The following is a 104,373-nucleotide window of genomic DNA, read 5'->3' on the forward strand; positions in this document are numbered from 1 at the left end:
AATTTCAGACGAGCTATGAGACTGCAGACTGAGTCTTTGGAGCTTTTCCTACCTTGCATTTCCTTACCCCATTACAGAGAAGCATGGAGCTGCTGTTCCTCACCCCCAAGCTGGAGCATCCATGCAGGTTGCCTGGTTTTATCTCTCCAGTAAGTTGCTCCCTCCTGAAGTCCGTGTCTTTCCTCCTCGGTGAGCCGAGTGTGATGTCCATTACCAACATCAGGACCAGATTTGGACCGCAATAAAAAAAAAGGAGGGTGCTCTGGTTTGCTCTCGTGTAAATCCCCAGCTTCTGTGCTAGCAGTACGATGTATGCTGGTACTGCTGTGCAGTTCAGGCATTGCTGTAGGAAGCTTGTAGGCTAAATAATATCAAAGACTGGTCTCGTTTCCCCTCTAGATCCGAGTTCTGGTGAATACCAAGGCTAAATTGGCTCTGTATTTTTAATTATTTCCCCTATCTGGACACATCACCATGGATGCTTGCATATTTTTTTTTTTTTTCCCTCCGATTGCCATGAAAACTTATCTGGGTTGTGACCAGCTTAATGAAACCACATTTCCAGTACTTGTCACATGGCTGGCAAGCAGTACCTGACCCTCTGCCGTACCTTGCAGTGGCCAGGAATGAAGTGTCTTCTATCAAAAAGAGCAATGATGCTCTGAGTCTTTCTGGCTGAAGGAAAATGATTAATTAATGTTCATAATGGAAAAACCTTGTGTTTGTGTCTATTTCTTCCTCTGACCTCTTGGTCAGCTCAGCCACCGTATGTTTTGTTTCCGGTGGGCATCAGTATTTGAATTCATGATGGCGAGAGGGTAACACGGCTTGGAATTTTGGTATTCAGAAGTGATAGAATGAAACACGTGAGCAGCAGCACCCCTTTTGTTCCCTCTGGAGAAGGGTGCCCTCACGCAATGCCAAGCTACCCGCTCCATGGAGCACGTGGCTTTGCTAATATCTCGGTGCCTAGTGCCTGGGCACCAAGCCCGGCTCCACTGCTGTTCCTCTTGTTGGCTGAGGAAGGGGTTTAGTTTTCTTCAGACATCAGCTGGATCTAATTTGAGGCTTAGCTTTTTCATCTCTGGCACTCATCAATAGAAAAATAAGATTGCCTTAAGTTATCAAAACTCACAAATGACTCTTTACCTATATTTTTGAGGAAAAAAAATGTCAAAGCTTGAAAGAAAGAGACTCGGTGCCATGGTATGTTGCAACTGGCCACCAGAACAGGAATGACTTGTAGGCAGGAGATGGGCCTCAGAGTGAAGCTTGCTTCAGGCAGAATCCAATCTGTCTGGGAAGACGTCTAAAGGCTCTAGGTCTTGCTCATGTTATGCCTCAAATCCCCATCCCACACCGAACCAGTTCAGTAGATGAGTGGTAGGGAGCACGTTTCCAGTATGTGAGCTGCTTTTTAATCTCTCTGCAGAGGAAACTCAGCACTCTGAGTGTGTCTGCTGATGCCACCTTGCAGGGACCTCAGCAGGGCACCCACGGGGAAGGCGAGAGAAGATGGGCAGCGCAGGTCCCTTTGCTTGCTCCTGCCCGGCCTTGGGCTGCCGGCGACCCCAGAAACAAAACGAGAGACACAAGCCATCTCTGGTGAGCCCCAGCTGGGAGCAGATGGGCTCTGTGGCGGTCGCAGTGAAGCCCTGCAGAGCTTGTGGGGTCCCTGAGACCCAGCGGCATTTCAGGGGTGGGCTCTGGACTCCCAGGTGGTGCTTCTCCGAGCACAGCATCCCTGTGCGCTGCGCGGGAGCGCAGCCGGGGCTCTCCTCGTGCTGAGGTGAGGGCTGCCTGGGATGTTTTGAAGAGGCAAGGCACTGCAAGGGTTTTCTAAAAATCAGGTGTATTTCTGATTTTTGGAGTCTGGAGAAACTGAACCCATGTTTTATTTCTTGACCTTTTTCAAAATGCCAAAGTTTTTCACTTCGTCATCTCTTAGAAAACTTATTTCCGAGAAACTTAAAAACTTTCTCTCATTCTGTTCACCAATTACAGTTTATTGGATTTTCTCCCAGAATGGAAACTTTTTATTCTGAGTAGTTACCAGCCCAGTAGTCTTTTGAATTTAAAAGTGTCCTTTCACTTTTTTTTTTTTTTTAGAGTATGTAAATAAGCATGAACAGATGCTCTGAGAACACTGCTTGGACCTTGCCTGTTTAAAACCAGAATATGGGTTTTCTGTGCAAGAATCAGTTAAGTGGGTGCTACTCTGTCTCACCTTTGAGAAAAGCTTTTCCTTTTCCCTGCCAGAACATCCTTCTTCCAGGCACACAGGGTGCAGAGGAGTCTAAAATATCAGCCCTCTCAGTGCCTTTGATTTCATTCTTTGTGTGGACAGTCTGTTCCGGATTTATCATCTTCACCTCAGAGGAATAAGGTGTGCAGAGCATAAGGAAAGACCATCATCCCGATAACCCCAATATATACAGCTCCTTCTCTACCCCCTCAACCTATCCTGTACCTAATCAATCTGCTGATCTCATACTTCTCAATTCTGAGTTACTTAAGAAATACTGCTATTGTTACTAGCCTGAAATTACAATTTCCTTTGGCATATGGTTCTTGATGTGAAAATGCCCTCTAATTAGCCCCTTGGCTGCAAGAACAAACTGGTGACTTTTATTTTCTAGATGCAAACTATCAATTTTCACAGCAGGAGGTCGATGACTAGTTTTCAGAAGAGTGGCGATTCCTGCCCTTTCCCTAAAACGTGTTCAGGCTCTGTTCCTGCAGTTATTCTGCAAGGGCTTGTTCAGGCTGCTGGTGAAGTAGAACCGGGGAAGAACCCTGAGGAACTGGTGGTACATGATGGAGCTGGAAGGAAAGCAGAAGGTGGTGCTAAAAAGATTGAAGACTCCAGACTCGGGGGTCTTTGCTTGCTACTCATTTATGTTATATTATAAGCATATGTAGGTATCTGTACCTATGTGCTTATAACTGCATAATCTTGCAGTGCTTTTGGTTTTGCCCATAAATGAAATGGGAGACGCTTTTGAATTCTGAGCAGAAAAAACCCAGTTCCTTGCTCATCTGTGCAAAGGGCCAGAGTGTTTAACAGAGACAAGCTACTAAGCAGAAGTCAAAGCAGCAGTAAGATGCACAGCACTGCAGATCTACCCGCCCGGGCCCTCCTGCTGCCCCTGTGGTTGTGTGTGCAACGCACACGTGCCTGCACGCTCCTGCCTCAGTCTTGGGTTTGCTGTTCCAGAAGGGCAAGCGCACACCCGCGAAGCACTGCGGGGGGGAAACCGCCGGCACTGGATGTAGCTGAGAGAGTGGCGGTGGCAATTCACAGTGTGGCCAAAGCTTTTGGTCTCGGCTTCTTTCCCCCTACTCTCTACAGCTTTTAACCTTTGATCCGAGGTCCGCTCCCCAGCGTGCTGGCAGCCTGCGTGCTGAGCAAGCATCACCCGTAGCTCCTGCACGCGGAGGAGCTGGGGCTATAGCAGCGATATCTGCAGGCGAGGGTTTTCCAGCTCTGTCCTCGCTGTGGGCGTGCTGTCCTGCCTTCAGGCTGGTCCCCGAGCTCTGACTAGCGCAGGAGCGTCATCGGTTTATCTCCCGTACGCAGAGCACAGTGTCCACAGTCAGTCGTATCTTGCCCCACAAACAGCCTGGGTGCAACAGCGAGGCCTCCGTCGCTCTGCAGACGTCCAGTGGGGACGGGGTTTTTCTTGCCTCAGGATTCTGGTCCTTTGGGTCGTTATTTGGAAGCGGGTTTTTGCAAAGGGAGGCTGTGCCTGAATGAGGCTGTCCACGTGGCTGCAGCAGGATCTTCTGTCACGGCAGGAACTTCAGGCTCTTACAATGGCTTTTGGCTCCTGCCAGCATAGTTTCAAAATATATGTGCCTTTCTGGGAGGCAGCTTAGTGGCTCAAGCAGGAGTCAATCCTTTGTGCTCACTTTGGCTTCTTTCTCTGCTGAGCGGTCTCCAGGTTCCTGTAATGTGCCAGCCAGTATCAGCCTCTGTTTATCCCCTTTCTATGCATATTTGTGACAATTTTGCTTGCTATAGCCACGGTCACTTAAGCTAAATAACATTTTCAGGCTGAAAGGGCCAGTAGCAGGCTGGTTATTAGATAGACGAAATGTATCATATTTGCTCTGGCCTTTGGTTCCCAGATAACATAACGGCAAATTGTGTTCCTGGAAGCTGGGAGGTGGCTTGCAAGATTACACGGCCCCAAAATGCATGGAGGCAGTTTGTCACGTGTGACAGAGGAGCGGAGGGGGAGGTGGAAGTGGGGAGTGTAGCTGCTCTCGGTGCTCAGCAAAGGCCAGACGTGGCTGATGGTTTCTTCACCCCGGGAACACTGAAGCAGCAGCAGCAGCAATTGTGCCCCGGCTGCTCTACTAAAAGTGCTTTGATGCTTTAGGAGCTTAAGTTCATTTAAAAGTCTCTGCTACTTGCGGAGTAGTAAGAGATAGTGTTTGTCTCCCAGTAACCATTTCCCTCTCCGTTTTCCCCCTCATCATTCCTCTAAGTGGGTGCTTTTGAGTCCATCCTTTTAGGTTTGAACCACCTCTCCAGGTGGTGCCTAGGTGCTTTGGAGGAGAGAAATCTAAGCAATGTGCATTCCCTGCTTAGCTGGATGTGAAGTGAGACCAGAGCTGGGAGTGTAGGTACTGTGGTTCCTACTAGAGCACGCAGAGCCAGTGCTCCTGTGTGCAGGCTGTGCAGGATGTGGCAGGCTGGGGCCAGTTCCTGTACACATCTGACCCAGAAAATGTCAAAGTACCTCATTATTGCCAGAGAAATCTCTTTCCAGCTTGCTTTGTCCAGGCTGCGAGCACTTCCTGGGGAACGCAGCCTCAGCTGCTGGTAGAAGACCGGGAGCAAGCCGGAGACAAAAATCTTGGCAAATGTTGCAAGGTAAAGAGAAAGATGAGCAAAATGCATCATGAATTTAAAGAGAGGACTCAATAGCCATTAGGATCAGGATTTTCCAGCCCTTGGCTGAGGTGTGAGGTACTCTGACAGAGAGCCCCCAGGCCCAGCGCTCCTCTCCAAAAACGGGTGTTGGGGGGGAAGTGGCTAAGCCAGCCGTGCACCACTCGTGCCCCGTGTGCCAGCGCTGCGCTGCCCCATGGCAGCCAGTGCAGCTTGGCAGCCTTCCCAGACCTGGAAGCTGCTCTGGGACCCGCTCGGGAAGGCATCGCTCCGGAGCCTGCTGTCCCAGTGAACACGGCCCAGCCACCTGGGACGGGACTGGGAGGAGCGCGGCAGTTCCGCCTGGCGCCGTCTTCAGCCCTGTGCTCCAAATAAGCAGCCTCCCACTTCGTACCTCTGGTCCCGTGTGAAAAAAACCCTCCTCGTGCCATCCGGGGGGGGGGGTATGGGGTGTGGGGGGGGGGGGCTGGCATGAGGGCGATGCACGCGGGATGGGCGCCAGCATCAGCGCTGCCTCTTGCCGGCACTTGTAGCGTTGGGAGGAAGATGCTCTGCAGCCGCCCAGCCGAGGTTCTGCTTGCACAGCTCTGGGTGGCACACGCTGCTGCGACAAGCCCTTCCCTGGTATCCTCCTTACTCATATAAATAAAATATATGTATGCTTATTCAAATATTTTTAAATGGCATTATCTCAGTAGATCTAAGGATGAAATTATTTTCCTGTTACTACAGCATGCGTGTTTTCTAGGCTGTTTTTTTGGCTTTGTTTTTTTTAAAAAAAAGTTTCACATTCTTTTATCTCTCTCATTTGTTTCTTGCAAATCTGTTTCCTAAGATTTTGTTTCCAGCTGTCCCCATTCTTCCACTTGGCTTAGATATGGTTACAGACTCAAAATCTTAGACATCGAGATTGCATCCTTTGCATTTTTCCCTTTAGATTTGCATTGCCTCTGATGGACAGATTGAAGTACTCTCAGTTTCTTTGTCTTCTGCAATTCCAAACGTATTAAAAACAACTTTTTCTGTAGTCTTACTTGATCCTTTGTGATATTTGCTGGTTCTCTTCCTATCTTCAGTAAAAAGATCATTGTCATTTGAGGTAGTTCTGATTTTTTTTGGTTTGTTTTGTTATTTAAATCTCTCAAGTAACATCTCCCCAAACCATATGGACTTTTTCTTGTTTCACCCCAGAAGATGTGTAAAGTGATGTTTTACTTTAAATATGCTTTGCTCAGGATTTTCTAGTTTGATTTTGCACTTGTAGACTTACTATTTCCCCTTGCTGCTTATGTTTACACTGAACATTTGTTTTCATTTTCAACTTATTGTTGTGCTCAGCGCAGTCTTATCTCACTGAGTGGAAGTCAAATAGTTTGTTATTGATTACATGGTTTCCTATCAAAGTCTATTAGTTCCTGCCAACTAGCTTGTCATCTAGTTGGTAAGATTATTGCTGTTGGTGTGCTGTAGTGATCGTGGTTATGTAGGGATATTTGAGCAGCGGTGCTGATGCACACAATAGTTTTGAGAATCTCTATAAATGTTTCCTTATTCAATCTCCTCTCTCTTTACACCAATCTGTTGCACAAGGCAAGGTATTTGATTTTGTTGTTGTTTTTTAATCCCTATATCCTTGCCTTATACTATTTAACGACTACACTATTCACTGTGAGATGGTTTCTGCACAGGGATGTTCTCCTCTTCTTACAGTCTCATGTAATTCCTCCTCTGGAACATCTTCCCTAGTTTCCAACAGTTGCTGATTTGAGGACTGGAGCAGACTGTTTTATTTATACCATCCTGTTTAGTCACTGCTGTGGAGGAGCAGCACTTTGTGAATTTGCCTAGTTCTTTTATGAACAATATTCTGTGGCAATGGCTGCAGGTACCACATTTAATTTATTATGCACAGTGGGAGGAAAAAGTATTTCTTTTTTGTTTAAATCTGAATATTTCATCAGATGCCACTAGCTGTTGCACTGTGAGATGTAGTGAAAGACATATTCACCTTCTCTGTCTTTTCCTTGTTTCCCAGACCGCCGTTGTCACCCTCTTTTTATCCTAGGCATCTCTTCCTGAGATGAGGAATCATCAGGTATTTGATGACTCCTTGGCTGAATCCATTCCTTACCTCTGCTCATTCCTCTTCCCATCCCCTTTTTCTCCCGGAGGAAATCCAGTGCTGTGTGGGTACACACTAGATTAACATGGTGACACATCAGTGTTTGGGGCTTCGTTGCTCTTTTTCTCCTACTACCTTCCCAAACTCCCTGTACACAGCTCAGATTTTGCTGCTGCTTTGTAGGCCTGATACAAGGACACTGAACACAAAAGTGTGATGATGTTGTTGCTGTTGTTGTTTTCTCTTGCCCCAGGTATTCATCAACAGCTGTAATAAAAATGTTTTAAAACCATGCCTCACTTACATCCTTGGACCATCACAGCTGTAACACATCTACCTTGAACAATATTCCGTTCTCTTTGCCTTTTTCATGGCCTCAAAGCATGAAGCTAACATCATCAAGTAACTACTTGCAATAATCCCAAGACCGCCTTCTCAAACATCCACAGCTGATTTTGCAGCCCAGCGTTGGGTATGTACAACTGGGGGGCTTTTTTTCTCCCCATTGCATGATTTTTCATCTACTGCTTGCTTGCCCACTCCCGTTACAGCTTCTGGAGTGAGGTCCTGGGATAGGGCAGTGCTGCTCCTGGGAAAGACCAGTGGCAGAGATCCCTGTATGTGAGGGAAGAGAGCTTGCAACCTGCCAAACTTCTGAACGGGACTGTTTTGGGCCCTTAGTAGGAAGCAGCAGAGAATTTAGCAGAGTTTATTTCCAGCTCAGAGCTCTGCTGTCCCCCCCTGCTCCCGGCCACAGCACAGCTCAGCTGCCCCCCTGGATGCTGCAGGTGGGGCTGAGATGCAGGACCTTGCCCTGTGCCCACGTCCTCCCCGCCGAGGAGAGACCCCGCGGTGGGAATTCACCGTGAATTCATGTTTCATCTCTTACCTCCTCCCAGCAGCTCTCGGGCTTTCGGCTCCCTCGGGTAGGGCTGCGGAGGCACCTGTGTGGGGTGGTCTTCTCTTTCTGCTGTGCCTCCAGGGACGACGTTGGGCGGCGAGATGATGGGGAGCGGGTGCCCAGAGGTCCCCGGCCCAGGAGGGAGAGCACCGGCGGAGGCGGCGTGAGCCCTTCTCGCAGGCGGGGGGGAACGAGCCCCTTCGCACTGGCCATGAAATCAGTCATGTGTAGGTTTTTGTCCAGCCCTGGGGGGTGGGGGAAGGAATGTGGGTTGGGCGAAGTCTAGGATTACACCACCGCTGAATTTTTTCTTTCCACACTTTAAATAGCCAGCACCTTTCAGTCCTGCCTTCGCCTCTCCCGTCGGCTCGTGCCCTGACAGCGCCATCCGCAAGGTAACACCTCTGCCCCTGTTTTCTTCTGCCCAGCTCCTCCCGTGCCCCGCACCCTCCCGGGTCTGCTGTGGATGAGAGGTCACGGAGCGCTTTCTGCCTGTTTAATCATTTTCTAGCGTGGAGGGGTCCTCCCAGCCCTTCCTTGCAGCCGCTGTCAAATGCCTGCCAGTGTTTCTTGCTCCTCTTCGCGTCCTGAAGGGTTTTATAGGGGACTATATAGGGGGAGGGGAGAGACTGTAAGTGCTGCTTCACCCTTTTTTTTTTTTTTTTGTCCTCTCCCTGGACGGGGGAGAGTGTCATTTGCTGCCAGTGCCTTTTCCTGCTCTCGTGGCGAGGGAGTTGCAGGCGGGAATGAATGGCAGCGTTAGGCTGGGGCTGGGGGAGCTGTCTCTGCAGGGCACGAGCAGGCTCGAGGGCTGGCACCGTGCGAAGGAAGGTGCCCTCCTTGGCATGAGGTCCTCAGCAATCCCGGCTTCGGTGGGAACCACGGTCCTCAGCCCTTGCCCTGAGGGGTTTGGCATCCAGGAGGTCATTCTGCCCGTAAGGAACAGGCTCAAATGCCCCGTGAGCCACCTAAACGGCTGCAGCGGAGCCGGTGCCACCCGTGCTGCCCGTACCTGTCTCCTCGCTGTGCACCAGCAGTCACTTAGGATGCTCCCTGGCTTTCCTGGGAGGAGAGGTGTCCTCTCAGAGGTTTTGGGGGGAAGGTGGGACAGCGGGAGAGGTGCCTACCTACTCCGTGCTGATCTTCTCTTAGCAGAGATCTGTTTAGAGATGGGAGAAGCTCTTGCAGTGCCAAAGCTTCCCGAGAGCGGTACCGTGGGGAGCCTCTGCAGGCAACAGGCAGATGTTTGGAGGGGCAGACCCTGGGAGAGGAGACATCCCAGGTGGCCATGGCATCTACGCCATTTCTTTTCCTGCTATGGGAAGGCTAGTACCATTCTGAAAAATCACCTTTTCTCGCAGCCTAGTAGATTGTCAGCAACAGTTGCCACCACCAAAAGCAGAAACTTGTTTCCCTCTTATTTCAGTTTGTCCTCTTCCTGCATTTAAGACTTCTGTGTGTTTTGTGGCTTTCATTGCATGGTCTGTAAAACCAGACCTTGGTAAGCAGCAACAGGCGAGAAGAGAAACCCTTATAAAATATCCTGTCAAGTATTTGATCCCTCTCTCTCCCTGCTCTAGCCCTAAGTCTGTTCCCAGTATCTGCCACGGTGGAAGCTCCAGTCTGGCTGAACTGCTGGGTCTTCTATGTAATGCTGTGCTTAGAGGATGGGCTTCCAGAAGCAGGAGTGTTTTGAGATAAGTCAAAAATAATTAAACTGATAGTGGCTTTTAAGGACTAGTTTTGCACTAAGCAATGAAAGTGCATCCATGGTCTTAGCACCTGGCTGCCAGCAGGAATCGGTATAAGAATTGGAGCAAGAGAGGAATGGTTCAGGGTGTGTGGGAGTGTGTGTGCTCTCCCCTCCCTTGCCTCCTGTAGCCCAAATTTCTGCCTCGTTGCATGGCTTGTGCTGAACGTAACGGAGGAAACTCCTTCTCAAGGTGGGATGGATTACAGAGTCCCTGGTGCCGTCAGCAATGGTGAAACGGTGCCCGCACACCCCAGCATGGAGAAGGAGAAGGAGGAGGAGGAGGAGGAGGACCATACCCTGGAGCGAGGGCAGTGGAACAACAAGCTGGAGTACGTCCTGTCTGTGGCTGGGGAGATCATTGGCCTGGGAAATGTCTGGCGCTTCCCCTACCTCTGCTACAAGAATGGTGGAGGTAAGTGCAGCCCTGGACCCAGCCGTCACCCCTCCGCGGTCCCTCCCGCCTCTGCGACCTGTGTCCAGCCCTGCTCGCCCCTGGCAGCAGCTTCTCAGCAACGCCCAAGCCACGAGTCTGAAGAGAGGATGTCAGCCTGCCAGTGTAGTGCCTCTGTCTGGGCCACAAGCCGGGGTTGTTTTGAACTGGTGGGATGCGGGTGACCAAGCAGCGACGTCCCAGGATTTCTGGCGGTTGTATCCCTGTTTCCCTGAGGTGTGCAGAGCCCTGGTCCTGCTGATGAGGTGGGTGGCTGTCTGCAGGGGGGAGGCAGGAGGAGCAGGGTGAGGGCTCAGGTCTCTGAGCAGTGTGACCTCTTCCTCGAGGAGCAGCAGGCACCCTGTGCAAATAGGACGGGGGGGGGGGGTCCCGGTGGCACGGCAGGGAGTGGTGCTGGAGGCCACGGGGCCCCGACGTCTTTGCAGGCGCTTTGAGGAGCTGCAGCATTCCCTGGAGACTCGGGGGGCCTCCAAGGGGCTCTCGGCCACAGGTCCTGGTCTGGTGTCTGACCACGGAGGGACGTCCCCTGGGTGCTGGAGCCAGGTGGCAGGGACGAGGTAGAGGGAGGTGATTTTCCTCGCCCTGGTGCAGAAGCACAGCACACCGCTGTTGCTGGTGCTGCTCAGCCTGTGCTTGGCCGTGACCGGTGGCCGGTCCCCCGCGAGGCCGGGCTGCCCTGCGGCTGAGCAGCAGGGCTGGGCTCGCTTTTGCAGGTGGAGGGTTGTCGTGAGCTTTTACTGGTGTTTTTTGCTCCTTTTTTTAAGGGAGAAAATTGTTTACAAAAAACCCCAAAAGCCCAAAACTCTTCTCAAGTTTGGCTTGGTGGTACATGGAGAGAGGGAGTTGTTCTCCCTGTCTGGTTATTAATTGCTAATTGGGCTCTCCGGAAGGGCAGGGGAGAGGGGAAACTGTGTTTGGCTGGGAGCTGGCAGGGAGCGAGTGCTGAGGACCTGGGGCTGAAATCCCCTGGCTTGGGGTAGTCTCATGGGCCTCACTAAACTGCTTTCATCCCAGTGGCATAAAAGAGGATTAACTGTTGTTTAGCTACTTTCACGCCATGCTTTGCTCAGTGCTTGTTTCTTTTCACCAGGTGGTCGGGCATTTTCTTGCCCTGTTGAAAAAGGAGGATTTGTCCTGTTCTCCTTTTCCACAGGGAATGTTTTTTTTTGGCTGCTTGCTGAGCCGTGTCTTCTCCTACTGCTGCACCTTTTCGGGGCACCATCCTGTCCAGGGGGAGTGGAACCCAGGACCTGGCACCCCTTTCCCTGCTGCTCCTCCTCCTGTGCTCCCCCACTGGGGTCAGGGGAGAGCTGAGGGAGGGTTTTGGGGAATGGAGAGCCACACCGTGTGTTTGGACAACAGAGACAAGATGTAAAGGGATTTCTCAGCCTTTTTTTTTTTTTTTTTACTCGAAAAATGAAGCAAAGCCCTGTGAAGTGGTAAAGACTATGAGGAGTTTGAAGTCTCAGGCAAATTTTCCATCTCTGGCCACCTTTCCATGAGGTTAGAGCAAGGAGGGAGGATGAGACTCTTGTGTAGGGAGGAACATGTTTCCTGCATGACTTCTCCTGGGGCAAGGCAGTGCGATGAGGCTGTGCAGGGCTTAAGGCTCCCTCCTGCACCATGGAGTCCTGCCTGCCCCGCCTGGTGCTGTATCAAATCCCTTGTTACGCCTCAAGATTAATTTTAAAAGCTGCCAGAGGTGTTGTCCTGTACTCCTTTGGAAAGGCTGGTCCAGCCGCTTGCTTCCCTGGTACTTCAATAAAGGTGAGGGACCTTTATTTAATTTCCAGCTCCAGGTCAATCATGGCCAACCTACAAGCGTTTGCTCTTGTTCCAGCATTACAGCTTTGTCCCGCTGGCTGACTTTTTCTCCCCCTGCTGAATTGTGTGTAGGCAGTGGTGGTAACTGCTCTCAGCTTGCGCTTTGCTGCCCTAAATAAGTCAGGCTCTTTGCAAAAATATATCTGCAAAATCTGAGCTATGCGAAGTGGTGCAGCCGGTCACTTTTCTTTTCTTTAGGGATATTTCCACATAACAAAGAAAGAGCAGTCCCTTACATATTTAGTGCTCAGTGTCTGATACCAAGGTCCTATATAGTGGCAGGAAAAAAATTAAAAATAATAATCATAATAAATAAAAAAAACCCCAAACAAACAAAAAAAGAAGAGCAAAAAATGTTCTTTTTGCTCTTGTTCGCTCTTGCTTTCACCTCCCATGACGGGGTCAGGCCCTCCCTGAGCAGGCTGGCCCCACCGGTTGGGAAATACTGGGGAAGCCTGTCTGGTGGTGTGTCTGCCAGTGCCGCACCCCCTCCCCAGCACTCCCCAAACTGGCCGGTCCCAAGGTACCCACCATGGCCACCATCCCCGCACACCGGGAGGGGAAGGGGCCGTAGTGGAGGGGACACGCCAGGCGTTGGGGTTCACCTGCGGGGAGGGGATGTCAGGCAGTGCCGGGGGGCTGCTCAGGTGCCCTGGTGGACCCCTGTCCACGCCGCAGCCCCCCGCCACGGGCTGTCCTCCCTGCCACCCCACCAGCCAGAGTGGTTGTGCAGGGTGGGTCTGCTGGGCATCTCTCCTTGGCTTTTCCCCCTTGCTTGCCACCCTTTCCTGCCCGTGTGGGCAAGCAGCAGCCCTCTGCCAGCTGAAATGAGATGGGGGATGGTGGTGGGTCTGGGGTCAGGGTTGTCCCACCCTGCCTGATGTCCCATCTGGGGGGGCGAGAGAAGCTGGGCAGACCACAGTCCCTGGCCCAAATGTGTCTCTGCAGATCCCTCCTTTGACCTGACATAATTTTGCATCATTTCACAGCCTGCATGTTGGGACCCTCCAACTAGACTCCCAAAGTGTGAAACCTGCTGGCAAACCTGAGGAAGAGGAAAGGCCGGATACCTGGCTGGAAATAAGGGGAGCTCAACCTGCCACCTCAGAGATCTCCCTTGGGGTGCCCTGGCTGCTGTTTAGTTAAATACAAACTTTTACATGAGAATAATCTCTCTTGGAAAAAGGGGCCACTTTTATGATAGTATGATTGCATGCAAGTTGAGATTTGAGGGGATGGTGCTGATACAACCATTTCCTCTGCCCTTAGCCCTCACCGTCTTCTATTTACTGGTAGAGGGAGAGCATGTGGGCAGATGCTTGTCGTTCCCCTTGGAGCTGCCAGGTATCAGGATCCCTTCAGCTGCTCTTTGCCCACAGGGAGTTGCCGAGATGCTCTCCCTGTCTATTTTGTTGATTGCTTTTTTTGCAGGGAGGGGAGGGCTGTGGCTCTGTACCCAGCTGGGATGAGCATGGGGTGGGACTTCTGACCAGTCCCCAAAGCCCCCCTTTCCTTCTCCCCGCCCCTGAATGCTAGCTAAGCTTCTTAATGAAATCTCTTGGGTTTTGAGTTCATTTGTGCACCAGGATTTTTATTCCCCATACACCCCCACCGACCTGACCCTAGAGCCACTTGGCATCTCACCGGCACAGAAAAGGACTATGCAGGGAAAATGTGGCTAGTGGCTGGCTGAGTTGCCACCTCTGACCCTGCGTGCCGCTCTGAGCCCGCCGCAGACCAACTGCTGCTCTTCACTTGGGACTACCCTTTTCCACGCCAGCTCCCCCTCCTGCCCCGTGTCCCTGCTTTTGCAGCAGGGCTTGAGCAGCCTCGATGGCACATGGTCCACGCTCCCTGCCACACTCATCTCGCAGGGCTGTCTCCTGTGCTCTGTGGGGTAAAAGCCATTACTGCATTTAACATTAGCCCCGGGGGTAATCGAAAACCTGATGTGTCTTAGCTCTCTCTGCCTGGTTTCATGACAGGGCTTGAACGGGAGGGCAGTCCTGGCCGCTGGCGTGGGGTACGCACTTTCCTGCACTACTTGCTTTTCATTTGTGTGCCTGCTGCTTTTCGGTGAGCAAGTGATTGAGCAAACCCACAGACTGGGTGAAGGTGTCAGTCTCTATGTGCCCCTCAGTGCCCTGATGTTGTCATATCTATAGGTTTGTCAGCTAATTCAGTCAGAATAATCAATGTGAAAGGAGTCACCGACTTGATTAAAAGTCACAATGATTTTACAACAAGGTGTCCTCCTGTACTTCTATACAGCTATTGAGAACTTGTTTCACTCTTTTGTGCACAAAAATCAGGCTTAGAAACTTTCCTTTCCTCTCCATCTTTTCTAAATGTTGAGTTTCTCATGCAATTACATCACTCTGAGAGAAGAGATGTGAGGTAAATCCCTTTCTCCTGGCATCCTGTCTGTGGTCTTCCCACCCCCTCAGCCCCCCATCCCTCCCAGGCTCTCTCAGCCCTCCGTGCCCAGGAGGGACCTGCCTGGTGCCAGGTTGGAGATGCCCTGACCCCAGTCACCTCACAGGGCTTATTTTTCCTATCTGCTACTTGAATCTGCCAGGTGCATTCTTCATCCCCTACCTCATCTTCCTCTTCACCTGCGGGATCCCCGTCTTCTTCTTGGAGACGGCGCTGGGGCAGTACACCAGCCAGGGAGGGGTGACGGCCTGGCGCAGGATCTGTCCGCTCTTCGAAGGTGAGTGGGGTGAGCCCGGGAGGGCATGGCGAGGTGGGGGGACCCCCGGGCCCCTGGGGGGACAAGTGGTGATGCCTCTCTCCACAGACTGGATTGTTACGTACCTCCACGCATCTGCTGCCCACACCTGGGGAATCCCAGCCTGGGAGGGCCACCAGGCCACCCTTTCCAAAGTCACGCTGGAAAGATTGCCTTTTTCACCAAACAGTTCCCATCATTATGTTGCATCCTGGTTTCCTTCTTCATGGCCGTGGTTCTGGCCAGGAGCTTTGAGTCCAATCAAGGTTGTCCTCCAAGAGCTAAGTGATGAGAATGCTTCTGGCAGTTATGAGGAACCGAAAACACGCTAATATTTTTTTAAGTCAATGCTATGTCATTTTCCTGAGCTTGCAGATGTCTTAGTGGTGAAAGGTGTCAGCTGTCTTAATAAATTGTTAGCAGTTAGATCCACTGGTAGCACTGTTTCAGCACAGTCGTCCAGCCTCAAACCACTTTCCATGATTTCTTTGAAAGTTTCAGTTGCCTCCTCCCCATGTACCAAAACCTTTAGATGCTCCTCTAACATCTCCCAGAGAAAGTCTGTGGTGTTAATACAAAAGCTTCCCAAACAAAATCAAGAAGAGACAACCGAACAAAATTAAAAGTGGATTTTGGTGGAAGAGGCATTATTCAGCAGGTGGAGCACCGTCATGTTTCTGTCCTTTCCAGTGGTTTTCCAACCATAATCTGCCTGTTCTTTGTCCAGACTCCCTCCTGTTGCCACCCTTTCACCAGGGAAGGCTGCAATGGGGTGGCAGGAAGAGGGGGGTCCCTGGAGACCCTTCTTGGACCCCCACTGATGCAGCATGGTGGCCTTTGGGGAGGGAATGATGGTTCTGGTGGCCACCCCACTGGCATCCATCTGGCAGCGCGGTCAGAATGCAGATCAGCAGATGAAAATGTTGGGTGAACATATCCCAAGGGGAGTCCTGTTCCTGTCCCCCGGTGTGTGGGTCATGTGCCTTCGGGGCTCGCTTTCTGCAGGAATTGGCTACGCCTCACAGGTCATCGTCATACTGCTGAACTTCTACTACATCATTGTCCTGGCCTGGGCCTTGTTTTATCTCTTCAGTTCATTTACCATCGACCTCCCCTGGGGCAGCTGCGACCACGAGTGGAACACAGGTGGGTGTGGAGCCCCCCTCCCAACCCTCCACCAGCTCCTGACTGAGAGAAACCTGCTGCTGCCCAGGGCCAAACCTCAGGAGAGTGCCTTGCCCCTGCGCGGGTGGGACTGCTGGTCATAGGGGTGGGCAGTGCTGGATCACTGCAGTGCTGCCGGCACTTTTGGGGAAGAGTCTTGGTTGCTCTGGATCTTTGTTAGAGATCACCAGTGCTGGCACTGCCCAACCACTTGAAGCACCCTGCCAGTGCCGTGCAGTGGTGGTATCCCTGGTGGCTCCTGCTCTGGGCTCCAGCCAACATGGGCACCTTCCTCTTGGCATCTTCCAGTCATCCTGTGCTGTGTGGTAGCTATAGACCCAGTGCTGGTTGGGACTGCTCACTGTGCCCACTGGAAGGGAAAAATGAGTGCCATTGTCTTAATTGTCCTAGGTTTCCTTCCAGCCTTACTCTGGAGGGGTGTCCTTTTGTTCATCTTTGGGACTATACAGAATTTGTCTCAGGGTCAGTGTCAATGAGTGTTGACAGTGGATACAAACGGAGGGATTTTTTAGATCCTCTGGTCCTCCAACCACTGCTACTTATGGTCCCTCTCTCCCTGTGCCTTTCCCACAGGGAATTGCATGGAGCTCCAGAAGGCGAACTCGACACTCAACGTGACCAACGAAAACGCCACCTCCCCTGTCATCGAGTTCTGGGAGTAAGTAAAGGACAACAGACCTGTACCCCCCTTTTCTCTGGGACATACCTTCCCTGGGCAAGGAGCAAGCCCTGCAGCTGCATGTCCTATTAACCCATCCTTGCCAAAAGAGGATACAAGAAAGGAAGCTGGGCAGATCAGAATGAAGGCTCTCGGGGGCAGCACCGTCAGTCGAGGGTGACATCGCTGGGCTTGTGGTGTTTGACTGGAGCTGTGCTGGAATGCCTCAGAGCCATCTGACTTTGTCCTTCTCTGACAAATAGAAGGTCCCTCTGGACCTTTTGGGCTTCTTGGTCTCACTGACCTCTGTGATGGCTAGCTGACTGTACGAGACCTTACCTCACTGATGCTTTGCCTCATCCGGTCCTTGACATTTTGTTTATCGTCCTTTCCTCCTTTATTCCTCCTCTTCTGTTGCACACTCCCTTTCTCCATTTGTGCTGCTCCTTTCCCTTCCTCATCCCCTGTTCTTCATTGCCAGCTATGGACTTCCTTATCCAGTTATTTCCTCCTGCAATGTAGGGGAATTGGCTGCATGTTTCCCATCCTGAAGCTTTGGTTCAGACGTACCCAGGGTGCAAACCTCAAAAAAAATTAGTGGCACTTCCTCAGGGTATAGTGGCCGTTACCCTACAGTTTGGATTACAGTTTATGTATCTGCTGGATTATCCATTGCTTTTGTTCTGTTGGGAGCAGTCTGCCCCACGCAGTGCTTGACCTGCCTGCTGGCTGCATCCAGTGTAACCGTGCTCAGGACACGGGTGCCAAGACTATAGGTGAGACTGGGGTGAGATCTGCAGTGATCCACAAAGCAACAGTCCTGTGATGGGTTTTTGTCTGCATGTCTTGCAAGCTGTAGCATGTTCAGCTGTTGAAGAGGAGACCTTAAAGCCCTGTGATGTACTGCAGGAGTCCATGCTGGTGATGCAGTAGGTGATCTCTTTCCTTTAAATCCGTGCTACTGGGTGATACCAGCACGTTCCCAGGAGACTCTGGCATGGTGGGTGGTGACTTTTGTATGTGGGCTAGTCTTCATCTTAAAGACAGAAAGAGAATTGATATTTTCTCTTTAGAGTGACTAATATGCAAGCTATCCTGAAGAGAGAAGCTCACCAAAATAAAAATTAAGTGCTAGGGTCAACTTACTTCATGCTGAAATTTCCTCTCTCATTTTCCTTGTTTTCTCCCCTTGTGTTAGTTACCCTGAGGTATAGAGCAGCTTTATTTCTGGCATGAATGCCTAGGCCTGTTGGCTTGGGATCTCTGATGATCCTCAGCATCTCCTGAGAGAAAGGCCAGTTAAGCACTGAGTCCTGGCTAATAGACTGTGCAAGTAACTCCTCTGCTGCCATTGCAAATTTACGTCTTTAGATGGATGGAGGGCTCTGCCCTCGCTGCCCTCAGCAGCGCTGCTGGGTGCTGTCAGCACACGGAGCACACAGTACCTCCAGGGCATCCCCAGCTCAGCACAGGGATGCTGTTAAAAACAGCATTAGATTTTTAAAATCTCCTTTGTCTCCTGTGTGCTCCCAGAGCCCGCACTCTGCCTTCTGCTCACACGTGATTAGATGGTGGCCTGCCTTAGACTGCTTTTCCCGAGGCTGGCTGCTGGAAAAGTTGCTGTTCCCGTCACTGCTGTGACTGTCCCTGTGTTACTGGGGAATAAGCATGTGGGACTGGAAATTTCCACTGTCCATTACTTCTGATGCAGCATCTGTTCCTGTCCTGCCTGGGTGGGGAGGTAGATGACCACTGTTTCCTCAAGAAGCACTGACCTGCCAGTGGGCTGATGGCACGTGGGCTGATGGCACCCTTCTGAAGCCAGTTCTGGCTGCAGTAGAGTTCCCAGTTAGTTACAGTTCACTGGCACCCTTTCTGCACTGGTTACAGAGTCCACGTCCTTAGAAGCAGGCAAAAAACAACATATCAAAACATATCGGTCAGAGCAATGTGATTTTTCTGACCCTTCTCTCATCCTCTCAATCCATCACGAGGTTGTGGGGCAGGAAAGGAGGCAGCGTGTCTTAGACTGTGGATCTCCAGGAGCACAACCTTTATTTTGGGATAATCACTGTCTTTTGCAGCAGGGTGGACATTGCTGCTGGGCTCCAGGGTAGTGCACGTCCCTCTTTGCTTGTCTTAGGCTTGGTGTTTTGGGACTGCACCATGGTGTTTCACACTCAGATCCATCTGTGTGATGTAGGAGATGGAGGAGGGCGAGTCCTTACTTCTGTAAGTGATGAGGTAGATTAGACATACACATGACATGGAAAGCTGTTATATGGCCAGGTGAGACCATAAGACCTTAGCTGAACCAAGGTCCATCTAGCCCAGGATCTTATCTTCACGCTGGTTGAAAGAGGATGTCCAAGGTGACCTCTTCTGACTGTGCACTGGAGATTATTGTGGTCTTGGTTGGGTTTTAGTAATGTTATGGGATGCTATGCTGCTCTGGGTCCTGAGGTGAAAAATGTAGCTGATCCTAAAGACAGAAGTGGGCTGTGGAGAAGGGGTTGGACAGCATTGCTTCTTGAGTGGTCCTGATGGAATCTGCATGGAAGTGCAATGTATCATTCACTTTGAGGTTTGAAGCATGTCAGAAATGTAGGTGAACTTCGTAATGTGCATGAAAAAGGCCCAGGCAGAGCTTGTGTGTGCAAAGTGCTGCACGTTCTTGCAGAGAGAGCTCTCACCCTAGAGGGTGGGAGGAGGACAGGAGAAGAAACATCTTGGCCCCACAGGCCAGCACTGGAGTGAGCATAGAAGCAAGTGTCCATGTGTGATCTGCCAGGCTGGTAGTACTTTTAAGTGGGAAGCACTGCTTGATTCTGCTGAGGCTTGCAGCTCAGACACCTGGGCTTTGTAAGAACTCTTTTCCCTGAAGCCATCAGGTGCTGTGGAGGTGTGGTAAGAACCAGTGTGGTGTTGAGAACATTCGTGACCAACAGCAGTGACATCTGGTTGTTCCTTTGCTTCCCCTAAATGCAGGAGGAGAGTGCTAAAGATTTCTGATGGCATCCAGCACCTGGGCAGCCTGCGCTGGGAGTTGGCTCTGTGTCTCTTGCTGGCGTGGATCATCTGTTACTTCTGCATTTGGAAAGGGGTCAAGTCCACAGGCAAGGTGAGTCTTTGGTTCAGATCAAACCTCTTGCCTTGATCACAGCTGAAGCGATTGATCTACTCACCTTTTGTATGTTCAGAGAGGTCCTAGGGACCCCCTGGGAACCACTCTCTGAGTAAGCTGGCAGGAGCCTGTGGGAATCGACTTGCAGCGGGAGTGTGAACCAGGCTCTGTGTTTTGGGTAGGAAAGGGTGGAACCACCGAGACGTCTCAGCATTACCAAGATGTATATCCCCATCTGGTCCATCCGCAGGCCCAGGAGACCTTGGAATCTTCCTATTTATGGGGGTGGCTGCGTGTTCCCCTCCCTCCCACCACAGAGTGAGCACGCAGCATATTTTTGCCTTTGCTGGCAACAAAGGTAACGCAGATGGCCTCAAGGCCCTCTCTGCCTCACCACCATGGGGATGTTCTTTCTTCTTTTTGTTTGTCCCAACTCTTCCTACAGTTGCTTGCATTCGCCAGCAATAAAGGTCTCCTTTTTTTTTTTTTTTTTTTTGCCCCCACACTAGTTACCACAAAGGTATTTCTTTGAATGTTTCTGGAAAGGTTGGTGCGACTGTCCAGCTTCATCCCCTGCTACCTCTGTTGCAGAGTGTGCTGCTGTCATTTGCACTGACCCCATTACTTAGTTTCTGCTACCACCTCCTGACCCATTCTCAGTCAGCTTTGTCTGGAGCCAGCAAGAACAGATGGAAATGAAAAGGTTTAGTATGCTATCTAAATGGTGTCTTCTCTGCATGCTTTGAACAAGACATCACGTGTGATGGGTTGTAAATTTTAGCTGCATCAATTTCCATCAAGTTGACGGCATGGATGTTAGCAATTTCTCCTCCTTCCAAAATGGTCTGGGGTTATGAAACATGACAGGGAAACCGAGCAACTTGCAGAGATGATGTTTTCTGGTTTCCATGGAGTAAAATTAGAAAAAAAGAGCAACTGCTTGCCGTGGTGGCCTGGTAAAAGAAAGCAGAGGCAGTCTAATAACAGCAAATATGATACCAAGATACAGCAAACATAGTGTGGGAAGTGCTGGGAACAAATTAAATCTATTTTAGATACAAGTTCTAGGTTAAATGCAAGTGCTTTTTAATAAAAAGGACTAGAGATGGTGAGATCTTATCTTCTTGAAAACAGAAATCTTCTTTCAATAAAGCAGCAGTGTCTATAGGTTTATCAACCCTCCGCATATTTGATAATCCAGCTAAAATGATTGCTGTGGGAATGCAATCCCACTGGGGAAGAGAGATACCTTAGTTCTGGGGATTTGCCTGTGGAGGGGCCAACACCATGAGCTGAGGTGACCCCACTCAGAGCAGCAGCAGTGGTTTGCATCCTCCGACGCCGGGACTGCCCGTCCCTGGGGAGCGCCCGCAGATGCAGGAGGTTGTCACAGATGGAACCACTTTGCCGAGGCATGTGGATCAGATTCAAATAAAACCCTGGATGTTGTTGACCAGCATGTGACAGAATGATCACACTGATCCCGGCAAGGTTCCTAGTGATGTAGCTAGTGCTAACAATGCCCGAGAAATTAAAAGATTGGGTCTGAGCCAAGCACTGAGTAATATCTCATTGGATCCAGATGTTCCTGTTGTTAGATAGAAGTTTGGCACTATTAATCCAGCAAAACCTTGTCCAAATTCAGGCCTCTGGTCTCAGTGCGGATGTCAGTAACTGTTGAGTTAAAAGCTTAATGCGCTAGTTTGCGCAGGCCAAAAAGCACATAGGATGTTACCAAAATGTGAATCCAAATCATATGCCAGACAGCTACCAGCTTGTATTCTGAGCTCCTTAAACTGATGTTATTTAGAGATCCAGCCAAGAATGTGCAACCTGGCATCCTGGAAGAGCATGAATTAGGGTTCAAAGGCAATGTGTTGGTTTTATCATTTTTGTTTTTAATCTTGCTTTCATGAGCTGAGAAATATTAATCTTGCATCCTGTTATTTCCTGAAGTAAGCATTTGGTTGTGTGCTAAGCATAGGGATGATCGTTAAACTCACAGGTCCTGCAGATTTGATTAACTGTCACCAAAAATCTCTACATCAGAGACTCCTTGAAAATTTGAGAATGAAATGAGTGATGGTGTTTGCCTGTGTTGAAGGATGTTGTCCCTGGGTTCCTTCAATGTTCATGGTGCAGATTCAGAGGGACAGGACTGGATCTGCTCACACAAACATCTCAGGCAACCACGAGCCCCAGCAAGGAGGTGCTTTACACCGACCTCTGTGACATTATTCAAGACTGCTGTGATATACAGAGCAGGGCACGTGAAATGCATAGAAAACCCGGAGCTTGCAGACAGAGATGATAATCTAGTAGTGTGTTTTTTTTAAGGAGAGGATATCTCTAAAATGCTTCTGTCTTTCTGCATTACAAAGCTGAATCACTGAAGAGTGTATATCTCAACTTAGAGGAGGACTCGCATTGCAGTGGCAGGTGCTTTGGATGTTGCTTTATTCAGATGGAGTACATTGGAGTGGATCCAGAAGAAATCTCTATCTGAATCACTGTTCAGAGGATAAGGATTACCTAGTGGCAGAGCGAAAGTGGTCGTACTGTCCAGGGAAATCATGTGCTCATTCTTAACAGGACCTCTTCTAATGCAGAAACTGCTGTAGCTGTGGCAGAGCCTGTGACCCCTGCACAGGGATGGTGGGCTTTAGGTGGATTTTGAAACAATTAATTCTGAATGGATGGGCAGGTCTGAGAAACAGATCATTTCACACCATTACATTTTGCAGTTCCTCCAGAGATGAGCTTTAGCTCTCTGGTGTGTGACTGCCAAAGGTGAGAAAAGAGCTGTAGGGTAAGGATTCAGGTGAAGCTGCAGGTGCGAATCCTCACTTAGCACGTCCACACGGGGAAAAACCTGAAGGAGCAACATTTATTTTTGGCCTAGTATGATACAACAGACTAAATGATTTTTTTTCAAGGTGGTCAATAGGTCTTGAAGGTGTGGGAGCAATGCAAAGGGGTTAATCACGCTACTTGAATTGGTGGAGAGGCTGCATGAGCCCTTGATATCAGTTTGTTTGTGTGGGAAACAGACTGCATCGTGGTGGTGTTGTAGCACGCTGCAGCAATTAGCCTGAACACTCCTGAAAGTACCCTGGTAATCCCCAAATTGTGTGTTATATTTACCAGACGTGGAGTCCCTGAAAGGATTAGCCGATAGTGGCCTGCAGCATTCTCCCAAGGGACATGGCTCCTTTGCTAGAGGAAGGGATTTCAACTCTTCCTGAGTAGTCTGCATTCCTCATGGGGCTAGGGGCATAAAAAGCAGGAGAACACAGCTCCTTCTCGGATGCACGTAGATATTACACTGTTGACTTGAGTAGAGCTACTCTGGCTCCAACCTGGTGACAGCTTGTCTCAGGCTCTGGATTGCTTTTAGGACTAGAAAAGTTTTCTCTGGCTCCAGACACACCATGGCATGCCACAAGTTTTCTGAGCGTGTTTAAAAATGCCTTTCTTTCTACCGCAGGTGACATCGAGGTGCTTGGAGAGGCAGTCTGACCCTTCTCCCCCAGCCCGGGGTCGGTGCCGTGCTGCTGGCCGGCGCTGTGTGCTCTGGGCTATGCTGCTCGCTCATGTCTGTCCCTTCATCCTCTTCCCAGGTGGTGTATTTCACAGCCACGTTCCCATACCTCATGCTGGTCGTTCTGCTGATCAGGGGAGTGTCCCTTCCTGGGGCGTCCCAGGGAATCCTGTTTTACCTTTATCCAGACCTCAGTCGCCTTGGGGACCCCCAGGTAAGGTGGAGGGGGGATCGAATGGCTGAGCTGTGCTTGCATGGATGCCTGTGGCTGTCCTCCCTTTTCCCTTTTTTTTTCTTTTTCCTTTTTCCTTTTTCCTTTTTCCTTTTTCCTTTTTCCTTTTTCCTTTTTCCTTTTTCCTTTTTCCTTTCTCCTTTCTCCTTTCTCCTTTCTCCTTTCTCCTTTTTCCTTTTTCCTTTTTTTCCCTTTTTTCCTTTTTTTTCCTTTTTCCTTTTTCCTTTTTTCCTTTTTTCCTTTTTTTTCCTTTTTCCTTTTCCTTTTTTTTTTTCCTTTTTCCTTTTTCCTTTTTTCTTTCCCTTTTCCTTTCCCTTTTCCTTTCCCTTTTCCTTTCCCTTTCCCTTTCCCTTTCCCTTTCCCTTTCCCTTTCCCTTTCCCTTTCCCTTTCCCTTTCCCTTTCCCTTTCCCTTTCCCTTTCCCTTTCCCTTTCCCTTTCCCTTTCTCTTTTTCTTCCAGTTTGTTTTTTTTTTTTTTTTCCTGTCTCTTCTTTTCCACTCTGTGGTCATAAGGCAATGCTGTGATATTGGTGTGTACTCTGATGGCCTGTGCTCTCTCGCCCTTGGCTTTCACATGTGCTGTTACCCTATGTTCCAGTCTGAGTTGCCCAGGGGTATGGGAGAGGGATTTAACCCTTCATCACAAGTGGCACCAGCTGTGCCCCCGCTTTCTTGGGGAGACTCCTCTGCTGCAGAGGCAGCCAGTGCATGGGGTGCCACTCTGCACCTTGCTGGCAGCTCGCGGGGGTGAGCCCTGCTCCTGGCATGCTTGCTCTGGCTGCCCTGGGAAGGATGACGGGTGTATGGATACCGGGAGCCGCGGCACGCTGCAGCAGCAGTCCCCGGGACCCAGCTGCCCTCTTCACCTCCCTGTCCCCAGTGAGAAAATTCCTGCCTGTCTGACGGGAGGGTCACGGCCCGACTGCTGCTTTTAATCTCTCTGGGACAAGTTTTTCCATGTTAAATCCTGGCTCCAGCTGAGCTGCTGTACCAGCCTTTGTGTGAAGGTGTTTCCAAAGGAGATTAAAGGGTGCCTGCCTGGAAAATAGGCCAGCAAAACCCTTCATAACCCCATTAACTCTTTCTGGTCTAGCCCCACTGCTGCCTTGGTTATTAATTTTGCGAAGGGGGGTGTAAGTGCTGGGGGAGGAAGGGCTCTGTCTGATCCTGCCCTCAGTGATAGAGAGGATCCCTGTTGCCTGTGGGTGGGGGTGGCAGCGTGTCAGGGGCTGCGGGACACCCCCAGGTCCCACCGGTCCCACTGGTGCGGTGTGGCTCTGTGCAAGCCAGTTTGACTTACAGCTTCCGATTCCCGGGAGCTAAACAGGAGTGTCCGGTTTCCAGCTCCAGGCGATCTGGTTTTTATCATAGGAAGGGCTTGGAGTTCCAGCTCAGCTTTCTGGAAGTTGCTCTCTGGTCAAGGTTGTGCCTGAGCAGGGGGTGAAAAAGCCCCGTTTTGCAGTGTCGGCTGCTCTCTTGCTCTCTCGGTTTGGCTGTGGGCAGGAGGTGGGGAGGAACCTCGGTGTGAAGGTGCAGCAAGGCTTGGGAGGGGGCAAGGGCAGGTCTGTGTTTGTGACTCCATTCACACTGATGAAGCGCAATGGACTTCTGAAATGAAACAACATTTTCAAATGCTGCTCATTCACTTAGGAAAAGCCCTGTTGTTACTGTGGCTGTTTTGCCCAGGGGACTGAATTAAACCACCTCAGTCGTGGCATGGTTTTGCCGGTGCTAGCCGTTTCCTCATTAGGTCCATCCTGGCAAACTTTTCCAATTACAGCCTGAGCTTTAGAAGCACAGCTTCCTTCCAGCCTGGAAAATGCTAATGCGCTGGTGGAAAGGCAGAGTAACCCTTCAGAGCAAGAGGATGGCTAATCCTCGACTGAGGGAGGAAAACTTGCTCCTCCCTCCCTGACTCCATCATTCCCTGATGAATGCTTCACTTCTGCAGAAGAAAAGCAGGAGTCGGTAGCAGTGGTTGCCTTTTTCCAGCGTGCTTTAAACATCCTACTGAACAGGGTAGCAGCGCTTGAGATTTCTTTTGCGTTTTCCCATCGGAGAGGGAAGGGAAGGGTTAGTGCCCCAAGCCCCACACTGTGGAGCTGTGCCCCCCTCTCTGTGCAGGGGCAGCGTGAGCCCTGCCAGCCCATCGGGGCCAAGTCAATTATAATTGATTTGCGCTCTGAGGATGGCAAGCTGTAATTATTTACCCGCAGTCCTGCACTGCCTGGAAAAACGGAAGATTCTTTAGTGCCTGGGAAGGGTTCTGGAAATTAAAAAAAAAAAAAATTAAAAATACCCTCTCAGATCTGAACCTTATGATAAGGCATCTCAAGGGGAGGTTTAAACAAAGGGCAAACAATATACAAGGATACAAAATCAAATCTCCTTTAAAGTATATGAAAATCTGAGTGAAAAGAGGGGATGAATTATTTAGCAGATTCTACCAAGGGAGCAGCAGCAGCCGAGATGTGATTAAGTGTCAGAATATCAGACTGGTGTGTGGAAATCATTGCTTTTCACCTGCCAGACGACCTTGGACAGGACTGGGAAATCCTGCCTACGAGAGCTCAGGCTTGCTCATTGATGGTGGTCTCTTCTGGCCACAAAGTCTACAGTGCCCTAAATCTTCCAGCCCCTTCATTTTCTAAACCCGTGAAATGCTTATAATTAAAATAGTAAATAAAATAAATTTGATTGATAGATAAATCAGACTGTAGAGAGAAACTGCCAAACAAAGGTTTTGAATAACAAAGTTCTGTTCTGCTCAAATATGAGCAGATAACAGCAAAATGGCCAAAGAGATCATTTATGTTGAACTGTATGCCACCAAAGTAAAAAGGCAAAAAAGGAAAAAAAGAGCAATAGTTTGGTTTTTATTTGTATAATATTTAGTATTATGATGTTAGCATGCAAACTAGGCCCCATTTTTTTTTCCCCTACTCGACTGTATTTTCTGTGCTCCAGAAGGTTCCTACTTATGTCACAGTGCAGGTTGTGTTTTAACCAAAAGGGAGGTCTTAGGGGTTGTTCACCATTTCTACTTTTGATCACTCTACCCTTTACAATTATCCAATTATCTTTGCAGCAATTTTATCAGTTGTTTATTTCAGTAGATAACACTGGGGATTTACAGATGTGATTAAGGAGAGGGATGCACAGTGTGATCCACTAGCAGGAAGCTGAAATGAGAGGAATTCAGCGTAGAAATAAGGCTTAAGTGTGGGAAACTTGCCATTAGAAGAACTTCTCTCAGGCACTGGGAGGCTCTCTGTTGCTTGATGCTTTCATACCACAACTAGGCACCGTTTTAACAGACAGATTTAAAGAGGGGACTGATGGGCTTGACGCAGAAAGTGCCGGCTGTGTGTTTGGGTTTGCTTTAAAGAGAAGAAATGTAATGGTTTCCTTTCACTCTGGCATCAAGTCTTAAGTGATTTTAGCTACATTTCATTAGATATAATGAATGAGAATGGAGAAGGAGTTAAATTCATCAGCCTCTGAGCATATCCCTCTCTGGAAAAACAGCAAATGTTTCTCAAAACCTCCCACTCTCGTTTTCCTCTTGAAATTTCCGGAAAACTCACCACATTGCTCGGTGTCCTTATACTTTATCCAGCCTTTATATAAAGGAAGACCTTTCTGTGATGAGCTGCTTTCCATCTGGCCCAGACATGCTGAAGGGCCCAGCGGGGGCTGTGCCCCTGGTCCTGGGGGCAGGGAAGCACCGGCGGTGCCGAGGACCATCAGAGGACCTGCAGCTTTGCAGACACCCCGTAAGCAGTCCCCACCGCTGCACCGGACCCCCAACCCTGCCCAGCACTTTACCGGGACACCCTGACTTGCTCTGAGCACCTAAGTCCAGAGCATTACCTTCATCCAAACTCTGCTTCCCGTTGTGTCTCCCTCTCTCATCTGGGCTACTTTTCAAATAATGTTCCCTACATTTCAAATCACCTTCCCTACATTCTACGTTTTCTTTCACCCATTTCCCTGGCAGTTGCTTTTTTGGAGCAGCATTCGTTCCTGGGGAGTCCCCACAGGCTCCTGCTTTCCTGATGGATGCAGCAGGAAGGGAAGGCAAGAGATAAAGATGCCCCCAGCATTTTGGGGTGCTGTCTGCCGTGCCTGTGGCCAGAGAGGGCCGGAGAGATGCTGGGCTCCTGCTCATTGTTTGCACCGGAGCAGCTCTTGCTGCAGAGGCTGCGCTGAGGATAAGCCCCTCCGGCCACCACAGGGAGGACGGGAGGTGCGTGAATCTTGCAGGGCTGTGACCTGCTGGGTTAACCCTGGGCCCCCATAGCCATGCTGGGGAGGTGGTCAGAGACCCCAGATCCTCTCCAAATTCAGGCCCCTCCTGCTGCTGCTCCGTGGCCAGCGAGAGCTGCTGCTTCCCAGCAAGAGGGGGAGGGCAACCGTGGGCCTGCTAAATATTATTTGTTCCCCTCATTTATTTTTTTCCCAGCAAGCCTTTAACTTGACCCTGTGTGCTCAGTTTGTGTTGTTGCCAGCCCCCTGCTTTCCCTTTCTGAAGGCGAGCGTGTTTGTTTTCATGCCGGGGGGGTGACCTGCTGTGCCTGTGCGTGGATGTGTGTGCTGGCGGGGATGCCGCTGGCACCGTACACTCGCTCCCACCACGTGCCCTCGTGCCCCGGCACGGGACCCCGGGACCCCCAGCCCCCGTGGAGGGTCTGCAAGCCCAGGCACCACTGCCCGCCCTGCCTGGGGTGTGTGGGGGGGGTGGTGGTGGTGCTGAGGGCAGGTACAGGGCAGCAGGGCAGGAGAGCTTGCAGATCCTGCAGCATGCCGGAGAGGCTCGGGGCTGGCGTCCTCTTCTCCGCCTTGCCGGAGCGATGCATCCACGTGGGGTGAACCACAGCTGTATTTACCTTACAGGGCTTCCTCCTCCTCCTCCTCCTCCTCCTCCTCCTCCCACGTCTCTCGCCAGCCCTGCTGGCGTGGGACCCGGGTGGTCGGCCGGCCGCGGCCACGCAGCCCTGCTGAGTCTGATCTCAGCGCTGACATAGCAGGAAGGAATAAAGCTGTCTTTCTGTCCGCCTGCAAGCAGCAAGGCAGGGAGGACCGTAAAGCCCGGCTTCCCAGGCAGCAAGGAGCATCCCTCAGAGCATCCCTTGCCCCTCCGCAGCACCCTGGGGCAGGCAGCTGTGCTCTTTGGGATGAACCAGAAACCTGTTTGTTTTCTTGGGGTGTTTAAAGAAACCCCAGCAGCAGGAGGGCCCTCCTGGGTATAAAAATGTCCCGGTGGGTCGGCAGATGCCCTGAGTTTGTGGGGGTTGCATGAGGTCAGTGCTCTCTGGCAGGGCATTGCAGGGGCCTTGAGTGCTGGCACAGGGAGGTTAACCGGCAAACAAAGCCCCTGTCCCCCACTCCCAAGGAGCCCAAGGATGTATTTTCCGAGCAGCTGGGGCTTGGGGCTGGGAACGTGATGCTTGGCCACGTGTAGGGAGGGCAGAAGGATCAGGAACGCTTTACAAAAATGGCAGAGACTCGTTCCCTGCTTCCTCTCTTCTGAGGACGAGGGAAAACATTGGCCTGGGCTGTGCAGCACGGCGGTGGGCTCTTTGCAGCAGGGTAGCAGGGCTGCGGGACGTGGGCTGGGTCTTTGGGCTGTGGGCCAGTCCTGAATGAAGGGGGAAAGGCAATAATCTGGAAATGGTGCCCTTGGGTGTCTTGAGGTGGAATCTCAGGAATCGAGATCTCCCCACTCGAGGCTGGTCTGAAGCGCTGTGTTTGCACGGTGCAGCGAGTGGCCGGTGGGTAACATCAGCGTCGCAGGCTGACTCCTGAGCCATGAGGCCGGGAGCAAAAGGAATGCTGGTTGAACTGCAGCTCAAGACTTGGGTGGTTTTTGCTCTCTGCTCTGCCTTACACCGACCGTGACTCCCCACTCAGCGTGCACCCACTCCATGCTGTACCGTTTCTGCTTGCTGATGGGGACAGTTTGACATTTCTCTGCGTGGCACCTGTATTTGATGTATGACATTCACTGGGGTTCAATAACATTTTGCTTGAAAATGCTCTTTACTGTTATTTGTAAGTGCTTTGAGATCTTCCTAAGGAAGGATCTGTTTTAGTACAGAGGGCTATTAAATTCCAGTACATGTAATAAAGTAAATATTGCTGAGAAAATTAAGGGGCGAAGGAATATGTCCTCTTATAGGCCATAACCATCTTGGATAACTGCAGCTCAGGTGTGAAGGCTTTGGCTAAAAACAGAGTAGGAGGTTATTACAAACTGAAGTGAACAACATGTTCAAGGAAATTGAATTATGAATTAAATAAACTGGATGGTTTAGAAAACTGCAGACAGCAATCAAATCAAAATACCCATGCTGCCAATGTGCCAGCGAAATATGAACAGGATAAACTTTACCAGTCTCTTTGGGAGCAGCGGCCAGAGAACAGCAGCATGCTTTTATCTGCAGGGGGAAGAGAGTCCTGCCTGACCACAGCGAGCCCCTTTAGTCAGCGTGGGAATATTAAAATAATGAGAGGCTGTTGCATCAGCAGCACAGGAGGGTCTTGGAAGGACAGAAAAAAACACTCCTCTGAGTCACTGCAGGGAGAGGAATAAGCACAGGCAGCAGGTTGGGGAGGGAAGATTTGGATGGTTGTTCTCTGAAGCGAGTGGTCTGTGTAGCCCCTGTGAACCCACGGGGCTGGGTGGGCAGTGGTGAGGAGGGGGCTGGACCACAGACAGGATGAGGCCCCTCCCGACCCCAGTGATCCTGCAGTCCTGGGACTTGCTGCCACCGCTCGGCTCCATCACTGGTGGGTCAGGAGCACCCACGGCATCAGTCTTGTTGCAGTCCATTGATCCCCAAGTAATTTGGGAACTGCCAGGGGGCTGTGAAGGACACAAAGGTGGCTTGTCTATGGCCCAAAAGCTGCAGTAACCTTTTCAAATGGGAAATAAAGTGCGTGCTGCCCGAGCTGGTGTTCATAGTCATGCTGACCTAAGTAGGATCATAAGCTCTGCAAGCCAAGCTTAGATTTACTCAATTTCTGCCACAGGCTGCCTTGCTTTAGTTGGGATCATGTGCTAAGGCAGGTTCTGTATTCCCTAAAGACATCCCTTTGGGGCTGGGTTCCCGCACAGCCCAGTGTGTACCCTGTGGGTGTTGGGTTGGGCAGGGCAGGGCAGGCAGTGGAGCAGGAGCCTGCAGACCCTGCACTGGTCTCTGCTACAGTCAAGGTTATCACTGGGCTTTAGAAATGAGCTGCTTCATAAGCCACAGAGCTAATGAAGCTTGCTGTCTTGATATTTGGCTTCTACCGTGGCTGGTAAAGCACCAGTTCTTTTCTCACCCTTGGGATATTTCTCATGTCTTTTGCTTGTGTGATTTATCTGGTATTTAACACTGGTTGACTCTTTCTCCCTGTAGCTTTCTGCACAGTGGAGATGCTGAGTTCCTGTCTTTTTCCTGTTCCCTAGCTGTTGTGAAGCTCATAGGTAGTTGATATCCTTGAGGTTTCTACCGACTGTTAAATCTGGTTGAAACTCTTCAACTGGGTCCGACGTTATGGCAAGTGTGGGGTTAGCAGCTTGATGGCAAAAGTCTTGTTACGTTGAGAAACTGAATCGTAAGGGCTCCAAAACCCATGAGAGGGTGTGATTCAAGCTCGAATTTGATGAAAAATCAAAGCTGTAGCAATGAACAGCAAAACAAAAAACAAACTTAACAAAACATTTCACTCTGATCTGCGCAAAGATGCAAATCATTGGTGCAAAGGGGTCAGCAGGCCCAGCTCACCTCAGTGCCTTGCTCTGCCTAAAAAGTAGCTGAAAAGTGAACACTGTGCCCTTATTGCCCACAAGCACCGTGATGCTTTAGGAATCAATTATAAAATGGGCTTTGATTTTTTTCTAATATTTTTGAAATGCAAAAATGAACTAATACCCTGCTCTCTAAACCCACCTCCACACATAGCTCCTCCAAAAAGAATAAAATGCACCAAAGTCAATTACTTTTCCAATGTCGCAGTGCTTTTCCATTTTACCAATCAGAGAGCTGCTCTGACTGCCTGTGAAATTGTGACCGGTGTCTCCATGGACCAAAGAGAAGGTGGTGGGGCCAAACATTAGCCTAGTTGCTCGCAGGAGTCAGGGAGAGCAGTTTCACCAAATCTAGCCAAGCAGCGCTTTGCTTTCTCTCCCCACGGACTGAGCTGCTGGGTCTTGCAGCAGTGGGCAGGGAGGGGATTCATTCTGTGCAGCTGTCCCTTGAGCTAAAACCAGCATTTCCTCCAGAAAATCACAGCTCATGGGATTGTAACATCCCGTTGTAGGGCCTGTCAGCCTAGGAAGGAGAAGAGGTAAATACGAAGCAAAAACTCTTGCCGCACGATTGCTTTTTGGCCCGTAATGGAAGAGGAAAGGCAGAACCATGCATCAGTGAGGGTGGCCTGAGCAACAGGGGTGGTTGGGCAGGTGCTGCCCAGCTGCCCATTGCCTCAGGACATGAGTTTTTTTCTGACACGTACAGGCATGATTTGGAGTCATCAAAACTGCCGTGGTGCTTTCCATTGACTTCTTTTCTTCTCGGAGGGGATCCTGGGGCAAGGCTGGTGTCTGCCTGAGGGCTCGCCAGCACCGCAATTCTGGGGAAGGAGGCTGTAGCCAAATGGAGACATTTCTCATCAAAGCTTTCCCAGTAATACTGTTATTCTGCTTTTCTTTCCTGACAGCTTCTTTTTTTTTGTCTCTAGAATGTGGCTACCCTTCAGCATTGGTTGAATGATTGTCTTATCTCTATTTTATAAACCCCTTAGGAAGAAAGATCTTGGAAAACAGAGGGTTTAATTAATAATCTTTGTCATTGCTTCATTCCTCACTGTTGGTTCCTGCTTTTGCTGTTCTCCACGGAAGGCAGTGGCAGTGCTTGCATTGGTGACTGCACACAGCTAGGCTTTCAGATCAAATTTGGCATTGACAGATGTCAGCCTCTGAGCACCGGGACATGTTATTGACAGTGAGAGCGAAGCGGAGTTCAAAGACGCCTCTTGGGGCTAACAGTGTTCTTGTATTTTCTTTTAGGAGCTGTCTTTTGCAAACAACTCTGTTTTTCTAGTACTCATCTCCTCCCCAGTTAATTTTCTTTTAGGTTTTGGAAACATTAAATTAGGTCTTGGAGACAAGGGCCACCACCAGAACCTGTATGTACTTGCGTGTCCTGGTTTCGGTTGGGATAGAGTTAATTTTCTCCCTAGTAGATGGTGCAGAGCTGTATTTTAGATTTAGTGTGAGAATAATGTTGATAACACACTGATGTTTTAGTCGTTGTTGCGTAGTGCTTACCCTAAGTCAAGGATTTCTCAGTTTCCCATGCTCTGCCAGCGAGCAGGTACACAAGGAGCTGGGAGGGAGCCTGGCCAGGACAGCTGACCCCAACTAGCCAAAGGGATATTCCAAAGGGGAACTGGCCAGGAGGGGTGGATCACTGCTCAGGGAGTGTCTGAGCATCAATCAGCGAGTGGTGAGCAGTTGCACTGTGCGTTACTTGTCTTTTATTGGAATTTATTTCTCTCTCTTTGTTATATTCCTTTTCATTACTATTATTATTATTATATTTTTTATTATTATTGTTATTATTTTATTTTAGTTAGTTATTAAACTGTTCTTATCTCAACCCATAAGTTTTACTTTTTTTTTTTTTTCTGATTCTTTTCCCCATTCCACTGGGGGTGGAGGAGCGACTGAGTGCCTGTGTGGTGCTTAGTTGCTGATTGGGGTTAAACCACCACACCATGCCGCCCAGTGGGACATCAGGCTTGCCCAAATCAAGTTGCCCTCCTCTGCTAGCAGAGGGGTCCTTCAGCTCCTGTGGAGCGTTCATCTGGTCTCTCGCTGCCGTGAAGCTCTGGAGAGTCACAGGTTTCTGCAGATTTGTCCAAGGAAGAAAGAGATGATGATGAAGAGCTATACGTGCTGTGGGTTTGCAAGGCTCATGATACATCCTTTCCCTTTAGCACTCCCCTGGGTGCCTCACTGAGCACTGTAATTCCTGGCACTGTATAACCTGCCCCTGGAAAAGGCTTGGCTAAATAAATGCTGGGTATTTCCAACCTCCCAATCACTGGCCTTTTCTACTGGTTACAGCAGCCCCTGGGGCTCTGCCTCTCCGCATCTGTGCAGTGTTTGTGCTCTGGGCTGGCCTCATCTTCTCACCCGTGTTTGCATCTCCTTTGCAGGTCTGGATGGATGCAGGCACTCAAATCTTCTTTTCGTATGCAATTTGTCTGGGATGCCTGACAGCTCTGGGCAGCTATAACAAATACCATAACAACTGCTACAGGTAACTGGAGCACGGCTCTGCTGCCTAGAGCCTTCCCCTCCCTGAACATCCATGTACACAGGCTGGTGAACTGCTGGAGGCTACTGGCCTTTCAAAGTGTCATGTTTTCTGTTTCTACTCAGGGCATAAGAAAACTCTTTCCAGGTGTTTTCTCCCCAAATCCAGCTCTTTGTGCTTTCTACCCGAGGGAACTTTCTGTCCATGTCACGGATGACAAATCTGCTCTTCCACACCAGCTGACACCCTGCAAAGTCAGATTCTCATCACTGGCTTTATGACCCCAGCCCACACCACAACCTCCCCTATTACATGGGTGGGTGAGCAAAGGGGAAGCAGAGCTGTGAGATCTAATGGCTCTAGACTGGAGTCCTTTCACCTTGTGATTTATTTTTCCTAGGTTAATTTGGACCTAGCGCCTTGCACGGTTGTCAGTGCTCTGGGTTGCTATGTGCTACCTATGGCCTACGTATATGCCTGCAGATGAGGTTTCTGTTTCTTGCATACTCTTCCCATGCTGGACTGCCCTTGAATGGAGATGGGCCAGGTTGCCAGATAGAATCAGGCTGTCAAGTTGAAGTGGTCGGGTGAAAATAAACTCATTTTGCTGTAGATGTATACAGCATCTGGAGCTGCATCCCCAGGGATAAAAGGCTAATGTGAGTGGGAGAGGCCACCTCTAGGTAGAACTACCCACCTCCCTTCCCACCCTTTTTCTGCTGACCATGTTGTTCCTGGCACTGCGTTCTCCCCCCACCTTTTCAAAATTGTGGCTGTTGCCATGGAAGGTCCAGGCACACCACTGGCTACACAGTCCTTGCTTGGTTTCTTTCTCTGTCTTCACCTTAGAAGTTCACTCCTGCTGTAGGGATGACTCTCCAACAGCAGCTGGGCTGGGACTCCTCTTCCTTTTCATGTCCCTCCTCCCAGATGTTATTTCGAGAGAAAAATCTCTGGGGAAAGAAGAGATAATGGACTTGACTTTGGCCTGCTGCATGTCCTTGGGCACTAGCCCTCTGCACCTCCAGCCTGGATGTGTAACATGGAGATGATGACAGGGGCTGCTTAGCAGCAAGGTTGTAAAAAGCTTCTTCAGCTGCAGCTAGGAGATGCTATAGAAAGGGGACAGATGTCTGTTTGCACACAAACCCTTTATGTTATTTGGCTTTGCTATGAAAATTGTCCTTAGTTTTGGTGTCAGATATCTGAGCAGCCTGTTCTCAGGCATGGACCCAGTTTTCATGAGTTGATCCTGTGCTCTGCAGCCTTGGTTTGCATAGGAGGACAGGACTAGGCTTTAACAGGGCAGAGGGATGCCAGTGTGGTGCCTCACTCAGTTATCCCAGGACAGGTATAACCTTTGGTGACCTGGAAGAGAAAAGGATGTGGGCAGGAGGGACCACTGTTTGTATGGCAGCAGTCCAAGATGGCACCAAACAAAACAGACCATTTCTCATTTTCTGGGACAGCAAAGGAAAATATCATCAGGGCTCCCTGGCTCCCTTTTGGGTGAAAATCTGGAGAGACTTTTTTGGACTGGACATTCCCCCCATGTTACCCTCCACCACAACCCCTTTCCACCTGGCAGGTGACTGGAGAGCACGTCTCAGCCTCCCTTTCCAAGGAGGGTTTGACCTGTCGTGCGTACATCCAGGGGAAAGAGGGAGAAACACCGAGAAGGGAGCGGAGCTATTTGAAATACATGGGAATTTGTATAAAATGACTGAGAATATAATTTGAGTGGAGAGCAGACAGTTTATAGCAAATGAAGAAATGAGGTTCTGTTGTGGGCTTCCCAATGGGTTAGCTGAGCTTGGTGAAGCGTGACCCTCCTTGACAGCCGGGAGATTTGTGGGGACTTGCCCTGCAGGCCTCCTTCAGTCTCTCCTGCCCTAGAAACCAAGTGCAAAGGCAGAGGGGGATAGTGTTGGGTGCTCTGCAGTCCGTGACAATGCAAAAAGCTGTGATTTGGAAGGAATAATCTGAATTTGTATGGCATAGGGGCTCTGAGTGAACAGTACTTTTTCTCTAGAAATGGTTGCAGATTGTGAATAGATCTAGTTAACATTCAGGGAGGAGCTTGAAGCCCCCAGAATGCTAGATACCTAAAGACTGATACAGAAAATCACACTGGATATGCAGAGTAGCATTTAATAAAGTCAGAGTGGGCCAGGAAATGCCAGAAGGGGTGCGTTCAGTTTGGTTCAGAATATCTCAGAAAGATGCTGCAAATGTTATTGTTATCCCCAGGGTTGCAGTCACAAGAGGACTAGGGAGACTGGAGCATGAAAAGGAATTGGATAGATAAGACATGTTTAGTTTAAAGAGTAGATGGATGAGAATGAGATGAAACAGAGACAAAAGGGAATAGATCAGAGAAAATAAATTGGATGGCTCTGTTCATCTTTTTCTCATAATGCCGGGACCAGGAGATATCTACTAGTGCTGAGAACCAAGAAGACTGTAACTGGTCTGAGAAATACATTAAGGAAAAAAAAAACATGTGCCCCTTCTCAGACAAAAGTAATCTCTGGTACTCTCTGCTACAGGAGGAACCAGGGGAGGGAGAGGAAAAAAAGAAAGAAATCAGGCATTTGGATGTTTAGCAAGACTATCTCATGAGCGAAGAGCTTAGGTGAGGAATGGATCTTCATGCTGTCCTTGGAGAAGGCTTTCTCTGGGGCAGGTCCTGCTGTGTTGCCCACCCTGGTGCATCCTTCTGCAGCTCCCAGTGCTGAGCTGTGGGAACGCTGGGAGAGAGGCCCCGCTGCGGGCACAGTGGTTGGGGTGGGAGAGTGGGTGCTGCCCCGGGGTGTGGGTCATGCTTGGACCCCCACCTGGCTGATACTGTGTCCCCTCCTCCCAGGGACTGCGTGGCCCTCTGCTTCCTCAACAGCGGCACCAGCTTCGTGGCCGGTTTTGCCATCTTCTCCATCCTGGGCTTCATGGCGGGGGAGCAGGGCGTGCCCATCGCCGAGGTGGCCGAGTCGGGTGAGTGGGGCCGCGGGGTGCTGCTGTTTGGCCCCCCCTCAGCAAGGGGGGTGCACGCCCACAGGACACCCACGCTGGGGCAAACGATATTGCAGCTGCAGGTTCCCATCCTGGTGGGCAGCTCTGCTTTCTGCCTCCAAAAACCAGGGAGAAACAAATGCACGCTCATGAAATATGAAGACGCAGTGGCCATGTCTTGAGGTCAACATAAGCTGCCGGTTAGGGCTAGGGTTAGCCAGCTGCTGTCTCTTGGTGAGGGGGTGAGGTTCCTGCGTGGCATATGCCCAGGCTTGTGCTGTGCTCCCCTGGGCTCAGGGGCTTTCCCTGGCTCCCAGCCCTCGTGACGCCGATGCAGATGGAGTTTGCTCTGTCCCCTTTCCCTCCCATCCTGCTGGTCTCCTCCAGCCCTCGAGGAGCCTGCGGAACGCTGGCGTAAGGGGAGAGGCTGCAGGGCTGCAGGCTGTGCCTTGGGCAGGGGGCTGCCCCAAGTGGGGTCTGCACCAGCTGTGCCGCGCCGCTGCCCGCTCTGAAAGCCCCTTCTCCCCACAGGGCCGGGCCTGGCATTCATCGCCTACCCTCGGGCTGTGGTCATGCTGCCTTTCTCCCCACTCTGGGCATGCTTCTTCTTCCTGATGGTTGTTTTGCTGGGACTGGACAGCCAGGTAAAGGTGCAGGTGGAGGGCGGTTGCCTGCCAGACAAAAGCCACCGTCCCCGTTCGGGACAGGCTTGAACTTGGTTGAGGCGGGGGGCTGGGGAGCCGGTCAGGACAGGCTGACGGTGTGGGGGGGATCTCTGCTTTTTTGTAGTTTGTCTGTGTGGAGAGCCTCGTCACAGCTCTTGTGGACATGTACCCCACCATCTTCCGCAAGAAGAACCGCCGGGAGACCCTCATCCTGCTGGTCTCCATCCTCTCCTATCTGGTCGGGTTGGTGATGCTCACGGAGGTATTTTGGGCTCAGACCGCCGGCGCGGTGCTTGCTGGGGCTGAGTGCCCCCCTGGCAGAGGTGGGCCTGGTGGGGTCCGTGCTGGGGCTGAGAGCTTGCTGTGGAAGCCCATCCTGCTCCACAGGGCTGGGGGGAGGCTGCTCTTCCCTCCCTGTGCAGTTCGCATTTCCCCTTCCAGCCCTCACCCCTTGTGCCAGTCACAGTCCTGATGTTTCTGCCCATATGGAGAATTGGAGCTCTGGAGAGCCCGTGTTTTGGTTATAGATTTATCTTTACATAAGCTAAACCTTTACAGCTGTAGCCTGTTGCATGGTGAGGGGGAGTGCCTTTGCCCTTCACTTTCCTCCTGGATGCAGCCACATGAACACTTGGTGTAAGGAAACTTTGTGGGCCTGAGTGCCCCCCATATCTATTACACTGATTTCCTATATATTCTCTGTGTTGTGATTAATTGTCTGGGAGTTAAACTGATGGGGTTTAAAACCTTTAACTCCGCCTATCTGTATGTGTGTGGGGATTGATGCTGCCACGATGCTCTTTGCATCTTCTGTTTTCATTTGGGCAATTTTGAAAAAGCTGACTTTGATGTTGCACCTGCAGCCTTGTCCCTGGGCTTACCTGCAGGCCTATTTTATAGACAGCCTTGCAGACCCAGGCAGTGAAACAGCCGGGCTGCCAGCCGCCAGGGCCACAGCAACAAGTGCTTGGAAAACTGCACGCACATCTACTTCCCGCGCCAAATTAGGAGGCTGAAGTAAATCAGATTCATTGTGTCTCTCTTCAGGGGTTTTCCACCCTCACTTCCAGCTACAAGACCTGCTTTGGTTTTGTCTTCTCCTAAAATATCCCCACGATCTCTGGCAGTCACTTGCCCTCCCCTGCCCTGCCTTGCAATGGAGGGTTGCAGAGACTCCTGAGAGCAGGGCGGCTGCATGTCTCCATCAGGCCTTGAGCACCAGGGACATGGCCTTTGCTGTTGGCTAAAACCCTGCCCTGGAGAGAGGGGAAGGTGCCTCAAGCCCTGGGGAAGGCGTCAAGTTTGTTTCCTGCTCTGGCTGGAGCTCTTTGCCAGTGACTGATTCCTCTGCCCTCTCTCCCTCCCCACCTCGCCTCGCTGCCCACTTGGCCCTTCCCAGGGTGGGATGTATGTCTTCCAGCTCTTTGATTACTATGCCGCCAGTGGCATGTGCCTGCTCTTTGTGGCCATCTTCGAGACTCTCTGCATCGCCTGGGTCTATGGTGAGTATGAACCAGGGAGGGTCCCCAGCTAGAGTCTCTCGGGCTTTTGCTTGGTCAATCCTCAAAATGCTGGTCTGTGGTGCCCCTGGACTCAGCTGGTGGGGGCTTCCTCCCAGCAGTGCCCTGGGGGATCTGCTTCCAGATATCCCCAGCATGTTCATGTGTGCCCATGCTTTTGAGGCCCTCCTTCCCTGGGGTCTTGAAACTGGCTGGGAAAGCTTTTCCCAACCTGTGTATAGAGGAGTCTGAGACCCTCAAACATTTTTGAGAGCCCTCTCTCAGCCTTGACATCCATAAGGGATGAATAAAACCTGGGTTCAGGTGCTAGCCTGGAGATGCTGAGGAGCTGGCCCTGCTGACCCACTGGGCTATTCTGGGGCTAGAGGATGTTAGTCCAGGACAAAGACTGAAGCTGGCCGTAGTCCTGGCAAGCTCCCTGACAGTGCTGTCAGCTATGCCGAGGCTACTGCCTCATCTGAGGATCGCTGGAACAGTGGTGAAGCAGAACCCCGAACATGCAGACCCTGCTGCCCTCCTTCCCTGGTAGCAGTGAGGCATCCTTCCCCTCTTCTGCAGGTGCTGAGCGTTTCTACGATAACATTGAAGATATGATCGGCTACCGGCCATGGCCCATCATCAAATACTGTTGGCTTTTCATCACCCCGGCAGTTTGCATGGTGAGGGCCCCCAGGAAGAGGAGCTGTAGGGAGGAAGATGGGCAGAGCTGGGTGCCTCTGAGATCTAGATACCTACATATATATACGGAGTGATATGCATGTGTATAGGGGGGGGTTATGTGGCCTGTACTATGGGAGCCTGTTGTTCTGTGTGTTTGTGGCTTTGGGGGCCAGGCGTGGGGCTAAACAACGGGGAGAGGGGCCTGGCTCACTGATAGAGATGCCTGCTGTTAGGGTGAGCTCCTTGCTGCTGTGCCCAGTGCTGTACACGGGGGCTGTCCCAGCAAAGCTTGCTTGACTGGTATCTCCTCTGTTGCTGTCCTGGGGAGCTGTTTGTTACCATGAGACTCTGCAGGTGTGGACTCACCAGGAAAACCTCTCTTGGCTAATGGTGTTGATTTTATTGCTCTTTTTCTCTTGGTCTCTTCCCCCTTGCCAGGCAACCTTCTTGTTTTCTCTGATCAAATACACCCCGCTGACCTACAACAAGAAATATGTGTACCCATGGTGGGGAGACACCCTGGGCTGGCTGCTGGCCCTCTCCTCCATGGTGTGCATCCCTCTCTGGATCGTCTACAAACTCTCCACCATCAAAGGCTCCCTCAGAGAGGTGAGGCTGGTGCTCTGGGATCAGGGCATGGACTGTGCTTCTGTGCTGAAGTCCAGCCTTGCAGGGGGGTCATTTGTGTGTTACGGGTTAATTAGCAGGGAGTCTAGAATAAATGGATTGAATGAGTCTGTTGCTATAACTGACTGTTGGTTTTATTAAGTTCCGCCTGGCTGGAGGGCTGCTCCAAGCTGGCTGTTGCCTCTTGGTGCCCTTTTCAAATTGCTCCTGTATCTTTGCAAGCACCCTTAGGAAAAAGTTCATTAGATAGAGAAGATAAAGATGATCTCCAGGCCCTCGAGTCGGTTTGGAGGCTGCCCTTGACCAAAGCTTAGGGACTTGGTCTGAGAAAGCTCCAGATCCCATGAGTGTTGCAGGCAGCCGAGTGTCAGTGGCCTGGGCCTGCCCAGCTCCCGGAGCTGCTGTGACCCATTGCTGGCTGCCCTGAACGTGCCTTGGGAGAGCCAGGGACCTGGCAAAGCAGACCTCACTCCAGACAGGCATCCCATCCCTGCCATGGCTCATTGGAGGTTTCCCAGACATCCTGATACCCCTGGATACCGTACGTTTTTTCTGCCTCCTGCAAGTGCTTGGGAATGGGTTGTGGCAGCAGTGGGCCCCTCATCCTCATGTCCAGCACGGACAAGGAGGAATGGGCACCGCTGCAGGAGCACGGCAAGGGCCACACTGCGTGACGTAGACACACTTGCTGTCCCAGTTAAAGCCAAACCTGTGTGCACAGGCTCTCCCTTTGCAGTCTGTGCTGATGGAGGGAATGACCTGGAGGTGTTTGGGTACCAACCTTTCTTTGGACTGCTTTCTAGCCCTGGCCTGGAACAAATGGAGGATGGAACTTTCCTACCATATCTCAGGTCTCTCACATGCTCAGTGCTTGTCTTGGGACAAGTGGTTCAAAGATGAGTTTATCCCCTGTTTCTGAAGTGCTGCCTGTCCTTATCTGGGACATCTCTGGCATTTAGGGACCAGACTTACAGCCCTGCCTGGCTGGCTGGCTGATACCCATGAGTGGAAGGGGAGGGCCCAGGTCACCTTTTGTCCCTGTGGCTGTGTTCAATGCCTGCCTTTGCCTTCCAGCGGCTCCGCCAACTCACCTGCCCACTTGAGGACTTGCCTTCCAGGCTGGGCACAGGACAGCCCCTTCCCTCCACCAGAGCCGGCCTCCTGACGCTGACAGAGCTCGAATCTCATTGCTAGGACCAGTGTGGCTCTCCCTCCCTCCCCCCCAGGATGGTTTCTATACAGCCTTTACCACCTGTTGGATAATGCAAGGATTCTTCACTCGCCAAGGAGAGGGGGATTTCTGGGCTGAGCTCCCTTCCCTGGAAGATTTGAGGAAGAGGCTGACGTGGAGATGGTCTGCGTGGAGTTAGCAGTGCACCTTAATCGTCCCTCTGGAGAGGGCTCTGAAGGGGCAGACCAAGCACCAGTGTTCCTGAGCATCCCCAGCCTTCTGGTGGGCAGAAAGGAAGGACTGATCCTGGAGTGGAGAGTGTCAGAGAGTCCGAGAGGTGTGGCTCCAGTGTGGACTTTGGGAACTTCTCCATTCATTCCATTAAATCCTTGTTTTTCCCCTCTAGATCCACTCTGTCTCTGTTTTGTCTCACTAGCATCCCTTGCTCACGGCGCGTTAGGCGGGACGTGCGTTGGCGGAGCTGTGCTGGATGTTCAGGTCTGGATCTCTGCTGCACGTCGGTACGGGAGGGCGACCAGAGGAGAGGAAGCTTGGTTAGGGGAGGAAGGAAAACAGGGCACAGCGGTTCGGAGGCCCCCCTGAGCTGTAGGCCTGGTGTACCTGGGTGAAGCAGAGAGTGCAATGCCACCTTCTCCTGGAGCCACTGCCAGCTCCCAGCCACGAGAGTCATCTGGCTGATGAATCACTGGGCTATTCCCAGGGTCTGAGAGAAGCGCGTGGGTTTGCCTTTTCTTCGTGCAAACGAAGGATCATGGGAAACTCTCCCTCGTCTCTGCAGGTCTATGTATTTTTTTTTTTTTTTTTTTTTTTTGGTGCTGACTGCCTTCCAGGTGCTCTAGAGCCAGACATTTTGGTTTTCCTGTGTGTGCAAAAAGGGCTGCATGGTTGAAGCAGGATCTGCATGTTATGTCAACAAACAGGGCCCCTTGTTTCCAGGCTGTTTGGGTATTAAAAAAAAAAAAAAAAAAAAATCAAAGAGCTTGTGTTTTACATGCTGTAGCCCCAGCATCCGAGGAGGGCAGCCAGAGGACACGTAACGCCGGGAAGCTGGATGGCTCCCAGGAAACTCCGAGGAAGCCCCGGCAGAGCTGAGCGAGCGGCCGGAGGCGCTCGGCTTCCCGAAGCGCCCACGGACACGGGTGGGCACCGCGCTATGGCCAAGGCTTCCGGCGCCGCGGGGGGAAGGCGAATGAAAGCAGTCCACGCCGTTAGCCACAAGGTGGCCCCAGGACTTCACCGACCGCCGCGGCGTGGGCTCGGGTCCCCGCGGGGCGTGGGAGGGCGGCGGGCACCCCCGCTTCGGGACAGACACCTCCTGAGCTGGGCGGCTGTTTGCTCTTCGGGTCGGTGGCAGCTTGTGGGGCTGGGGAGGGATTTCCCCGTGGGCCACGGTAACCTGGGCGTTTTTCTTTCCCTGCCCGTTGCCTGTGGAGGTTTTCTCTGCAGGGAGCTGCATCCCACGGGGAAGGGTGATCTTGAGTTGTGGCAAACACCGGTTTAGGTCCCCGAGGACCGATAGGCAATGGCAAGTTATCTGGCTTGGTTTTCTTGGGCTTGGCTTTCCCCAGTTTGGTGTTGCTGGAGCCTGGTGACCTGAGATGGGAGACAAGTCGATGATGGAGAGGGCTCAGGAGCCGTCACACACAGAGGCTGTGAAACTCTGGTGAGCACCCAGTACTGAGGGGATTGTTGCTGGGAGGGTTTCTGAGAGGGCAGATTTAAACTCCGGGAGGGAGAACTCACTGATCTATGGTCCCTGAGGCTTCATCAACTCGGTTCCAGAGTGCCTGTGGAAGCCTCATCTCATTTCCAGGCTGTTTTCCCGTTTTCCATGTTTTCCATGAGGGTTCTTTTGTTAAGCTCCATGTGCAACCACAGTTGAACCCCACCTATGGCCAGCCCTGCACCTCCCCTCTCAGCAGCTCAGCCGCTGGGTTTCTGCACCCCCTGCCTCCGGAGGATGCCGGTGATGCTGAAGGCACACAGGGCTGGGGGGCGAGAGGGATCCGGTCGGGGCTGAACTGGTTGTCACAGTTTTCCTGGGCGGCCTCAAAGTCTCCGAGCTCCAGATTTCCCAGATGCGGCAGCAGTTCGTGGTGCTCGCGTGTCAGCCGAGGGTGGGAAAGAGCTTGGAAACCCAGGGAAAGCCTCTTTTGGAAGAGACCCACAGTGGGATGGAGGATGGAGCCACCCAGCCGCCGTGCCACTTGAATGTGGTACTAGCTGGTAGAAATTACTTCCAGAAATGAGTGAATGGAGTTCAGTACAGAAATTTATTCTGTTGGCTTTTTGTATGAATCATATTAGATGATCCAGCAACAGATATTTTTATTCATGCAATTCTAATCTTAAACAGAATTATACTTTCAATTTCCAGTAATATCTATAAGAGGTTTGGCTCACTAGGAAGATATTTTAACGCTAATAAAAAATAGGAATTGTCACAGCCGTCTTCAAAATATGGCTGATGTAGAACGTCTCCTCAGCTGCATGCAGGCAAAGTGGGAGTCTGCTAAAAGGCTTGTGACTTGCTTTGTTCCAAAATAGTCTGGTGTCCAGTGAATTGGGCATGAGGTTTATTGATCTGGTTATATATGAGCTAGGAAACCTCCCAGGCCTGTGTTCCTACATGACCCAATTGCTGTAAAGCTTTGGATGAGCTAGGCAGCTCAGATAAGCAAGAAAAACAAAGGTTTCACTTGATGTTTTTAAATACGTCTTATTTTTGCTAGGACTTTAGGACAAAGTATTGGAACCTATGATGCCTGGCTTAAAATAGGAATCAGGTATATTCTGTATTGCTCACTGAGAAGCTTGATGAACTAAATCTGAAATGAATATATTTTAAATTTGCAGACATATTTTTCATAGCACTTTTTAAGACTCTATGCTTAGAGGGAATTTTGGTGAAATTTGGAATATGGAGATTTTGGAATATGGTGATTGCTCGTGATTTGGAATATGGTGAAAGGGTTTTCCATTGCATTCAAAATCAGTTCAGTTGCAGTCTGTGGAATTTACCCCTACTCATACCTTCTCCATCTGGGGAGATGCTGATGTCCCTGGAGACAGGAGATGTGCGGTTCTTGGAAATTTTCTACCTTCAGAATCCAAAATCTGCAATGTAGCCTGAGGATTCAACCCATTAGTTTCAGAAAAATGGGGAGGAGATTAAAGAACTCTCTTTCTTTTCTTTCTTTCTCTTCCTTCTTCCCTTCCTTCCCTTCCTTCCCTTCCTTCCCTTCCTTCCCTTCCTTCCCTTCCTTCCCTTCCTTCCCTTCCTTCCCTTCCTTCCCTTCCTTCCCTTCCTTCCCTTCCTTCCCTTCCTTCCCTTCCATCTTTCATCCCACTTTCAAATGAGAAATTCACATAAAAATAAAGAAGTCCCTGAGATTCTGTCCTGGTGCTTGGAAAGGATGACTGACCTTTCTGTACACCTGTCTGCACAGCCCAGGCTCTGCTTTTCCCCATGCTGTGGTGCTTGCATCAGTGCTGCCTGGGAAAGAGTCTCAGCCCCCTAATCAGGCAAAGAGATGCTGCTGGTGCTGCTGTCCTCCTCCATGGGTGGAGATGCCCACACGGGGAAGAGGAGAGACCTCAGACCTCGGGGACAGACCCGTGGACCGGGATGCATCTGTTCCTGTGGGGAGCAGCCCAAACCTGGGCTCCCAGCATGTCTGAACAGATACCCTGAGGGGTTCTTTACCATTTGCCACTAGTGATGTAAGATGGTTTTCTGCGGATATTGAAGAATCATGCAGTGTAAGTCTTGTTGCACATTTAGGTGGCAAGAAAGGTGGATGTGTGGGGAGAAGACAAGTCACGGTGCATAAATGGAGAGAACAGAATAAGATTAACATCTTAACACATGGGATACATAATCCTGTGAAGCGGAGATCCCCAAATAATCTGTTAAATGTGTCCTACAGGCCAGTGCAAATGAGCATATCCCTCAGAGCAGGGTATTTGGCTGAGTCCTTGTCTACTAACGTGGTTAGCCTGCAGGATGGGGATCTGCACAGCACAGATAAGGGAAGTGCATGTGGGGGAGCCCAAAGACGGATTCAGGAACTCATTACTTCTGAGAAGGTACCAGTGACTCGGCTTGCCCTCTTCTCCATCTGACCTGTCCAGAGTCACATCACTTTGGGGAGCAACGTGCTCTTCTCTGTCTTTGCAGACCGACCTTCTCCTCTGCATCCTCATGCCTTGAGCATCGGAGGTGTTTGCTGTCACAACACACGTCCCACGACAGCAGGGTCAGCTGCCCTGAGGAAGCAGGGAGGGAAAGCAGGAGCAAACGGGCACGTATCCATCTGTCCTCTGCCTGCCTTTCTTCTGTGCTCCTCCTTGGTCTCGGGTCACCAGTGAGCATTGCTGTTAGACCACAGGTGTCCCCCCAGCATCGCTAATCTTCCCTCCTGATCACTTTTATTGCTGACACTGGTTTCCCTCTCCCACACTAGGGATGCTGTGAAATGGGGGATGTCTCACCCTGCCTGTACTTCCAAAGGTGGAGGTTCCTGACAGTCTCCTCTTCACTGGGAGCCCAGTGTAGGAGTGGGGCTGTGGCTGCTGGAGCCCATCATGGTTCTGAGGGGCCTCGTCAGCACTCATTACTTTGGTTATGTTCACTTGTGATTAGTTATGGTGAAACTGTTGTAGGAAGTCACAGACTTAATTAAGCAGAAATTAGCCATAAACAGAAAAAATAAATTATATGAATGCCTAGGGGAAACTCCTCTGCAAACATAGCATTCAGGCAGCTAGGCAGGTTCCTGACCAAAGAAGCAGCTGTGCTGTGCCCGTGGGGGAAATCGGTGTTTTTCCCGTTTCATTAGTAAAGGTGTCAAGAGGTAGGATTAGTCTGGACAAGCGAGGACAGTGGTGGATTCTCCTGCAGATGGGCAGCCAGGGCTGTAAGTTCCTCTGTCTCCAACACAAACCCCAGTGTCCACCTGCCCCAGCCCCTAACATTTGGAAAGCAGGAGCACATTTTGGATGCACTTGTAGGGTGGGGAGAAGACTTTTGCGGAGGTGCCTGATGTCTCTGGGTTTGGGGTTAGCCATCTGTCACGGAAAAGGCTGGTGTTGCTGGCTGAGTCCTGGTCTCCGGCCACGCTGGGCCTGGCAGGATGAGGGAATTGGGTTGTTTTGAGGAGTTTTCCCCCTCTGCTGACAGGAGGGGATGGAAACCCATGCGGCAGGCTCTGGGCTGGCAGCTGCAGTGGGAGTGGGTCCCTCTGTGCAGTGGGATGGCAGTGTTTTCCCATTCCTCCCATGCACCCCAGGGCACATCAATGGGGCTCTGTTTTGTCTTGGTTTCCCTGCCTACAAAATCAGATGCTGCCATCCCTTCCTTTGCAAAGCCCCTCAGGATGCACTGTGGGGAGCTCTATGGAGAGCTGGGTGCTGTCAGTGTCAGAGCCACACGTGGTGTTTTGGGGGGTGTGTGTCCCAGCTCTGAGAGCAGTTCATGCTGGATGGGGAGGGGGTTGCTTTGAACATTTCCAGGATTTATTACGAGCAGAGCTTCCCTTTTGGGGATGGAGTGCTTAAGAGCATCTTCACCCACAGTCTCCCCATCCTTGCTGCCAGCAGAGCTGCTTCTTCCCCTGCCAGCTCTCTCCATATCCCTGTGTCAAGACACTTTTCCTGGGGTTGCCATTCATCCCCCCGCCAAGAAGTTCCTGGGGCTCATTCCTGCCCATGTCTGTCCCCTGTGCTGGTTGAGCCTTGGCTGTGGCTCCTTTGGTTGGGCTTGCTTGCAAATTTGCATCCTGCCACATTGTCCCTCTGCTAGCCCCTGTGGAAAGCAGCTGCCTCTGCCCATGGCAGTGGTGGAGGAGGAATCTGTGACATGGGCAGACCTGCTGTCAGACTGCCCTGTCCTTTAGCAGCCCTGCCCTACCTACACAGCTTCACTGCCCAGGGTGTCTGCTCAGGGGCTGTCTCTGCAAGCAAAGGTGGCAATTTGAGGTCAGGGAGTGTGTCAACCCTTCCCTTGCCCTCTCCTGGGATGGGGCTGAGCGCAGTCCGTACCCCCCACAGCTGAGCTGGTCAGAAGGTGATTTCTGGTTTTCAGTCTGGGCAGTCACACTTGTTCAATCCCTCACATGGAGGCTGCCGCAGTGGGTTAAAAGTGCCTCATGTCCGTAGCAGGATTTAAAAACATAGTGAATTATTGCCTGTTGGGGAAATTCTGAAGCCTGAGTATAGCTTCTGGTACCTTCTGGGCTGGAAAGCAGAAATAGCAGCTTTTTTTCTTGCTGGAGAATTATTTTCACACATTGCTGGATAAAGTTTTCGTTTAGGTTGACTTTCTTCTTGTTTTACGTTAATGTCTCAGGTCATTTCCCATCTACAGTTTTGCGAAAAACCTGTGGTGTTCCTGTGAAGCACTTCAGTGTGGATAAATCAAGTTTTTAGGTCATCTCTGCTTACCTATGCTTATCTCAATCCCCTTTTCATATCTGGATAACCTCTACTGAACCTTTTCCCCAGCTGTGCTGGGTCACACCAGTCTGTGGCAGGACAGGCAGCGGCACTGTCCTTTGTTGGTAGGGATGAAGGCAGTGCAGTGCCTGTGTTGTGTAGCCAGCACATGATGTTTATCTTGCAGTCTTTCAGGACTTGAGAGGCAGCCCCCAAAAGGCAGAAGATGGACCCTAGCTCTGCTGATGTTGATTCCAGCCCATGCAAGGGAAGAATCAGCCTATATTTCTTTGGGGGTGGGACCAATCCACTCAAATGGTAGGTGAAAGTCAGGGCTTTGAAAAATGGCACGCTTGGAAAGTTTAATCCTGGAAACATGATACTGCATGTTGTCTTTGGCTGCTTGTGAAGAGACATTGCCTGCTCCAGCTGCCACCTCTGCCCTCATGGCCCCATTGCCCAACTGGGGCTCCTGGGTTTAGGGCTGGGCTGGCTCGGAGCTCCCCAGCCCCAGGGATATTCCCCAGTGCTCACCTCCAAACAGCTCTGCCCTTTCTTTGTATTGCCTGGCAGAATGGGCTCAGACCGGCTGCCCTCAGTGTCAGCTGAGGTAGTAAATAAACATCCCCAAAGTAGGAGACATTTTCCCCTACTGCCTCCAGTGCTGACCCCAGTGGTTTATCCTGAGGGTCCTGCCACGCACCAGGGTGACTCCCTTCGTGTGCATCTCCAGCATCGTGTGTCCCCAGGGCAATACCGCATGCCCTTATGCGATCTGATTCACTGGCTTCTGGCACCTGTGGAGGATTTTTGTGAGATGATGTTACAAACGACCTCTACAAAGCATGCCAGTTTGTAAACCTACTGCTTCCCCACTCTGCAGGTGAGCTCCTGGGTTTTTTATTGAGGGGCTGGGGGATAATCATCCGGTGAGCTCTGGCACAGGCGAGCAGATCAGTGTCTTAGTTTCCATCATGCTTGCTGCTGTGGTTTGACCACATGGGTACATGAAAAGGTCAATAGGAATTCAGTAGGTACATTAACAGACACAGCAAAAACCAAAACAGATGTAGTATTAAACGTAACATTCAAAAAAAAAAAAAAATCTGAGCTGAAATATCTTGAGAAAAATGGCATAACTGGAATGCCTGCTGTTCGTGCTGGCCAAGAGAAGCCCTGGAGAAGTGCATCAGGGCAGAGGTGGGTAAAAAAGGCTGCTCAGGCAAAGGCACAAAGGGATTGCTGACTTCTAGTGAGCTACAGACACTATAAATACAAAGACTCTGGCAGTATCTCACCCTGCTGACAGAGCTCTCCCCTATGAGCTGTGTTTGCCCTCGCAGCGTATGGCACAGGCACAGAGGGGGCTGTGTGAGCCCGGGACAAATGTCCCCCCTCCACCCGCTCTCTGCCTTTTGCTTTGATCCATCTGCTTGATGGTGCTGGTGAGCCTTGAGTCTGGCCGCCGAAGCAGATTTAGTGTAGCAGTCCCTGGAGATGGAGATGAGTAGTTCTGCACATTTGCAGAAAGATTTTAAAGGGATGACACTCTCCTGCTAAAGCACTGGAGACCCAGAGCAGTGGGGGGCACGTGGCAGACAGCCGGGGCCATGCCATGGGGTCTGCAAGGGGAGGGCTCCCTCCCACTGAGGTCAAAAGGACCTAGAGTCACTCCACTGATTGCTGCGGCTGCTCTCTGCAAACTTTGAGCCTCTCTATCCTGCCTGACCATGGCTGCTTTTTTTTTCTTGCTTTCCAGTCAAGGCCACAGTTCAGGGTCTGGAGAGGTGTATGTTGTAAGGGAGCTGGGGAGAAAGTTCTCCTGGCTGGATGCACCTCCCTTCCTGCCATCCCACCACCCACACATCAGCTGGGTGATAATTTGTGGAGGGGGAGGGACAAGAGGAGGAGAGAGGGGAGTCTTTGCCTTAATTCTTGGCACTCAGTGGATTTCCTGCTTGGCCTCCAGTGGGACGGGACGGAACGGGCTTGCCTGGGGGAGACCTGTGCTGGGTTCAGGTGAGTTGGGTGTTTGCTGGTTGAGCAGATCTGACTGGATGTGTGTGTTCATGCCGGGAGTGCTGGTGTCTCCGGTACTCCCACAACCAGCTGCCTGCTGCACGCTGGGGAGCGGGCCCGCAAACCTGTGAGGGGAAAAGGTTCCCAATGTTAAGCAAAGGAAGAGAGAGCTGGAGGATGGGGAGAAAATAGTCTGTTTGGATCAACCTAGGGAAGAGGAGTTTTTTCTTTCAGTGGTTCCTATAGGAGAGGCCAGGCAGCAACGCCGATGGGGGGGCGGTTGGGAAGCTGCAGAGCAAAGGGATGCTTGAAAGATGGGTCATTGGTACTGAAGGTTGCAGCAGCAAAGAGAGAGAAAGGACTCAACAGGAAGATTGAGAAAAGAGATGAGAGTAGGCCGGATGGGGATGGGGAGGAAGGGCAGCAATGGCTACATGATCATAGGTACAGGAGCAAAGGTGCTAGGAGTGTGGTAGGCTTCAGGAAGTTCTGCTCCTGCAAACATGAGGCAGTGACTCCCTCTCCTCCTGTGCTGCCCTGCAGAGGTGCTGGCCCTGGCGCATTGACTTGGGGGCTGCAGCAATAAGAGAGGTGCCTGGGAGCGTGCTCCTTCTTCTTCTTGCTTCAGAGGCTTCATCAAATTTGTTCCTGTGTAGGTGTGAGACAGCACAGTTTCTGCATGTGCTAAACTCTGGGGATCTGTGGGCATATTTGTGGACGAGCCTAGGCAGAACACACGGGGGTTTCATAACACCTGATCTGTGTCTCCTTAAATCAACAGTGCTTTTGAAGTAATCAGTGCAGATCAGGGCTTTCATCCAATGCCATTGGAAAAGCCGTTGCCCCAGTTTTTCCTCTTTGACAGCTGCTGATACGCGAGGGTGAACCTTGGACCTGACTTTTGCAGCTCTGCAACAGCTTGCTGGATTCATGGGTGCAGATGTGGTCCTTGAACAGGGCAGGCTAACGAGCCCTGCGCTGTGTCTCTCTACCTGCCCATGCTCCTGGGCAGGGCTATAGGAAAGTTCGGGTGCCCCAGGCTGGAAAGGAGATACCTTGCCTCTCGGAGGGTGCAGGGGGGATGCAGTCCCGTTGCATTGCAACGCAGCGTTACAGCAGTCACTGCTAGGAAAGGGTTGTCCCCATTTCATCTGACGTGCCTTGTCCTGTGCACCAACTGGAGATGGCTGAGCCTGCCCAGGGTCAGCCGAGTAGATCCCCAGCCCGCACGTGAGCAGGACGCGGGGTGCTGGGCTCCATGTGCAGGGCTGAACAGGGAGCTCAGTTCTGGGGATGATCACGGCAGGGACGCTGTGCAGCACTGCTCTGTGATGACTGCGCACGTGTCTGTGCCGAGGCACTGGGCTCTGCACAATAAGCTGTTGGCTCCTCTCATCCTCCATGCTGGGAGGCGAAAGATAACATGTCATAACCTCATCTGTCTTTAGGAAGAGTTTTGCTTGAGTACTCCTCCCCGCGCTGCCCATTTCTCATCACTCTGATAGCAAGTGCCCCCAGGCTGTGCTTTTGGGAGGTTAGGCAGGGTGTGCCTGCCTGGGGGAGTTTGTCTAGAAGCGCCTAGAGCAGTGCGATGCCAAATCCCCTGCGCTGCTCTCCCGCCTCTGAGCCACGGACTTTTGGAGACGTTGGCTACCAGTGGTGCTGGCTCCTCTGCTCTCCTGCCCCGAAGCGGCAACCCTGGGGAAGCGGCTGCAAGGCTCAGATGTTAGGGGCTGCAGAGGGTTAGGATTTTTGTGCGGCCCCACGTGCACGTGCGGAGGGTAGCTGCTGTGCTGCCCACCCTTCCCTAACCCCTCAGCCTCCAGGCTCGGGCTGTCCCGGGTCACCAGCAGCCGGCCATGCCGTGGCACTGGGGGCTGGCAGCCTCCCACCCTTCACCTGCCCTGCCCAGGACTGCTGGGTGGCGTACGCCTTTTCCCGTGAATTTGCTGCCCCGGTAGAGGTGACAGCCCCGTAGCCACCGCGTCCCCTCCTGTGGCCTCTGCCCTGTCCCCGTGGGGGCCACCGCAGGTCGCTGCCCCGCCGTGCCCTGTTTGCAGAGCGGGTGCCGGGGCCGCGCGGCTTTCGCCCTCGGTGCCGTTCCCCTGCTCCGCTCCCCCAGCCGGTGGCAGGAGCCACGCTGTCCCCACTCCGCAGCTGTGTGCAAGGACTTCTGAGCAAGCCTGACGCAGCGGCGGGACGTCGGCCACACTCCTCTGGGTGCCGGGTCCGGGGGCCCGCGGGGTCCGGGCTGCCTCTGGGTCTGCGGGAGACCTGTCGCTGTGGTGCTCGGTAAGAAAGATGGATCCTGCCGGGGCTGCATGCTGCTGGGCCTCCTGCTATGTGGCAGTGGATACGATCGGACTGTGGGCTGAGTGGAGGTCTTGAGAGTATCTGGTTTAATGCAAAGGCTGGTTTCTGATCATATTTGCACCCCATTTATGGACTTTGGCAGTTAGTCTTGGGTTTTTTCTAGGCTGAAGTAAGGAACCATCTCTGTGTTTCCGTAGCCCAGAGCAGGGATGGTGAGCCACAGACACCGACAGAGCGTTGAGAACAACAGCCTGTGCTGCTTTTAGCGAGGGATTTGCCACTGATGCTCAGGAAAGTCCAGTCACCATTAGGTACTAGGGAGGCTCTCCTGTCCTGGCAGCAGAGGGCAGGGCAGGAGCCATTTGGTCCCCTCCTCAGCTGGGGGTGTGTGCTCTCAAGGATGATGCTCTATAATCCTTGCAGCTTGTATCACAGATGTACATGTCATTAGTAAACTCACAGTTGCTTCTTATCTCGCTTTTGCTGGTGTCGGTAAGCAGCAAGCTCACTGACTGCAGAAGAGTTGCTCTTATTTCACATTGGAGAAAATGTAAGCAGGATCTGATCCTTGTGACAGCCTCCCGTGCCCCATGAACCTTGCTGAACAGATGCTTTGAGAAGGCCCTGCAGCCCACACAACCTGGAAGTTAATTAGAAGGTGTAAAGAAGCCAACTACCTTTCAACAGCTTGAAATGAAAGGCATTTTGACTGCTGTCCTGGAGTTGATCAGTATTTCTCTTGCTACATCTTTCCTTGCCTATCTCCTTTTTGCAGCTGGAGCGAGCAGTTCTCCAGCAGCGTTTGGGTTTGGAAGCAGCCGTGGTTGAAGCAGCCATGCCTGTGCACATAGCTGCTTTTAGATTGGCTGGAAAACACTTACTTCTACTGCTAATATTTTCCTGTCCATCTTGCAGATATGACCTATTCCAGTAGCAGCCCCCACGCACTAATCTAACTGTGTTTGTTCCTTAAGCTCTACCTTGGCACTGCTGTTCCTCACTGAGCCCTGATTTTCTGTCTGCTCCCACAACCGCCCCCGCCTCCTGCCATTGAAATGCAACGCAGGATTTCAGCTGCCAACTAACTGCTGGCTCATATTGTGCAACCAGAGAATTTTTCTGTGTCCTCTTGCTCCTCCTTTTGTAACGCAGCCCAGCCTGCTTGCTTTCTGATTCCTTCTTCCCCACCTTGAACTGCAGTTTATGTGCTTGGCTGCTGCTTGCTTCACAATGAAACCAAGAAATATAAATGCAGTGCAGCTGTCTGCAGCATCACCTGCAATTCTGCCTGCTGCAGCTCAGGCAGCACCTATGAGTGTCCAAGTGCTTTAAAACTGTCCTTCCTCTAATAAGTGTTATCAGCTGCTTTTTAACAACATCTCTGTTAGCTGGTCGCTCTGTTTCACTGTTTGCTCTTGAGATTGTCCTTCTCTCATTTGCCTTAAGGTAAAACAGCAGAAGAGCTCAAACAGAGGATGTTAACTTCCCAGCAGTAGGAGCTCCTGTGTGATGGCAGTTGGGAACAGGCAATAAGTCTGCTGGAAGAAAAGCTGTAGGAGAATCTCTAATGGCCTCTTTCTTTGGTGCCAAAACCCCAGGTGGCTTCTTTCTTGTCTCTCACTTCTCTTTTGCTCCTTTTCTCACCTGAGCAGACCTGAATAAGCCCTTTTTGCCCTGGGAGAGGCTGAGGATACCACCAAGTTTTGCTTTCAAAGACCACTTTCATTCTCTTCTTCTGATTCCTGCCTCCCCGCTCTAGTTGCAGCTTGTTCCCAAATAAAGACAACAAATGTCACTCTCCTGCATTTCTGCTGCGTGTGTTCGGCACATTGGACCCAACTGGTAAGAGTCCACAGTACTTCAGGGTTGTCCTTGGCTTTCCTTGCCTTTTGTGGCCATACTTGAGGGATCCCATGATGGTAGGTAGCTAGGTAGGGTAAACTTAGCTCAAAATTTGTGACCAAGGGGAGGTTGGGATGCCTCATTCAAATATTAAGGTATGGAATTTGTTGGTGTGGTCTGTGTTTATTGCTGCCTGCATTCTGCCTGCTGTCTTTCCAGTGCCTGGGGGAATCCAGGTATATTCTTATTTTCTCGTGCTATATCTCATGGGGAAAAATGTGACTGCCTCCACGCAACAAGCCCACTACCAAGTCCAGTACTATTTCATACAGAGCTGTCTGTTGCACTGGGCACAAAGGAAGCCCCCTTCTTTCTGTGGGAAGACGACAGGCTGGGGGTATGTCTGCAAAGGGATCTTCAGGCCTGGAAAAAGGCACCTCCTCAAAGTGATGAGGGTTGAAAATAAAGTAGGGCACCTCTAGAAGAAACTGGCAAGGTCAGAGGGAGCTGAGAAGGGAAGGGGATGGTGGTGGGTGAGTGGGTCCAGGGGGTGGACCATGGACCGCATCAGGTGGCATCTTAACAGTTGGAAAAACTTTATGGCAGAGGCGAAAAAAAAGGCTGGGAATGAAGGAGTCAGAGGATTTTTCTCCAAACTTTGGTGAAGCAACAGGAGAAAAAGTTCAGGCAGGCAGCGAGGTGCAAAGTCTTTTCTCTGAACTCCTATATTAAGGAGAGGGGCATCCAAAGGGAGAAGAAAATGTCAGCCTGTCGGGGAGGATGTAACACAGTGGGTGGCTGTGGCTGCTGTGGGAGAGCCAAATTGTTCCTAGCTGGAAACAAAAAGTTATCTGAGTCTCCATCTGGACTGAGAACATATAGGGCAGGGGCACAGTAGAATTAGATGTTCAGGAAAAGAGCCAGGAGGTGTGTGAATAGGCTTTCTTATAGAAACAGCAGGCAAAGCAGAGAGGGAAGTAGTGGGGATGTGCAATCCTGTGTGTCACTTTGTCTGGGAAGGGAGAAGCTGAAACCTGTGGCACGAAGGACCAGAACTTCAGGCACCAGTTTAATCTACCACCTGTTCCCAGTTGAAAAGGTTTGATTCAGTAACCAGGGCGCTTTCCCCCTTTTTGAAACAGGAAAATGAAGCCACAAGTGCAGCATCCCACCTTTTGGTCTGTTTTTGTCGCAGCCCTGTTCCCCATTGCAGCATCCCAGCTTCGGGTTGTCCTGTTCGGGAGCCAGGGGACATGTGCAGAGCCAGGGCCCTGGTCCGGGTGTCCCTGAGGTGGAGGCTGGTGACAGGGCTGAGGCTGTGGGCTGGCACTCCTGGGATTCCCTTCCTGGGGTTAGGTGAGAGGAGGTGACTCCCTGATTGTGATCTCCCCTTCCCCCGTGTGTGAAATAGGTCTAGCACAAAAACAGGCGAAACACAAATATTAGTAGAAATAGGCTGACTTTTAGAGTCACCTCGCATTAAAAGAACAAAAGCAAACAATTAGATAAGTCCCCTCCTGTCAGCTTCTCATGACATCCTCAATAAGCCCAGACTTAAGCATGATTGTGCTTGATAATGTGCCTCGGATTGCAGCGAATTGGAACGTGCCAAGGACTGTGACAGATCAAACGCGTTTCATTAAGTATGTGTTATTTTTTCCCTCACATTTGACAGTGCGTGGAGCTCTGCTCCTCTCAAAGATGAAGAGGCTGTGCTGCAGCATCTGAATGAACCGATTAGCCAGCTGACAGGCCTTGCTGCAAGCAGGCGGTGGGGAAGGGGGTCTTGCCTGGGCTTCAGAAGCTGAGGAAAGATTGGCGGGAGGATCTGATGTTTCTACCTCCCGATCCAAACCAGCAGGCGAGCTAAGTGAAGGCGACAAAGTTGGGACTGGGAGGACCTCTGTGCTGGTGAGTTGGTGAGCCGCAGAGCTGCTAGCTCTGTACCAGCCAGCTTTTAGGGTGTATGCCTTGATTTCTGGGCTGCAGCACTTCCTTTAAATGTGGGGTTAGAGGTTTGTATAAGCCCGTCAGGGGACTGATTCAGCTTCACGCTCAAGTGTAAATCCACACGGGTTGTAATGCTTGGTGTGTTTGGGGCAGTGCAAACCGTACCAGTAAATAGGTACTTTCCAGCGTATGGGCCATAAAGGACAAGGACTGGGGAAAAAAGAGAGGTTACTTCCTTAGTGCCCTGGCTCATCTGCATTTGACACTGAAACTGATTGTGCCCACTGCAGTACTGCCCATATATAAGGCCTTACTGGAAACAACTAAAAACCCCTCTTAAATTTAATAGGGGACCAGAATCTTTCTGCAGTGTTTTTGAAAACACAACTATACAGCCTGGAGGATGGTCTTCACTGATGCTTGACTGCCTTCCTCCGTGGTTTATGCTCCCCTGTCCTTGCTGCAGCCCCTCTTACTAAAGGTAGCATTAATGCTTTGCATGGGATCCAGCCTACTGGTTCAGAGTCCATGGAAATCTGCTGCTGATTACAGAGGGAATGAGATGGGCCCTTCATCACTGTCGGGGTTTACCCCAGCCAGCAACTAAGCACCCCACAGCCGCTCACTCACTCCCCACTCCGATGGGATGGGGGAGAGAATCAGAAGAGTAAAACTGAGAAAACTCGTGGGTTGAGCTAAGAACAGTTTAATAATTGAAACATAATAATAATAATAATAATAATAATAATAATAATAATAATAATAATAATAATAATAATAATAAAAAAAACAGAAAAAGGAGAGAGAAATAAAACCCAAGAAAGATAGGTGATACAAATGAAAAACAATTGCTCAGCACCAACCGAGTGATGCCCAGGAGTCCCTGAGCAGCAGCCCCTGGCCAACCTTCCCCCCTAGTTTATATGCTGACCATGACATCATATGGTATGGAATATCCCTTCGGTCAGCTGGCGTCAGCTGTCCTGGCTGTGTCCCCTCCCAACGTCTTGTGCACCCCCAGCCTCATCCCCTCAGCCTCCTCGCTGGTGAGTCAGCATGAGGAACAGAAAAGGCCTTTACTCTGCATAAGTACTGCTCAGCAATAACTAAAACATCCCTGTGTTTACACTGTTTACAGCACAAACCCAAAACACAGCCAAAACTAGCTACTATGAAGAAAATTAACTCTATCCCATCTGAAACCAGCACGAGCATGAAGGGAAGTGGGGGAAAAAAGGCTGTTGTTGCCCTGGGCATTTAGAGAGCAATTGGTGTATTACACTGTGAGATCTGGTTTCCTTTCTTTACTTAAATGAGAGCGGGAGGAAACATGCCTTGCACCAAAAAACTGCTTACTTGCTTATAAACAGTAGAACTTGTCTTCATATGCATGCATCTTTCTTTGCCCCAGGACTTGATATATCCAGAGGGTTAGCATTTAGGAAATAATTTCATTTACACTGAGAAACTTACAGAAGCAATGAGACATGGTGATAGCAGATGTCTTGTGTGGAGGAAGTGCAAGCATGACCAACCAGTTCCTGCTCCTGTTTCCCTCTTGCCTCACTGAAAACTACACCAAAACAAGTGTTTCTGTGCCAGTTTGATGTTAGGGCTACTTATTATTCCCTGTTAGGTCAGACTCCCTGGTAGTGCCCACTCCCCATGACATGGCTCATACCCTGATGCTAGCCCAGAGAGAGATGACTGGAGAGACACTAGGCACAAGGAGGAAGGGAATAGTTTGCCATCATGGTCCTGGCACACCACCCTGGTGCAAAGGGTTGATGGATGGGTTTGGTGGTCCTGTCAGGTAGAGGATATCAAGGGTGATGAAGTCTTGCTCACCACTGACTTGCTGACTGGGAGAGGTCCCTGGCCTGAGCTGCCTCCAGAGCTGTGCTTGGACTTTGTGGGGAAGAGACCAAGCTGAAGTTGTCCAGAGCAGATCCAGCAGCAGCAGAAGAGTTAAGTAGTGTGAGTGATGCACATTGCTGCCCCTGCTGCTCCCTGGAGATGGTTATGTCCCCTTAGGAGGCATGAAAGGAATGATAGATATGCCAATAAAAAAACTATCAAACTACCAGAAAACTGAATCTGTAAGTTATTGTGAAGCCCTGGTTTCTTAGCACTCTCAGCTGGTGAGAATGGAAGCAGAGATGTTGCTGCTTTGGAGAGACTTGTTTCCAGTACAGTTTCCTAATCCCAGAATGGGAATGTGTATCCCTTGCTGATGCCAATCACCCCTTCAAAGGCAAACTTCTGCATAGTTATCCCACCAGTGAGATGTAGCTAGAGTTAGGGCTTCCCTGGCATAGTTCATCAGCTACCCTGCTCGTGTCAGGTCTGTGCTTTCTGGCTTGACTCGCATGTGCCTTTCTACCTCAGGTAACTCATTAGAGCAAGCTTTTGAGGAGAATTTTTTAGCTGAGTCAAAGGGAGCTTTCTCTCTTCACACTGTGTGTTTCTTATAATCAAATGCCTGTAAACGATATGAAGATGTTGTCAAAAGTAAGATTCAGTCTGGTCTGTGTGAATTTTGTCTGGCTTTATATTAACTAGCCAATTAAAGGACTTTTTGTATGACAGAAAATTCTACCTTGTAACGAGCAGCCACTAACTTTGTTTAATTAAGATGATGCTAAACATAATCCAGGATTTCATGTAGGCTGGAAAGTGTCTCCCTTGTACTCTACAGGCCCAGTCACCTTCACCGTGCCTCCCCCAGCAGTGACTTTGCTCCATGTTTCCACAGCTGGGCTTTTTCCTACTAATATTTTCGCTGCAATAATTGAGTTTGTCTAATCTCAGCACTCCCTTGCCCAGATCTGAAACACTTCACAAGTATGAGGTCCTTTTGCTTATCTCAGGGGCTTTGTTTCCTTGCTCTGTATTCTTTGCAGGGTTGGGCAAAGGTGTGGGATTCATGCTCATGCCTGTTTGTTACTGAAGGGAACCTAGGTCAAATAAACTTGTGTGCATTTTGCTGAAGTGGCAGGCTGTACAGTAGTGTAACATGGTGTCCAGGGGGTCAAAGACAGCGCTCCTGGCAGTGCCTTGAAGTAAGATGGTAAATTGTCCATTCTTGTTCAGACTATTAGTCCGTAACACTTCTATCCTGCCCTCTGAAACACTCCAGAAGGAGACAGTTGATGTATAAAGCACACGAGGAAGGCAAACTCCTTCTGCCCCCGTGCCCTGCTCCAACTCCTTTTCTCTTCCTCTGAACCGGTGTTTCCAAAGTCCCAGCCAAGTTTCCAGCAATGATGGAGATGCAGAGCATTTAGTCAGGGTGCAGGGGGGCAGATGGAGGTACACTAAGGCTGCTGGTCTGGGAAGGATGAGGAAGGGGGCTGTGGCAGGGGGAAGGGTGAATTCAGGGGTGAGTCCAGTGAAGGGGTGGTGTGGGTGAGCCCGTCTCACCTGACCAGTGACCTTTCCTCTGTCCCTTCAGCACAGACTTTCTGTCCCAAGGAAATAACTTGGGGAAAATGCTTTGTGCTGACACTACAGAAGCCATTTTCCAGAAGAAACCTCACTGTGATACTAGGAACACGTCTCTTGTGGTGACTGGTTCCCTCCCTCCTCTTCCCACCAGTGTGTCCTGCACCAGCTCCCTACGTCCCATGTTCTCTTTTTCCTCTGTCCCACAGAGCTATGACAAGAGCTGTGGATAAGGAAGGAGAGCCCAACAGGGCCATCACAGCTTCTGAAGAGATAAAGAAGGAGGAAATGGAAGAGAGAGGCCAGTGGAGTAGCAAAATGGAGTTTGTGCTGTCTGTGGCTGGGGAGATCATTGGTCTGGGTAATGTGTGGAGGTTCCCTTACCTCTGCTACAAGAACGGTGGTGGTAAGTTCACATCATGCATGAGTTGTCCTAGGTCTGTAGGCATGATGAGACATATGGGTGTCCCATTTCACCTATGCCTCATGTGTCCCTGCATGCACTCCCTTATTCTCTCCTCCAGAAAGTTAGGTCCTGTCAAAATCAGGAGGAATAAAAACTGAGGTGTGAATCGAGCTCCCCAGTGGGTTCTGTTTCTCAAAACAGCTCTCCCAAGTTTGGATGCCATATTGAACTTTAGTAACTCTTTAAGATTCTTGGGCATCTTGAGAAACAGGTGGTCTTCCAAGACCATCAAGTACTGTGAGTGGTCAGGAAGCCATCAGAAAACTCATACATAATTCCCTTTTCCCACTCTCTGTGTCAAGCTCACCTCTCTCAGGCCCTTGTTACAGAGGAAAGGCTTTGAGGGTGCTGGTATCCTTGCAAAGGCCTGATACCCCCTAGAAGGACATTGCTACCTTTTCCCCAGGAACAGTTCTCCCAGTGGTCAACCCACTGCTAGGGAAACCCATCCCCAGGAAGAGTTCATTCCTCTTCCTTTTTGCTTCTTGTGTTACCCTCCTTTTCCAATAATGCTGCAATAAGGTAATTACATGGTTAAAAATTAAACTTTCTCATAACAATAAAATGAAACTGGGAAAGAGGAAGAGAATAATTGACTGTCACTAACTTTTCTTGGTGAATCAAAATCTAACTTTATATAAAAAAAAGGAGGAATAATAAATTACATGTCAAATACAGCAATAACTTCTCTTTCATTCTTGTTCTCCAGAAACACCTTGAAATAACACTTTAGGACTTGCATGTTCCCCTCACTTTAAACGTTGTTTCTCTGCAGACCATGCCATAAAGGACTTTCTTTCCAAGGTGCTGTGAGCTTTCACCAATGGATGAGTGATTCAGCTGTAGTTCATCCCAGGACTACCAAATTCCTGTCCACTGTGCTGTTACTGGAGTTTATCCAGATCAAGCAGGAGTCAATACAATGTCTACTCTGAACCAAACGGGGGTTGGATAAGAAGATGGCTAAAGAGAATGGAATTGAGTTTTTTCTTGAACCTGGGATGGTTTTTAACAGGTCCTCCAGTCTCCTTCTCTGACGTTTTGATAATAGGTACTGGAGGCACCAAAAGCAAGTCAAATTGGCATGGGTTAGTAAACACCAGTGGTGCATCTGATTGAACAAGCCATTCTGCAGTGATGCTTTGAGAGAAAAGTCATGGTTTTTGCATGGAAAATTCCTTCCTGAGCTCAGATGATATCTTTGCATAGTTTATGCCTATGGTATCCGGTTCAGTAGTCCTTCCAATTGGTATGGTAATTAGTGTAAGTGGAAGGCTACTTTTGTTCATTTTAGATATCTATTGAATAACTTTTTTTGTGTGTGTTTTTTTTTTAATTAAACTACTCTAGAATATCTAAGGCTGTGATTCAGAGGCCAATGGGGCTAGGCTTGGAAAAGCTTAGGGTGAGAGAGTCTTTCCCTCACAGTGCCTTTGCAGAAAGCATGCTACAACTGTAGAAGGTATGTTTCTCTCTCTAAGGCTCTAGGGAGCCAGATGGCAAACAGACTAGTGTGCGACAATGCACTGCCTTTCCCATGACACTCAAAGATATTCTCGCCATTAGAAAAGTCCTTGAAATTGCAATCCAGACATTTTCCACCGATAAATGTTGTGTGTGACACCCCCTTCCCATCCCCACCCCTATCCCCAAACTGGAGACTACTGTCCTACCACCTTTCTCCACCTTTGGATGTACTGAGATGGTTATAAAGCTATAAAGATAGATATCATAAAAACAATTGTATTAACTTGCTGTAAAACTACCAAGTGTAAACGTATCTATGGTTGCACTTTCAAATTTGATCTAAATGCTCAGCATCCTGAACTTGCTATTGGCTCACAGGGAAAGAGGGTCTGTTTCTAGGGGCCCCTCTTAGGGCTAACTCTCATCCAGTGGAGCAGCAAACTGGAGAGGAGATCACAACTGGAGTTTGAGCTGGTAACTGCTCTGGGAAGGTTAAGAGAGACAAGACAATAGATGTGTAAGAAAGCCATCATTACTCAGAGACCAAAATGGATCAACCTGTGGGAGAAATTGTATCAGAGAAGAGGGTCTGGGACCTGCTGAAAGAAATAGTATCAGAGGAGAGGGTCTGGGACCTGCTGAAAGGCTCATCTGTGTGCAGGATAGTAAAACTGTCTTGCAGATTGGGCATGCAGATAGGTGTCTTGCAGCACCGAAAACAGCAACTGCTTCTAGTTCAGCATACCTGATCTAGTGGATGGTTGAGCAACCTGATGTAGTGGAAGCTGTCCCTGCCCATGGCAGGGAGGGTGGAACTAGATGATCTTCAAGGTCCCTTCTGGTTCTATGGTTCTATGATATGTAGTTCCCATTCCCTGCTCTGCAAACCTGGACTGAGGCTGTGAACCAGCCTTCCTCCCTCTGGCCTCAGGACCCCTGCAGCTACGGCACAGCTGTGTTTCAGGGAAATTTGGATGATCCTTGTTATTGTAGCATTGTTGGCTTAGAAACAAGGGGAAATGTTCCTGGTTGCTAATTGTCATGGGAAAGAATTTCAGTGCGAATGCCTATGCTGGCAGGGGAGGAGAGGGCCTGGGGGAGAATGTCTGGCTCAGCTGAGAAGGGGGCCCTTGTCTTGGTTGCAAACAGCCGAGATGCTTCTCCAGGCAGCAGTGGTGGGAGGTACTCAAGACCAGAACATCACTTCATGGGTTGGCCGGACCTTGACAGTTGTTCCAGTGAGGAAGGCAGTGGCCTTGGCCTGTTTGGAGGGGAGTGAAAGTGTGAAAACCTACATTAACGATGGGGAGAAAGGCTGAGAGGTGATAGAAGGAAGGTCAGCAGCGAAACTGAGATCTCAAGGGCTGTTTTGAGCAGAGCAGCAAAAATATTGGGTGTTTCAGTTTGGAAGCAGAACTGAAAAGAAAGAGAAAAAAGGTTCAGGCAGCTGAACAGGGCATAAAACCTTTTTGTTGTTTTTGTTTTGTTTGTCTTTTCTAATGCTTTGGTTTTGTTGGTCATTGTTTCTGGGGAAAAAAACCCTGCTCTCTCTCCCCTTCCTCTTCCATTTCATCAAGGGTTAATCTGAAGGCTATTTCAGACTGATTTCTCTTAAGACATTTCTCTATACTTTAATAAAAAGCTGAATTTAAAGAGAGAAGTTAAACTTTTTCATTTTGAAAATGCTGGAGAGGTACTCTGTTGCCCTTCCCCTATTTCTATTCTTTCAGTGCAAACTGCTTTCCAAATTTGACGTGAAATATGTCTCAAGCAAATTTATATCCTGGCAAATTTATTACTTACCAAGAAATGTCACCAGCCTCCAGGTTTGTATCCTCTGGGCAAGTGGGAGTTTTGCTGTGACTCCTGGGAATGGCAGAACAAATGTGCTTATGTGAAACAAGGACTCCTTTTGCTTTGCCTGACTCCTGCTGAAAGCTAGAAATGAGGTCAGGAGAATGAAGCAGGGACAACTTCTCCAGCACTGTCTTTTTTTATCCCCTTGCCTGGCTACTCCTTGCCTCTAGGTTTTGGCCAAGACCAAATGCAGAAGTACTGCAGTAGCACAAGACAGATCATGCTTGTATTTTTTTCAGAGAAATTATGGTATTGGAGTTTTTTTTTTTTTTTTTTAAAGCAAAGGTTGCACAGTTACGTCAGAGACATATTTGCGTTTAGCTAGCCAATTCCAGCTGTGGCCCCAGGTACCTGACAAGGGGTGGTGGGGATAGAGTTTTAAAGGGGTTTCTGAGGGAGCATCTTACCTGTCTCTGCAGGAGCCTTCCTTATCCCTTACCTCATCTTCCTCTTCACCTGTGGGATCCCCCTGTTCCTCCTGGAGACAGCACTGGGGCAGTACACCAGCCAGGGAGGGGTCACTGCCTGGAGGAAGATCTGTCCCATCTTTGAAGGTCAGCCAAGTTACGGAAATTACTGGCAACACTTTCTAACAATTAGCGACTCGGAGACTTTTTTGGAAATGTTATTCTGTTTTTTTTTTGTTTGTTTGTTTGTTTGTTTGTTTGTTGTTTTTTTGTTTGTTTGTTTGTTTTGTTTTGTTTTGTTTTGTTTTGTTTTCTTTTTTTTTTCTTTCTACTTCATTCTCCTTCACTTCTCCTCTCTCCCAGCCTTGTTATCCCTCCTGGTGACTGCTGTGTGGGCAGGGAAGTGCCCCGACCCCCCAGTTGTGAGGGTGTGTGGTGCTGGCTGGGGACTGTGCTGGTCCAACTGAGCCACGGTCTCTTAGATGCTCAGAGCTCAGGAGAGAGGAGAAGCAGGATGTCCAGCAAGCAGCAGGATGGAAGTGTCAGTACACAAACACCTGCATGTAGTCAGGACAAATACCAAAGAGAGAAGAGGATGAGGAAGGCTTATGGTGCTTTCCCTTTCCACCACTGTGCCCACGGCTGCTGTGGCAATATTTGCAGACTGGTGTCATGCAAACTGGGGGAATCACACTGCATGCACTGACCTGACAGCCTGGAGATGGGCTGGGGTTGTGGTTAAGTCACAAGTATAAGAACAGGGACTCCTGGGGTCCCTGGGGGAAGGTTATTTAATGGTGTTAATATGTCAATGAATCTAACATCCACAATTCTCCTGTCCAGAGGAGAGCTTATTACCCAGGTTTTGCAGATGGAGAAACCTGTGCTTAGGAAGATTAAAGGCCTGGTGAGTTTGCTCAAGCACAGGTGTACAGAGCTATTTGGAACTCCCTGGGGAGTCCAGGACCTCCTGAGCTGGGACACCCCTGTGCTCTGGCACAGCGCCTGGTGAAGGACAGCAGTAGCATCTCAAAGGGAATGGACAACCAGTTTTAAACAAATTAATTGGGACTTTCTGATCTGATTACCATTCTGATGTCTCAGCAATGGGCACAAGCAGGACCCAAGACCAGAGCTCAGCTCCTAAGTCTGTACTTTTGCCCCAGCACCATACTTTATGCATGATGTATGTCAGCTGTGAGAACCTTTTTTTTCTTAGTCTTTCCAGAAGGAAGAAACTCACCTGCATTTCTTTATTTGTTTTCTTTAAAGGCTAGAGCTGGCTTTCCTGCAGGAGAGGCAGTGTAATGCAGTGGCATGGTAGTGGTCAGAAAAAAGTTTTCCCATCACCAAAAAGTATTCTCCCTGTTCCACCATAGACCTGTCTAGAGATATCAACAATGTTTCCTGTCTGCATGCACAGTCACAAAATCCTTTCTTTTTCCCTGATGTAGGCCTTGCCCTATTCTCTAGTGAGCCATGTGGTTGGTGTTGCACCCTTCTTACCATGGCATGGTCTATGTCTTTGCTTAGGGTTAAGCCCAACGTGCTGGGAGTTGGTTGGCAGCCCCAGCCTCACCTCCTCTGCTTTCCTTCACAGGAGTTGGCTATGCCTCGCAGGTCATTGAGTGCTATCTGAATATCTACTACATCATCATCCTGTCCTGGGCACTCTTCTACCTGTTCAGCTCCTTCGCTGCAGTGCTACCATGGGCCAGTTGCAATAACGCCTGGAACTCAGGTACACCTTCCCTTGGTCAGCTTCTAGCTCCTTCCCAATTCCCAGAAATTATCTGGGTTTTGTAGAGAATATTTTTTATTCAGATAAAAAGCTCTCATGAGCTGCAGTGTGGCTAGGGACTCCTGCAAAGGTGACTGTCTTCATTTACCATGGGCAAGTGTCAGGAAGGGTGAGTGGTATGACTATGCCTAGCAGCAGGGGACAGCAAAACTATTTTGGCATGGAGATATTTTAGGTGTTGAAGATGTCACTGAAAAACCTGCGTTTTCTGGCAAGCAGGAGAGTTAGGTGGGTTGGGAGAGTTTTCAAGCCAAACTGGAGTCCTCCTGATGTGGCAGGAGCTTTTCATTAGCTCTGGTACAACAATTTATCTTACAGTTCCCTTACTCTACATGACTCCTTTGGAGTTACTGGGACAGTTGCTGCCATGTACTAAACGGCTTCCTTTGTGCACTCAGCTTTTGGCTAAATCAGGCCAAGTCTGTGCTGGATGATTTTGCCAGTACATGTCTCCCAATGCATGAACAAGTTACACACAACCCTAGAAGCGCTGTTTTTCTGGTCTAATCACATCCATACAAGCCCCTATACTGGCCAGGGTTCCCATCTCCTCACGCCCACAATTCGCATAACTGCCCAGCAGAGAAGACCTGGTTTTGGTTTTATTCAAGGCATTTGGACTGTGCCTGGGAAGATGAAGTAGATGTGAGGTAATCCTCATGGATCTGATGTCCTTGACAGGCCTTTTTTTACCATGTTCAACAGCTTCTTTTGCTCTCAGTGGAAAGCCAGGCTGGAAAGAGCTTTGGCGGCAGCTTGGTTCCCTCCCTTTTTCTCTTGGGTCTGATGATTCATTTCTGTGATGTGTTAAATTTCTCCACCCCATGGGCCATTCACTCACAGCTTCCTCTGCCCCTTCAGCTCAGCAGAGGTAACCAGCCTTTTAAAGAGTTGATGTGATTCCTTCAGCTTCCCCAGCATGGGTTTGTTTGTGAGGAAAGCCACAGATGTTCTCTTAACAGGCAAAATCTTCCCAGCCAGAGCCGGGCTTCCTCGGTTTTCCGGTGGATTGTCTTTTGCTTGCCAAGTGTAAGATGAGGTGCATTTCACGGATGGGTGGCATCTCCTCTGGTTTTAGCAATTTCATGCTATGTGACAGGGTTGGGGATGGCAGAGTGGGACATGAAGGCATCTGTGGTGTGTGTGAACATATGTATGCATGTGTAGACAGGGAATGGTGTGTGGTGTGGGAGGCGAATGGGATTTTCTATCCTGGCTAGTCATAGCGGCTATCCCTCAATAATGTATATTTTGCAGCCATCTGGTTTCCATTTGGCAGGGAATTGCTCTCGCCTTCCCCTCTCCCTTTCCCGAAGCCCTCTGGCTACTGCTGGATTGGGATTCGTAGCTGGGGAGAGCCAGAGTTTAATGAGATGCTTAATGAGATGCAAGAGTTTAATGAGATGCTCTATAGCTTGGGGTGAAGGGTCTGTGTGCTGCCAGAGTGAGGGTTAGGGCACAGAGGGGAAGGAGCATCCCTCATGGAGGAGCCTTGGAGAATTTCTCTGGCTCATCAGCTTCCTTTTCTTTTGGTAGATCTCTGTGTGGACATTCTGAATAGCTCCAGCCTGGACAACAGGACCTTGCCTGCGAACGCCACCTCCCCAATGATTGAGTTTTGGGAGTATGTGATCACTTTCCCTCTGTTCAGGCTCGTCTCTCATCTAAAGGCTGCAGCTGTAGGAGTATCCGGGCGGAGGGCTGTGCATCTCTGTAGGACCAAGTGAGGTGCCACGTGTCAGACCTGAACACGGGGAGCACAAGGCACCGAGCTGCCAGGGAGATCGGCACAGAGCCCATGAGGGCTAGGTACACGCCGAAGGCTGCTCGCAATGCGCCTGCCCAAGGGCGTGCGCACACGCACGAGTGTGTTCCCGTTCTGGCATTGACGTGTCTGGGTGAGCGTGGCCACAGAAAGAGGCACCAAAAGAAGATGAGGACTTGCTGTAATCAGGGGGTACTGGTGCTGGGTGTTGCAGGCTACTGTTGGCAGGCAAGCATGAGAGGCCAGGACAGACTGAAGAGTCGTCTACAGTGAAACGGAAAGGGAGAAAACCGCTTTTCGCCTTCTCCTGACCATGTCTTGCTTGGTGCCTAAGGGAGGTGGTCCTTCAGGCTGCTCAGGCTCATCCCTGGTGAGCAGGGATCTGAGGCACGTGTGAGATGCCAGAGAGGAGCTCAGGAAGGTTTGGTCATGGGGCTGAAGGCACTAATACACCTCTGAGGGAGGGCTCCTGCAGCAGGCCAGACAGTGTCTTAGAGAGGGTCATCACTGCAGTCTGGAGAGGTTGAAATGGCTGCTGGGGCCACGCTACCTCTCCACACTCAGCTGAGGAAGCTCTCATAGGAAGAGGTGTGCCAGGGCCTCAGCTTCAGCAGTATTTATTTTTTCCCCATTTATGGCTCCTGAAGTGCCTCTGAGAAGGCTGAGTGTCCTCTGTCCCTTGCAGCCACCACAGGGCACATAGAAGATGATGTGCACCCGTGAGTGCAGAAGAAGTCTGCACAGTGCTGGACCCCCTCTCCAGCTCTATTCTTTGCACATACTACATAGCGAGAGCTGTGACCCCTCTGAAATGATTGTTCAGATTTTCTGCAGAGGTTGCAAGGGCGAGGGGACTCTGAGGGGACTGGTTTGGAGGAGGGTGTGCAGAGGAATTGTAGGTGTGGGGTTGGGCTTCTGAGGACTTCATGGGCCGCAGTGCTGAGCTCTTATGCAGCCCACCTTCATGATGGTGATTCTTCAAGGAATGGAGCTGAAGGAAGGTCATGGGAATCACAAAGGCCATTTATGCCTCTATATAGGGTGTCCGTAGTGCATGGGGAGGCCAGGGGAAAAGCTGTGGCCATGGGGTGTTGATAGCATTGGTGGCCTGCTTTGGATTGAGTAGTGTCTGTTGGGCAGCTGCCAGGGTGGGAGAGCAATGGGGAGAAAGGGGTGATTTTGTGTTGCGTGGGTCTGACAGGCAGAGTGCCATGGGCGTGGAGAGTGGGAGGGCTCGGGCGAGCTACAGGACACGGTGGAGCAGCATCAGCAGGAACAACAGAAAGGGGAGCCCTAGGCAGAGCTGGGGTGATTGGTGTGACTGGGAGCCCGGGGCAGCTGTGTTGTGGATAGTCTATGAAGTCTTTGGATGGGGTAATATGGGAAAGGTCTGTATGGGTGAGTGGGGTCTGGGGTGTTAATGATTCTCTCCCTGTCCCTGGACACCGGCAGGAAGCGAGTCCTGGGGCTCACGGATGGTATTCACAAACTGGGCACTGTGCGCTGGGAGCTGGCTCTGTGTCTCCTGCTGGCGTGGATCATCTGCTACTTCTGCATCTGGAAAGGGGTGAAGTCCACAGGCAAAGTAGGAACGCAGATTGTCCTCCTGGTCCATAAGCCTCATTGTTACCCATCTTACATTTCTTCTTCAATCTCTTTTTCCTCTTCATGAAGTAGAGGCCGGAGACAGAGCACCAAAGTCAAACCTAAAACCCGGTGGGCCATACTGATTTGCACCAGCTGTGTTTGACCCATAAGAAGAAGAATAAAAGATTAGGTCAGACAGGGAGCGGAGAACAAGGAAAGACCTGGGAGGACCCTTGGGTCACCTTTTCCCTTGCAGATACCCACAGTGGCTGATGGATGCTCTCCAAATGCCCTTGGAAGTCATTCACTCGCTAATGTGCTGTCCTGGTGTGGCTTGCTGGTGTTTTTAACAAGATCCTCTGCAGTGGCAAATTTCCTATCCCTGGCAATAATTAAACACTGGAGCAAAATAGACAAGCTGCTGCCTGTAACCAGCTCAGTGAATAGATAATGAATCTCACCTGCTTCTTTGGGTGGGAGAGGTGTCTTTGTGCTCTCCTTTGTACTCTCCCTGCCTCTGTGGTTTTTGGCTCAGTGGGTCACTTTCTGCATTTTGCTAGTGAGACTGGAGCCAGTGCTTGATCCTGTAGATCAGCTGGACTGGTTATCCTTCTGGAGTGAATGAGTGTGTGATGCCTTGGGGTAGATGTTAGGGACACTGCTGTGGCCTTGACTTGTTCAGGACCTCCTTTTCTCCTGGAGCTGCAATGAGTTGGGTGGGTCATTAATGATGGTTGGGTCTTGCGGGCATCCAGGGGATGTCCCAATAATAAAGAGAAGGGAACCAATTTCTGCAACAGACTTCTTCCTTCAAATCACTACCTCTAGTATTGGCAGATGTTCCCTGTAGTACTGGACACCTGTGTTTCAGTGTCACATTCCATCTCCCACCTTAAAACTGCACTGGGCACTCATTTTAACAGAACAAGACAATAGATTGCTCTGCTAAGTATCTCCCAGTCTTTGCTGATGACTCTGGCTCTTGCTGGTGCTGATGTGTGTCCACCATTTCTCAGGGAGGGAGAGCCAGACTCCACATCTTTGGGGAGAGGGGATGCTCTGCATTTTAAATCTTAAATCTCTGATGCTCCCTGGTTTGAATACCACAGTGCCATCCTCACAAGAGGTATCATTCTGATCTTGGGAGATTGGGTCTGAGAGGCTGTTTGGTCCACATGGAAGCGTAATTAAGTCATCTCAGGTCCCCTTCAGCTCTCAGCCCTCTCCACCAAGTCTGTCCTTTTCCTGGTGCTGCCCTGGCATGCAGAGCATGACTGCACGTGGAGAAAGCCAAAGAAGATCAGTCAGGCTGATTGGGCTGATCGACTCTGGCAAAGTCAGCCCAGAAATTGAGAGGAAATGGTGAGTGCACGTAGTAGCTGGAGTGGTTTTTCTGGGACCACAGAGGATTTTTCCATCACAAGTTTTAGGATACAGGGCTTACTTTTTACCAGCCAGATGTTACGGACACGGTGCAGCAATACAGGGTGGATTTTTCTGTCCTGAGACATACCACAGGTCAGACATGCCAGTTGACTTCTCTGCAGTGAGTCATTTTGAGTTTTACAGGGGCACTGTCAAAAAAATCAGCTTTCTTCTTTTTCCTCTCTGACTACATATTAGGATAAGCAGTAGGGAGGTCCCAGGAATTCTGAGTAAGTGCATAATTCTGGTTAACAGCTGCAGAGTAAACAGGATGTTGTGCTTGACTGAGAGACTGCTTTAATCGGATAACCCTGCCAGACCCTTGTGTTTATGTTTCTGTGATTTAAGGAGTCCAAACTTAAAGAAACAAAAGCAACCTCGGGAAAATAATTTCAAATAACTCCATGAAGACTCATTTTCTTTAAAAGCCTTTTCTTTTATTCATTTTGCCCACTCTTGTGTTCTTTCTATGTTTCCTTTCCTTATGCATTCAGCTGATGTGTATAAATGTTCCCCAGAAGTGATTTCTGAAGGTAGATTTTAGTACTTGTGCCAAAAGTGCTTGCATTCTCATTCAATCAGGGAACAGCAAAAGTGCCACGTGCTGTGACTTATTTGACCAATTATCACTAAGCAGAAAAAAATATCATTTTAGACCCCTCACTATGAATTCATAAGGTAAACAAGTCTTCACATTACTTGCATGAATTTTAATAATGAATAAATGTTAGGAAGTTGCAACTTGCTCATGGATATTTTGCAAATAGAATAAAAAAAAATACATTAGGCAATGGATTAGAGATGATTAATTCTACTGTAATATTTATTTACATCACACAGAAGAAGAAGTGAAAATAAGATTTTACAAAAATAATGGTCTACATTTTCTTTAAAGGCTTTGAGGTGCCCCCATTTTTTACCTGTGAGCTTAGAGGCATTGAAGGGATGAGAAAGCCACATGAGCACCCCTGGAAATGAGACCCCTCAGAGATGTCTCAAATTGGGCAGCAAAAGTTGCTATTTAATTTGGAAAACTCTTGCTGGGAATAGGACCATTTTAATAACTCCTCATTAAAACTCAGTGACAGGAAGAGATCTGGGTTTCTTCTGCAGCTCTGGAAAGATGAAGAGAACAGCTGGAGAGCAGGGAAATTACACTGACTGGAAAGAGAAAATAAAGCAGAGCAACCAGTGGCAGAGTTTTGGGTGAGGAACAAAATGTAGATTAACTAAATCACTGGTGAGATGTAGCCTTGATTAATTTATTTCCCACCCCCTCTTCTACGCTAGCAGTAGCAGCTATAGCCAACAGCAGAGCCCAGGGACGTTTGCTGGGGTGGGGGCCTGGAGATGAGATGAGACGAGATGTTGCCTGCACCCCCTCCCCACTGACCCTCTCTCCTCTTGTTTCCCTGCACCCACAGGTGGTTTACTTCACGGCCACCTTCCCGTACGTGATGCTTATCATCCTGCTGGTGCGAGGCGTCACGCTGCCGGGTGCTGCCGAGGGGATCATCTTCTACCTGAAGCCGGACATTTCCAGACTGGCAGACCCACAGGTGGGTGGGGGTCAGGCAAGTGCTGGCCACAGGAAGGTTTCCAGCGCCCTGGCCCTTGCTGCTAGCTGAGGATCTAGCTGTCTTCTCCGAAAGGAGACTGGCGAACCAGTGAGACCTCCTTAAAAGAGCTGAGAGGGGTCTAGACCCCCTGCACAGCACAGCCTTTTTGCTCGTGTGTCTGCAGCATATGGGCATATTAGGCCGTTTCCACTCATGGGCTCAGCAAATCCAGTAGAGTATATGAAATATTCAGCATGTAACAGATGGTTGTGCTGGGTCTTAAATGCAAATAATTAAGGGGCGGGTGGGGGGAATAATCTACCACTTTTCATTTTTTCTGACCTGGTTAACATTTCCTTTGGCTCCAACAGGGCCCTCCCAGAGAGTGCAGGGCCCTTGTGCTTGCAGAGACCAGATGCACACAGGTAACATGGGCTGTGCCCCAGCTGGGCAGCAGGTTGCCTTCACCCATCCCAGGGGCTGGTCCCACCTGCCCAGGTCAGGGTCTGGCAAAAGGGTCAGCCCCTGCCACCACCAGTGTTGGAGCTCATGGCACCCCACCCTGTCAGGTAGGGTGCTGGGTACCCAGGGAAGGGAAATCCAGATTAGGGCAGAGGGTTCAGCCAAACCCAGGACCTGCAAGGTAGCCCAAGTTGGCAGGAGATGGGCAGCACCCATGGAGGCTGCACAGGGCAGGCAGCAGGGACCTGCCTTGGGGGATCACCCCTGGGGTGTCTGTTCCAGCACCTTTCTGTAGCAGCAGGTTGCTTCCCTTCCCCACGAGGGCTCAGTGACACTGTGCAGGCTGCCTCTGCCATCCCAGGGAGGTGTTAATGCCCCTCCGCCCCCCAAAGAGCATTTAAATGACACTGCTTCTAATTATTCCACTGCTAAATCTTTTTGTGGAGGCAGCCAAGCAATACGCTTAGCCCACAGTCTCAGCTTACCTCCCGCATCTTCCCAGATGGCCAAAGCCCCAACTGCTCCCAAACCAGCTGCCAAACACACTGTCTTCCCCCAAATGGCTTTCAGATGCAATTATGTGTTGTCAATACAAAATCTGTGGTGCGCTGAACACAAAGAGCCAGCTGAACATAAATGGCATTTTTAATATCAAAATAAATAACAGGGGGGTGACTGGGGCTGAATGTGTTTTATTCATGGTCAGAGCTTATTCACTGAAAACCTCCCTATCTTTCACAGCCTAACGAAAGCTGACGTGGTCTTTCCAGGCTGCTGCAACTCAGTATAGCAAGAGTGAGAAATCCTGCTACTGAGTGTAGGCAGAATGTGGGGCTTTGGTATAAAGCGGGATATGTGCTTGTGCCCATGCCCAAAGGGCTCCCGTGTACATGCCTCTCTGTGAGACATCTGCATGAATTTAAGCAGCGGTGGCTGGGATATTTTGAAGGCTGCTAAACTGCAGCTGTCTGGATGTTTGCAGCTAGGGGCTGCTTAGAGGGAAAAGAGAGCGAGAGGGAACACACAGACAAACAGAAAGGTGGACTGCTTGCCTGCCTGCCTGCTAGCTTGCAGCTCAGGGCTTTCCCTGGGTAGGTGTGAGGGTGGAGCTGCCATTCAGCACACAACACATGGAGTGAAGGGACTTCTCCACGGCGGGGAGAGGGCTGGAGCAGCAGTGAACAAGCCCACTCAGCTTTTCCCGTGAAATGCCAGAGCAAAGGGGAACCTGGGTGCATGACACCCCAATGGCCCAAAATCTCTCAGCCCAGCAATTTTCTGCCCTTCGCCCTGCACCACAGCCACAGAGCTGTGAGAAACTAGACTGGGAAGCAGGGAGGTGAGTGCACTGATCACGCAAAGGACTCGCTGGCCTTCGTTTGGGACGACTCACCAGTGGCTCTGTGAACGCTGAGCCATGTAGGGACAACAGACATCTGCAGTGTCAACTTCAGCCAGAGCCGTGCTATCCAGGATGCTGCCTTCACCTTGAATACAAAAATGCAGGATGGAGAAGTGGTGTCACCTTGAGTGGGATGTGAAAATATGGTCCCCTCAGCAGACTTTTCCTAGAGGACTTTCAGTCCTATAGCTCAGTTTTCCCATAGAGGTATCCCAGTTTCTATATCCACTGAGCCCCTCTTTGTCTCATGGAATTTGTTCTGCATGTATAGAGGGCTTGTTGCTAGACAGGGCACAGCCATTGGTTTGTTTTGTTGCCAGGTCTGGAGACCACTGACCTTCTCTGTTCCAGGTCTGGATGGACGCAGGAACTCAGATCCTCTTCTCTTATGCCATCTGCCAGGGGTGCCTGACAGCTCTGGGCAGCTACAACAAATACACCAACAACTGTTACAGGTAAAAGGAGCCTGGACTCCTTGTATCCTTCCAGATATTTGCTCAGAGACAAACAGTACAGAGCTACGTCTGAGGCAGGCTCTGTCCCCAGGGGAGACCTTGGGTCATGCTGCTTTGACTAATGAGCTGCTCAGTGTGTGGAAGCTGCAGAGGACTCAGCATAGGGATGGAAAGTGGCTGAGGGAACACAGGAGCTCCAGAAAATGGCTTTAGCAATGCTCTCCTGCATGAGTCAACTTGGGAGAGATTGAAGGAGGAATGAAAATGAGAGTGTCTCCAGCCACTGTGGAGACACCATGGGCTATTTTAACGGGATGAGTGAGCAGGGGTGGCAAGGCCAGCTCTGCTGTCACTTGCTAAGCAGGGGAGATGGTACAAAGATGATGGCTGGGCCCCCTGTCTCCAGTGATTTTCTACCATCAGGGTAATGTACTGCCAGTGGCATTTTGATCCCATCAAGGAGATTAATGAAGTCTGTCTGGCCTCTTCCTTGCCCTTGGATTACAGATCTATTTTATCCATAGCCTAACATGGAGCTCAGTGAAGCCATCAGGACCATTTCTGACACCTTCCACAGAGCCCTGAGGAGCAGGGTCTTTTTTATTCCTTCGTGTATTGCTTCATGGATGGGAAAACGTAATGGTACTTGGTAGACATCAATCATCTCTCTTCTTCTGTTCTCCAAGAGGTGCTGCCATGGATGTTGATCAGGCAACTAATACTTTCCCCTGGCTCTCCCAAAATGTATCTGTCACCAGTGGGGCGCTGTGCTGATGCCTTCCTTTAATGCCTTAGGTGCCTTGGTCTGACAGCTTAGCTCTGGGTGGCCCAAATGTGCTGGGTGTCCACGCTGTCCCATAGCAGCTCATGCTGTGGGTCAGCTCTGGCAGCTGCCCAGGCAGGATCCCAGGGTTTGGGGCTTCCAGCCCAGCCAGCTCAGACTGGTGCCCCATTTTCACAGGCAATAAGCGCACAAATATTTCACGACAAGTGGCATAGCATGTTCCAGCCTCCATCTGAGCATAGTTAATAAAGACAGTGTAGACACAACCCTTGTCACGTGAGGATTTTTGTTAATCCATTAGTCCTTGTTTTATCAGACCTGCTGAACCTGTATGTGTTCATGCTTTCAGATGCTCCTCTTTCTTGACTATGTTTACTTTTTCAACCTCTTCCCTTTTCTAATTTGCTGTTTTCATCATTTTATCTGTTGTTTTTCTCATTCTTTTGATTCTTGTCAACATTTTTGTTGCCATGCCCCTATGTATATATCACTGTGGCATCCTATTCACAAGCCACTGGTGGTGCTCTATGCCTCTCTTTGTGCCATGTGTAGTCCTATAACTCTTAAACAGTGGGTACAAGTTAAGTAGGCTGATTTTTGGATCTGTTCTGAGATTTTTACTTCTGAGGGAGTTCCAGAGCAGCACTGCTGTTTCTTGGTCCATGCTGTCTGACTGGGGAAGCTGAGTAGAGACATGATCCCAAGTGAACTAGTTCTGCAGCAGGAAACACTGATTTCTCTCTGGTCTCCCCCCCTGCAGGGACTGCATCATGCTCTGCTTCCTGAACAGTGCCACCAGCTTTGTTGCTGGCTTTGCCATTTTCTCTGTGCTGGGCTTCATGGCTCGAGAGCAGGGTGTACCCATTGCAGAAGTGGCTGAATCAGGTAGGTTTTTCCAGACTTCAGAACCAAGGTAAAAGAGAAAGCCTGAAGGGGAGGGGATATTTCTGAAGTGAAGCTTGAGATGTTATCTACATCCTATATTGCTGTGGCTGTCTGCAGCGAGGTCTGCAGGACCTCTGCTCCCCGACACAGCTTGAGCCTTGTGGGGGCAAGGAGCCGTGGTCATATGAGTTTTGAAACAGCACGTGAGCTCACTCGGTGCTGCAGGGTGGTGGTGGCAGGTGGTGGTGTGAGGGGCACACATGGTCATCTTGTGGTCTGTTGGCAGGTCCTGGCCTGGCTTTCATAGCATATCCAACGGCAGTAACGATGATGCCCGTGTCCCAGCTCTGGTCCTGCCTCTTCTTCCTCATGCTGATCTTCTTGGGACTGGACAGCCAGGTACAACAAATGTCCCCTCCTCATCTAATGCCCAGGTGCCAGTCCCCACCCTGAGCAGCCCCCAAAGCCATGGGAAAGGATAAGATGGTTATCTGCTTTGCTGGTACCTCAAATATGTTCTCCACATTGTCTGCAGCACTTTCACACCGTGTGAACTCAGAGCCAGGGCTGATGGGAGGCCGGTGGTTCTCCCTGTGTGTGCATGAAGGTGTCCCAGTTACATCTCCTCGCACCTCTGTGCCGGCACCGAAACCACGCACACTGTGGCGTGTGGCCCTGCACAGAGCAGGGCAGTTGGGGAAGAGGAATGGAGCTGTTTTCTGCCAGCTGCATCTCACCAGAGCAATCCCCGTGTGCTCTCCTTGCTGATGTGCCCATCTCTTACCCTCCCGTAACCCTGTTACGCCAGGAGCAAAACCCAGCAGAACATGCTGTGGGGTGCAGCATTGCAGCCCTGGCGCGCTGGCACGAGAGGAGCAGGGGATGTCCTGGCACGTCTGCCAGGCAGGGTGCTCTGATCAGGCTCCACTTCACAGCACCTCAGCCCCTGCGCCTGAAGAATGAGGTCTCTTTCTTCAGTTTCTCTGCGTCGAGGTCCCCTCCTGCCTCATCTCACTTATGGCTCTGCTTCGTGATGGCTGGGCTGTCCTAGCAGTGGCTGATGTTCTTTTAAGTATTCCATGGGTGATGTGTGCTGTGGGACCGAGAGCCACACAGCCCCACTGTCAGCCCCAAGAGCCACCAAGTCACCTCACCACCTTCTTTACTGGGTTGTCCTAGGCAGCTGTGGCATATTTTGCATCCAGTCCTGCTGTATGCAGGGTGTGCTTGATGTTAAGGCTGAGCTGTGCCCCCACAGTTGTCTGTCTCCCCTTAGCTTCACGGTGGCAGGAGGAGCTTCCCTCTGTCACAAGGGTTCCTTGTACCACCTCAGGTGCTTCCTCGCCCTGCTTGAGGAGCACAGTCTGTCCCTTGCCTCCAAATCTTTTGGTCATTCCTGCTCTGCAGCTTGTACATCTCACAGTTCATGCCCCCAGCATGGGGCTGTATTTTTAACCCTTTTGGTTTGCAGCTCCAGAGGAGACATCACTGATATAGTGAGCTGTGTTTGGGACCCTAGCAACTGCATCTGGCCCATGGTGCAAGCAAGACAGACAAAAAGAGAAAACAGAAAATTAAGAATTTAGGTGGCTGGAGGAAAAAAGAACAATGAGAGGGAGTGTGTGCTTGGGGAAGGGGAGACACTGGTTTTCCTGACCTGTCTTCTTCTGCAGTTTGTCTGTGTGGAAAGCATGGTGACTTCTCTTATTGACATGTTCCCGGGAGTGTTTCGGAAGAAGGGGCGTCGGGAGCTGCTGATCCTGGCCATTGCAGTCATGTGCTACCTGCTGGGATTATTGCTGGTCACTGAGGTAAGAAAGGAGTAGCTGGATTATACAGCCGAGCACCAGAAACCCTGCTAGACTGCTCTGGAGGAGTGGATACAGACAGCAAGCTCGTCTTTGATGCTGTTAATTATCCTTCATTTCTAATGCATTAGCTGGTGTCTCTCACAGCTGGTGCTGCTTTTACCCTGTGTGATGCTAGTGTGCTCACTGCCTAACTGAGCCTTCCAGAGAGATGGTCTCACAGCCCAGAGAGGCTGCCTGACACACAGATTTGTTCAAATATTAGGTCTGGTGGCTAAACCAAGCTGAGTCACACAAGCAGAAGCTCTTGTAAGGGCAGTGATCGTGTGCTGGCTGCTTTCCACAAGAAGCAGAGCAGCAGGAGGGGAGGCTGGGGGTAATGGCTGCACCATAACCCCACCTGAGCCGGTGGGAAGCCTGTGATCCCCGGGACCAGAGGGAGCAGAGCGGTGTTGGTGTGATGCTACGCACACGGTGTTTGCCGTGCTCTGCAGCTAACAGCCAAGCACCTCCTCCTGCACGGTGGTGTGCTGTGCTGCGCTGAGCGTGCATACCGCACGCGTGGGTGGGGGGGTCACAGCTCTCCTCTGTGTTGCCCCCGTTTCCTGTATACTGACAGCTAATTCCTGCTAAACCTCATAGGCGCTGCTGAATGATCCTCCAACAGGATCCTGGATGAGGGTTTGCTGAAGGCAGCTCCAATTGTGATCGAGAGAGCTTTGAGTGAAACTGCGTTAAGGGTTCCCGAGGCTTTGGCATGCCCCCTTGCATGGAGGCATCTACTCCCATCATTGCAGGATGTCACCTCATACGTGGTGGGATGATATGTTAGCTGCTCTGCTACTCTGAGAGTGTCTAGAGTCCTTCAGCACTGTTTGGAAACATCTGCTTGACTTGCGTTGGAAGGGCTTTCTCTTTGAGAAAACACGTGAAAGTATGAGAGAAGTGTCATCCACTGACCTGTAGAGGTAGCCGATGGCAGCTATGAAGGGCTCAGGTCAAATGCAGAGGCAGCAGGGAAGCCACGTGCCTCTGCTGTTCCAGGGCTTGGACCTTGAGCAATATGTAAAAATGGATGCAGCTAAAATGAGGTATCTGGGTTTCCTGATCCTTAGCATCCCAGTTTCTTGGGTGCAAAGTTCTGCACTGCTACATGGTATTTTGAAATGATGCTGGAAACTTGCTAACTAATTTAGATTAAGCAAACAAACTGGATCCTGCTCCTATGGACATAGAAACCAGCCTAGCCCAGCAGTATTGTAAAATGAGTATGAAATGCTATCCTGCCACCAGGCCTGACTGCCTTTTTGGGACAGAGTCGGGGCAGCCCCCAAGAGAAGGCTCTTCTTCTTCCACCTGCTCTAGGTGCAATGTTTCTGCTGCTATTCTTCTGTTTGCCTCAGTCATTTTTCCCTCACATGTAATAGTCCTGCCATAACTCTCTCTTCTCTACCTCTTCAACAGGGTGGGATGTACATCTTCCAGCTCTTTGACTACTATGCTGCCAGCGGCACATGCCTGCTCTTCCTGGCCATTTTTGAAGTCATCTGTGTAGGATGGGTGTATGGTAAGTGGGAAACAAAAACCTGTGTTGCTCTTTCTCAAGGCAAAGATAGGGGGTTGAGAAGTGGGAGTGGATAGGAAAGATCCTTAGAGGGCAAAGAAATGCTGTAATTACTCTCTTTCTTGTCTGGTTTTCACTGTGTTTCCTCACAACATTTCTTAGTTGCTCCACATTTAGAGTAGGAATGTTTTTTTCCTCTCTGAAGGTTCCTGATGTTGAACTACCTTTCTGCTCTTCCCATCTGCCCTTTGGATTAGAAAATCAGCTATAGAGGAGTGAATGCTGTTCTTTGGTCTGTTACTGTCTGCTTGCCTTGTGCCTTTAGTTCAGTCCTGTCAGTTAATTTGACACAAAATGCTGGGATTCAGCCTTGCTGTGCGTTACTTCTGTGAGGATATGTTTCCTGTTGGCAGGGCTGTGTTGGCATTCCTGGAAGAAAAGGGAGGGGCTGCTTTGGCTCTCAGTGAAGTCTGTAACTAAACTACTCAGGCGCAGGCTTAAACTGAGCTCCATGAACTCAGAAGGAAACCAGTTGCTTGTTAGTCTGTGCAGTAAGAAGAGTATCCTGTGATATCCTACAGGAGACCTGTTCCCTGCTGAATGGTACCTGAGCACACAGGCTGCAGTTCATCTCCCTGAAGATTGCATCAAGTCTGGTAGTTTTTGGGCAAAGAGTCTAGCTGCATGTGATATAGAGCAGCCGCTCTCTCTTCTTAGCTTCATGGAGCTGCAGGAGCTCAGTACTTGTAAGGATCATGAAAAGCTATAGTAGAAACCAGCTTAGACCTCGACATCCCACAATCATGCATGTGCTGGCTCCTAGCTACACCAAACACTGTAGCCATCCCAACCTAAGGAAAAGGTTGCAGGCACCAGCACCCTGTTGTGTCTCTTTCAATGGCCAAGAAGGAGTATAATAGCAGAAAAGTTAGCAATGATACTTTCTGTGAATATTTTTTCCAGCTTCTAACAAGTTATTATAGAACCATAGAATGGTTTGGGTTGGAAAGGACCTTTAAAGGTCATCTAGTCCAGACCCCCTGCCAATGGCAGGAATGTCTCTCACTACATCAGGTTGCTCAAAACCCCATCCAACCTTGCCTTGAACACTTGCAATGATGAGGCATCCCCAACTTCCCTGGACAACCTGTTCCAGTGTCTCAGCACCCTCATAGGAAAAAATTCCTTCCTTATATCCAATCCAAATCTACACTCTTTCAGTTTAAAACTGTTAGCCCTTGTCCTGTCACTACAAGCCCTAATAAAAAGTCTCTCTGTCTTTCTTACAAGCCCTCTTTATATATTGAAAAGTCACAGCAAGGTCTCCCTGGAACCTTCTTCAGGCTGAACAACCCCAACTCTCTCAGCCTTTCTTCACAGGAGAGGTGTTCCAGCCCTCTGATCATTTCCATGGACCTTCTCTGGACCCACTCTAACAGATCCATGTCTTTCTTGTGCTGAGGGTCCCAGAACCAGATTCAGTACTCAGCTTGTTGGCCAGGGATTTCCAGAACAAGAAGTAAAATCTATTTATTTCTCTTCTGTTAATTTTTCCAGTTGACTCAGGGTAAGCATTTATCATCCACAAAATACTGGAGCAAGGATCTCCATGGCTTGATCAGGTGTTGTATGAGGAGTCACTCTCTTCCTTGTTTTGAATCTGCCACTTGCTAATGTCATTTGGTGCCACCTTTCCCTTACTTTAGAAGAGGCAGTGAACAGTCAGTCCCTGTGTGCTCTCTTCAGTGCTTACAGTTTTATAGAGGTTGTATTGGCTGTAATGCAGTTGCTGATGAAGGAGTTACCAGTTTCTCCAAATGCTTTGTGTATGCTGTAATTGTTTTCTGGATGGATTTCTCTCTTACTGAAATGGTAGCAGGTCCAGCTGCTTGGGCTTGACCTCCAGGGAACGCAAGAGAAGCAGAACTGTAAGAGAGATTTATTCTAGAGAGATATCCTACATGGAAATCTCACCTGAGATCTTGCAACACTAGACCCTGGCCAGATGTAAATGTAGAGTCGCCTTCTACCCAGTTCCTGTGGGATTTACAGGGGGATGGAGATTCCCATCCATCTGTGACAGGGCTTTATCATCACCATGCTCAGTTACACTAAACTGAATTATGCTTTAATGTATAGAACCCCCCCCTGCCATTTTTACAGTCATCTTTTCCGACAGCCTGTGGAGGGGAGCAATGGCAGACAGTGAGCAGCAGCAGAATTGGTGCTGCCCCAGCAGCTTGGAAAGGGGATGGAGCCGCTGGGGACTGAGAAATGGCCCTTTCCCTCACCACCATGGGTTCAGTTGTCCCACTCCACACAGTGGGATTTTACACTCTTGACGTTCTGTTTTGTATCTATTAGGCTGATTCTGGTCCAAAATGTAGTCAGAGGGCCAAGGTGAGGCACCTTAGTGGAAAAAAAAAAAAAAAAAAATGGCTGATGCCAATTAATGCGTTTTTGATTTTTTTCCCCAGTCTCGGAATTGGCAGGGCTGAGCCTCTTGCTTACACTGTGAAGAATTACAGCACTTTCGCTAACACAAATATGCGTTCTGAGTTTCCCCTCTCCCCGCACATACGCCAACCACCCACCACTTGGCAGCTTCCCTCTGCTGCCAGGCAGCTGCTCTCGCAAAGATCTGAGGATTTCCTCACGTACTGCTCTCTGCCTGTGAAAGGATCGCGCAGCATCAGACCTGCTGAGCGTGTTCCCTAGAGGGGAGTGCTGGAGGATTTTTTTTGTTTGTTTTTCTTTTTCCCCTTTCTCCTCTCTCCCTTCTACTTTGGTACAGGCAGCCCTCATACAAGCAGGCATGGGGTTTGAGCACTGGAATTCACACCATGATGCCACCAAAACATGCTGAAGGGAGGATATTTTTCCAGGCAGTCACAGCATGCACATTAGGATTAGCTGTTCCAGGAGAAAGCGAGTGCCTCCATCACCGCAGGAGAGACAGGGCTGAAACCATTAGAACTGTTTACAAAGCTAAAGCAAACTGATGCCAGCGGGTACATGTGGGTGGCCCTAGGGTGAACCCGTGTTGTGCTGGAATAAATCTTTCTCTCGATCTGTTGCTCACGTGCAGCGTGGCTACCAGAAGCAGCAGCCTCCTTCTGCCTGGACCCTGCCCGTCGGGCTTGCTCTGGCTGTGCGTCCTTTATCCTCTCGGGTGAATTGGCTACAGGAAATCTTACACACTTATTTACAGAGCCTAAGGGTCCTCCTCTGTGCACCTGGTACCCACAGGGTGTGCAGTTGTTGCAGTGCCACAACGCCTCTGCTGCTGGCGTTCTGCACAGGTGTTGGTGCTGCGGGTTTGAGACAGAGAGGGAGCAGATACAAGCTTAGCAGTACGGCACAGAGCTGGGGTCATCACCTGTCGAGATCCCGTGGGTGAAATTTGATTTAGATGAATGCAAATAAATGCAGCCTGGGAGAAGGGAAAAGATTTAAAAGGGAGGGCTCTTTCATAGATTCCAAACTAGCAGATCCGTGAAACTCATTGTTTCTGGATATTGTAAAAATAAAATAAAATAAAATAAAATCTTTGTCCCTTTTGGTTTGGGTACTACTTGCAGTTGTTATAAACTACATAAAATAAGAAGGGCTCTATAAGGACAATACATAAAGCTGTAAGAAAATCCCTAGTTGGGTTCATGTGATATTTATTCACATGAATTTATGTAGCAAAAGTAAATGATTTGTCTGAAAAGCATGTAATAGCTTTGAAGGTATATGGGATTGGTCAGCACAAGAGAAGTGATACCATCATGCATGGACAACTGCCCTGTGTCTGCATACCATTTTTCCTTGTTTTGGGATACTGGGGATAGCAGCAAACATCTTTGTTCATTCCAACCAAAATCTCTTTGGGGAAATCTTTATGGTTTTCTCTGCAGAAGCTTTATCTAATCTTTCTAATGTGCTGGGAAGGAAGGGGGACTGCACACGTCCTCCAGCTTTTAATTTGCTCAAAAATCCAATGCGGAGTGATTGAACTGATGGCTTTTTAAGCTTGATTACTTTTTCATCTGCCTGTGAAACATAGAACATATAAAACCTCCTGTTCATATACTCTCTGAGGACATTCATGTCAGTCCTCATTGTGTTTCATCACATCACTTGCTGACTGCCACAGTGGCTGTGGAAATGCAGGACCTGATGGCTGTACTACAGAGAATAGGGATATGGACAGATGGAGGCACAACATAACTAACAACATAAGTTTTGGGTTGTTTTCTTAGCGAAGGATGGATGTCTGTTGTGTCTTTCTTGTTTGGTATTTCTTTAATTGCTATGACTAGTCCACTAGATCCTAGACCCAAATTTGCAGTGAAACTTTGGCTTCCTCAAAACTGTATTATGAATTAATTTATCTGTCATGTGTCTGACATCACAGTGTGTTTCTGTGGAAACACTGTATGGTATAAGAGATGGTGCTATGCTCATATTCTAAACTGCAAATCACATGATTTATATATCTCCTTTTTTCTTCACCCTGTGGAAAATTTTGGCTTTTTGGCAAAATACATTTTTTATGCCATCTCCCTTTCATCCCCACTATATTTTTGGAAATGCTATCTGAAGCCTCATGATATTTACAGCTTGGAATTTTTAGGGTTGTGTTCTCTGGTGTAGGCTGGGCTCCCACACAAGGCTGCATGTCCCTTGATATGCCACAGCTTCTTGTCTTTGCTTGAGGCTACTTGTTAACTTGCCAACTCAAGATGGGAACCATGAGGTGTTCAAAGAACCTGCCCTCCTCAGCCTAAATACTTCAAAAAGCTGGGTTTAAAAGAGCTTTTCTGCAAACGTTAGTCATGGGATATAGAAAATAATGCAAAGAATTACAAAAAAGAAAATCACATTTAGTATGCTTTTGTAAAATTCATATATTTAAAGGAAACATAATACAGCAATTTAATTCTAAAAGACATAAAATACACAAACCAAAAGAAAATTCATCAAACCCCTAACACTCAGAAGTGTGGCCAGTCCACTAAGCATATATTTTGCCCAGTCCAGCTTTCTGGTGTTAAGATGCAAAGAAGCAAGGTCTCATCATGCTTCAAGTGGTACCTGTGTCACGACCTTGAGTCCACAATGCGTTGAACACCCCTAAAGGCAGAGCCCTTCTGTATCAGCTAAGCACTGTCATTAACCTTCAATAAGACAAATACGGTATTATTTCATCGCAGAGGTGCTCAACTGGTAACCCTTTCTATAGACAGTCTAGCTCCATTTGTTGCCTAATATTGTTACTCTATTTTACCTGAGGCAGTCTAATAGAGTACCTCTGTCTAGCTCTAGTTAAGAATAAGTTAGTGCATCTACTGAATGACTTTTTGCTTCTTCTTCATTTTACATCTCTTTTTGGCCAACATTAGGCTTTTGTTCTTTGAACACATCTTAGAGCTTACTACGAGGTCTGCTGAAGTCCATCTGCATTACGCCATCTCCTCTATATCCCATTGCATACATTTCCTCTTTATCCTTCGGTTTGGGAGCAGTCAATGGATAGTGTCTGGCCAGAGCCAGGACTTTTAGATGCTCTTCAGAGGTATATCCCACTCTGGTGCACCCTGAGATTCATGTGGGTGCCTCATACCGTGAACAACATAATCTAGTAAGTGAAACTGAGAGGAGAAGAAGGAGATCAGGCAGGCACAGATCAGATCTCCTTGGACAGTACAGCAGTACTTGCTGCGAAAGATTTGGTTTGCAGAAGAGTTTGGATTGCCAGGTCTTTGGGGTTTATGCCAAAAAAAGAAAAAATTATGTGGAAAGCACATTCTTGATGACAGGGGTAATGCCCAGCTCAGTGGGGATTCTTGATATGACTTCCCTGGTGTGCTGATGTGGTGAAAAAGAGAGGGTTTTGTTTGCTGTCCCCCATTCTCTTTGTTCCTTTTAGCACTCTGGGCTCACACAATCCCATGTGCTCAACCTGCAAGAGCTTTCCCTTGCTTACCCTTAAACCAGATGCTCCTCCTTGCTTTGTGTCGGTCCTTACCAGCTCTTGGTGGCCCATGGGCTGCATCATCTCACTTACAGCTGCTGCTGTCTGAGGGATAGGGTATTTTTTCTGTGTCAAGCTTTCTGGTAACTTATGACTGACGTTAAAAAACCTCCATCTGTATTTAGCCACAGATGGGTGCATTTTTAATGCCAGGAAAGCCTGTTACCTGCTGAGGTATTATTAGGATCTTTTTGCCAGGAGCAAACACTGAGGATAAAGAAAGTTGGGATCTGATATGAATAGTGGTTGAAGGCAACAACAACAATCTGACCTCTGACTTTGTCTCTGTGCTGGCTGGTGGCCAAGGTGCCAACCGCTTCTACGACAACATTGAGGACATGATTGGTTTCCGGCCATGGCCCTTGATCAAGATATGCTGGCTGGTGTTCACTCCAGGTCTGTGCTTGGTAAGTACAATTTTGACAACGTGGCATATTACTGTAGGTCCCTTGCTTCTCAGGAGAAAAGGTTGATTTCTCTTCAAGGTGTTGCTGTAATTTTTTCAAACTGCTATGGAGAAGCAGAAGCTTGTCCATGGCTGAGGCAGCTAACTATTTCCTTTATAAAGGTTTGTCTTTTGCCTGGAAAATTAATTGAGCCTGAAAAGCCACTTGTTTACTGTCAAGGCAAAGGGAAATGTATCCTCAAGGTCTGGAGAGGTTTGGTCAAATTACTTTTGAATAGAAGACCAGTGAGAATTACCCTGTTCTGAAATATTTGCTTCAGCCTGTGTTCCTGTGGCCTCCTGTGGTTCAGAAATATTCTTCCACAGCCATTTGCTTTCTATGTTATTAAATCTCTTTTAAAACTTCTGTGACAACTGTATTTAAAGAAAATGCACCCTAAGTCAGGCAAGTTCTTGCTTGTTTTATGTCCAGTCTTGCTCCACTGACTTTTACATGATTTCTGAGCTAAATTCTGCTCCTGCGTCTGATGTTGAGAGTTGTTTTCTTTGACCTCAGTGGGAACACGGATGGGATCTATAGCTACTTACAAAAGATTTCTAGCCCTTTGTCCTTGGGCTCCAGCAGGAGTTGAATATCAGGGAAATTTTCAAAGCAAGCCTGATCCAGCCCAAATCATTGGAGAGCTCTGTGGCTAGAGAGCCCCAGGAGTGGTAAATCTGTGCCCGTGTGGTACTTCTGGAGGGCTTCTTCCAGGAACAGCAACAATTCCTGGCTTTGAAATGAATATATTGCTGTGTTGATGTTGCTGGACCCTCAAAATTGCTGCCAACTTTGCTCAGGGTGAACTCTTAGGAAGCCTGAAGGCTTTACACTGTGGAGAAGTCTGGCCCTGGCTCTGAGATAATTCTTTGTGCAGCCAGCATCCACCAAGCTCTGCCTCGCTGCAGCGAACAAGGTCCGTGCTAGCTCAGGCACATACATTGCCACCCAGCTGGTGCTTGCAGGGTGGCCAGGCTGCCTGGCTTGGCTGCACCCTTTGCTTTGGCTATGTCTGTGTTTTCTGCTCCTCAGGCTGTCTTCCTGTTTTCCCTGATCAAGTACACGCCCTTGAAATACAACAATTCCTACGTGTACCCACCCTGGGGCTACGTGGTGGGCTGGCTGATGGCACTCTCCTCCATGGTCTGCATTCCTCTCTACGCCATCTTCATCCTCCTGAAAACCAAAGGACCCCTGAAGCAGGTACTGGGATTGTAGTCACTGGGCAAGTTGCTGCTGCTTCCCCTGGATGGCTCATGGGAGGGGCCCCAGGGAAGACACACGTGGCATATTTCTCCGTAGAGAAGGTGAGAGAGGATGAGGGTGGTCCTTCCCCAGAATGCCCTGTAGCTCTTGTTGGCAATTTGGAGGGCTTGGAGAGTCCCAGCACAGCTCCCAGGGTGATCATCAAATGTCCAGAGTCTTCCATGAGACATTGCACCACCATGCTTGGTGCAATACGTAGGCATATGCAGAGTGTCCCCAACGCTGGCTCCACTGCGTGGCAAAGGACCCTCTCAGTGTGGGCTACCCGAGGCCACAGTCTGATTAGTTTGGTTTATGGTTCAGGTGGTCCCACTGGTCACGTAACTAAAGATGACATGCCACCACCTTTGTCTCCTCTTCTGTCACTGACTGGTGCCAGTGAAAACCAGGTGCAAAACCAGGATCTGTTTTGCTCTTGCTTCTTGTCCCTTGCTCCTGCTCCTCTTTTATTCCTGGGTCCAGGATCATGTTATTTTTTCTGAAGAAATTATCCATGGTTATTAAAGAAGACATGCTCCCAGATCTGTAAAGGTCTACCCTGTGCCATGCCCAAGCCTGTCCCCTTTCACTGTAGACACCTTGTCCTAGGAAGAGCTGTGTCTAGGAAGATGCTGTCATGGATATGACACCCCACCTGACCCATGAAGGAAGATCTGAGTGATGTACAGTGAATATAAATTTCTGCACAATTTCTCTTCTGGTCCTTCCCCATCTTCACTGGTTGCAGGCTCATCTGTGGCTGGTTGGGGAGGGGGGAGCAGCAGAACAGAGGATGGGAGCATCCATCTGGCTGTGGTGTGACAGTCACATTGTGGGGGTAACAGGGAGGAGGACCCTGAACTGCCAACACAGCCAGGGATGGGCTGGGTGCAGGATGTCCTCGGTGGCTCCGTTGCCTCAGGGAAGGTGAATCTGTGCCCACAGAGGCTCTTATTTACTGGCTGGGAGATGTGACTTAATAGGGAGTGACAGGAGCTGTGGCAGAGCTGGCTAATGCAGTGCAACGCCAAGATGGGAACGGTAGCAATGAAAGTCTTCAGTGAAACAGTGAGATAAACCATGCAGGCAGGAAGGTGGAGGAGAAGTACGATGTTATGAAACAGTTCCTGTTTAGCTGCCTTTGGCCCTTAGGCCTCCTGGTTGCTGTTGGTGGCCATGAAGAGATTACAAGGTTGGGAGGGATCTGGGAGCTGTACACCTCCCTGTATGAGGAACTCCAGGTGAATCTTGTGCCAAGGTGCTGCGATGTGATTTGCTCCAAGTTCAGATCTTACAGCCCTCTCCCGTGCTCCATCCTGTTTAGCAGTAACACCCTTCCCATGGCTGGTTTGCAGAGTTTGACGGAGTGGCTGGCAGCGTCTCCAACTCCTCTCAGCTCAGGGGTTTCATATGTCTAAATGAGGACATGGAGCTGTCAGTGAAGTAATTGCCCAAATGTCCCGCCTGCTAAACCAGCAATATTTGTCACCTGTTGCAAAGTGTTTTGAGACCTTGGAATGAAATGCTGCTGTGAGTAGTGTTAATGCTTATTTTACAGCACATCCGAGGAATTGATTTGGCCAATTTCAGATGGAGGGTTTTTCTATTTGCCCTGGTTTAAATGATATTAGTTGTAATTTCCAGGGACTTCTCAGTTATATTAGTGTGAAGAAACTTCCAAGGTCTGGTTAGTCATGCGGGAAGGAATCACCTGCTAATCCTGGGTTAGTTCAGGGGAGAATCAAAGCCAACCACATGATACCTTCTGGAATAGTCACACCTGTTTCGAAAACAGGTTTTTTCAAAATATACCGGTTCTCTTTTTCCAGTCACACCCCAGAAATGTAGCGAATTAATTTATTGACACAGATGCTTCTAGGTTCAGCGCCTTTCAACTGAATATTGCAAACCATTCACTGAAAGCAAGTTTGTAATTGGTAATTATGATCAGTCACTGCCACAACCTGATTCCTCTTGTTATACTTGACTGACCAAGAAACACAAATGTTGTTTCCTAATGTGTGTGATTAAGACTGCTCAAACTCCCAAAGACTGAAAACTTGCAATGAACTGCTCACATAGCAGCTGCAGGCCAAGGCCAACTTCAGAAATCATGGGGCAAATAGTTTTGAAAAAATTAGCAAAATCCATGATTCTAGAACACTCCACAAGGAGTGGAAGGACTCAAATTAATCCACTGAGTCATGGATGAATTGCCTGCTCTGCTTGTGATGGACTCTGCAAGGGAGGAGCGTGCACTGGCCTGAACAGCTTGTGATAGAAGTTAGTAACTGTGAAAGTTGATTCTCAGCAGGAAAATGATATACTGACTCACGGAGCTAGGCATCATGTATTACTTGGTTTTGGGAGGAGACCAGGTGCTCAGGAAGTTGTGTAGCACCAGAGGGGCTTCAAAAATGGGATGACAAAGACCAGAAATTCACAGCAGGTGCCTCTGCAGGCCAGTACATTTTGCCCAAAGAGCTCCAAGTTCTTTGCATTTTTTAAGAATAAACTCCCAAAGCTGACACAACACTAGTGTACGTGCGTGTGGAACAGCCTGCAGCACCCCTGCGTGGCAGAGAATGGGGGGAGCTAAGGGCAGGCAGCTGCCCCACAACCCCTGCCTGCAGCATTGCACCGTTGCACCAGGGTGGCTGGAGGAGGGGAGCTGGGATGGTTTTGGGGGCAGGAACCAGTCTGCGGAGGGACTGCTTCACCAGGGAAGTGCCACTGAGGTACGTATCACCTGCCACCTTGTTTTGGACCACAGCAGGAGATGCCCAGCACTTTCTGATGGTCAGAGCATCTGGAAGGCTCCCACCAAAGTCAACGGGAAGCACAGCTACTTGGCACAGGGGGAAAAAAAAAAAAAAAGAGCTTTATGGTTTTTTTTCCATGGCCACAAAAAAATGTCTGTGGGGCTAATCCCTAGCATCCTTCCTCCAAGAAACATGTCTGTGAGGAGCTTTGTACATCGGGTTGTCCGTCCATGGCCCAGGTTTGAGCCTAGAGGTGGACTATTTGCCACCAAGAGCAGCTAAAGCAAGCCTGCTCTCCTTCCCCTCCCTTTCACAGCTGTTTGGCGGGAGAGGAGCAGGGGGCTGGGAGCATTAGCTGTGTAGGTGCCTTTGCCCCCAGCAGTGGTTGTGGATCACTGTTGGGTATCGATTTATTTGTCAGCTTAATTAACAGAGGCTTCCCCTCCTCAGCGGCTAACGCAGCTGATTTCCCCAGCGGAGGATCTGCCGCAGCCGAAGAAGCGTGTGGCGGGGCTGTCCGAACTGAAGCGCAAGGGATGGTCCCCTCCGGTCCAGGAGGTGCTCAGCATCACGGAGAGAGAAACCCACTTCTAAGGCACCGGGGATGTCTCCTCCATACCCCGCACTGATTCGCTCTCCCCTTCCCGAAGTGCTTTCTTTTCTCTCCTGGGCTCTTCCCTTCGCTCCTTCACGTCTGAGACAGAAGCACCGGGGACACCCTCTCCAGCTGGTTGCACCCACGGGGGACAGCATTTCTTTTGACACTCTGGGGACAGCTCTCCCTGTCAGCAGCTGGGGAGAGAGCAACATGCTTTGGTCAGAAGCGTCCTTCAGCACTGATACTGGTGGGGAAGAGAAAAACAACGTGTTTACAAAAGAAGAAAAGATAAAAAAAAAAAAAAAAAAAGCAGTTATGTTGGGAGGAGGAAAGGAAACCACAGTGGTGAGAGGGAGCAGAGAATAAAGGTGTGCAGGAGCAAAGTTAGGGATGCAAAGGCACAAAACGATGGGGTTTTAGCGCAGGGAATAAGTAAGTTAGTTCAGAAGTACATAAGCTAGAGGATGACAAAGGAAAGTGCATTGCTAGGTCACGTACGAATGAGGGAGAGGGAGCCAGGGACATATCATAGGCAATGATAAAAGGAGGCTGCAGCGTTAGTAGTTACGGCTTCAGTTGTCACTAAAGGGGAAGAGAGCGACAGGGCGCTCGATGCAATCATAGGTATGGATGATGGATCTCAGGGCAGTCTCGGGCTGGAAAGGGGGTGAGGAATAGCTATCTAGGGGACTCGCTCTTGGTCAAAACTACACGGCCCAGTGCAAATGCATCCAAGAGTGAAACGGCTGAATATTTGACAATTCTTTCAGAAAATTCATGGAGTGCAGGAAAGGTCCCAGAGCAGTTGGTATAAAAATTGAGCTGCAGCACAGCAGGGAGAAATTAGACCCTGGGGACTGCACGCCCACAAATTTAACTGCACTGTTGGGGCATTTTGTAGAGGAATTAATGAAGGAGTTGATGGGCCTGATTCTGTGCTGCAGAGTAGCTTTGGGGCGAAGGTAGGAGAAGAATTATGCTTCCTTGTCTTTGCTGCAGATGACTGCTCAGGGGATAAGGAAGAAATAATCGGGTGCCATAATCATAAGGTCAGGCAAGATAAAGCAATAATTAATAGGTAAGATGGGTTCATTGGAAGCAGGCTGCGTCATATTAAAGGTCTCTTGTTGCCTGGGTAGTCATGAATGTGAGGCGATGGCTGAGAGGGATTGCGCTCGGATGCGGTGTTTGGTGCAGTGCCAGACAGCTCTGTCCTGTGGAGGCCGGGGCTGTAATACTCCCAGCCAAAACCTGCTTGAATGCCTATCAGAATTTCACGGCTAAAACCACAGGAAAAGCCAGTGGTAGGATCCCCCTCCGGAGCTTTGTTGTGGTCGAGGGTACACGCGCCGGTGCATGGCTGTGTTGCAATAGTGGCGCAACAAACCAAGCCAAGAGAATGGCTATTAAAAAGAATCAGAGATGCCACAGGCTCCTTTCCCTTGTTCCTCGTTCCAAGTAATTGCTTTTCCCTTTGCTGTGTGGAGATAAACCACCAGCACTGAAAATAAGCGGGAAAATCGGGCCTCATCTGTATAATGTGGTACCTATTCCAATTGCTATGGGAACCTTATCTTTTGCAGTTTCCTGTGAGTTTAACTGGTGAATTAGCATAGGGCAATCTTTTTCCCATTTAATTTCCTTTCCTTTAAAAACTAAAAATTGTCGGTGAGAGGAACACTGAAAGCCAAATATCAAAATTTGTACCTCTCTGGGACATTATTGTTTGACTGGAGATCATTTACTGCTAAAGACAGAGATAGCTGGCAAACCTCACTCTTGTTCACTGCAAAGGACTGCAGCATCACATAAGACATCATTTATTTTATTTTTACTTTCGAAAGAGCTAAATGTCGCATCGCAGCAATAGTCATGCGAAGAACTTAACATCCAGAGGCCTCATGGTAAGTATCTTGGTGTTTTTCCCTCTCCCTCCCAGCGGCGTTGCTCACGATTTGGTGAGGGGGAGCAGCTCCCTGCAGAGAGGTCTCCACATGTGGCTGGAGCAGATGCCAGTGGGTGCCACCAAGGAGCAGCAGTGACAGGGTGGCACAGCCCGAGCAGCTGGAGGAGCCACCGGCCTTGGAGGGGTGCTGGGTGCCTGCTGGGTGCTCACTGGGTGCCTGCTGGGTGCTCACTGAGTGCCTGCTGGGTGCCTGCTGGGTGCTCACTGGGTGCTCACTGGGTGCCTGCTGGGTGCCCGCTGGGTGCCCGCTGGGTGCCCGCTGGGTGCCTGCTGGGTGCCCGCTGGGTGCCCGCTGGGTGCTCACTGGGTGCCTGCTGGGTGCTCACTGGGTGCTCGCTGGGTGCCCGCTGGGTGCTCACTGGGTGCCTGCTGGGTGCTCACTGGGTGCTCGCTGGGTGCCCGCTGGGTGCTCACTGGGTGCTCGCTGGGTGCTCACTGGGTGCTCGCTGGGTGCTCGCTGGGTGCCCGCTGGGTGCTCACTGGGTGCTCACTGGGTGCCCGCTGGGTGCTCACTGGGTGCCTGCCTTCCCCTGCTTGGAGCTGCCACGGGGCCGTGCATGGGGGGTTTCATTTTGGGTATGGGCTGCAGCTGCCTCGATAGTACCCGTGGTCAAAATGGTGGTATCTGGATTTGAGAAGGAAACCTGCCTTCTCTTCTTCAAGTAACAGAAAGGAAAGCGAAAGGGCCGAGGCTTGCCATCCAGCGTCAGTCTTAGGCATCAGCACAGGTTTCTTGTATGACCCTTGGTAGGATATTTAACCCCTTTGCTCCTGCTGCCATGCCTTTAAGATGTAAGGTAGTGTCGAACTGCCAGAGAAGTCGTGGGGATGTGTTCACTCCTTTTTCTGAGGTAGTCTGATAACACTGCAAAAATCCTAGATAGAAACAAGTCACTTTTCAGTTTTGCACACAAATAGGAGGCTGTGTTATTGAAAATAAATACTGCATGAACTGGTTCTTCTGTTGCTTATGTATAATCTGATAGTAGCATCCTAACTCTGCCAGGAAGCAGCATATTTTAATAAAGTCAGAGGAGGTATTGCTGTCCCCGTTGAAAGCAATTACAAAATTTCCAGGATCAGGATATTAATCCAGGTGCTTTGGATGGGGTTTTCAGTCTCAGGAAGTTTAAGGGAAAGCTCAGCAACCCAGGTACACCCAGGTGGGGGAACAGGGGGAAATGCCACCAATGGCTGTCTTTTGCTACGAGACCCCCAGCATGCAGGCATAGTTAGAGGCCAAGCAAGTAATGGTTTGCTAAACTGATACAAACATCTCAGTCATGACAGATCTGACAGGTCTCCATCAGGCCCTGGGAGTGGGCCCTTCTGGAGACCTCTGAGTCTGATGGGAAACTGCTCCCCTCCTGTGCACCACCAGCATGTAAATACACTATCGAAGGGATGATAAGGAAAGGAGGGAGATATTTTTTTTTTCACCCCTGTACTTGTTGATAGCAGGCCAAGACATGATGCGTTTGAAACAAGTCCAAGGGAAGTTACAAGGTAGCCATGCTGTGTTGCTCCTCCTGGACACAGGAAAAACACTGCATATAGAAGAAAAGCCAGACATCTGTCAAGCACCTAACTACTACTTTTAGACTTTTTAAAATATTTTTAAAATTTTTTTAATTAAAAGACCATTTTCATCCCGCTCTACAGAAAGAAAACCCAGGAAAATTGTTAAAAAGAAATCAAGGTAAAAGGTCTTGTATTCTTGTATTTTCCTTCTCCTTTCCTCATTCTCTGTTTCTTCCCATTTTTCTGTCTCCTCCTTTTCAGCCTTCCCTCCCTTCTTCCTTCAACAGTGGAAAAAGGAAAAAAATGGAGAAGGAAATCATAGTTGAAAACTCGTACTGGACAAAATTTGAAGAAAGAAAGATGAAGCAGATGGCAAACAAACCAAACAAGTTGTTAGGAGTTACTTTCCTGGCACACTACCCACACCGCTTATCCACCCTGCCCAGACAGAGAGGTTGTGTCCACCCCTGTGTGCACCAAGCAAGTCCCTTCTCAGGTCCTTCTGGCAAGTTTATTTTTCCCAAAGAGAAATGTGTCATTGTTGAGCCTCTTCCCTTAGATCCTCCTGTGAATGAAGGGGATTCCTGGTCTGGCTGGACTGCTGCCTGGTCGGGTAGAGACACTGTGGTGTCCTCGACACGGCCCCAGGGCTGCGGCTGGACAGGGACCTCTTTCCATTCTGGCCCTGGAGGTGCATCCAGGCTCTGGAGGACTCTTAGAAATTCTTCCATTTCTACCTTTTTCCAACATGAAGTAATATTTATTTCTTCGCATCATCAGGATATCTTCAATTTTCATGACTCCAACACTCAACACAGTTTTTTGGGGGAGGAGAATTACAGAGGCATTTCATCTTGGTTGGAGCTCAGCTCTCAAACCTTCCCCTGCCCCGGGTGACCATCACAGCCATCAGGCAAAGGACAGTGATCTACTGTAGTTCCCAATGAGCTGGAGATGCAGCTGTGCCCTTCCTCCAGCCCTCATCTTACTGTTTTGTTTGGAGAGAAGCTATGCCCATGATAGCCCTACTGCAGGGGTTAGCTACCGAGGATTGGAGCCACAGCTCTGTCCTCAGCAATCCTTTTGATTTTCCCTTGATCATGTGCATGTATTGTACCTTGCCAAGGGCCAGTAGAGGACAAAGAGCAGTAGGCACTGATCTGGAGGAAACAGGGTGTTTTGGTTTGTGTAAACCCTCAGAAGAGCCATGGAAACTGTTTTTTTCAGATGCCAGGGACATTGGGTAATGTTTGTGTTGTGTGATTTGCGGGTGCTATTCAGTAGCTGCACGGTTTGTGCTTGTATCTGGGGTATTTCCTGAGCTTTGTTTCCCTGATGTGTGGCAGGAGGGGTTTGATGAGGTGCTTTCCTGGTCTTGAAGGGAAATGTGCCTTGCCCAGGTAGAAATAAGAGACAGTAGTCAAGCGATTTCAGTGCACAGCCAAGGGCCAGGAAACATTAGGTTGTCTTGCTGTTCTTTGCTTTATTAGGTTTCATGTGCTAATGTATAGTAACCTCTTACTAATTAGCTAAGTCAGGTTTAACAGGGTAAGAGGGGAGTAATGTTCATCAGAGGAGAAAATAAAATAATATAAGCTTTCAAAAAGTAAGAATTAAAATCCATGTTGTGAGGGGATAAGGAGATGGGGAAATGTGTACATTCTGCCATCCAGTTCTCCCTGTGGAGCTGCAGGGAAGGGCTGGGACATCAAAGTCAAAGACTATTCCTAAATATCTTGCTGGGGTCAAGGGAAGAGAAGAAACATGTCTAACAGTGCTTGGGGGGGGGGTGGGGTGGGGGGCAGTGAGGAGTTTTGGTTTGCTTTGTTTTGTTTTGAAACCCACAATAAGCTCTGCCCCCTTGACTGCTCTTGAAGCACGATCCTTGCTCTGTTTTGAATCCGTGACCCATGACTGTATCTGCAAAGGAGGACATGTATTTTTGGAGCTGTCTGTTCTGGTTTGTCAAGCCTATGCTTGGAAAGCTATGTGGAAAAGAAAGGGATTCCCAGGGAGAAATGCTTTCAATGGCTGTGCAACGCCAGTCGTGGGCAACTCTGTCCTGTCTTGCTTTTGGTCACACGCCAAGACCATTCTGTGAAATGGTCTCTTGATTTTTTTCTCCCTTTTTCACCAGATGTAGAATAGTTTCCTGCCCAGTCTGGGTTACAGCCAGGATGAGGAGCTTCGCCCCGCTATCTGTCTAGGATGGCTTCTCTGGACTGGAGGCATGCTTAAAATCGTTTGTTATTTGCCAGTGGACACTAGACTTATCCAAAATACACTTTATTGAGTGTGAGGTTTTTGTTGTGCCATAGTGTTGATAGTGGTCTCTGGAGAAGGGTGAGTGATCACAGGCTGGTACCTTTCTTGACCTCTTATTTCAACAGGAGGTGAAATGAGCTTCTTTTTCTCATGGAGGAATAAACCCATCCCCAAACTGAAAAAAACAGTGTGTCACTTTCCCATATCCTGGAGAAGGACCATCGCTGCATCGTGCGACACAAACCTCCCTCCCCACACACTAGCTTTGAAGTGGGGATGAACTGAGAGCTGGAGCCCAGTGTTTCTTGAGCAGGGTCTCTGGGAACAAAGGGATTTTTGCTGGGGTGCTGCAAGCAGCACACCAGTGGGCCCAGGAGCTGCTGAAGAGAAATCCCACCAGTGGCAAGGCACAGCAGTGTAAATCAGAAACCCTGGGTTAGCCTCTTCAGGCTGGTGGGTGGCAGCCTGGCAATGGGAACTGGCCCAAGTGCCGGGGCTTAATTTCGTAATTTTGAGCTAAAGGTGTCCAGGCAGTGTTAGTTTTCTGTGCCAAGCTTTTGGATGAGGTATGAATTCCCCAGGCAGGCCGGGGAACTGTGGCTCCCATCAGCACCAGTGTGATGTGTATGTCAGTCATGTAATGGGGAGACGGCGGTGGAGGCCTCTCGCCCATGTCCCATGCAGTCCTGTCCCATGGGGGTCTGTCCCGTCACCAACACCAGGCTCTCCTGGTCCTGGTTGTTTTTGTAGGGCTCAGCTTTACACCTGCTGCTTAGCTAAAGCCTAAGCTATGGGCCAAGTAAAAGTGGAGCCCAGGGGCAGCCTCCAGTTGTCTTGTCCTATAAACCTTCTTGTCCAGGAGCCCAAGTGTGGGAGTGTGTGTCTCCACGTGGGTGAGTGGTGCAGTCAGGCACAGGTAGTTTTTTTCAGAGCCTGTGGGTGGAGGATATTTGAATGTTTTAAGAACATATTGATTTTACAGTGACAAGTTGGGAAAATGCTAGGAATTAATTTCCTTTTTTTTTCTTTTTTTTTTTTTTTTTTTCTAAATGAGTTACCTGCCCTAGCCAGCAGTTAAGAGATTCAGCTTTTAAAAGCTATTTGGTGCCTAAAACTTTACATAATGTAATTTTCAATATGACTCCGCACCCCAATCTCTTTTGCAGTTCAAGACAGAGGTGGCATTTCCCTTGCATTTGGGGGTGGCCAAGTTCAGTCCCCCTTTTCTACTTCCCTGGTCTCCAGGCAGATGGTGTTGGGCTTTATTAGGGCAGGGGGGTGCTGACCTGTGCAGTTACTTCTGGGGAGGGGTCTCTCCAAGAAGCTGTCACAGCCTGTGGTCAGGGAAGGCATCAGCAAAACCTTCACTGTTTGGATGTTGGGCCCCTGTGAGGCTTCATGTGAAGAGGAGAAGGGTGGAAGGGGGCTGGTCCCTTTCAGAAAGTTAGAGATCTGAGGTGTTGCACATCTCCACGTGGGTGCATGTGTGTCGGGACATCTGGGGGAGAATTATACTTTGGTATTTTTTGTGTCTTAATCGCACCACTGATGTCCATGTTGAGACAGACACCGGTGAGTAATTGCGTTGCTGCCAGCATTTCAAGTTTGTGAGCATCTGGACCTCAACTATAAGTCGAGGTAATTTGTAATCTTGGTAACGCTTTTCAAATTTCTTCCCTTTCTGGAAGGAAGGGAAGCGTGTTTTACTGACCATGGGGCAGAGGTGTCAGCAACACCTTCTAGTTGTTCTGGCCAAAGTCCCTCGGATGGGCTGACGTACGGCACATCGAACGATGGCAAAGCAATTTCCCACTGCGTCCGATTCCATCGATAGAAGCAAATCCCCTGGGGAGTGAAATACAATTGCTGCAAACAAGGGCTCATTTTGGCTGTGTACATCACATGGGCGAGCAGCAGCAAGGCTGCAGGCTGGAGACGTTTTCCCTCACAGTGCAGGCACCATCCCTTCCTACATGGTGATAAATGAGACTGTACCTGTGTGGCACTTCACAGAGGAGCCAGGCCTTTGCTCTTCCTCCTCCTCTTGTCCCCAGGGCCCACGTACTTATCATGATGTAGCAGCTGCGGTGGGCAGTGGTTACACTGCCTCTGTTGTTAACTTGCCCTGACTTGCATCTCATACCCAGTTCTGTCCTCTTTTTCCTCCACATCTACCACATTTTTCCTTACAACCCTGTGATTTTGAGGAAAGCACAACCACACAATAAGGCTGCTTCTCCTTGTAGGAGAGCATTGCCATACAGTTGTACTGGGAAGTGGCATAAGCTCTACCAGTATAACTGTACTTACGCTGATTTAAAGCATCTACCTCAGTTTTTATCAGCATAAGCCTGTTAATAAAGAGGGAAAAAATCTTACAGTCTCCTGGCAGAGCTATACCAACGATGTAACTAGACCTAAGGGCGCATTTACTTTAAAGTTAGGTTATGTGATTTCAGTTAAATCTTCCAAAGTATGTGGCAACACTTCTATTTATGTTCCATTCATGATAATTTGAATTTATATTAAGTCCATCAGGATCGAGTTTGAGCTAGAGTTGAACACAGCATTACTTTTCACACTGCTTTGGGTGGATTAGAAGCAGTAGAGCTAAATCATCACAGTCCCTTGTGAGAGCAATTTCACTGGTAGAAAGATGCTCAGAGTTTTTAACTACATTTATCAAAACAACCTGCAGACACAGGCACACTTTCATCAACGTGACTACCAGTGTGACCACCTACCACCCAAATGGTCTTTAAACTGGAATAATCATGCTTGTAAAGTGGGCTGCTCTGGTTTTGATTTTGACGGGCAGCACTGGTTGCTTATGCATAGACAAGACCTAAGAGAGCTCCCTGCAGTGGGTAGGTGCCATAACCCTGGTGTTACACAGGCCCTGCTGGAAGTCCTTCTCCATGCAGAAATCCTTGGCCAGTGCCCAGGATAGCTCTCACTTCTGGTTCCCGGGGCCTCGTGCCCCTCGTTGGTGTGCTGACCAGGAGGTGCACATCACAGGGATACTGGGCACCCAGTTTCACTCAGATACCCCTGTGGCAGGGGAGATAGCCAGGAAGATGGGGCAAGGGGAGACCTGAGGCTCTGCTGTGATCAGTCTGCTTCCAAATCCCACCATGGACACCAGTGGTACGTGGCCTCCTGGATGCTCAGGGGCCCCCTGGAAACACCATTGTCGCTGTGTCACCTGGACCCCAGGCATGCTTGTACTCTGGGGACTCCAGCCTTCAGAGCATCTCTGGGTAAAGCCAAAATCCCCCAGGCAGGTGCCGTACCCTTGCCGGTGCTTAGAGACTAACCAATAATCAGCTTGAGGGCTTTCTGGCAGCTTCTGGGAGGCAGTCACTGGTAATTAAACCTCACACTTTGGAAGGGCAACTCAGGTTTGGCTTTGCCCAGCAGGAAACGGGATCTGTGTCGGAGTGAGGTGCTGGAGCTATCAGCATGATGAGAAGAACGGGCTGGGCTATCCACAGGTATGGGCCACCCTCAAGCACCACTGTCAGCTTTGCTGTGGCTGGGGAGGAAGGCAGCGTGGCCGTGCAGAAGCTGGAGCTTTCACTGTGCTTTAGCTGTTAACAAAAGCCACAGACATGCTACCCTCTGTGAAGCAGCATGTTTGTCTCCTCTCAGAAACTTCCATATATCCAGCTTTATTTATTTCAATCAAATGGAAAAAATTGGTCACACACCTAGAAGTATTCTACCCAAACAAACTGGAAACTTCGCTGAAAGGAAGTGTAGGGGAAAATGCCATTCTGACCTCTTTGAATACATGGATTTTATTTTAGTTGCCTTTTCTTTCTCTTCTATGCAGTATCCCCTCTCCTCCCACAACACATCTCAGGACTTGTCAGATTGATCTTCTTCATTTTGTGCTGGAGGACTCAGGTCCTTCAGGTCTCACTTGCTGACCGAAAGCTCAGTGCTGATTAATCTTTAACAGAGGAAGCTTTTCTCCCAGGTGTTTCTCAACCACATGAGTTAAAGTGAGTGCACAGGACAAATAACAGAAGAAACACTGAGCTTAACAGAACTTGGCTGTTTCACAGCTGATGAAGTTTTACTGCCATTATCTCCAGTGACATTATTTCACTAGTTCTCCCTGTCTCCAGAGTATTCCAGCGGGAAAAAAATGAATAGGTGAGGCCTGAACAAAAGTACTCCAACCCAATCTATTTTTCTTTTGCAGGTCACCTTTAATCTCCTCCAGGGTGAAAATTCCTTTTCTTTTCTCATACTTATTCTCAGTTTTGTTCTTACTGTATTTCTTTTACATCTTTTGTTCTTCCACCATGTTCTGCTTTGTTTGCGCTGCTGGCAGTGGAATTGATTTAAAAATGTCCAGCCTTTGAAACAAGTGATCTCTAGATGAAATTGCTCCCAAGGGCTCCTAGCAGCTGCAGGGGCAAGTGGCATAAATGTAGATTTAAGACCAGTGGGTGAAGGCAACAGTAAATAAAAGTGATAGCTGTGGAAAGTATTGGGCAGGTTTCTGGGGGAAGGATGTCTCAAAGAAGCTGTGTGTCCCAGGAGCATGCCTGGCAGCCTGCGAAAAACTATAAATGTGTGGGGCAAGACCTCTCCCTATGCCATAGGACTGGCTTGTCTCACCTTGACGGGGAGCAATTGCACAAGGTGCCCAGGACTGGGAGGAGCCCGGGTTCTGGCAGCTTTCCGGGAGAGAAGAGGCCAGTGAGGCTGGGAGGTGATTAAGTTACTGGGTATTAACAGCCTGGCCACCAGTGAGGAAGCAACCCTAGACCCCACCAGAGGAGTTTTCAACAGGCCACCTGGGTTGTGAGTCCTGGGTAGCACCTGTGAGTGGAAGTTGGGAGGACTGAGCACAGGAATTGTCCTGCCTTACCTACTCTGATCTTACACTTTTCCCCTGTCTATACCCTACTGACCACTGTCTGGGGGAGGATGGCTCGAGTGGCAGAAATCAGACCAGACCTGAGCTCTCAGCCTGCTCGGGGAGGAAGGAGGCAAGCCAGCTTGGCCCCGCTGCGGGCTGGCAGGATCGCTGAGGTTGCTGAGGAGGAGGCTGTGCCTTAGACTGGGCTCAAAAAAGCAATGCCTGCCAGACCCGCTGTGCTGGCCAGCTTTGCTTCCCTTTGGAGGTGGTGGGCTTGGTGGGCTTAGTCAGAGCCAGGCAGCCTCACAGCTAGTAGCAGCTCTTCTCATTGAGCACAGCCCTATTCCTCTTTGCAAATTATCCTCAAGTAATTATACTTCTGCTTATTTTACAATGATTGTGCTAATGATTTTTGCAAATGAATTTTAAACCAAGAGATGGCTAGCCTGATTATTTGGCTGCTTTTGCTGCTGTCATCACATCCAATAGCTGTTATTCAGAAAACACTCTTTGCACTTGTGTTTACTCACCCAGATTATATGGTGGGGTTAGGCTCTTTTGCTGGATATCTCCCAAGCCACCGAAAGCTTTGGAGGTGGCAGCCCAAACGCTTCAAATGTGAATACTCAAGCCAGCAAGTATTTGTCTGAGTATCTGCCAAGCTCCCATTTTTTGGGAACAGGCTGGTGAATCAAAATTTAGTCTCATGAATGTTTATGGACAACAACCAAGAGAACGGCTCCAAATCCCACCCTTCCAAACAAATTCCGCTTCTCTCCTAAGGCATGTTTCCAAATTCATTTGGGCTTACCAGTCCGTGTCTAGTTCTAGCCAAGTATGGAATATCCATGTAACTCATTTATTTTCTCGATCCCACTTTCCTTTCTTCTGGGAAAGGAAGGGATCTCTCAGACTGGTGCTGAGAGACATTCTTTCTCCCCAGTGCCTGTGATACTACCTGCTCCAGCCTCTAACTTGCACAGCTATTATACAGAAAACACTTGTTGCTTTCACATTCAGCTTTTATGCCTTCAGTGGAAATGGCTGATTCCTGGCCTGTTTTCTTTCCAGACCAGCAGTGCATGAGGTGGGGAGATGGTTTGCTGGGCTTCCAGTGAAAGGAGAGAATGTCTTTGCCTATGGCAACTGGTGTTTCCAGCTGACCTGCTGCAGTTCTCAGGTGTTCCTCAGCCAGGACTGTGTGGAGCCATGAAAACACATATACCAGGCTGGTTCCCTCAGGCCTGAGATCTGCACCTGCCCTGCAAGCAAACTGTTACCATCTCTCTCTGTCTTTTAATTTTAGGAGGTGTCACATCAGCAATGGGGCTTGAGGAGAGATTGAAGACCGAGAGGGAACAGTGATGGACAGGCTAATGCCAAACATGGCATTCTCAGGAAAGGGTGAGTTATGATATCTCGTTAGCTGAAGTTTCATTCCTTTTGACAAAAGGAGGCCAGAGGCTTTGCTGATGGCTCCCCATTGAAACTACCATCTGTAGGTACCTGTTCTAATTCGGTTTGTTTGGCTGAAGTAAATCTGACCTGGTAATGTGGCATTACATGCAAAAAGCCCTTTATGGGCTCGGGCCCTGCGGTGGCTGCAAATCACACCTGGCAGATGAGGGAGAGCTGAGCTTCCTACATGGTCCAGCACATCCAGGGCTGTGCCCACGCATTCCCCAGGAGGTGGGGAAACACACCTCCACCAGTCCCACTTTCACCAAGAGCTGTGAAGAAGCTCTCCAAAACACTGCAAAACTATCTTGGCTCACCAGGAAGGGACTTGATCTTGCTCCTGCGGGACTCAGCTGGCATCAATTCCAGCAGAGCTCCATGGCGTGACGGGCGATAATGATTTCCCTGTTCTGCACTACACGCTCCCTGTCCTTGCAGGTCTGGCCAGTGCAGGCTGCGCTCACGTGCAGAAATGCAGAATGGGTTCTCTAGGGAGCGAGGGCAGCATGACATTTTCACTGACTGTTTTTTTATCCTAGACAAGAGTCTATAGGAAAGATTTCTGAGACAGATATAGTTTACCTCTCTTTTAACTTTATTAGCTCTTAAATAAGATGCTGTCAAGCTCACAGAGTGGCGTGGGGAACACAGGCTCCCTGGCCAAGGAGAGGGATCAGGGTGCTCTGTAAGACCCCTGGCTTGCTCGCAGAAGGGACTCCTGCTCACAGCATTTGCTTCAGCTCAGAGATGATGTCTTTTTGTCAAGATGCCTCCAGCTTCCATGTGATCCTCCCACTCAGGTCTCAAACCCTCCTGGGTTTGCCCAGCAAAAATAATTTTCTTTCTTCATTTTCCTTCTTGCCAGCCTTGCCAGCCCTCCTGGCACCACTGTCTGTCTTCTTCAATGTCTGAAATAACCTGGTGGGGGTCTTACAGCCTCCTCCATGCTGCTCTAGAGCCTGCTTAGCCTGAAACATGATCTTTAAACCCAGTCCATTATCAGGATATTAGCACAGATGTAGATGGAACCACAAGCGGCAACCTCAACAAAGACGTAAGGCAGCATGTTTTCCTTCCCATCCGTATGGGTTAAGGGCTTTGGCAGATGAGCTGCCTTATGTTTAGCTGTGAGGTGTTGTGGGCGTGATTGCCTGCTCTGAGGAGACGAGGGGGACCTTTAAAGAAGGTGAGTTTTGTTAATGAGGCATAAAATGTGTGGGATTGCTGGTGTACCCTCAGCCCACCTGAGCACCTGGGGAGCTGGTGTGGGGTCATGGCTGGGATGAAGCAAGCCCTTGTGTTCCAGCTGCAGCGTATGGGGCAGAATCCAGGTCACTGGCTGCATTGTCTCTGCAGCACTGAAAACCGCTAAGTATACTTTTGTCACTAATTTAAGCATACCTAGCTCTGCTTTCACACAAAGAGAGGATCTGGTAAGTGTCATTTAGGTGTCATTTTTGCCGGCGATCTCTGGGCAGAATTATACTTTAATGCACTTGAGCTCGTTCCCCCGCACCTCTGAAAATGCTGCTGCTGACAAGGTGATGCTCTCAGAGCCAACAGCTCCCGCACACTGCCTTTGAGAGAGACTTCTCCATGCTCCCAGTGGATGCACGTTGTTTTGAACCACAGAAAGAAAAAGGGAAATAAAGACTTCACTCAATGCCTTTTAGAGCAAATGACAGGATTTACATGCTAAGCAACCAGTTGTTCGTACATGGATCCTTTCCTTGGCTGGTGGCTTGCTCCTGACACTTCAAACGAGGATTCTTCTTCCTCTGCCTTCCCCCTCCACCCCAAAAGCCTGACCCACAGCCACTAGTGCACCTGACCAGTGACGCTGTGGTGTCCTTTGGGATGATTCCTCCTGAGCCCTGCCTGCCCTCTTCCCCCTTCACAGGGCTGCACTGCTGCGAGCCTGGCCCTGTGCAAGGGCTGTGTCAGGCAGGGCTGTGCAAAAGCAGGAGAGGCTCATGGACAGAGACTCAACCTCCCTGCCATGCATGGCGTGCCAGACCTCTGCACCCTCTGCGTGGCTGCAGCCAGCCCTGCTGGCGGAGAAGATGGAGACTGCAAACATGGAGGGCAAGGGGTGTGCACGATGCCTTTA

General features: G+C 49.7%; 2 protein-coding genes across 4 annotated transcripts; both read left to right on the plus strand.

The window, feature by feature from the left end:
* The first annotated feature begins 8,239 nt into the window (after positions 1-8,239).
* On the plus strand, positions 8,240-41,791 carry LOC104363439 (sodium- and chloride-dependent GABA transporter 2). 3 transcript variants are annotated; one of them, XM_032986451.2, is made up of 15 exons: positions 8,240-8,318; positions 9,867-10,088; positions 14,530-14,664; positions 15,688-15,828; positions 16,441-16,525; positions 19,514-19,646; positions 23,270-23,404; positions 33,634-33,737; positions 36,601-36,725; positions 37,275-37,387; positions 37,533-37,670; positions 38,808-38,910; positions 39,487-39,587; positions 40,027-40,197; positions 41,290-41,791. In XM_032986451.2, exons 2-15 carry the CDS (start codon positions 9,872-9,874, stop codon positions 41,407-41,409), a joined length of 1,821 nt encoding a protein of 606 aa, XP_032842342.1. In that variant the 5' UTR covers positions 8,240-8,318; positions 9,867-9,871; the 3' UTR covers positions 41,410-41,791. The 3 variants fall into 3 exon arrangements, with proteins under 3 accessions (XP_032842342.1, XP_032842343.1, XP_032842345.1); XM_032986452.2 differs by having other exon boundaries at positions 38,829-38,910; XM_032986454.2 differs by lacking the exons at positions 38,808-38,910; positions 39,487-39,587.
* Positions 41,792-49,794: 8,003 nt separating this feature from the next.
* On the plus strand, positions 49,795-91,603 carry SLC6A12 (solute carrier family 6 member 12). The gene is made up of 15 exons (XM_032986266.2): positions 49,795-49,861; positions 59,620-59,816; positions 63,620-63,754; positions 65,208-65,348; positions 66,945-67,032; positions 68,626-68,758; positions 71,610-71,744; positions 73,960-74,063; positions 75,608-75,732; positions 76,019-76,131; positions 77,406-77,543; positions 79,005-79,107; positions 85,433-85,533; positions 86,605-86,775; positions 90,030-91,603. Exons 2-15 carry the CDS (start codon positions 59,624-59,626, stop codon positions 90,171-90,173), a joined length of 1,824 nt encoding a protein of 607 aa, XP_032842157.2. The 5' UTR covers positions 49,795-49,861; positions 59,620-59,623; the 3' UTR covers positions 90,174-91,603.
* Positions 91,604-104,373: the final 12,770 nt, after the last annotated feature.

Source organism: Tyto alba, unplaced genomic scaffold, assembly GCF_018691265.1.
Source record: "Tyto alba isolate M040663 unplaced genomic scaffold, T.alba_DEE_v4.0 Super-Scaffold_21, whole genome shotgun sequence".
NCBI lineage: Eukaryota > Metazoa > Chordata > Aves > Strigiformes > Tytonidae > Tyto > Tyto alba.

Bases quoted from the DNA above. Each gene is read 5' to 3' on its own strand.
- LOC104363439 (XM_032986451.2), top strand. From the start codon at position 9,872: ATGGATTACAGAGTCCCTGGTGCCGTCAGCAATGGTGAAACGGTGCCC. The intron at 14,665-15,687 runs GTGAGTGGGGTG...CGCTTTCTGCAG, and splicing joins GATCTGTCCGCTCTTCGAAG to GAATTGGCTACGCCTCACAG. The intron at 33,738-36,600 runs GTAACTGGAGCA...CCCTCCTCCCAG, and splicing joins TACCATAACAACTGCTACAG to GGACTGCGTGGCCCTCTGCT.
- SLC6A12 (XM_032986266.2), top strand. From the start codon at position 59,624: ATGACAAGAGCTGTGGATAAGGAAGGAGAGCCCAACAGGGCCATCACA. The intron at 63,755-65,207 runs GTCAGCCAAGTT...TTTCCTTCACAG, and splicing joins GATCTGTCCCATCTTTGAAG to GAGTTGGCTATGCCTCGCAG. The intron at 67,033-68,625 runs GTATGTGATCAC...GGACACCGGCAG, and splicing joins CCAATGATTGAGTTTTGGGA to GAAGCGAGTCCTGGGGCTCA.